Source organism: Aquarana catesbeiana, linkage group LG05 (genome assembly GCF_042186555.1).
Source record: "Aquarana catesbeiana isolate 2022-GZ linkage group LG05, ASM4218655v1, whole genome shotgun sequence".
Classification (NCBI taxonomy): Eukaryota; Metazoa; Chordata; class Amphibia; order Anura; family Ranidae; genus Aquarana; species Aquarana catesbeiana.
In genome coordinates this window covers 574763306-574907484 of record NC_133328.1, presented here as the reverse complement: position 1 = coordinate 574907484, position 144179 = coordinate 574763306, and the positions used below count along the sequence as shown (strand labels likewise).

The following is a 144179-nucleotide window of genomic DNA, read 5'->3' as shown; positions in this document are numbered from 1 at the left end:
TTAGACAGGATCCAATTAACCTACCAGCATGCCTTTGGAGTGTGGGAGGAAACCGGAGTACCCAGAGGAAACCCACGCAGGCACAGGGAGAACATGCAAACTCCAGGCAGGTGGTGTCGTGGTTGGGATTCAAACCAGCGACCCTTCTTACTGCTAGGCGAGAGTGCTACCCACTACACCACTGTGCGGACCTCCATTTTAAGGAGCTCTACTCCATCTTACTGTAGCGTGCATTAATAACATTACCGTGTTGTGTAAATGCACAGTATGGCTGGAAACTTGTTTTACTTCAGGTTCTCTTTAAGATAAACTTTGCCAGAATCATTAGTAGTAATTACTGGTTTTATTCTGTTCAACTTGTATATAGAGGTGAGTAGGTGTTACACAATTACCTGGATTGTGTGTGATGTAAACTCATGGCAGTTGTCTATGAAGAAATACAAAGCTTTTCTTGCATTATGATGAGCTGCTGGCACTCCTGCCTGTAGAATCTAATGAGGAAATCCATTGGGATATCTTGTGCAAAATGATATCCCTTATCTCCCAAAATGTCATTGTAGTTATCCACATAGACAGGATTTATCATTTTTAAAGCAAACTGAATTCATCATTTCAAATAATTACAGACTCTCCTCTGTAAATGTTACTACGAGGGATAAATGATGAAATCAATTAAAATGGAAGCAAGAGCAACTCACAAGTGGCTAAATGAAATATTAAATTCAAATATTAAAGCGCATCATTAAATGGTAACTCCAAGCAAATATCTATAAACACCCTTTAAACTTTCAAAGAATGACTTAATGGATTTTAAAGTATGACCCTGGGCAAAAAAAAAAACAAAACACCATTTTACACTCCACCTGCACCTGGCCAATCTGCTGTCATGTGAGCCACCATAGCACCTTTTTTGGTAGCGGAGACCAGAGCTGCCATTCGTACAACTAACCGTTCTTGTTATTCCCTTCACGTCATGGCACTACCACTTGAAGACTTCTGGATGGACCCTTCTAACAGACATTCTGCAGCATCCGTGTTATCAGGAAATAAAATAGGCTCTGCAAGAAGGACCCTCCTAGCCTACAGACCAGAAGAAAGAAAAATTGGGACCCAGCTTGTAATGATTAACTAAAGATGGTGGAGTAACAAAGGGCCTTTTTTATTCTGGAATTTCTGGTGATCAGCTTTAAAGAGTGAAATTCAAAAAGTGAAAAAGTGGTATGTTATAGGGAACATTTAGAAATGTTAATTGCAGTGGCGGATGGTGGTATATTTTTTGGGGTCTGTCGCGTCGCTCTGCGCCCCGAGCCCACCCTTTTTTCAAGCCTATTAGTCACGTGCTTAAAGAAAAAAACCCTATTGGAATCCATCCGTACGGCGGCACGCATGTAGATTAGAGGGCCGGATGCATGGATATGGGGGCGGCTCCCCTGCTCCCCGCATTACGAGCCACCACTGGTTAATTGTCCCTAAGCATTATCTTGAAAAATATGACTGTGTCTAGGCACTCCTGTGCACACAGCCTCATAGCTGTACATCTGCAGTGTGAGATCCAAGGCACTGCTGACTGCTAATCTCAGATCTGAAGTGAAATTTGACGATGACATTACTGTGCTGCTCACTGTTCTCCTTGCTGAAGGCTCTGACATGAGGAAGAAAAGCCCTGCCTCTACAAAGATGGGCACCTCCACACAGAGACTCAATGAAGAACAATACAGTAAGGCCACTTTCACACTGAGGCATTTTACAGGCACTTTTGCGATAAAAAAAACCCTGTAAACTGCCTCTTCTGTAGCCCCAGTGTCAAAGCCCGAGTGCTTTGACACTGGGGTGATGCGCTTGCAAGACAGGAAAAAAAGTCATGGAAGCAGCATCTTTGGGGCGGTGTGGGAGCGGTGAACACACCGCTCCCAAAATGCCCCTGCCATTGAAATCAATGGCCAGCGCTGCCGAAGCACCTGCAAAGTGCTTCGGCAGCGCCGCTTTTAACCCTTTTTTTTCCGCTAGTGGGGGGTTAAAAGCGCTAAAACGATGGTAAAGCGCCGCTAATAATAGCGGCGCTTTACCGTCAACGTGGCCAGCGCCTCAGTGTGAAAGTGGCCTAATAGAGAAAAGTCAGCTGCAGAAAGACCACAGACTATACTAGTGATTATTCCTTTGCCTAAAACCAACCTTTCATTGGGCAAAGCTTTTCAGAGTTCAGTTCCTTGTAGAGGAAGTAACAGAAAGGTTGGTGGCTTTACAGCAAAGAAAAAGGTCACCCAGTAATCACCAGTATGGTGATGAGAACCAATAGTCTAAACAGAAAGGCAGAAGTCTACTGGGCGGGGTCTTCTGCGCCCGTGCACACGGGGGTATACTTCACCAGGCGAGGACTGTGGTCATGTGAAAAGTCAAACATTAAGACAGTTCCCCAACTTAGAGATGAGCCTCCACGTGTTTTGTGATGAAGTGCAGAGTTCCTCTGACAGGTGGTTTGTCCCATGTTCCTACACACTGTACTGCATTAGGAGGGATGTGCTGAGCCTGCGCCCATTTATTTACTAAAACTGTGGAATAGGAGCACCCACCCATCTATCCATTTACTTTGTATCAAATCAGGCAGGCCCTTGCACTACATCAGGGGTATCCAACCCATGGGCCACATGCAGCCACAGAGATTTTAGCATGTGGCCAGGGCCCGTCTGGAGACACGCTGGGGATGCCTTGCAAACATAGCAGCCATGGCAACTTACATTGACAAGCCAGGCAAATGCATGCCTGAAGAGATGCTGAGGATGCTGTGCAAATCTAGTTGCTAGGTGCAGAATGTGTGTGCTAATGAAGTCAGCTGGTAAACTGCTTCCTATATCTTACTGGCTCTCACCTCTCAAATCTACATACCACAGACATCCCAACCTGCAGAAACTCATTTCAGGGAGGTGGCGATTTGCGCCCGCAAATGCCCCACCCCCACACCCCGTGGCAAAATATTATTTAAATCACTTTTTCAATATTTTTTTTCCGCAGTGTTTCTGGGGAAGGGGTGGGGGTGGATGGCATGTGGACAGTGTCAGTAGTTTTTTTTTATTTTTAATAATTGATTTTTTTACAATTTAATTTTTTCATTTTTTTTTTATTCACAATGCTTTTTGGGGGGAAGGGGTTGGGGCAGTGGACAGTGTTGGTAGGGCAGGAGAGAGTGGTGTCAGTATTTTTTTTATTTTATTTTTTTATTTTTTTACTTTTTTAAATTTTTTTAGAATTTTTTTAGAATTTTTTTTTTTAATATTTTTTGGGGGGCTTTGGTGAGATGTCAGGGGTCTAAACAGACCCCTTTGAGACAGACAAAGGGACTGAGGACACAAATTCCCCAGTCCCTTTCTCGGCACTAAAGATGAGTGAACAGGAGACAGAGGCTCCTGTCCATTCATAAACTGTGCAGAGTAAACATAGCTCATTTATCACAGGACACAGGAGCGATCTCGCTCGCTGTGTCCATTAACTAGTTCCCCCCCACAGCCGGTGAGAGAGGAGAGGAGGGGAGCTGGCTGCGGGGGGCGAGGGGGGCCGGAGGAGCCTTTAAAGTGGAACTAAACCCTCCTCATCTTTATAGCCAATGAAATTGCCACCAGTGATCAGTTATGATAGCAGCTGTTTGATGGCTTGACAGTTCTGTTGAGGACCCAAGCAATTGTGACAGTTGTCATTCATGGCATAGCTTGAATGTAACTGTTTTGGGAAAGTTCCGATGATTACATGTGCAGCACCATGGCAACTGCAGATCAGAGGCTAAGATGGCAGCTTCCTTGGATGTAAAGGTTAGGAGGATTTAGTTCCAGTTTAACCATTTGCCAACATACGCCGGCAAAGTGGCATGGGTGCGCAAAACAACATACCCGTACGTCGCTGCGTCATCCGCGCGCGCCACGGGAACGTGCCCGTGGGTCCCGCGGACTCTATGTCTGCCGGTGGCATGGAAAGGCAGAAAGCATTTCCCTGTTCTGTCTAGCAATATAACAGGGATCACTGCTCCCAGTGATCGAGAGCAGTGATTTCTGCCATGTTCTAGTGAGCCCATCCCCCCATAGTTAGAACATGCTGAGAGAACACAGTTAACCCCCTGATCACCCCTAGAGTTAACCCCTTCCCATTTACACAGTAATTAGTGCATTTTTATAGCACTGATCGCTGTATAAATGCCAATGGGCCCAAAAAGGTGTCAAAAGTGTCCGATCTGTCCGCCGCAATGTCGCAGTCGCGACAAAAATCGCAGATCACCACCACTACTAATAAAAAATAATTATTAATAAAAATGCCATAAATCTATCCCCTATTTTGTAGACATGATATTTTTTGCGCAAACCAATCAATATACGCTTATTGCGATTTTTTTTTTTTTTTTTTTTTTTTTACCAAAAATATGTAGAAGAATACATATTGGCCTAAACTGTGGAAGAAATTCGTTTTTTTGTATATTTTTGGGGGAAATTTATTATAGCAAAATGTAAAAAATATTGCTTTTTTTTCAAAAATGACGCTCTTTTTTTGTTTATAGCGCAAAAAATAAAAACCGCAGAGGTGATCAAATACCACCAAAAGAAAGCTCTATTTGTGGGAAAAAAAGGATGTCCATTTTGTATTGGTGTAACGTCGCAAGACCGCGCAATTGTCAGTTAAAGCGACGCAGTGCCGTATCGCAAAAAAGGGCATGGTCAGGAAGGTAAATCCGGGGCTGAAGTGGTTAAAGCGGAGTTCCGCTCATTTGTCTCCTCCCACTCTCCGGTGCGACATTTGGCACCTTTCAGGGGGGAGCGAATATCCGTCTTTGATAGGTATCCTCTCCCCACTTCCGGGAGACCGGGCCGTGGCGCATTACATCAGCCGATTGGCTCCCTCCTCCTTCCGCCGCTGCCGGGCCAGTAGAAGAGCATAGTGGTGCCTGGCGCATGCGCAGTAGGGTTCCTGACATGAAGCCATAATGCTTCACTACCTGGTTCCTTTACCGGCAATGGCGGTGGCATGCAGCCGACAGCTGATGGTAACATCAGCTGCAGTGCCGACATCGCTGGCCTCCAGGACAGGTAAGTGTCCTATTATTAAAAGGCAGCAGCTGCAGTATGTGTAGCTGATGGCTTTACATTTTTGTAGGGATGGGCGGACTTCTGCTTTAAAATTGAAAAATTACCTGGTAATGAAAGGGCATTTGAAGCTAGTACTGATGTTGGGAAAAATAAGTTTGATGTTTTGCTCTCCCTAAGACCCCGAGTGTTTGATCCACTTACATGAAGACCAGCAATGGACGTTTCGCTGGGAGGTAGCTAACAGCCTATTGTCCATGTTGCACAATAGATAACAATTCCACAAAAAAATATCATTTGCAATCTGTTTCCTAGTCATCTTAGCTGACTGACCCCACTGATGACGGCACTGCTTCATAGACTCATCAGCTCACTGTAGCCCCTCTTTTCTCTTCTACCACCAACCCTGAACATGCAGCAGAAAATATTGCTTTGTATGGAGCGAAAGAAAGTAAAATCACATTGCTGGAGGGTGATGATGCAGAGGAGGTTGCCTAGCAACAGCTAGCTGTACGGTTTACCTGCTATGCAGTAAACGCAAAACTTCAGTCGGAGATGTTCCTATTAGCGCCTTAGGGACAGCTCAATAGTTGGCCTGCAAAATTGAACTCCTATCTCCCGAGCGAAAAAAAAGCCACGACCGCGTCAGCAGTTCAGTTTGATGCCTTGAAGTGGAAAAAAGTTTGCTAACAGAAATAATTTGTAACAGAATGAGATTAAAATTGATTTTCAAAACCAAAACATAGGAAAAATGAGCAAATATTTCTAGACTTCAGTTTCTTTCTTCATTTGTAGGGTGGCACCTGACCGGTTGCTGTGGGCAAGCAGTGGTACCACCTGCCAAGCATGACAGGTGGTATAATTTGCACCACGCTGCAACCTTGATTATGTGAACTAACATGGCGGCTATCCATGTGAAAACAGAAATGAACCATGCAGATTGTATTTCCCACCCTTCTTTCACACTGCCAATTTGAAAAATAAGCACACATGTGCCTCCAACTTGTGCTAGATGGGCACTATATTGTCCGTTACATTTCTCCACTAAGTTGTGACTTACTAACACATTGCCTCCTGGGATAGCTGTGATGTAGCAATGCCAGTGGGTAATGGGGCCCAGTTTAGGACAGAAACCAGGAAGTCCTACCTTACAACACAAAAACTAACCCAAAGGTAAAAATTGTAATACTTCTTTTTTTAAGCATTTGTGTTAGAGGGATGAGGGAGGGAAAAAAAAATCTTGTTTTACTGAGTTAAGCTTTAACTTGTGGTTTGGTGGTCTGAGGGCTGTAAAACTGTTGCTTAACCACCTATTTTTATGCATGAAGGTAAAAAAACCTTCTGTGTGCCATTGGATCCCACTGTTGTCAATCACAGCCAGTGAGCCAATGATGAGAGAGTGGGGGTGTCTTGTGGACGCATAGAACAGGGCTCAGAAGCGAGCATGCACCAGTGCCCCCATAGCAAGTGGATTGCTATGGGGCAATGGTCAAGGGGGAGGAGCCCAGAGTGCCGACGGGGGACCTGAGAAGAGGAGGATCAGGGCTGCTCTGTGCAAAACCACTGCACACAGCAGGTAAGTATGACGTGTGTTATTTAAAAGAAAAAAAAGAAAAAAAAGAAAAAAAGCTGAACCTTTAATACCACTTTAATCTACTAAAGTCATACCAGGAGTGGTGAATTAGGCTAGGGTACTATCTTGGCATCCAGTTCCATTTCTTGCATCTTACAGATCCTTGGAATGAGCGGAGAACATGGACCATGCTGTGCATGTGCCACAGGCAGTGTATGCAAAATAAATTGCTAGGAACAAAAGGAAGGAAGGAAGACTTTTTTTTTTTTTGACAGTAGAGACTTGTGCATATCTCCTCTGCTAAAAAGCTACTATCTATCTGTTGTTTTTTTTTTAACTTTAGGTATGCCTTGAGAATCAGCATTTTTTTCCATTCACATGGACAAAATATATTCTATAGGATACAGCTGTGTCCGGGCCATAATTTTGAACATATGTTATGCTGTAATCAACCTAAAACCACCAATTAAATTTTTGTTTTTGTTAATAAGTAATTAAACCTTGCCAATGAACTTCTCGTTTTACCCCCTATTGGTCTCCTAAATATACCATTGATAGTATTTTGCTATATTTGTTTGATAGGTTTGGATCCTGCCAGAGCTGATAACGTCCTCTGCTCCCTCCCTGCCTCTGCTGCACTCTTAAGTTAAATTGTTCCCAGTGTAGCACCCTCAAGTGTACAGAGTAGATCAATTTAGTTTTGCTCCTCTGTAGGCACAGGGTCTGGGGCTAATTTACTTGTGATAGTGTGCAGAGTTCTTTTCTGTACTGAAGATGCTCTGGCTCTGAGCCATCATTTCTTCAGCAGGTCTATACTAGACATGTGCAATTAGTTTTGTAACAAATCGAAATTTGGCTTAATTTTGCATCTTCTCTGCTCAAATACAACACCCTTCTCAATCAGTTCTCAGGAATGCACTTTGCCAGTATTAGTAATCCAACCTCCAGCACAAAATGCAAAATTTTCGTTTCGCATTAGTAGAAATTCGTTATACTTTTCTTCGAACATTCAGACGCAACGAATTTCAACGAATATGAAAGAAATTATAATGAAAATAACAAATTAATTTGGCAAAGGTCTAATGAAACAGCAGGTTGACTCAGAGTAAACCCTCGTACACATGATCAGATTGTTGGCCAACAAAACCGTGGACTTTTGTCTGAAGGGCGTTGGCCCAAACTTGTCTTGCATACAAATGGCAAGGAATTGTCGGCCGTACTACGTTGTTTTTCAGCTCTTTAGAGCCAACCTTTGGGCTCCTTCTGCTAATTTTGTGTTAGTAGAAGTTTGGTGAGTGTTGATTCACACTTTTCATTTCGTGCATTTCAGTTTGTTTCTGAACGGCCGTTCGTCAACCAGATATGTTGCGGAATTGGAGGAGATAACGTGTTATTTATTATTGGCCTTGGAGTTATTGCTTTGACCCAAGTCCAGTCCAATCCAGGAACAGAAGGAGTTCTTGGACTAAAAATTGGTTGCTTTATTAATCGTGACCAATTATGTCATATGTCTTTGCTGCGGGAGATCCAGGAGAATAATCCGGATGTTTTTCGGAATTATCTCCGGATGACAGACCCCTGCTTTCACCAACTCTTGGCATTGTTGACCCCCTATATTAAGAAGCAGGACACATGCATGAGGCTTTTATTTTATTTTTTTGGTTGAATAATAATGATTTGATTTGGTATATTTTCTATATTTTTGGATGCATAGAATGCACTTTTTGGTTAAGTTCTATTGGCAGATAGCATGTCTAATTTTATTTGTTTTCTTTTTTTAATGCACAATAAAAAAAATTGTGGAGAATAATACTTGGCTATGTGTTTTGTTTCAAATGACAGTTTGGGAGTAGGCAGTTACATTTAAAAAAATACAATGTAAAATTGACAAGGGACACCAACATAGTTGTATCTTTGATTTTAAAAACTACGGGATAATGGTGCTGTGGTAACTTGCCCAAAAAAAAAAAAAAAAAAGTTTACAAGACCGACCGCTTTTGGCTCGTCCTTGCTTCCGAGCATGCCCCTCATCTCAGACCCCCCATCACAGACTGACCCCCAATCATAGACTGGCCCCCCATCACAGACTGACCCCCATCACACAGACTGGCCACCCCATCACAGACTACCCCCCCCCCATCACAGACTGACCCCCCCCATCACAGATTGATCCCCCCATCATAGACTGACCCCCCATCACAGACTTAAAAGCAAAACACTATGTGTTGCAAAAAACTAACACTGCACACCACCCTGAATACACCATCCCCACGTGACACATGGTGGGATGCTTTTCTTCAGCAGGGACAAGGAAACCGATCAGAGTTGATGGGTAGATGGATGGAGCCAAATACAGGGCAATCGTAGAAGAAAACCTGTTAGAGTCTACAAAAGACTTGAGACTGGGGTGGAGGTTGTCCTTCCAGAAGGACAACGACCCTAAACATACAGCCAGAGCTACAATGGAATGGTTTAGATCAAAGTGTATTCATGTGTTAGAATGGCCAAGTCAAAGTCCAGACCTAAATCCAATTGAGAATCTATGGCAAGACTTGAAAATTGCTGTTCACAAACGTTCTCAGTCCAATCTGACAGAGCTTGAGCTATTTTTCAAAGAAGAATGGGCAAAAATTTCACTCTCTAGATGTGCAAAGCTGGTAGAGACATCCCCAAAAAGACTTGCAGCTGTAATTGCAGCGCAGGATGCTTTTACAAAATATTGACTCAGGGGGGCTGAATACAAATGCATGCCACACTTTTCACATATTTGTAAAAAAAAAAAATTGAAAATCCCAGTAAAATACATTTACGTTTTTGGTTGTAACATGACAAAATGTGGAAAATTTCAAAGGGTATGAATACTTTTTCAAGGCACTGTAGAAGTTTGTACTGGCTGGTTCTGCACATGTCCATTCAGAAAGGGTTACATTTTGATTGGGTCACCTTAGGAATCCCTCTAGAATTGTGAGTAGCAGACCCGTGTGTGATTCTAGAGACTTGCCTTCAATCAATGATGCAGCAAGGAGGTACAGTCTGTAATGATGTTTTATTACCAGCACAAATACAAATTTCATCTTGTGATTGACTTCAGCATTACAGAATATCTATTTCTGCAAGGAAAACAGAACATTGAGGGGACTTGTGTGTGAGGCATTATTGCTGGATATTGCTGGATGGCATTAGTGCTATGATTTTCCAGAGCCTACCAAATGCATTTTATTGCTTGAAATAAAGCTGCCTGTAAAGAGGAACTCCAAAAAAATGTAATCACCATCTAGACCAATAATGAGTTTACAGAAATGTCATCAATTTTTCATTTCAGTGTAATAGCTGAAAGCCTGTCTTTAAACATTGCCACTTACCTTCCAAAAAGGCAGATGTAGTAGGTACTTAGTGGACAGGGTTGCTCAGGAGGAGGCTACTATTATCCTGGTGTTCACTAGCAGTCCAAAGAGCAGGCTGTAGGTGGAGAAGTGATTCTACATTGGATTTGTTCTATTATAGGCCCTGGATCCTAAGTCTTCTGCATGGTGGCCTGCCCCATTTGTTGTTTACCCATCACTTCTTTACCCCTTGGCTTTTTCCATCGTAGTCAGTCTTGCAGAAGCACCATAAAAGCACCCCAGATGGAGTACTATAGCTACTTACAGATTAAACATTGGATCTCCTCTTATGTGGAACCAGGATGTTTGCCTTGAAGGGGTACTAAAATTCAGCTGTCACAAACAGCGAGCAGACGGTCTCTTTTCTGCAGAAGAGATACAGTATGCAATGTCTCTTTTGCAATAAGATGCAACTACCTGCCTGCTCACTGTCTTCTCCAGCATGTACATTGAGCTGCATATGCCTGGCATCTGTGTGCTGAGATGACTGACTCCTGAGCATGTGCAGAACTGACATCATTCTGCACCAGCTATTCAAGATGGCCAAAGACCGACACACAACAGAAGATGCTGACAAGGGACAGGACCATCGGAGCAAAGGTAAGTTTAGTTCCGCTTTAATGTGCTCAGTCTAAACAGTCGTTTGTCGCAGTCCCCCCCATACATACTGTGTGTTAGAAAATGAGAACATGATTTGACATGGAGCAAGATCTTGTCACGAATAGCTAAATTTCCTTTAATACAGCTATTATGAAAACAGTCTACAGGGTACTAATCAGGTGGTACTGGGTCCTGCCACAGATCGCAAAAAACAGTTCCGTCATATAGTAACAGGTGCTACAGGGATGTGGTCATCAGGATGAAGTGCTCCATACATGGTGGTCTTATCTGAAATTGATATCCTTTTGGTCTTTCTTTGTCTTATCCAAGCTCTGTTTCATGTTACTATTCAGAAACACCCTAGAATAGCTTTTCTACACCTCCCTATCCCAGGCCCCACTAACAAAGATTGCAACTTTCTTTTTTATATTGGCTGAACAGAATAATGGCAGAAATTAAAAGAAACCTATGGTGGTCTTACCAGAAGTTAAAATATGTATGAATATACGTATTTTGAGAAACTTTTTAGTATCTTCATCAACTTGCATTAGATTAGACCATTATATCTTCTTTAGATCTTCAGCTTTTTCCACATGTTTCCCGCTATTCAAGCTCTGCCACAATGCATTGCCATGTAACTGCATGTCTGTACTATGCCTCTGGCTACAATGGTGCAAAGCAGTACTTCCAGTTTATATGCAGTAGACCATACTGTTGCTCTGGTATGTAAATAAACCTGCATCGCAATGTGGAAATAGAGTGCCTTGCAAAAGTATTCACCCCCTTGGCTTTTTACCTATTTTGTTACATTACAGCCTTTAATTCAATGTTTTTTTAATCTGAATTATATGTGATGGATCAGAACACAATAGTCCAAGTTGGTGACGTAAAATTAGAAAAATATCTATATATCGAACTATTTTTCAGGAATAAAAAACAGATAATTTGCACATGAGTATATATTCACCCCCTTTGTTATGAAGCCCATAAAAAACTCTGGTGCAACCAATTGCCTTCAGAAGTCACATAATTAGTGAAATGATGTCCACCTGTGTGAAATCTAAGTGTCACATGATCTGTCATTACATATACACCCCTTTTTGAAAAGCCCCAGAGGCTGCAACACCTAAGCAAGAGACACCACTAACCAAACACTGCCATGAAGACCAAGGAACTCTCTAAACAAGTAAGGCCCCTTTCACACTGAGGCGGTTTGCAGGCGGTATTGCGCTAAAAATACCGCCTGCAAACCGCCCCTAAACAGCCTCCGCTGTTTGTTCAGTGTGAAAGCCCGAGGGCTTTCACACTGAAGCGGTGCGCTGGCAGGACGGTGAAAAAAGTCCTGCAAACCGCTTCCTTGGAGCGGTGAAGGAGCGGTGTATTCACCGCTCCTGCCCATTGAAATCAATGGGACAGCGCGGCTATACCACGGCAATACCGCGCTGTACGAGGGATTTTAACCCTTTTTCGGCCGCCAGCGGGGGTTAAAACCGCACCGCTAGCAGCCGAATACCGCTGCAAGAACGACGGTACAGCAGCGCTAAAAATAGCGCTGTTGTACAGCCGACGCCCCCACCGCCCCAGTGTTTAAGGGGCCTAAGGGACAATGTTGTTGAGAAGTACAAGTCAGGGTTAGGTTATAAAAAAAATCCAAATCTTTGATGATCCCTAGGAGCAACTTCAAATCTATCATAACCAAATGGAAAGAACATGGCACAACAGCAAACCTGCTAAGAGACGGCCGCACACCAAAACTCAAGGACCGGGCAAGGAGGGCATTAATCAGAGAGGCAGCACAGAGACCTAAGGTAACCCTGGAGGAGCTGCAGAGTTCCACAGTGTGAAGTTCCGTGAAGGAAACCAAGGTCAGAGCCAGAAGAGAGCATGGGTAATCCAGGAGCTTGCTGAGTCAATAACGGGAAGTCAAAAGTATAAGCACACAGGAAACATGGGTAACGGGTAAGGGAGCTGAAGACCAGTCAGCAAAGTCTGTGAGCATCTGTTCTTGTAAAGGCCAGGGGGCTCCAAGATCTTTCGCATGTGGTGTGCATCATTGAGCACAGGCGTGCAGTGTGAACGAATGTTTGTGCTCTGGGCGCGACCATGCTGTTGGTAAGTGTGCCAAGTCTCTGGGACAACTTTCTGATGGTGACCGCTCTGATGGTGCGACCCTCATGTAAGTAAGTTATAAAATACTATAATTATATACTGTCATGTAAGGGGAAACTTTGATGTAAGGGCAATGCTGATGTACCAAGGCTCCAATGGGGACTATGATGGGCACAAGCTTTTTTACTTTGCTTTCTTTGGTTTGAAATTTAGTTGCTTTGTGTTACCAAAGTTTTTTCTGTTATTCTAAACCATATCATGCTGATTACAAAAAAAAACTCCAAGTAAAATGTATTGATTTATTTAAATTTGAATTGTTCATTTAAAAAAAAAAAATCAGCACACAAGTATTTGTAAAATGTATGATGTGGCTCTTGTACCGAAGAGTTTGGAGACCTCGGATCTAGTAGAGCCAAGACTGATGTGGTGTACCCGCTACTCATACTTTTTACTATGGTGCACCTGCTACTCCCATCTTTTCTGTTCAATTGCAAAAGTCAGAGGGTGTTAACTATAGTTGAGTCATCTGGTGCATACAGTATATATAGCTTAACTGGGGAATTTCTGTAGTCTACACTACATACCCTGATCAGTATTAGCACAGAAGACTCGATTCACAAAGCTAACACACTAGCTTTTGATATTTGTTTTCAATAAAGTGGCAATTTTTTTCAGCTGTGCCCAATAAGATTTGAATAGTAGTCATAGGGCTAAAAAAAAAAAATTTTAAAATTCCTTATTTTGAGCCTATAGTCTTTACTTTAGTTCAAAAATATTGATGCTTCCACCTTTCCATGCTTCTATCCATTGTGTCATTTGCTTGTCATACGCCATAAACAATGCTACAGTTTATCCTGCCAATTATAACAATAAAGCATTACATACTGCTCACTCGTAATTGTGTCCATGTAACCAGCAAACTATCCCAAGAATCCAATCCAGCACAAAATCACGCAACACTAACATTGCATGACCCATTGAAGACACGACTGCAGCAATTTGGAAGCAAGCTCGGATTTCCTTGCCTCTCTAGCTGATGTGATTGCAGATGTTCCATTACATTTAGCCTGCTGACCGGGTTCAACGTGATAGATCACCATGCCACAGATCAATATGGGACTATATTAAACACAGACGCGATGAGCAACTGTAGAGCTTTCCAAGATCATATGCAACTGATAGAGCTTCATGAGCCGGCCCGAGGGCTACAAGTGACTAATTAAAAAATACAGGAAGCAGGAGATTGAATTATAAGATCCTCAGAACATGTTGCGCCAACTGTTTTCCACAAAGGGAGATTACGCTCCACTTCTGCAGTAATTAAATTTCGTTTTATATTTAAAACCCTCTTCTCCTTGATGTATGAGCCAGTTAATTTACCAAAGCACAAATAACCAGCACTGGCCGATGACAACATTGCACTAAGCCTGGTGTGTAATAATGACCTATGGCATCACTGCAATCTCAACCTGAACCAAGTGTCAACATTTTGGCTGTTTAACAATATTCTCAATAAATTACATCAGTCCCTGCACATGGGAAGATTGCACAATATGGTGTCCTTACTACAATCATACATTTACATAGACCAGGGCTTGATAAATTTGCTTTGAATCTAGGAGCCAGCTAAAAAAAGGAGCCAGGCGCCCGGAACTGCAAGTCAGGGGCATCGGGAATAGGAAGTGCGCATGCCTGCTGTGGCGTGAGTTGTCAGTGCCCGGGGCAGGGCAAGTAATTTGCGCCTCCTAACCCAAGCACTCCCCGAGTCCCTTCCACTAGTTCTGCTGCGACGGATTATAAGGGCTCCTCATTATTCACAACCTAAAGCTCTGATTGGTGGCCAATCAGAGCCTCCAGTTGTGAAAAACGAGGAGGTGGAACCCTTGCTAATCCTTCACAGTGGACAGCCTATAACCCTAACTGGGGGGGGGGTTGTTGGCAGGGGCAATGAGCAGTATACAGTGAGGGGGGAGCAGTATACATTGGGAGGGGGACAGTGGAGAGGGGGGATGCAGCTAGGTGGAGGGGAAGACGGAGCCAGATGCACAGAGAGGAGGGGATGCAGCCAGGTGGAGGGGAGGATGGAGCCAGGTGGAGGGGAGAGGGGGATGCAGCCAGGTGGAGGGGAGGACAGAGCCGATGCACATAGGAGAGGATGCAGCCAGGTGAAGGAAAGGATGGAGCCAGGTGGACAGGAGAGGGGGATGCAGCCAGGTGGAGGGGAGGACAGAGCAAGATGCACACAGGAGAGGATAGAGCCAGGTGGACAGGAGAGGAGGATGCAGCCAGGTGGAGTGGAGGATTGAGCCAGGTGGACAGGAGAGGGGGATGCAGCCAGGTGGAGGAGAGGATGGAGCCAGATGCACAGAGGAGAGGAGGGGATGCAGCCGGGTGGAGGGGAGGACAGAGCCAGATGCACATAGGAGAGGATGCAGTCAGGTGGAGGGGAGGACAGAGCAAGATGCATAGAGGAGGGGATGCAGCCAGGTGGAGGGGAGGATAGAGCCAGGTGGACAGGAGAGGGGGATGCAGCCAGATGGAGGGGAGGACAGAGCAAGATGCACAGAGGAGAGAATGCAGCCAGGTGAAGGAAAGGATGGAGCCAGGTGGACAGGAGAGGGGGATGCAGCCAGGTGGAGGGGAGGATAGACCATGATACACAGAGGAGAGGATGGAGCCAGGTGGACAGGAGAGGGGGATGCAGCCAGGTGGAGGGGAGGACAGAGAAAGATGCACAGAGGAGAGGATGCAGCCAGGTGGAGGGGAGGATGGAACCAGGTGGACAGGAGAGGGGGATGCAGCCAGGTGGAGGGGAGGACAGAGCCAGATGCACATAGGAGAGGATGCAGCCAGGTGAAGGAAAGGATGGAGCCAGGTGGACAGGAGAGGGGGGTGCAGCCAGGTGGAGGGGAGGACAGAGCAAGATGCACAGAGGAGAGGATAGAGCCAGGTGGACAGGAGAGGGGGATGTAGCCAGGTGGAGTGGAGGATTGAGCCAGGTGGACAGGAGAGGGGGATGCAGCCAGGTGGAGGAGAGGATGGATGCACAGAGGAGAGGAGGACAGAGCCAGATGGACAGGAGGGGGGATGCAGCCAGGTGGAGGGGAAGACAGAACAAGATGCAGAGGAGATGCAGCCATGTTCCCCGGCACCACTTGCCTGGTAGGACAGTTTTTGCCTCCCATGCTCTGGTGTGATGTGCAAGGAGATCTGGAGCAGAGGCCCAGACAGTGAGGTGGGAGTAAGCAGCTGCACCAACCCCGATCAACCACAGGCCAGCCAACTGTCTGCTGCCGCACGTGACCAGTTTGGCCATAGCCACGGCGCCCATCGCTGTCCTCAGACAGCCAAGGAGGCTCAGGATGCTAATAGCTGGAGAGCAGCGGTCGGAGTGCAGTCAGTGCAAGGAGTTACTGGCTAATGCTCAGAGTGAGTGCACAGCGCACTCGGGAATCGGGACAGCAGGCGCAAAATGGTGAATGGGCTGACACCATGGCAACCTGGCGCCTGGGATTTGTCGAGCCTGGACATAGACTATGGCCAGTTTGGGAATGAAAGCAAATTACTAGTATATTTTTCCCAGGGAGAACACACAAACTACATGCAGATTTATTCTTGATGAGAACTAAACCCAGTACTCACCAACAGCAAAGTCACTGTGTGAACTCCAATCTACTACAGCAGGGGTAGGCAACCTCGGCTCTCCAGCTGTTTTGAAACTACAAGTCCCATGAGACATTGCAAGATCCTAACAATCACAGGCATGACTCCTAGAGGCAGAGACATGATGGGATTTATAGTTTCACCACAGCTGGAGGGCCGATGTTGCCTACCCCTGTACTACAGAGTTGAAATTTTTGCAATTCTGCAGAATTGCTATCCAACCCTTCCAGACAACATCCTGGATCTCTCAGCAGTGTTTGGTGCAGGACACACCCCCAGCCTGCTAAAGATGAGTCACTATTCTGTTCTCCCCTTATTTAATTGTGTTCATATTGATAGATGTAATGCACAAAAGTAGACAGTACAGCTACAATACAATTCAATACAAGAGGGTTAGGAGGGACCTAAATGTGGGAGCTTCCAGTGTGAAAGGAGGGATGGGAGATATCAAAGGCATTAGAGTGTCATGAAACTCACATCATAAAAAAACTCTCAATAAACGCTGTATTACACGCTGTTCATACTCACTCAGTCACTATGAGATTCATTTTCTGTATTCTGCAAAAAACCTGGTTGATCCTGCTGCTCTCTATCTCCACCTTCTGTTCATGTCCCCAATTCAGCTAGGGATTTTGCAGCTGTGGTGGTAACTCTGCACGTGCTCAGTTTTCAGTGAGTTTCTATGCTGAGAATTTCCTCCCTATCATATCTGAGCAGCCCATGTGACTTTAAAGTCACACATGCGGGCGTATACACAGTGGTAAATGACAGCTCATTCCCTCCCTCCTCCTCCATGCCCACTAACCAGCTAAACACAATGGTGGGTGGAATATTACATGTAGATTAATGGTGGCTTCACCTCCCTCTTAGTCTAAGACACAGGCTGGAGGGCCGTGACACATCCTGTGACTGACAGAAATTTGCCCACACCATGTTATTTCCATAAAATAATAAAGATTTGATTTCAAATATATATTTGTATGACAATTGAAATCAGTTTATTTATACTATCTATTTATTTTTCCTCTGTTTTCCAAAGGCTGTTTTTTTTTATTTTGAACATGTGATCAGCAGCAGAGGACTAGAAGCTCCTCCTGCTTATGTTTCCCTGCAGACAGGCTGGGAAAGGGCTGGGTCATGTGACAGCTGTATATTGATTAGGAAAAAGATAATTTGATTTTTGAAATTAAAATAATTACAGTGCCATCATCCATATACAGAAATAGAAGGGACAATGTAAATTGAACAGTGCGTGTTTAGTATCACTTTAACTGAAGGTGTTGGGTAGAGGGATAGGCTTCTATGAAGAGATGAGTTTTCATGGATCACCTAAAAGCAGGCAAAGTAGGTGATAGAGAGACAGATTGGGGTAGGGAGTTCTGATTGGTGAATGATTTGCTCCTAAGGCTGCCCCTTCCTTTCTCAGGGGATTATAAGAAGCAGATATTAAGAAAGATGTTATGTACTATTTGCATTTATTAAAATTACTATACTGATTGGAGTAGGACCAGACGTTCAATTCCATTAAAGCCAAGTATGCTGCTGCATGGGTTAACTTGTTGGTAGGGATTAGACTAGGATAGGTAAGTGTTTGGATGAAGGGTACCATTTTCCAAAAAAAAAAAATAATATTCCCTAGCCCAGCCGCTCAGAAAACAAACATACACTCTCTTTAGTCCTTAGATCAGTGGTAGTCAACTTAATTGATAAATGGGGGCTCAACTGTAGCCCCTAACACCCCCTTAGGGGCATACATATTATTCAGTGTATATAATGCTAAAGAGTAGGGGTCTCCAAATTTTCAAATCAAGGCCAGTTTACTGTCCTTTATACTTTACGGGGGGCCAACTGTGGCTATTGGGAATAGAAAATGCCTCAGTGTTAGTGGATGAATAGTGTTGAAGGAGGAATAGTGCCCCATCATTGGTATCAGTGGAAGGAATAGTGCCCCATCGTTGGTATCAGTGGAAGGAATAGTGCCCCATCGTTGGCATCATTGGAAGGAATAGTGCCACATCATTGGTATCAGTGGAAGGAATAGTGCCACATCATTGGTGTTAGTGGGAGGAACAGTGGCCATCACTAGTGTCAGTGGAAGGAATAGTGTGCCCCATCGTTGGTATCAGTGGAAGGAATAGTGCCCCATCATTGGTATCAGTGGAAGGAATAGTGCCACATCATTGGTATCAGTGGAAGGAATAGTGCCACATCATTGGTCTTAGTGGGAGGAACAGTGGCCATCACTAGTGTCAGTGGAAGGAATAGTGCCCCATTGTTGGTATAAGTGGAAGAAATGGTGCCCCGTCCTTGGTGTTAGTGGGAGAAATTGTGCCTAATTGCTGGTGTCAGTGGCAGGAATAGTGCTCCATTCATTTATATCAGTGGGAGGAATTATTCCCCATTTGTGGAGTCAGTGGAGGGAATTGTAGTTTCCCAAAAAAAAGTGGAAAGCATAGTGCCCCATTGTTGGTGTCAATGGGAGGAATAGTGTCCCATCATCTGTGTCGGTGGGAGGAATAGTGTCCCATTATTGGCGTCAGTGGGAGGAATAGTGGCTCATTGTTGGGATCAGTGGGAGGAATAGTGGCTCATTGTTGGGATCAGTGCCTCAAGGGCTGGATAAAGGCAAGCAAAGGGTCGCAGTTTGGAGACCACTGCTATAGAGCAATATTAGAGACCGAAGGACATGTTTCAGGTGTGGGTGCAGACGAAAAATATTTTTGCAGTATCAGAGATTGAAGACATCATACATGAGGCTGATAGATATATATATATCTATATATAGATATATAGACATATATATCTATATTTATCTATTAGACAGCTAATACATTCTATTTACAAATCAATGCTCCCACTCCTTCTACTGGTCTACTGGCTACTAGGACCTGAGGGCCACACAATAAATACCAAAGGGCTGCAGGTTGGCCACCAGGGCCTCAGAAGCATGGTTATCTAGGTTTTACAGATAGCCTGTTGGAAACTACAGCTTCATTTACAGCCTGCGCTCCAGAAATCTCTCCCTTTCCCAATGCCCCGCACATACACTGTGGCCCTACATAACGGGACTCCAGTGAATGGAAACGCTGCCAAGGCAGTTTACAATTGCATAAAAAAACAGATTATTGCAACCTTCTACTAAATCCACTTTATGATTCTGATAGAAGCTGATGGTTGTAGGATGGCCTAAAGCTAAACTGCGGGCACCAGGCATCCAGCAGATGTAAGGATTATATAATGCCCTTACTTCTGCAGTCTCTCTGAAACGTTACTGTTTTCTGCCATAAATTATTTTCTACATGTTTCAAAAATACAGCTTATTTTGTACTTTAGCTCACCTCTGACACCAGAGCTGCAGCTTAAGCTGGATATACACTAGTAGAATTTCAAATTCAAAATTTGTACAAAAAATCTCAGTACATTTGAATGTTGTTCAAAAGTAGTTTGATTTCAACGTTCGATTTTGGAATAAAAACCACTGTTAGAAACTTGTACATTCAAGAAACAAATGTCCACCCTACTCCTTCAAATTTTCTCATCACTGCAGTCAAAAACGAACACTGACACCAATAATGAATAAAAAAGAAACTCATAGAATAAAAAATATCAAATGAAAATTCTACTAGTGTATACCCAGCTTCAGAATGGTTTCTCTACTGGTGTCATTTCCCTTCCCATGTGTAGTCTTGCTGAGCTGAGACCATGTGGACATCATCATTCATGGCCTTAGTGCCATTACAGGGTGGATTCTGTGAATGAAACGCCAAGGCTCCAGTCATGTGGGGATACAGTTGGTTCCGCATCCAAGTCCCAATGCAGACAACAGTAAAAGCAGTCTAAAGAGTTCAGGTGACCACTACTTTGAGGCACCCAAAAAAAGAAAAACAAACGTAGAGAAAAATAGAAAATACCGTATTTATCGGCGTATAACACGTGCCAGCGTATAACACGCACCCCAAGTTTAGGAGAGAATTTTAAGGAAAAAAACTTTTAGGAGGGAAGTTTAAGGAAAAGAAACTTACATTAAAATGCCCATCAATGCAGCCTCATCAGTGTTCATCTGCAGCCTTTTCAGTGTCATTGCAGCCTTGTCAGTGCAGCTTTGCCCCAGTGCAGCCTTGTCAATGCAGCCTTGTCCCCAGTGCAGCCTTGTCAATGCAGCCTTATCAATGCAGCCTTGTCCCCAGTGCAGCCTTATCAATGCAGCCTTGTCCCCAGTGCAGCCTAGTGTCCATGCCTCCTGCCGCTGCCGCCATACACATAGAAGTAGTTTTAAATATGGCGCCGCGGAGTTCGGAGAGACTTGGCGCCGGCGGAAGTGAACGAACGCCGCCGAGATACACATAGCCGAGGGTTCTCGGCTCTTTCCGGCGCCGCTCACAGTCCCGCCCAGTCCCGCCCTATGATGGACATAACACAGGTCCAATGGCGGGACTGGGCGTGACAGTGAGCGGCGCCGGAAAGAGCCGAATACACCCGACTATGTGTATCTCGGCTCTGTGATTTCGGCGGCGCTCGTTCAGCACCGCCGAGTCCTTCCGAAGTCCGCGGCGCCATATTTGAAACTACTCGCTATGTAAATGTCGGCGGCGATCGCCGACATTCACATAGCGATAGCGGGGATCGGCGTATAACACGCACCCACGACTTTCCCCTGATTTTAAGGGGAAAAAAGTGCGTGTTATACGCCGATAAATACGGTATACTATATTGTCAATAGTATTGGGACACCTGCCTTTACACACAAATGAACTTTAATGGCATCCCAGTCTTAGTCCGTAGGGTTCATATTGAGTTGGCCCACCCTTTGCATCTAAAACAGCTTCAACTCTTCTAGGAAGGCTGTCCACTAGGTTTAGGAGTGTGTCTATGGGATGGTTTGACCATTCTTACATAAGCACATTTGTGAATTCAGGCACTGATGATGGACAAGAAGGCCTGGTTCACAGTCTCTACTCTAAATTATCCCAACAGTGTTATGTTGGGTTGAGGTCAGGACTCTGTGCAGGCCAGTCAAGTTCCTTCACCCCAAACTCGCTTATCCATGTCTTTGTGGACCTTGCTTTGTGTACTGGTCCAAAGCATTTGGTGGAGGGGGAATTATGGTGTGGGGTTGTTTTTCAGGGGTTGGACTTGGCCCCTTAGTTGCAGTGAAGGGAAGTCTTAAGGCATCAGCATACAAAAACAATTTGGACAATTTCATGCTCCCAACTTTGTGGGAACAGTTTGGGGATGGCCCCTTCCTGTTCCAACATGACTGCGCACCAGTGCACAAAGCAAGGTCCATAAAGACATGGATGAGCGAGTTTGGGGTGGAGAAACTTGACTGGCCTGCGCAGAGTCCTGACCTCAACCTGATAGAACACCTTTGGGATGAATTAGAGCGGAGACTACGAACCAGGCCTTCTCATCCAACATCAGTGCCTGACCTCACAAATGCGCTTCTGGAAGAATGGCTAAAAATTCCCATAGACACGCTCCTAAACCTTGTGGACAGCCTTCCCAGAAGAGTTGAAGCTGTTACAGCTGTAAAGGGTGGGCCAACTCAATATTGAATCCTGCAGACTAATGCCCCGTACACACGGTCGGACATTGAGCGAACATTCCGACAACAAAATTCTAGGATTTTTTCCGACGGTTGTTGGCTCAAATTTGTCTTGCATACACACGGTCACACAAAGTTGTCGGAAAATCCGATCGTTCTAAACGCGGTGACGTAAAACATGTACGTCGGGACTATAAACGGGGCAGTGGCCAATAGCTTTCATCTCTTTATTTATTCTGAGCATGCGTGGCACTTTGTCCGTTGGATTTGTGTACACACGATCGGAAATTCCGACAACGGATTTTGTCGGAAAATTTTATATCCTGCTCTCAAACTTTGTGTCGGAAAATCCGATGGAAAATGTGTGATGGAGACTACACACGGTCGGAATTTCCGACAACAAGGTCCTATCACACATTTTCCGTCGGAAAATCCGACCGTGTGTACGGGGCATAATACTGGGATGCCATTAAAGTTCATGTGCATGTAAAGGCAGGCGTCCCAATACTTTGACAATATAGTGTATTTAACGGGGAATGTCTTCAATGAGCTCAGGCTGTGTAGTGGTGTCGTTGTTTGATGTGTCTGAAGTTTACATCTTTAAGTTTCATATCAATGGGTGTTCTAGTCAGACATTGGATTTTCCATTTGAACACAGTTCATGTTTCTTTGGACGCAGCATGTCCTATTAAGCTGCATTTAAAGTAAGCCAATTGCCATGTGTACCATGTGTACTGCTCAATTAAAGTCTATGGGATTTTGATGACCTGTGTTTGACTTGCCTTCCAAATCCACATCAATCAGCAAAATATACCAGTTGATAACAAGTCTTTTTGTGAAGGAAGCACTCGGCCCGACTCTTTAATTCCAGCATCAGTATGTCGCTATTACAACACATGCAGCGGTCACATCATCGTTCTGTAGTGGAAAACGTTCATTTGAGCCAGCTTGGTCCAAACAAAAGTTTTAAAGTAAAATTAAACCTGGAATTATATTTTAACCACTTGCCTACTAGGCACTTTTACCCCTTTCCTGCCCAGGCCAATTTTCAGCTTTTAGCGTTTTCATGCAATACTGTACTCATGAAATGTTTATCATTTTTTCACACAGGTAGAGCTTTCTTTTGGTGGTATTTAATCACCACTGGGTTTTTTATTTTTTTGCTAAACAAAAAAAAAGACAGAAAGTTTCTTAATTTCTGTTATAAAATTTTGTAAATAAGTCATTTTTCTTCTTCGTTGATGAGGCTGCACCAAAGGGCACTGATTGGCAGTGGTGATGGGCACTGTTGGGGCTGCACCGATCATCAGGACACTGATGAGCATTGCATATGTCCCCCTGTCACACTTCCTGGTTACTGGCTCTCCTCTCCTTACCCTGTCACAGCATGAGGAAAGGAATGCCGATAACCGACAAGTGTGTTTACATTGTGATTGGACACAGCTGATCACGTGGTAAAGGGGCGCTGTGACTGGTCCTTTACACCGATCATAGGAGCACGCCGGATGCGCAGTTCTGGGAGAAGGTCAATAGATGCCTGTATTACGCTGTACCGGTCATTCGGCTATAGCGTGGTCAGAAAGTGGTTGAGACACTGGGGGTTATTTACGAAAGGCAAATCCACTTTGTACTACAAGTGCACTTGGAGGTGCAGTCACTGTAGATCTGGGGGGAAGTTCTGAAATGAGGGGAAGCTCTGCTGATTTTATCATCCAATCATGTGCAAGCTAAAATGCTGTTTCTCTTTTTCCTTGCATGTCCCCCTCAAATCTTCGGCGACTTTACCTCCAAGTGCACTTGTAGTGCAAAGTAAATTTGCCTTTAGTAAATAACCCCCATTGTGTATAAAGCACAAACTTTGTGATTGTGTGAGGAAGGGTTTGATCATCACAGCAAGCCATTATTCCATAAAGTATTCCATTTTCAACAGCAGATGGGAAAGGAAAGCTTTCCCTGGAGTATAATGCTCAGCAATGGCACGCAATGCCAAGCTGCTGCTAACAAAGCAAACAGAATATTGGCATGCATTAAAAAGGGGATCAACTCCAGAGATAAAACGATAATTCTCCCGATCTACAAGACTCTGGTCTGGCCGCACCTGGAGTATGCTGTCCAGTTCTGGGCACCAGTCCTCAGGAAGGATGTACTGGAAATGGAGTGAGTACAAAGAAGGGCAACAAAGCTAATAAAGGGTCTGGAGGATATTAGTTATGAGGAAAGGTTGCGAGCACTGAACTTATACTCGCTGGAGAAGAGACGCTTGAGAGGGGATATGATTTCAATATACAAATATCATACTGTTGACCTTACAATAGAAATAAAACTTTTTCTCAGAAGAGAGTTTAACAAGACTCGTGGCCACTCATTAAAATTAGAAGAAAAGAGGTTTAACCTTAAACTACGTAGGGGGTTCTTTACTGTAAGAGCGGCAAGGATGTGGAATTCCCTTCCACAGGTGGTGGTCTCAGCGGGGAGCATTGATAGCTTCAAGAAACTATTAGATAAGCACCTGAACGACCACAACATACAGGGATATACAATGTAATACTGACACATAATCACACACATAGGTTGGACTTGATGGACTTGTGTCTTTTTTCAACCTCACCTACTATGTAACTATGTAAAAAATAGTGTACAGTATATCATTATTATGTAGTCCTCTATGCAGCCAGTGGGTGAAGCTCTAGTCTGCTACCATCATTAACCACTTGCCAACCAGCCGCAGTACAGATACTACGAAGGGGCAGCTCCTACAAGGCAGAATTACATACCCATACATTGCTGCTTGTTTCTGGGTACGCACCCCCACCTGCCTACTCCCCTGCGATTGGACACAGTAGGAGTCTGTCAGCAGGTCCCGGCCAGTGATTCATGGCTAGGACTTGCTGATCGGCTTTGCCCAATCACACCCCAGAGCCCTCTTCTGTTGACAATTAACACAGGGCCCTGTACAGAGGGAACAATTGCTTTGCTTCTTTTCCCTGCACAGCAGGGAAAAGACACAAGTCAATCCGTAGTAAAAAGCCTCACATATTACACATAGGGGGTTATTATTGAAAGGCTAATCCACTTTGCACTACAAGTGCAAAGTGCACTTGGAAGTGCAGTCGCTGTAGATCTGAGGGGGACATGCAAGGGAAAAAAAACAGCATTTTAGCTTGCACATGATTGGATGATAAAATCAGCAGAGCTTCCCCTCATTTCAGATCTACCCTCAGATTTACAGCAACTGCACTTCCAAGTGCACTATCAGTGCAATGTGGATTTGCCTTTCGTAAATAACTCCCATAGTTAGGAAACCAATTAACCAATTGATCGATTTTATTTTTTTAACGAAGACATGTAGCAGAATACATTTTGGACTAAATTTATGAAGAAAGTTTAATATTTGGGATATTTTAATATTGTTTTTTTTTTTCCGGCCTCTTTTGTTTATATGATAAAAAACCCAGTGGTGATCAAATACCACCAAAAGAAAGCTCTATTTGTATGAAATATAATGATAAAAATTTTATTTGGGTACAGTGTTGTAAATAGCAAAAAATGAAGGAGGTAAAATCTTCCAGAGATCAAGTGGTTTTAACATTGTACCTGAAGGAACTCAATGGATTTACTTAAAGCAAATACACCGTGCACTTTTGCAAATCATGTGCAAGCAAAATGTTTTTTTTCTTTTAATTTTCCTTGCACATGATTGGGTATTCTTTGTAAAGTGAAGCTTTATCTCATTTACTAAGATCTGGAGCAACTGCACTTTGCAAAGTGCACAGACCATTTGCCTTTAGTAAATCAACCCCTGCAGCACAATAACTCACCTGTGAAGGTTGAAGTGCCTCCCCCAGTATGTGACTGGACAATTAAAAGGAGAAGCAGCAGAATGATGAGCTAAATTTTTATCTTTCTGCTGGACATCCCTTGTTAGCACATGAGCCATGCAGCACAACTGTTCGGAGCCTTGTGCCGATTTGTTCTCTCAGTTGGAGCTCTGCTGGATGGCTAGAGTCTGATGGCAGATAAAATTCCAGTATTTCCACTGCTTGCAATGTATCTAACAATCCATTCATGGATACAGAGCTACATTCATCATTCATCTGCATCTTTTCAATTGGCTTGGAGTTCAGCTTTAGGTAATCCTAAAGAAAAGAATATATACACTACTGTACAAAAGTTTCAGAAAGGTGTGAAAAAACGCTATAAAGAATGCTTTCAGAAATAGAAGTGGTAATGGTTTATTTTTATCAATTAGGAAAATGGAAAGTAAATGAACAGAAGAAAAAAAATAGGATTTTTAAAACGGCTTACCTGTAAAATCCTTTTCTTTGAAGTACATCACAGGACAAAGACCCATAGTAGTTACTCTGTGGGTTATAGGCCACCTTCAGGTGATGGATACTGGCAAGCCCTAAGACAAAAAAAAAAGTCCACTCCCTATATAACCCCTCCCACTACTGGGAGTACCTCAGTTTTGTAGCAATGCAATACACGTGCATACCAAAAAGAAGGGAGGGACCTTTGTGTTCCCCGATGTACTTCAAAGAAAAGGATTTTACAGGTAAGCGGTTTTAAAAATCCTATTTTCTTATTGTACATCACGGGACACAGAGCCATAGTAGTTACTATGTGGGATGACCCATAGTAATGCCAACTGAAGGGAGGGAGACAACAAAAGTAGGGCACTAAGAGACAAGAGGAGTTATACTGCAGCCTGCAGTACACTGCGCCCAAAGGCGATATCCTCATGACCTTTTACATCTATTTGATAGAACCTGGTAAATGTATGGACTGAAGACCAAGTTGCGGCCTTGCAGATTTGAGCCATGGAGGCTTGGTGATGCACGGCCCAGGAAGCACTGCCCAAGGACAGCCCTGGTGAAGTGCGCTTTAATATGAAAAGGTGGAATTTTCCTCTTTAAACCATAAGCTTGAACAATCACTTGACAAATCCATTTAGAAATAGTAGATTTCGACGCTGCCTGTCCTCTCTTAGAACCTTCTGGCAACACAAACAAAACCTCTGTTTTACGAATCTGAGCGGTCACCTTCAAATAGACCTTGACTGCTCTCACCACATCAAGAGAATGTAGTGACCTTTCTTCCGTAGAACGAGGTTCTGGAAAAAATGAAGGCAGAATATTATCCTGGTTTAAATAAAAACCTGACACTACAGTAGGTGACTGCGATATTGTGTCAATCTCGCCACTGTTATCGGCGAGATTTGACACCTGCGAGCCCCGTCACGGGAGCCAGTGCTGAGCTGGCTCGCTCATCGGGAAAGGAAAAATGTGTTTTTTCCTTTCCCAATGAGCGACAGGCATTGCTGACAGGTGTTTGGTAAGAATCATGTGGGTGAACTACACGCCAAATTTAAATAAAAAACCGGCACGGGTTCCCCTCCAAGAGCATACCAGGTCCTTAGGTCTGGTATGGATTTTAAGGGGAACCCCCTACGCCAAAAAAAGGGCAAAACCCCAAAATCCATACCAGACCCTTATCTGAGCACGCAGCCCAGCCGGTCAGGAAGGGGGGTGGGGACAACCAAGCGCCCCCCCCTCCTGAACCCTACCAGGCCGCATGCCCTCAACATGGGGGGGGTGCTTAGGGGGAGGGGAGCACCCTGCGGCCCCCCCACCCCACCAAAGCACCTTGTCCCCATGTTGATGAGGACAAGGGCCTCTTCCCGACAACCCTGGCCGTTAGTTTTTGGGGTCTGCGGGGGGAGGGCTTATCGAAATCCGGGAGCCCCTTATGTTATCGTACCCCTACCCATTCACCTGTGGAAAAAAAAAAAAAGTGTAAAAAAAAAAAAAAACACTAGACAGGTTTTTAAAGTAATTAGACAGCTCCGGGGGTCTCTTCTCCGCGCTCTCCAGTTCTTCTTCCGGGCTCCTCCGCTATCTTCTGCTCTTTTGCCACTCTTTTGCTAGCGGTGGCCCGGTCTTCTCCGTCGTCTTGTTCCCTCTTCTCTTCTTCGAATGTTGACACGACGCTCTCTCCCCCTGTAATGAGGTGTGCGAGGTGCACAACGACTTATATAGGCATGGGATGTGGTCACCGGGTCTCCCATCCTGCCCTGGGACTGTGACGTCATAAGGGGCGGGGTCACCGGGTTACATCACCCTGTGCCACGCCCCATGCCTATATAAGTCGTTGCGCACCTCGCACATGTCATTACAGCGGGAGAGAGCGTCGTGTCAACATCTGAAGAAGAGAAGAGGGAACAAGACGACGGAGAAGACCGGGCCACCGCTAGCAAAAGAGTGGCAAAAGAGCAGAAGATAGCGGAGGAGCCCGGAAGAAGAACTGGAGAGCGCGGAGAAGAGACCCCCGGAGCTGTCTAATTACTTTAAAAACCTGTCTAGTGTTTCTAGAAGATAGCGGAGGAGCGCGGGAGAAGAACCGGAGACCTGGAGAAGAGCCGGACACCGGGAGAAGAGGCCGGAGAGCACGGAGAAAACCGGAGAGCCTGGAGAAGAGGCCCCCGAAGTCGGAAGAAGACCCCCGGAGCTGCCTAATAAATTACTTTAAAAACCTGTCTAGTGTGTTTTTTTAATTTACACTTTTTTCCCCCCAGGTGAATGGGTAGGGGTAGATGTACCCCATACTCATTCACATAGGGTAGGGGGCCGGGATCTGGGGGCTCCCGGAATCCGATAACCCCCCCCGCCCGCAGACCCCGACAACCAACGGCCAGGGTTGTCGGGAAGAGGCCCTTGTCCTCATCAACATGGGGAAAAGGTGCTCTGGGGTGGGGGGAGGCCGCTGGGCGCTCCCCTCCCCCAAAGCACCCACCCCCCCATGTTGAGGGCATGCGGCCTGGTACAGTTCAGAAGGGGGAGGGCGCTCGCTCATCCCCACCCCCCCTTCCTGACCGGCTGGGCTGCATGCTCGGATAAGGGTCTGGTATGGATTTTGGGGGGGGACCCCTCCACGCTGTTTTTTTTGGCATAGGGGGTTCCCCTTAAAATCCATACCAGACCTAAGGGCCTGGTATGCTCCTGGAGGGGAATTCCCTCTCGCGCTGGCTGCAATAGGAAAATGTGTTTTTCCTATTGCAGCCAGCACGAGATCTACAGTACCCTGTCGCCGAGAACCAGCTCGATGGGATCGCGCTGGAAACACCTTCTCGCGGACAGGTACTGTACCTTCGGTAGGAAATTAGGATGAGGACGCAATACAACCTTATCCTTATGAAGTCACCTTCAAATAGATCTTGACTGCTCTCACCACATCAAGAGACTGTAGTGACCTTTCTTCCGCAGAAGAAGGTTCTGGAAAAAATAAAAGCAGAACAATATCCTGGTTTAAATGAAAACCCGACACTACCTTCGGTAGGAAATTAGGATGAGGACGTAATACAACATAATCCTTATGAATAATCAAATATGGCTCTTTACAGAAAAGAGCAGCCATCTCTGATACTCTTCTTGCAGAAGATATGTTAACCAGAAAAACTAATTTCCTTGTCAAAAGGACCAAGGGAATATCTCGTATCGGCTCAAAAGGCTGTTTCTGTAATGCCGACAGGACTAAATTCAAGTCCCAAGGGTTCAGGGGTGACCTAACTGGAGGATTAATCCATGTTACTCCCTGAATAAAGCTACGAACCAGAGTGTGTGAAGCAAGTGGTCCTTGAAAAAAAAACACAGATAAGGCCGACACCTGGCCTTTGATAGTACTCAAGGCCAGCTTCATTTCTAATCCCACCTGTAGAAATTCAAGGAACCTACCTATGACATATTTCCTGGGGTGCCAACCCCTGGATTCACACCAGGAGACATATGTCTTCCAGACTCTATAATATATGACTCTGGAGGCCGGCTTCCTAGCATTAACCAAAGTAGAAACTACTGAACCTGACAGCCCACGGTCTTTCAGAATGTGGGTCTCAATAGCCAAACCGTTACATTTAGCGTTTGTAAGGTAGGATGGAATACCGGACCTTGCAAGAGAAGGTCTGGCCGCGGTGGTAGGATTCATGGGTCCCCTACCGCCATCTTTACGATCTCTGCATACCAAGATCTCCTGGGCCACAAGAATCACCTGCTTCCCTTCCTACTTGATTCTGTGAAGAAGGCACGGAAGCAGCAGAACAGGAGGGAACGCATAGATCAGTGAAAACTGATCCCACAGAAAAACCAAGCACCTGTTCCGCATGCCAGCGGATCCTTTGTCCTTGACACAAAGTTGTCGATCTTTCTGTTGAACCTGAACGCAAACAGATCCACATCCGGAATTCCCCATCTTTGACATATTGACAGAAAGATGTCGGGGTGAAGAGACCATTCTTCCGGGAACAACTGTTGGCGACTAAAGTAGTCCGCCTGCCAATTCTCTATTCCCGGAATGAAGACTGCCGATAGGCAAGGAATGTTGTCTGCTGCCCAGGATAGGATATGATTCACCTTTCTCTGAGCCGCACGACTTCTCGTTCCCCCTTGGTGATTGATATAGGTCACTGTTGTAGCATTGTCGGATTGGATCCTGACAGGACAATTCCGTAATCTGAGCATTCAGGCCTTCAGAGCCAGGCGTGCTTCCTGAATCTCTAGAATATCGATGGGCAAAGTCATTTCTGTTTTGGACCATTTTCCTTGGACAGATGCTTCTTCCAGGACTGCTCCCCAGCCCAGAAGGCTGGCATCTGTTACCACCTTCCAGGTAACTGGTAGGAAGGACTTTCCTTTCTGAAGATTCTTGGATATCAACCACCAACTGAGGCTTTGACACACTTTGGGTGATAAACACATCGGGAAGTCTAGAGCTTGGAGCTTTTTGTTCCAAGTTGACAGGATACTGTTTTGTAGCAGTTTCGAATGAAACTGCGCATAAGGAACGGCCTCGAATGAAGCTACCATCTTTCCCATCAATCTCATGCAAAGTCGAATAGAAGGATTCTTCTTTGCTTTGACCACCTGAATCAGTTCCCTTATGGAACTGATCTTTGCCTGGGGCAAGAACACCCTCTTCTGAGCTGTATCTATGATCAGGCCCAAGTACTGCAATCTCCTTGATGGTTTTAAGGAGGATTTCTCTAGGTTGAGAATCCAACCTAGGTATTCCAGGTAGCTGCCTGTGGTGACCAAACTCTGGTTTAAGCAGGCTATCGACTGATCTATAAAGAGTAGATCGTCTAAATAAGCCTGAATCGTTATACCCTGAGCCCTTAATCTGGCTAAAGGGGGAGCCAGTACCTCTGTAAACACTTGAGGTGCAGTAGCTAGACCGAAAGGCAGAGCTACAAACTGAAAATGAAGATTTTCTATCTCGAAGCATAGATATTTCTGGTGAGTGGGGAAAATAGGTACATGTAGATAAGCAACCTTGATGTCGATTGACGCTAGCAGTTCTCCACCTTGTAGAATGGAGACCACTGATCGGATTGACTCCATGCGAAAAGAGCGGATATTCAAAAACCGGTTTAGGTCTTTGAGATTTAAAATGGGTCTGACATCCCCGTTTTCTTTTGGTACCGTAAAAAGGTTTGAATAAACCCTATGGTAAGAAAACCGAATGGTGTAACGCTGCGCTTGAAAATTATATATAAAATGCAAAATGAATAAAAAAAATTTTTTAAAAAGCTGCCGACACCGAAAGACTAAAATACTAAACTCAAATCAGTGAAAAACATGGGGTGGGTACAGCGCTAAATGTATAAATGAAAAAAACTGAATCAAATATTATTTCAAAATATTCAGTAATGGTGAAAAATTATGTAAATGGAAAACTAAGGCAGAATCCCTATAGCTCAAAACAGGGAAACTGACAAAAGCGGTCCAATGAATCAAATTATGTGGAAAATCCACAGATAAAGTCCCTTATTCACCGTCACATTAATTTGGGACTTTATCTGTGGATTTTTTCCTTTGCTCCGAGAATTTCATGTTTTCATTATTGTATTTCTCTTATGAGTGATATTTTGTTTAACTTTTTATGATCACTTTTTTTTTGGTGTTTAATCATTTTAAAGTTCACAATATCATATTTCTTACATTTGTGGTTTATGATTCATTTTGGTCATATTTTTCTACATGATTTGATTCACTGGTTTGCTTCTGTCAGTTTCCCTGTTTTTGTTATAGGGACTCTGTCTTAGTTTTCTACTTACACAATTTCTCACCACTACTGAATATTCATTAATATTCGATTCATTATTGCTATACTTTTCCACATGATTTGATTCATTGGACCGCTTTTGTCAGTTTCCCTGTTTTGAGCTATAGGGATTCTGCCTTAGTTTTCAATTTGAATAAACCCAACCCTTGCTCTTCCATGGGGACCACCGATATCACTTTTTGAGACAGGAGATGATCCAAAGCCAGAAAGAAAGAGACTTCTTTTTTCCTGGGTCTATGGGAACGTTTGATCAGAGAAAATGAGGAGATGGGAATTCTCGGAACTCTAGTCTGTAACCTAGAGATATTGAGGAAGCCACCCATTTGTCTCAACACTGTTCCTGCCAGACCCTTGAGAACTGCAGAAGTCTCCTTCTTGAGCGAGCGGGGGCACCCCTTCATAAGGAGGTTTTAGTATTTTGTTTAGCAGGTTTCCTCCCCCAGGGCCTCTTTTGACCCTGGGGTTGACCCTGAGGTTTACCTCTTGAATTTGACAGTGGAGGTCATCGTGACTGCAGATGCTCCTGGCACTGAAGAAGCTTGTTTAAAAGAAAAAAAACGCTTAAACATCTTCTTAACTGGTAAAAGGCAACTTTTTCCATTAGAAATTCTTTGGATATATTTATCCAGATCGTCTCCAAACAACCGTTCACCATGAAATGGAAAACTAGGCAAGAGCTTTTTTGCATGGCGCTTCGGCTGACCAATTTTTCAACCATAGAACTCTATGCACATGTACCAGCTCGAGCATAAGCCGTGAGGCTTGGAGAAAAGAATCTTTCATAGCGCCTACTGTAAAACATAACGCCTCTGATATCCCGGCCAAATCTTGGGCCTGCTGATCAGGAATAATCTTGAGCACCTCTTTAAACTGGTCTTAAACTGGTCTTTTAAGGACCGACATACCCAGATTGCTGCCAGCGCAGGCTGAACCACTGAACCTGCCAGAGAAATATTGTTTTTAAATAAGAATTCCAACTTCTTATCTGTTGGATCCTTCAGCATTTGAGCATTGTCTACAGGACAAGTCAAGTTCTTGTTCACAGAAGATATAGCATAGTCAAATGCTGGAATCCCCCATTTCTTATTAAACTCTTCCTACATAGGATAAAGCGTTGAAAACTTTTTTGGAGGAAAAAACTGTTTATCTGGGTGCTCCCACATAAGCTTTTTCAGTAATCAATGGATAGGAAAAGCATGAATAGGTTGGGGAGGGTTTAAAGAACCCAAACAAGAAGTGGGCTCATCAACTGACTCCGCTACTAGCAGCAAAAATGTGGAGCGGACCAATTCAGTGAGAGATTGTACCAACAACCTTTCTTGTGAACCCGATCCATTCGTATTAGACTCTTCAGAAGAGGAGTCATCAGCCTCTTCCTGGTCACCTGAGAGAAAAGCATCATCTCTCGCCCCCTGTTCCTTAGTTTGAGAGTTCTGGGTAATTGACGGGGACCTATTACGCTTAGTCCCACTCTGGGATGCGATTAAGGCGTCAATTTTTTGTTCCAAGCCTAAAATGGTTTAGGAAAACCTCTTCAGAAATATATACAGGGGCTGTAGTGAAAGCAGCTTCAACACCCGATGTCCCTGGTGGCTCACTCTGAACAGCTATAACACTCTCAGGGGAGGATGCCATCTTTTTTTGAGGTGGTTTTAGGCTTCCTAGTGGCTGTAGAAGTCTTTCTAGAGCCCTTTTTTGAGGTGCTTTTACCCCCCCCCCCCTTCCGACCATAGCCCGATGCACAAAGCAGAGTTACTACCAGAAGGTACGCATCCACTGCTTGAGCAATAGTTCAGCCCTGCCACTGCTATTAATGCTCAGTCTGATGCAATAGTAAATGTGTCAAAAGGAATGCCTGTGTCACCAAACCGCTTTCATGCCCTTCTTTGCTCTTGTGTTCCTCCGTCAGCTTGCTTGCAGCAGTAAAAATTGTGCTTTTAAAACACACATTCCCACGTTGGATGTTGGACGGCGCCAATGCCGCGCTAAGCCCCGTCGCCTACGGCCCCCCTCTTCTCTTTTATTAAAAAGCAATTTCCCGTGTGAGCGCGGGTCTCAGATCCTATGGGATCACTCTGAGAGGGGGAAAAATGTCGAGAGAGCCTGGAAGCCGCCGAGTAGGGAGGCATGCCGATGGTTGTTTTTGTTTTTCTCCTGACGCTCTCTCGTGAAGAGGGGGAGAAAACAGCACAGGTGGGGGGTGTCTGATGAGGAGGAAACCCCCCCCCCCCCAGACTTACTGGAGGTCTACTGCTGGCTTGAGGGAAAGGAAGCTGCTGTTCCGGACACATGATCTTTTGAGGAAGCATGAGAAGGTATGTGCTCCATACAGCCCCCAGTGGTGACACATAGGCATGGCAACATTTACTAATTTAAAGGAGACATTCATAGGAAAATTCAAAAATTTCTTAGAAAACTCCACTTACCTTTCCCGCCGCAGGGTTTTCTGTGGTAAAACCAACAGACCCAATCTTCACCCTTCATGGTGGGTTCCGTTAAACCTTCAGGAGCTGGGGACCTTCAGGGAACCCACAATCCTGGATCTGTAATAGCGCCACTGCCAGTAAAACTTTATGGCCTTAATACCAAAAGTACTGGATCCCAGGGTCCAGCTCTCTAAAAAGAGAAGCGTTTACAGGCAAAACCTAATTTCTTCGGACACGAGGCCCGGGTATCATTCAATTCAGCCTAAAAGACACTATGAGTGGATCCAGCTGCATGGCTAGCCCCAGCAAGGATTGCTCCAGTGGAGCTCAGCACAGCACATCTTTACTCGTGACCAACACCTTAGGACACTGGCGAAAAAAACTGAGGTACTCCAAGTAGTGGGAGGGGTTATATAGGGAGTGGACTTTTTGTCTTAGGCCGTGCCAGTATCCATCACCTGAAGGTGGCCTATATCCCACATAGTAACTACTATGGCTCTGTGTCCTGTGATGTACGATAAGAAATACAAATCAATATTTGATGTGACCATCCTCTGCCAGAAATGCAGCCCCAAACTTAAAAGGAACCTCAATCATGCTTCACTGTTGCCTGCAGACACTCATTATTGTACCGCTCTCCAGCCCTTCACCAACAAACTGCCTCCTGCTACAGCCAAATATCTCAAATTTTGACCCATCAGCCCAGAGCACCTGCTGCCATTTTTCTGCACCTTCATTGTTTTCATGGATAGTTGAGTCGCTTAGCCATTTTTCCATGTTGGAGGTATGGCTTTTTGGTGGCAATTCTTCCATGAAGACCACTTCCGGACAGTTTTCCCTGGAAGTAAATTGGGTGTAGCGGGATCCCACTGGTTTCCTCCAGTTAAATTGATAGCACTGCTGGATATCTTCCAATGTCGAAGGGAAATAAGCATGGCGTGCCTTTCATCTGCTTCATTAAAGTGGAGTTCCACTCACTTTTGCAACTCTTCAGCATCCCTCACTAAACTGTGCACTGTAAACGAATTGGATATATATATATATTTTTTTTCTCAGTACTTACTGTATATCTGCTGTATTCAATTTCTCTCTTCCTCCTCCCTGGCTGCGGACCCTCGCATCATTTCCTGTTTGCAATGCCTTCTGGGAAGGGGCGGCAACTTCCTCTGACACTGCCATTGCTATGGAAACCTGACCTGAAACCTATTACACTGCTTGTGCTGCACTGAGCATGTGCGAGATCTGCAAGGATGAGATCCAGGAAGAAATACAGTCTGGCTTCAGATGCCCAGACTTAAGATGGCCACGGCCTGCTGTAAATTCATAAAATAACAAACTACTGCTATAAACTAACAAAACAGACCTTAGTTTACAGACTAACTTTACTAGAATACATTAAGCTTGTGTATTATTGGGTGTTTTTATTTAAAAAGTATAATTTCGGCCGGAACACCACTTTAAGTTTCCTTCACTGACTGCTGCATCCACGGTTCTCAACCATGCCTATTTCTTTATGCTTCTTCAAAAAAGCTTGAACAGCACATCTTGAAACCCCGGTCTGTTTGGAAATCTTTGCCTACGAGAGACCTTGCTGATGCAGTAAAACTACTTTGTGTCTTGTTGCTGTGCTCAGTCTTGCCATGGTGTATGACTTGTGACATGAAACGGTCTTCCAAAACCTCATCCAGTTTAATTCCTCCTGCACACTTTCTATTTTAGTTAATGACGGTTTCAACCTACATATGAAATTGATGATCAATAGCACCTGCTTGGTACAATTGGTAAATGATACACCTGACTAATCCTACAAAATCCCTCATTTTGTGCAAGTGTATGAATTGATGATGATTTGAAGCCAAAAAGGTAGTCACCAAATACTGATTTGATTTAGATTTTTCTTCTGTTCACTAACTTCACTTTGTAAATCGATAAAAACAAAGTATACACTCACCGGACACTTTATTAGATACACCTGTTCAATTGCTTGGTAACACAAATTGCTAATCAGCCAATCACATGGCAGCAACTCAATGCATTTAGGCATCTAGATGTGGTGAAGACAACTTGCTGAACTTCAAACAGAGCATCAGAATGACAATATCTCCCCGTCCACACTCTGGGCAGCACATAAATCTGTGATGAGGGGCATTCTTATTCAGATGTCCTCTCGATTAAAGAGGGAACGCAAAGCTGAAATCTTACGACTGAATAGAGAATTTCTTGAGTTGAGTAAAGCACATAAACGCAACTCCACACCTACCACTTTACAAGCCCTGGAGCCAGCTAAAATTCAACTTAAATTTGACCTTCACCACAGACTCTGAGAAATTTCTCCGCTGGTCAGAGACAAAATTTTACAACCAATACAATAAAATTGGCTCCAAACTGGCAGTGAAATTAAGCCCCAAGATTCGAACCCTAGTCCTCTCTAGAATTAAGACCGCCACGGGGGATCTGACCCAAAACCCGAACCGCATCATGGATGCTTTCCAGGCATATTACTCCAAACTATACTTGGACCAGAAACCACCAACCGCTAACGAACAAGACTCCTTTGTTCACAACCTAATACTCCCTAAATTATCAGACGAGCATAGGAACCTTATGGAAAGTCCGTTTTCCACGGAAGAAATTCTGGGGGTAATAAAATTACTGAAAAACTTGGCTCAGCACCAGGCCCGGATGGTTTCTCATGCGGCCATTATAAAAAATTTGGGACTACTCTAGCCCCGTACCCCACACGCCTTAATTCTTTGAAAGACGGTACCCCGATAGAGACTTGAACAAGGCCTTTATCCCCAAATCAGGGAAGGATGGGAGCGATGTGGGAAATTATCACCCCATCTCTCTCTTCAACAATGACATTAAGATCATGACCAAAGTCCTGGAGAACATAATGTCGGAATTTATGGCGAAATATATCCATAATGATCAGGCAGGCTTTATAACAGGGAGACGGGGCCTGGACCAGGTCAGAAGGGCCATAAATATCATATCACGTCTGAACTCCAATTGGGATAGAGGGACCCCACAAGAAGGCTTTCTGGCATCTATCGACCTACAGAAAGCCTTTGACACAGTGCCCTGGCCTTATCTCTTTGATATATTAGGAAGGTGGGTTTTGGCCCCAACCTTTTTGGCATCATACACTCTCTATATTCCTCCCCGAGCACACAAATACGCCTCATAGGATACTACTCGGACGGGTTTAATATACATAAAGGCATGAGACAGGGCTGCCCACTATATCCACTCATATTCGCGATCACCATCGAAACGCTAGCTATAGCCATTGGATCCAAGCTGAACATTAAAGGAGTGCTATGTGGACCCCAGGAACATAAGTGTGCGCTGTTTGCGGACGACATGCTTCTCTTCATTACGTCCCCTCTAATACCCACACCCAATCTATTACGAACGCTCAAGGACTTTGGTTCCCTTTCGGGTCTCACAGTGAATTTATCCAAATCAATGGCTCTTAATATCTCTGTCCCAGACCACCAGGTGGATCAACTTAAACAACATTTCCCCTTTCCTTGGGCTAAGGGTTCTATACCATACCTGGGTATGACACTCCCCAGCAAGGTGGACAGACTCTTTGCTGCAAACTACCCCCAGATTTTCAAAAAATTGGAAGGGGACCTTGGGGCATGGTCCAAGTGTCGTCTATCCCGGCTGGGTAAGGTCAATGCTGTTAAGATGACCCTGATGCCGCGTATATTATAGCTCTTCCATTCCCTCCCCATACCAAAAAATATACTGAACAAATTCCAATCACGCATCAACCACTTTATCTGGGGGAAGAAGGGACACAGATTATCGAAGGATGCCTTTTTCGCCTCAAAACGCAAGGAGGATTGGGTCTCCCAAATCTATGGTGGTACTACTAGGTGGCTCAACTAGCCCAAATTTCCTCAGCATATTCTAAGGGACCCAAGCCGGACTGGCTATCCATGGAGAGACAGGCGGTCCCACACCACACAATTATTTGATGTGGTGTCCCCGGAAACAGAGATCCCCCCCCATTATGGCCCTGTCCCTTTCACACTTGCTAGCGCTTTTAAACACACTCCACAAACAAAAAAAGAAAAAAAAAAATCACTGGTTTCCTCCCTTAGACTATTGGCCCATATTTTCCACAATCAGGAATTTATTCTAGGGTTAAACATAACAGCTTTCAGGTGGTGGTTGAATAAGGGCACGTTCAGAATAGGACACGTCACAGCATCAGGCCCACTCACGCTGACTGACTGTGCCAACAAACTTGAAATGTCGAACGCTGAGAAAACGGAAAATTGTATACTCACCTTTCCGTAATTTTCCTTTCTGTCGCATCTTCATGGCAGCATACACGTTGGGTTGTGACTCCGCCTCCACAACCTGATAGGACCACATAGCTATAACTTAGAGAGTAGACACCTGCCCCAGTATTCTCTGTAAATATATACACGTCACCTCAGAGGGTGGGTGATTGTATGCTGCCATGAAGATGCGACAGGAAAGGAAAATTACGGAAAGGTGAGTATACAATTTTCCGCTTTCCTGTCGCATCATGGCAGCATACACGTTGGGGAGTAACTCGCCAAACTGGGTGGGAATGCCAAATTAAATTTATTGACAAGAAACAGAAGAATTGGCCTGTATGACGGCCCTCCCAAATTCAACTGCTGCTAAGCGTGCAGCGTCTATTCTATAATGGGAAATGAAGGTGTTCCTCGAAGACCAAGTGGCCGCTCTACAAATGGTTTCCACTGAAACTTTACAGTAAGCTGCCCATGAAGTAGCCATTGCCCTGGTGGAATGCGCTCTTAAATCTTCCGGAATCTGCAAGGTGCTTAAGGAGTAGGCTTTCTTGATAGCTTTCACGAGCCATGAGGCGATGGTACGGGCAGAAGCTGCCTGGCCCTTCCTGAACCCATGTGGGATGACTAAAAGGTTCTCGCATTTTCTGAATGACTTGGTTACCGAGAGGTAATGCAGAATGTTGCCCTTGACATCCAGGGGATGAGGGACGCCCTGATCCGTGAATAAAGCCGGGAGGTCAATCTCCTGGTTAAAGTGGAACGAAGAGAAGACTTTTGGGATAAATCTGTCTGAAGGCTTCAGGGTTAGCCTGTCTGGGTAAATCATCAGATACGGTTCTTTGATCATCAAAGCTTGCATTTCTGAGACCCTTTTCGCCGATGTGATGGCAATTAGGAATGACACCTTTAGAGTCAGGTCCCAGAGGGAGGTATCCTCAAGTGGGAAGAAAGGCTCTCCGGATAAGATCTCTAGGACAGTCGATAGATCCCATGTGGGAAATGAAGGCTTTCTGGGAGGCCTTAGCTTCAGGCAGGCTCTTTGAAATTGAACCACCAGAGGGTTGAGTGCCCACTTAACCCCTGTCAAAGCAGAGATGGCAGAGACTTGGACTTTCAGGGTGCTGGCCCTAAGGCCTTTGTCCAGACCTGACTGGAGGAACTCAAGCACTTGTATTGCTGATGGAGAAGGGTCCCAACCTTGTTCCTGAGCAAAGGAAGAGAATTTTCCCCAGATTCTCTCGTAGGTGCTATTCGTGGAGAATTTCCTGGCTTGGAGCAGGGTATTGACTACCTTCTGAGAACAGCCTTGATCTAGGAACCTAGACCTTTCAGTCTCCAGGCCGCTAGGTGCAATCTCTCTGGATTCGGATGTAGTAGCTGGCCCTGGGTTAGTAGATCCACTGTCACCGGGAGTGGAAGTGGATCCGCTGTGCTCAGTTGCAGGAGGGTGGTGAACCAAGGCCTCCGTGGCCAAAAGGGAATCACAGCCAGTACTAGAGCTGTTGAATGTTTCAGCCTCAGAAGGAACTTGGCTATCAGTGGAGTCGGTGGAAAAATGTAGCCTAGGCGAAAGTTCCAGGCGTGCTGGAGACAATCCGTTCCCTCCGCTGAGGGGAAAGGGTTCCTTGACAGAAACCTCTCACACTTCTTGTTCTCTGGCGTTGCTGCGAGGTCTATGTCTGGATGACCCCATGTCTGGCATATGAGGGCAAAAGTCTGTGGGCTTAGACACCACTTGTTGGAAACGAATGTTCTGCTGAGAGAATCCGCAAGTAGGTTCTGAACCCCCGGAATATAGGCCGCCTTCAGGTCCCGCAGGTTCAGTTGAGCCCATCGCATCACCGGACCGACTTCCCGCATCATGGAGATGCTCTTGGTACCCCCCTGCCTGTTGATGTAGGCTACAGCCACTCGGCTGTCCATTTGAATGAGGACCTGTTTCCCTCTCAGAAGTGAGCTGAATGCCAAGAGGGCTTGGAAGGCTGCCTTCATTTCTAGGACATTTGATACTACATCCTTGGTTTTGAAGTGCCAGCGGCCCTGAGCTGCATAATGTAGGTAGTGTGCCCCCCATCCCTCCAGACTGGCATCCGAGGTTACCACCTGCTGGTGGAGGATGACTATCTGCTTGCATCGGCTGAGGTTGTCGGGGTGGGTCCACCACCATAGAGATAGCCTGGCTTCCTCTGAGATGCGAATCAATTGGGACATGGACCATCCATCCCACTGGCGCAAGAAGGAGGCTTGCAGGGGTCTGGTATTCCATTGCGCCCATCTGACCATTGGAATGGTTGCTGATAGGGAGCCCAGGAGGCTGAGGTATGCTCTGGCCGGTAGGCATGATGCTGGAAAAGCATCTTTCACTTTCTGAACTAGTAGGGACAACTTTTCCCCTGGCAATTCCACTGTGTTTGCTCGGGTGTCTAGTTCGGCTCCCAGGAAGACCATCCTTTGGGTAGGTTGGATGTTGCTTTTTTGCCAGTCGATTATCCATCCCAAACTCTTTAGGGTGGAAACCAGGATCTCGCGATGCTGAACGAGTGATTCCTGGCTGCTTGAGAGGAGGAGGATGTCGTCCAGGTAATGGTGAACCCTTAGACCTTTCTCCCTCAAAAAGACTATTGCTGGTAGTAAAACCTTCGTGAATGTTCTGGGGGCTGTTGAGATCCCAAAGGGAAGGCTTCGAAACTGGAAGTGTCCCTGACCCACCGAGAATCGCAGGAATTTTTGGAATGCCACGTGGATTGGAATGTGCAGGTAGGCATCCTGGAGATCTATGGAGAGCGTCCAGTCTCCCAGGTTTATGGCCTGTAGGATAGACTGTAAGCTCTCCATCCTGAATGACTCCACTTTGATGGACTTGTTGAGGTTCTTTAGGTCTAGAACCGGTCGAAAGTCCCCTGACTTTTTCTTGACGAGGAATAATGGAGAATAGAATCCCCTGCCTCATTGTGCTGGCGGAACTTCTATTATCGCTCGTTTTTGGAGAAGATCTTGAATGTAGCTCAGTAGAGACAACTTTTTTTCCCGAGATGGAGGAATACGGGTTGGGTAGAACTGATCCCCTGGGGGTCGGTTTTTGAAGGACCACCTGTGGCCGAAGGTGACAGTGGCCAGGGTCCAGGTATCCTTTATGGTTTCCGCCCAGACCAGCTTGAAACTGGAGAGTCTTGCTCCCACTACCGCTGGCTGGACGGGCGCACCTTCAAAAGGGCTTCTGGTCACTGGAAGCAGGAGCCTTAGGCTTCTGAAACTTCATAAAGGAGGTTTGAGGGTTCTTCCAGCTCCTTTGATACTCCTTCCCTGGTCTGTACGCTCTCGCGTCCCTATATCTCTCTGGGAAGTTACGCTTAAAGGGAGGAGGTCTCTGCTGCTTGGGCCTCCTGTCTGAGGGGATGAGCCTGGACTTGCCACCGGTTACTTTGGAGATGGCCGTGTCTAATTTTGCTCCGAAGAGGTGCTCACCATCGAACGGAATACGACACCAGTTAGATTTGGAAGCTGGATCCGCCGTCCAGGGCTTCAGCCACAATGCTCTTCTGGCCGTTACTGAGATTTAGACGCAGACCTGATGGTGTCGACCGAAGCTTCAGCCACAAAGTCACCAGCCAAGCTTAGCTCTTGCAACGCCTTCACTATTCTTTCTTGGTCTGCACCCTCTAATACAAGCTTTTCTGTGCTTGTGGACCAGCTCGAGATGGCTCTTCCTACTGCAGCGAGTGCTATTGCAGGCCTGCAGGCGCCTCCAGCTGACAGGTAAGCCCGCTTGAGATCCGTGTCGATCTTTCTGTCGAGGACATCTCTAAACGTTACCGCGTCTTCTAACGGGAGGGTAACATGCCTGGCTAGGGGCATCAGGGATGCGTCCACTACCGGAGGGGACACCAGAGGGTTCACTTTAGGCTCCTTGAGTGGGTATAGCTTCAGGAGTCTGTTATTCAGACTAGACTTTTTTTCTGGCCTCTGCCATTCTTCTTTGATTAGGTCCTCTAGTTAGTCAATGAACGGGAAAGATTCTGGATCCTTTCTAAGCTGAGGAAAATACTTCCTTTGTTTCGGTTGGGCTTCCTGGGGTTCCTCCCATCCTATTGCCTCCTTAACCGATTTAACAAACGGCTCTATCAGACCGAAGTCGAATCCGGCCGATACCTCCAGATCCTCATTATCAGACAGGGAGTCTTGCTCCTTTGATGTGCTAGCCCGGGCTGGAGAGGTAGTAGTGGAGAAATCCACATCTGATATCGAGGCCTGGGGGGCTACGGCCCCAGCTGAATCTCCGACCTCCAAGACTCTCTCTCTTGTGGCCTCTTCCAGGCATTTTTGACAGACCAGTTTATCCAGAAGAGCCGCTGCGCCGCAAACCCAGCATGCGTTCCCGGCAGGGCGGGAGTGGCGTGCGGGGGAACAATGTCTGCGTGAGGGCGATCTTCTATGGCGGGATCAGCCATGTCTAGAGTGCGACCTGGAGCGGCTTCTTCTATGATAGGAACGGCTCCTTCTGTGTCTGGAGCGACTCCTCCTGCGTGAGGACTCTCTTTGTCTTGAAGCAGACGTTCTTGAAGACCTGGTAGGGCTGACCAATTTAGGCAACGTTAGTAGTGCTCTCTTTTTCAATCTTCAATACTTACACTTGTCTTCCCCCCCCTTACCTAATAGGCTGGCGGTGATCTACTGGGGCAGCGGTCTCCATGGAGAGAGAGCGGACTGGAAACCTGCAGGGAGAAAAAATAAGCAGAGCTATGCAGAGGAAGCATGAATCCTGACTTAAAAGCTGAGTAGAGGAAGGCCACCTACCTTTGTAGAGCGCTTTTGCAGTCAAAAACGATCTGTCATACACAGACAACCAGCAGCAGCAAATACAGCTACTGCTGGGCTTTTAAATCCGCCGCCATCAGCGGCGGACGCTCGCGCATGCGCAGTAGCGCCGCGGGACACCCGGCGCCATCTTGGAAGCTGGAAAGCGGCACAGAGGTGCCCAAACGACGCACCGCGCATGCGCGAGGACGCCGAGAACGCTCGGCGCTCCCGGACAGCAGACTGGAGAACCACAGAGCCCAGCAGATGGGCAGAGATACTGGTAAGAGAGGGGGAAAGAGGGGGGATGGAGACCGCTGCACACAACTAAGCCTGTTTAAGGCTTATTTCATGAGGCCACACCGAAGCTTCCCTGGCCATTCCTCCAGCAAGCCTGTTTAAGGCTTTTGTGGGCTGCTGCACTTGAAGCCTGTTTAAGGCTTATATTGTGGTCAGACAGCTGAGTGAGATGAGAGAGTGCCCCTGAGATCACCAGAGTGGGGCTCCTTCCATTTAGCTCGTTTAGAGGCTGTACAAGAAGGACTTCCACCCAGGAGAGGCTAGAACCTGGCTGGGGCGAAGCGGTAAGGGGGTGCTGATCCGTGCGTCCTGACAGGTGAGGAAAAATAAGAGAATACTGGGGCAGGTGTCTACTCTCTAATTTATAGCTATGTGGTCCTATCAGCTTGTGGAGGCGGAGTCACAACCCAACGTGTATGCTGCCATGATGCGACAGGAAATTTTGATTTAACCAAATGAGGACATTTGCTAATATACACCTTATTGGCGAGTAAACAAAGCTTGCCTCCCTATGCCCAGGCCTGGGAAGCAGACCTGGACCTGTCATGGGACCTGAATAAATGGCACTGCCACTTCCAGAAATCTTACAAGGGTATTCTCAACACAAGCCTAATAGAGGCAAATGTTAAAGTTCTCACAAGATGGTATTATGTCCCCTCGAGACTTGCTAGAATTTATCCAGACGCCTCCCCCCCTCTGCTTTCGGGATTGTACGCAGGTGGCTACTATGTACCATATATGGTGGACTTGCCCACATATCAGAGGCTTCTGGAATAGGTTCTTCCATCTGGTACGGAAAGTCACAGGAATTGGAATCCCACAAATCCCCATTAGTGCATTATTGAACCACTGAATAGATGGTGCCCCCAAACTAATCTTATTTTCTTTATGCTCCTAGGAGCAAAACTTACAGTTGCAAGGGCGTGGAAAACAAGGTCTCATTAATAGCCGCAAAACAAAAAATTTCTTGGATTTTGACCAAAGAACAAATCACTGTGAAACTGTTAGACAGGGTGCCCAGGTTTGAAGTAACTTGGGAGCCCTGGGCTCATTACATCGAGGTTCCCCTGTACCCGGGCCATTTGACTTCCTTCGAAGATTGACTTGGGTGTCAGGCTCCATCCCCTGCCCTTCTTTGCTAGTCACACCGCAGATGTATTCTCTTTCTTTTCTTCTTCATTATTCTCTTTCCTTACCACCTAATAGGGCTTCAAGATAACCCCGCAGTGCCTATCCTATGGAGCTCAGTGTACCTACCCACTGAGTTTGAGTGAAGTTCACTTACGGTTTTCTTCCCCCTGTTTTATTTGTGTCAGCTGCCATTGTGTTAAATTTGTTCAAAGTCAACTATTACTAACTACAACATTTGGAGCTCTGTCACAAGGCAGTCCCCACATTTACCTAACAAATGGAAATGGTTAGGTGGGGAGGGGGTGGAGGACGGGACCGAAAATGGTTAGGAGGGGCGGGGAGTGTGCGGACCACAGCGTGATCCCTTTTGGGGTGGTTGGTATGTATCCCCTTGAACCAACTGGAACAGAATCCGAAATTGACCCTCCGCTGGCCCAAGCTCAACCTTATAGATCTGCGGCACGCAAAGAGTCTACTGTTGCTCAGATCAGTGGTTTATATTAAGCTTTCAGGGGGCCAGGTCTCACCAATGTATGTTTTATATTCATTGTTACACTGTTCTATTGTTACATTTTGTATCTGTCAAACCCTACCGAAGGGCCATGTTGGCTCTCGGATGGGGATAATTGTTATAACGATATTTTGCATTACTGACAAAACTTTTCAATAAAAAGTACTGAACGAGAAAGGGGATTTAAGTGACTTTGACCATGGCATGGTTGTTGGTGCCAGCCGGGCTGGTCTGAGTATTTCAAAAATTGCTGATCTACTGGGGATTTTCACACAACCATCTCTAGGGTTCACAGAGAATGGTCCGAAAAAGAGAAAATATCCAGCGAGTAGCAGTAGTGTGGAGAAAAATGCCTTGTTGATGTCAGAGAAGAATGGGCAGACTGGTTTGAGATGATGAAAAGGCAACAGTAGCTCAAATACCCACTCATTACAACCAAGGTATGCAGAATACCATCTCGGAACACACAACACATCGAACCTTGAAGCAGATGGGCTACAGCAGAAGACCACACCGGGTGCCACTCCTGTCAGCAAGAACAGAAAACTGAGGGTACAATTTGCACCAGCTCACCAAAATTGGAAAATAGAAGATTGGAAAAATGTTGTCTGGTCTGATGATTCTTGATTCCAGCTGTGACATTCAGAATTTGGCATAAACAGCATGGATTCTTCCTGCTTTGTATCAATGGTTCAGGCTGGTGGTGTGATGGCATGGGGGATATTTTCTTGGCACACTTTGGGCCCCTTAGTACCAACTGAGCATCATTTAAATGCCACAGCCTACCTGATTATTGTTGCTGACCATGTCCATCCCTTTATGGCTACAGTGTGCCCATCTTCTGATGGCTCCTTCCAGCAGGATAATGCACCATGTCACAAAGCTCAAATCTCACCACTGGTTTCTTGAACATGGCAATGAGGTCACTGTACTCCAATGGCCTCCAGTTTCACCAGATCTCCATCCAATCACTTTTGTGATATGATGGAAGGGGAGATTCACATCATGGATGTGCAGCCGACAAATCTGCAGCAACTGTGTGATGTTATGTCAATATGGAGAAAAACCTCTGAGGAATGTTTCCAACACCTTGTTGCACCTATGCCATGAAGAATTAAGACTGTTCTGAAGGTAAAAGGGGGTCCAACCCAGTACTAGCAAGGTGTACCTAATAAAGTGGTCGGTGAGTGTATATTTTTGAAGGTATTCTTACTTTACAGCATTTCTTCACAGCTGCCTCAAACTTTTGTATATCCAAATAATATAAATACATTAAGGGCAGCTATCAGGATTTTTTTTCAGAACCGAAGTTGTGTAATGAAAATGTCCTGTCCTACAGCTTCTCAGAACCAGAAGTCCTCCAGGATTAGTGGATTATACTGCATGATGTTCCATACAAGAGCATTCTGTAACTGATATGAGAATTATCCTGTGGCCTGACAGTAAGGTAACTCAAGACTCCAAAACAGAACAAGTAAACTGTTGGACATCACCAACAGAGATTTATAGAAATGTAGAAGAGACTAATGTGCTGGTCGGCTAGAATTTAGATTCTCAAAAAAACGAAAGAAAAAGTTGTTAATAGGTTTCAAAATATGGCCTAATGCTGCCATCTTGTGGAGAATAAAAGTGCAATCAGCAATATAGTTTTTTAGAAATGGGAATTAGAAGGGCAGTAGGCAACATGGAAATTTTTCATAAAAAATTGCTACCAAAAAAAAGACTGCATAATGCATAATTGTAAGTATTTTACTATATATATATATACACACACACACACACACACACACACACACAAAAAAAAAAACCAAAAACGAAACAACCATGCTGCTGTAAAATATTATATATTCACATAGACACATATACAGAAAGCTGCCATACAGGTAAATTCAATGCTACACTTCTTTAGCCAGCAGCACTGTAGATTTCAGTTTTACAACATGATTTTGTCATTTATCTTCACTACTTCAAAGACCAGTTTTCATGCGCTTAAAGTGGAACTTTAGTCAGAAAATAAAGTCCTGCTAGATCACTTCTGCAGGTATTTCATAATGTAAAATATTAAAGATAAGTGTCTATACTGCATAAAATCCAGTACTGCACGGTCTCACTCTGCTCTGCACATGCTCAGTTGCTCTCCATTTTTGGCATTATGCCAAAAATCAGAGCCACTAGAGGCCCGATCTGCTGACAGCCTAAAGATTTACTGCTTTTCAGGGGCTTTGGGCTTCAGGAAAATGGCAGCTTCCAGCAAGAAGAAGCAGGAACAATGCTGGGAGGCACTTTACAGCACACATTCATTTTGGAAGCATAATTCATGTGGAATGTATGTTTCTTGCTAAAATAACTTATCAAGTTGTTATGGATACATTTCTGCATTAAGTACATGGCCATAAGGCTAGAGGCTTTATTTTTGGTGAGCAAGCACATATCAATATTACATGTCTTTGCATTTTATGCAGGAAGAGTTGGACAATGGACCACTAGAATTTGCTGTGCAAAACTGGATTAAGGACTTTGGAGCAGCCTCTCAGCCGATCTACTTCCCCTTGTGATACCACGTCTCTCTTTATAGATAAAGCATAACCCCACAGTGTCAGGAAACGGTAAACCCAGGCTTATACAACAGCTACCTCAACTGTGGATGTATTTAGAACAGTGGTTCTCAACTCCAGTCCTCAGGACCCACCAACAGGCCAGATTTTAAGTATTACCTTGGGGAGATGCAGACTAGAATACTGCAATCACTGAGCAGCAAATGATATCACCTGTGATGTATTTCAGTTATCTTGCAAACCTGGCCTGTTAGTGGGTCCTGAGGACAGGTGTTGAGAACCATTGATTTAGAAGGGGGATGCTCCCTAAGATTAGGGTGCTTTACAACCACTGGAAGAGCTCTGTGTTAAAAACACAACCCCCCCCCCCAAAAAAACAAAACAAAACAAAAAAAAAAACAAGAAAAAAAACAAAACAAAACAGGACCTTCATTGTTTACCAGTTCTTAACACTAGCAAAAAAGAACAGACCGATTCCATATAGGAAAACTATAGAGAGCTATTTATAGGCTGCCATTGATTACATTTTTGAAAAGGTCTGGTACCTGGCTGGCTGTGGCTTTAGAGCAGTATTTCTCAACTCCAGTCCTCAAGGACCCCCCAACAGGTCATGTTTTGAGGATTTCCCTCAGGTGAAACGGCTGTGGTAATTACTAAGGCATTAAAACTGATCAAATCTCCTGTGCAAAATAATGGAGAGCCTGAAAACATGACCTGTTGGGGAGCCTTGAGGACTGGAGTTGAGAAACACTGCTTTTGAGTTTAGGAGTCCTTGACATGGAGCAAGCTTGCATCAAGTCAAGAGGAAAGTCAGAATTCATAATCCACGTTTGTCCCAGGTCAGTAACTCAGAAAGCAATGTGGTCACTGGATCACAGTAGGGCTGCTAGGCATATCAATTTTAAGAAGACTGATGGCAATTCTCAAATTTCTGTAAGCGGTAAAGGGTAAGTTCACTCAAAACTGAGCCAGAAACTAAGGTGGGTGGGGTTGGAGAGAAATCATACAACTGGAATCCCAAAGAAATATTGTATAAGAAGTCAACAGGGATGAGCTCAGGCGTGTTTGGATACCAGTTCAAACCCACCCTAGCTATCAAAGCCAACAGTCAATCTTAGGAGGCCGAGGCATTCCCCATGCAGCACGTATGCAAGGGGCATGTATACATGAGGCAGGGACTTCCCCCGCCACCTATGATTGGCTGTCAGCTTTGAAAGTTTGACGTGATAGCTAAAACAGGTTTGGACTCACGTGCGAACATGCCTGAGCTCATCACTGGTAGTCAATGGGTAGCACCCACCGACTTCCATTCTATTTATATATTAATTTAGGGCGATCCCTTTCATTGATTAACCTCTGAATTAATTTTATATTGTAGTAGCACTTTTCAAAATCTGGCTCCAATATTGCCTTGGATCCACTTCTATTTGAAAGTTTAGGGAAAGATTCTTATTATTTAGGCATCAATGATCAGCTTTGCAAACCTGTACTGAAGAGAGGATGGGTTTCTAAGTAACACAATACCAATTTTGTCACTAGTTTGCTGTAACAAGTGCAACAGACCTGTTAAGCTAACAAACCCTAAGGCCCCACCACATCCTGCAGCCATGGAGAAGTCACCATGCGTAACATAGCCAAAAAGGAGCCTGCTGCAGTGTGTGGTCACCTCCGGTATAGGACTAGGCCACAACCCCAGTGTCAGTTGGTCACTGACTGAGAGATCCGCATTAATCTCCATCTTCTCAGAGCCTTCATGCTTAGACTTGGATTTCTGCTTTTTCCGCTCCTTCTTCTGCTTCACAATTTTACTCTTAAAAGGGTCACTGTGCTTGGGCTCCTGGGGGCCCGCAAACAACTTGTCTTTTTTCAGCTGGATGAAATCTTCCTGAGCTGGAATGCAAATCAGTGAATGCAACTCCGGGCTTCCCTTTGTCACCATCGCCAGTCTTACCCACACCAATGCCCTTGGGGAGTCTCTTAGAATGGGATTCACCAGACTCTGCAGTTCTGAAGATGGGGTATGACTGGTATTCCTACCATAGGGATCAAACAAGGCAGACAGCATTTTTAACATCTTTTTATTCCTGTAAAATAAAAGTGAGAAGATATTGTAGTTCATGTTCCACTGCATATCAGAGACACTTATTTTTAAATCATAAAAAAAAAAAACAAAAAAGGTTTCCCTCTAACAGGTACATTACATGCATGGGCTTGTCTGTTTTGTGTTCAAGCTACACTCCTAATCTTTATGGACAGCATACTGACAGGATTGGTACCAGCCGATTGGCAAAAAGCCCATGTGGTACCAAAATTGAACAAAGAGCAGTTATATATCCGGAAACAGGCCTGTTAGCCCAACAGCAATAGTCTGTAAACTACTGGAGGGGATGATAAGGAATTATATCAAAGAATTTGCTGATGAAAACAGTATCATTAGTAGTAATCAGCATGGGCTTACGAAAGGTCGTTCTTGCCAAACCAACCTGTTAACATTCTATGAGGAAGTGAGCTGCCACCTGGACAAAGGTAGGCTGGTATCTAGATTTTGCAAACGCGTTTTGATACAGTCCCCCACAAACGCTTAATCTACAAACTGATGTCTGTAGGCATGGACCAAAAGGTAAGTTCTTGGCTAGAAAACTGGCTACAGGGGCGCGTCCAAAGGGTAGTGATAAATAACGTGTACTCAGAATGGTGGTAAGTGGGGTACCACAAAGTTCTGCCTTGGGACCAACTCTGTTTAACTTATTTATAAATGAAATAGAGGATGGGATAAATAGCTCGAGCTCAGTGTTTGCTGACAACACAAAAAGGAGTAAGGCAATAACATCACAACAGGATATAGAAACCTTACAAGAGGACCTGAATAAATTAATGGCGTGAGCAACTAGATGGCAAATGAGGGTTAACATTAAAAAACATAAAATAATGCACTTGGGGGTTAAAAATATAAAATGCAAGTTACTCGCTAGGAGGAGAAGCTCTGGGGGAGTGCAGGATTGCAAGGATCTGGGCATCCTAGTAGAAGACAGGCTGAGAAATAGCATACAATGTCAAGCTGCAGCAAGCAAAGCCAGCAAAATATTAGCATGCATTAAAGTGGTTGCAAAGCCTTAAGGTTTTTCACCTTAATGCATTAAGGTGAAAAACCTTCTGTTGTAGCTCCCCCCGACCACCCCCCTTTCTTACCTGAGCCCGATCCAGCGATGCGCATGAGCGCAGCAGCTCCAGTCACTGTCGCTTTCCTCAGAGATGAGAAGAGATTGATAGCCATTGGCTTCTGCTGCTGTAAAACAAAATCTGTGACACAGGCGAGGGGGGACAGGGCCGAATCCCTCTGTCAATGGACGCAGCAGTGGGACTCGGGAGTGAGCCCGCAGGGTGCCTATGTGGAAAGCCGCTTTCCGTGAGGGCACCCGGAAGGCCGGCAGGGGACCGCAGAAGAAGAGGATCGGTACTGTTCTGTGCAAGACCATTGTACAGAGCAGGTACGTTTAGGCACATTTATTATTTTAAAAAATTTGAACGTTTACAACCACTTTAAGAAGGGAATTTACTCCAGAGATAAAATGATAATCCTGCTACTTTATAAAACTCTGGGTTGGCCGCATCTGGAGTATTCCGTCCAGTTCTGGTCACCTATCCTTAGGGTGGATGTGCTGAAGCAAGAGAGTCCAGAGAAGGGCAACAAAATGAATAAGGGGCAGAAGGACCTCAATGAGGAATGACTACAAGCATTTGCAACCTCATATCTCCTCTCAAGAGTCTCTTCTCCCTGGAGAAGAGACTCTTAAGAGGAGATATGATAGCGATATACAAATGCCTCAATGGTGATCCCAGCGTAGGTATGAAACTATTCAGTCTCAGGGAGTACAAGACGACAGGGAGCCACACGATGAGACTGGATGAGAACCAGTTTAACCTTAAGCCACATAGGGGGCTTTTCACTGTCAGGGCGGTAAGGATGTGGAACTCTCTTCCAGTCGGTGGTGTCAGCAGGAAGTATTGATAGTCTTAAAAGACTTACACGTGCATCTTAGCGAACACAATATACAGGGATATGGGAAATTATTATCTATGCGAACACACACCCACACAAGTCGAACTGGATGGATGATTGTCTTTATGCAACCTTACCAACTAGGTATGTGTAAAGTGAGCCGCGCTACATGGCAAGCATAAACACATCAATAAATCCACTATTAACCATACAGTGCCAATTCCATGAATTAATCCAGTGTCAGCACCTACTTTTAAGTCCATATACCGTATTTATTTGCGTACAACATGCACTTTTCCCCCCTGAAAATAGGGGGCAAATCACGGGTTCGTGTTATACGCTAATAGTGTACCTCGGAGGGGAACGAGCGTCGCCGGAATTCACCGAGCCATCGTTACACACACAGTCCCGACTCCGCCACCGGCATTGGACCAGTGTTCTGTCAATCACAGGAGCTGGTCCAATGCCGATGGCAGAGGCAGGACTGTGTGTGTGACTGCCAAGCGAGAGTAGGAGAAGACAGCTCGGTGATTTCCCGCACTGTTCAGACTGCATTAATGAGAGATGGTGAGGCTGCAAATGGGCATTGAGGCAGAAAATGGGCATTAATCAGGCGGCATTGAAGTAAGATGGGCAGTAATCAGGCTGCATTGATGGGCACTGACCCTTATTTTGCTTCAAAAGTTGTTTATTTTAAAAAATACGTTTTTTTCCTGAAGCTTCTCTTAGAAATGAAGGTGCATGTTATACACCGATAAATACAGCAAGTGTCCATAAATAATCCTGTGTTCCACTATTGCTTGTGCTTTCACAAACCACCTCTTCCAAACAGCATATCAAAGTAGTAACATTCTGTAAATTCATTCTGCATTTTTTGAAGGGAAATGTATTAAAATCAGGAGTCTTCACTTACATATGAGAAACAAATAAAATGCTGTTATATTTGACATACCTTAACACAGAGAAACCTTGTGCTTCCTTTGGGCCAACCTCAACAAGGTTTTGTTCAGTGCTGACAATGGAACCAGATTCCAGGTTTATATCTTTGGGATGATGCAGCTGCTCTTCAGTTGCTTGGTCCTCCTCCTGTACAGATCTTTCTAGCTTTGCCCCAGCTTCACTTCCATGGTCGTCCTTCAGTACAGATCTGTCCAGCTCTACCCCAGCCCGCATCTCCCACTCTCTGGTCAGCTGTTCCCAGGGGCACAGAAATGGAGCCAGAATACCATGCTTGATAAAGTTTGTCCTCTTTGCAGGTGGGCGCCTTATATGAAACAAGAAAATCAGCTTTCAAAATGTGCGATTTCTCAAGGTTCCAAAGCAGTATTCTTTGCTTTGGAAAATGTGCATGTACTGGTGTACTTTTATTGCCCAGACATACACCTGAAGTCTGTGTGTATATGTATGTACGTATGGCACAATAGGGTTGTCTTGTGAGATTTCAGATATTCATGTTCCCAAGGTCTTGCCGGAGTATCATGACATCAAGCTCTTGCAGAATGTGGAAACCACATATACACACACAGCACCCTGGAGTTTAGTCAGGGAGCTCCTCACAAATTTATTTGCCGAGAGTAGTCACTGATAGGGATCTATTGATTTCTCCCTAAGTTTGGCCTTGTTGCACTTTTCTCTTCTACCGCTAGATGGCCGGGTACTTGGTGGTACTAGATACGAGAAAGGCAATCCAAAGTCAGGTTATGGGTATCTGTGGGTATCCCAGCCAATGCCAATCTCTTGGCCTGCTGGGAGAGCCTATATATTTGGGTGAGGTCAGGTGATCGGTGTTCTGCGTCACCCAGATGGCTGTCTGGGTAGACATGTCGTATGCCCCGGGCAGCTAGGCTGGAGATTGGGCCTATACCGGGGGCATCAGGCTGCTAGGCTGTGTGAGGGCCTATTCAGAAGTGAGAGAGCAGTGCATGGTTGGGATTGCAGCTTGCACTCCAACCAGAAGTGACAGTTCTGCCGGCCGGAAAACCTGTCAGTGGTAGGAGGTAGAAGCGAAGCAGTCGCCATGAAGGGACCAATCACCTTCACCAGGGACCACAGTGAGTAACTGAGGCAAGTACCGGAACCATAGTTTTACTGAAGGGCACGGTGTAGAATCGAAAAACTTCAGGCGGTGATCAAGTCAGGGACCCAACCAGCAGAGGAGATGCTTGCAGAGCAGCCTTGTGTGTCAAATCAGGGACAGAGCCGCTTAGCAGGGGTGAAGCTTGAGGAGTATCTGGAGTGCCAAGCTTGGGACTCAGCAGAGAAGCGGGGGTGACGCTTGAGGGGATACCACCGCAAACCTTGGAGGAGCTCAAGGAATTCATAGTCAGTGAATCAGTGGGGTCTCGTGAGAGATCAGGAGCTCAGTATTGAATAACTACAAGGAGCAGTTGTAGTGGAGCTGAAAGAACTGATACGTTTGAGTTAGGAACTGTTAAAGGACTGTTACCATAGGAGATAGCAATCCTGCACATGCAGAAGTGGCGCCTTTCCCTGCACGGCTGTTCTATTGAAGTCTCGGAGACTGCCAATTGAGTTTGCAACTATCTAAGGCTGTCCTGGCCCTAACCCCCTTTCCCCCAAAATATATAAAAAGAACTGTCAAAATAAATAAAACCTCTTTTACATCCAAGAAGTGTCTGGAACCCAATGACTTTCACCATCTTTGCACTCACTATGCCTCACAACCCACCACATATTGAAGGATGTCAGCCATCTCTGGCCTTGGAGGTTATCATTAGACCAAAAGAGGTAAAAGACCTTGCTACATACAGTTGTGCTCATAAGTTTACATACCCTGGCAGAATTTATGATTTCTTGGCCATTTTTCAGAGAATATGAATGATAACACAAAAACTTTTTTCACTCATGGTTAGTGTTTGGCTGAAGCCATTTTATTATCAATAGTTTACTCTTTTTAAAATCATATTCACAACAGAAACTACCCCGGTTCATTATACCGTGTATTGCCCCCTTTAATATCAATGACAGCTGGAAGTTTTTTGTGGTATTTGTGGATGAGGCTCTTTATCTTCTCAGATGGTAAAGCTGCCCATTCCTCTTGGCAAAAAGCCTCCAGTTCCTGTAAATTCTTGGGCTGTCTGCACGTTTGAGATCTCCCCAGAGTGGCTCAATGATATTGAGGTCAGGAGACGGAGATGGCCACTCCAGAACCTTCACTGTATTCTGGTGTAGCAAATGACAGGTCCACTTGGCCTTGTGTTTTTGGAATGTCCAAGTACGTCCCATTTGCAGCTTTCTGGCTGATGAATGCAAAATGTTCCTCCAGTATTTTTTGATAACATACTGCATTCATCTTACCATCAATTTTGACCAAATTTCCTGTGCCTTTGTAGCGCACACATCCCCAAAACATCAGCGATCCACCTCTGTGTTTCACAGTAGGAATGGTGTACCTTTTATCATAGGCCTTGTTGACTCCTCTGCAAATGTAGCGTTTATGGTTGTGGCCAAAAAGCTAAATTTTGGTCTTATCACCCCAAATGACTTTGTGCCAGAAGGTTTGAGGCTTGTCTCTGTGCCGTTTGGCGTATTGTAAGCGGGATACTTTGTGGCATTTGCGTAGTAATGGCTTTCTTCTGGCGACTCGACCATGCAGCCCATCTTTCTTCAAGTGCCTTCTTATTGTGCATCTTGAAACAGCCACACCACATGTTTTCAGAAAGCCCTGCATTTCACCTGAAGTTATTTGTGGGTTTTTCTTTGCATCCCGAACAATTTTCATGGTAGTTGTGGCTGAAATTTTAGTTGGTCTACCTGACCGTGGTTTGGTTTCAACAGAACCCCTCATTTTCCACTTCTTGATTAGAGTTTGAACACTCCTGATTGGCATTTTCAATTCCTTGGATATCTTTTTATATCCCTTTCCTGTTTTATACAGTTCAACTACCTTTTCCCGCAGATCCTTTGACAATTCTTTTGCTTTCCCCATGACTCAGAATCCAGAAACGTCAGTGCAGCACTGGATGAAAGATGCAAGGGTCTGTCAGGAGTCCAGAAACTCATTGACCTTTTATACACACACACTAATTACAAGCAAACAGATCACAGGTGAGGATGGTTACGTTTAATAGCCAAACTCCTTTGTGTCAAATTGTTATCAGGCAAAAATCACCAGGGTATGTAAACTTTAGAGCAGGGTCATTTGGGTAGTTTGTGGTCATGATTTTAAGAGAGTAAACACAGTTGATCGATAATAAATGGCTTCAGCCAAACACCAATCATGAGTGAAAAATGTTTGTTTTATCATTCAAATTCTCTAAAAAATGGCCAAGAAATCATAAATTCTGTCAGGGTATGTAAGCTTATGAGCACAAATTATATTATAATTTTATATATATATATATATATATATATATATATATATATATATATATATATATATATATATATATATATATATATATATATATATATATATATATATATATATATATATATATATATATATATATATATATATATATATTTTTTTTTTTTTTTCTTGATATTCGCAACTTGTGTATCATTTGAGGTGTTTTTTAAAATGTGCCTCTGCCAAGATTCCAACATCATTATAATGTGCTTGTGTATGCCCAGTGACAACAGAAGGATAATAACTTACTTGGTGTATTTTTCCAGCAGCTGAGACTCTTTCTCCAGGGCAGACTGAACCCCAGCCAGGCTGTCAGGGAAGTCCCCAGGAACATGCGGTGACCCCATGTACTGGAAGTGTTGCAAAGCTTGCTGTAAACCTCCAACTCGGACACCTCGGTAAATCTGTAATTTCATTATAAGTAAGGCTGTTGCACAGTAAACAGATTGCATGAATTGCAAGGAATGAGAAAACATACCAGAGGGATCCAGAAAGCCATGCTCCAGCCTTTCGGTAGGCAGATGTCCCAGCCGCTGCCCCATCCTAGCCGATCTCTGCCTTTGGCTTTACCAGGGTGCTGAATTAATAGAATGGGAATCTTAGATTCCTTATTGCCAAGATCCAGCCGTGAACCAGGTACCAGAAGCTCACTTCTCAAACGATTGACTTCCTGTAATACAGTCGATGATCTCATAATATGGCCAGAGAACACTTTTTTTTTTAGTCAGGAATAAATATTGCTAATTTTATATTTTTAAATGCAGCCATAAGTAGAGTTCTAAGCTCCTTGTGACCGGTTTTCCTGGCTATCCTTATTTATTCTGTTACATATGTCAGAGCTGACACTCACCCACTCTCCCTATTCACAGGGAATAGTTTAAAGGTTAAAATCATAACAATCTAATAGATCACTACTGCAGTGCACCTTTTAAATAATGTTCTGAGAATCATGTGTAATGGAGGATGTGTGTATACATACAGTATATTGTACATTATACTTAGGACTGAAAAAAGGTTTCTTAACCAAGTAAATATGTAATATTTCACAGTAAACATTCTGCATTTTCTTTCTGAGCCAACAGGTGGTGCTTTAGACCCCTTTATAGCATCCTTATAACATCTTTAATGGCTCTCAGTTTGCTTGTATGATGAAAAATTACCCATCTCTTATGGATGTTCAGATAACATGTGCCTCAGATCAAGCAACTCAGCTGCACGGTCTCTTTTAACTTATAGTACATCAAAGTGGACCTTTGTACTAAAAAGCAGTGTCCACTTAGTAAGCATCAGCCCTTCCCCATGGAAAAATAAAAATTATTATATACATACGTACACACACACACACACACACACACACACACACACACACACACACACACACACACACTATACATCCTAACAAATTCATTCAAGACCATGTTGCAAAAATGAATACATCCCAATGAAAGTCTAAGGGCTCTTTCACACGGACGTGTCCATGTACGGAGCCCACTCTGCTCAGCAGGGGATTGCTCCATCGATCCCCGCTGAGCAGGCAGATGACAGGTCCATCTCTGCACACTGTGCAGGGATGAACCGGTCAGAGCGCCGCTATCCCCTATGGGGGATCGGATGAAGAAGGACCATAGAGTCCGTCGTCACCCGATGACGGATGGAAAAATAGGATTTTTTAAAACAGCTTACCTGTAAAATCCTTTTCTTTCGAAGGACATCACGGGACACAGAGCCACAGTAATTACTGATGGGTTATATAGGTATCACTGGTGATTGGACACTGGCACACCCTATCAGGAAGTTCAACCCCCTATATAATCCCTCCCTCTTGCAGGGATACCTCAGTTTTGTAGCCAAGCAATATAGTGTATTAGAAGAGGGGCGGGACCTCTGTGTCCCGTGATGTCCTTCGAAAGAAAAGGATTTTACAGGTAAGCTGTTTTAAAAAACCCTATTTTCTTTCTCGAACATCACGGGACACAAAGCCACAGTAATTACTGATGGGATGTCCCAGAGCAATGCTACCTGAGGGGGGGGAACCACGACCAAGTAGGGTGCAATCAGACCTGAGGACCCTGTACCGCTGCCTGCAGCACACTACGCCCAAAGGCGATATCCTCATGCCTTCTCACATCCACCCGATAAAATCTGGTGAATGTATGAACTGAAGACCAGGTTGCGGCCTTGCAGATTTGAGCCATAGAGGCCCGGTGATGCACTGCCCAAGAAGCACCAATAGCCCTTGTGGAATGTGCCCTGATCTGAAACGGAGGAATCTTCTGTTTCAAACCGTAAGCTTGAATGATCAACTGTCGAATCCATTTAGAAATGGTAGCTTTTGACACTGCCTGTCCTCTATTGGGACCCTCTGGCAGCACAAACAAAACATCCGTCTTGCGGATCTGAGTAGTTGCCCCTAGATAGGCCTTAACTGCTCTTACTACATCCAACGAATGTAGAGATCTCTCTTCCGGAGAACAGGGATCTGGAAAAAAAGGAAGGTAGAACAATGTCTTGGTTTAAATGAAAATCAGAAACCACCTTCGGTAAAAAACTAGGATGAGGGCGTAGTATCACTCTATCCTTGTGTATAATCAAATAAGGCTCCTTACAGGAAAGGGCTGCTAATTCTGATACTCTTCTAGCAGAAGAGATGGCCACCAGAAAAATTAATTTCCTTGTCAACAAGACCAAAGGAATCTGACTTATTGGTTCAAAAGGCTGTTTCTGTAACACAGCCAGGACCAAATTCAAGTCCCAGGGGTTTAGGGGCGCCTTAACCAGAGGATTAAGACGCATCACCCCCTGCATAAAGTTTCGGACCAAAGAATGCGAAGCAAGTGGCCACTGAAATAATACTGATAAAGCAGAGACCTGGCCCTTGATGGTACTCAAGGCCAGCTTCATCTCTAATCCCATCTGTAGAAAATCAAGGATTCTACCTATGACATATTTCCTGGGATGCCAACCTCTGGATTCACACCAGGTTATATAAGCCTTCCAGACTCTATGATAAATCATCCTGGAAGCTGGCTTCCTTGCATTAATCAAGGTAGATATGACAGGACCTGAGAGCCCACGACTCTTCAGAACGTGGGTCTCAATAGCCAAACCGTCAAATTTAGCGTTTGTAAGGCAGGATGGAACACTGGACCTTGAGATAACAGGTCTGGGCGTACCGGTAGGGTCCACGGGGAACCCACCGTCATCCTTACTATTTCTGCATACCAAGTCCTTCTGGGCCAAGCGGGGGCCACCAGAAGTACCAACTTCCTTTCCTGCCTGATCCTGCGAAGGAGTCGTGTTAGTAGCAGAATAGGCGGGAATGCGTAAATCAGTGAGAACCGATGCCACGGAATCACCAACGCATCCGTCCCGCATGCAAGAGGATCTTTTGTCCTTGCCACAAATCTGTCTTTTTGTTGAATCGGGATGCAAAGAGATCTACATCTGGAACCCCCCCCATCTTTGGCATATGGCCCAAAAGACGTCGGGATGCAGAGACCATTCCCCTGGAAGTAACTGCTGGCGACTTAGATAGTCCGCCTGCCAATTCTCTATTCCCGGGATGAAAACTGACGATATGCATGGCACATGCATCTCTGCCCAGACTAAGATCTGGTTCACCTCTTTGAGCAGCTCGGCTCCGGGTGCCTCCCTGATGATTGACATAAGCCACTGCTGTGGCATTGTCGGACTGGATCCTGACCGGACAACCCTGTAGCCTGATAGTCCAGGCTTTTAGAGCTAGATGTATCGCCCGGATCTCCAGAATGTTGATGGGTAAGGTCCTCTCTGTCTTGGACCATACCCCTTGGACCGCAGCCTGTTCCAGAACTGCTCCCCAACCTGACAGACTGGCATCTGTTGTTACCACCGTCCAGGTAGACCGGTAGAAAGGATTTCCCCTTCTGCAGGTTTTCGGGTATGAGCCACCAATTGAGGCTCTGACGCACCGCATGCGACAGGTGCATCGGAAAGTCTAATGCCTGAACCTTCTTGTTCCAGGTCGACAGAATACTGTGTTGCAGCATTCTTGAGTGAAACTGAGCATAGGGAACTGCTTCGAATGAAGACACCATCTTCCCTAGTAGCCTCATACAAAGGCGGACTGAGGGACCCTTCTTGGTCCTTACTGTCAGAATCAGCTCTCTCAAAGCAGTGATCTTTGCCTGGGGTAGAAATATTTTCTCCTGGCTTGTATCTATAATCAGACCTAAATACTCCAGTCTTCTTACTGGTTTTAGGAAAGACTTTTCTAAGTTGAGGATCCAACCCAGGTGTTCTAGATACCTGACCGTGGTCCTCAAGTTTCCATTCAAGGAGGCTACCGACCGGTCTATCAAGAGCAGGTCGTCTAGGTATGCTATGACAGCTATACCCTGAGCCCTTAATCTGGCCAGAGGAGGAGCCAAGATCTTTGTGAACACTCGAGGTGCAGTGGCTATCCCGAAAGGCAGAGCCACAAACTGGAAATGGTGCCCTCCTACCTCGAAGCGCAGAAACTTCTGATGAGCAGGAAAAATGGGCACATGCAGATATGCATCTCTGATGTCTATTGATGCCAGAAATTCTCCTCCCTGCAGGGTGGGAACTACTGTTCGAATTGATTCCATGCGGAAGGATTGAATCCTTAGGAATCGGTTCAGATCCCTTAAGTCCAAAATGGGCCTGACATCCCCATTTGGCTTTTGGACCGTAAAAAGGTTGGAATAGAAGCCCAATCCCTGGTCCTTTGCGGGATCTATCATAATGACCTCCTGCGACAAAAGTCGCTCTAACGCTAGAAGGAGCGACTGCTTCTTCTCTGGGTCTCTGGGAACATTTGATCTGAGGAACCGAGGAGAAGGGAATTCCTGAAACTCCAGCTTGTACCCTAAGGTTACCGTGGAGACTACCCATCTGTCCTGGAAGTCCTCGTGCCAGAGCTCTGAGAACTGTCGCAGTCTTCCCCCCACTCGAGTGAGCGGGGGCGCCCCCTCATGCAGAGGTCTTAGTGTTTTGCCTAGTAGGCTTCTTTCCCCAGGACTTCTTTTGTCCCTGGGGTTGACTCCTGTCTCTGGACCCCGATGGAGGCGGCCGTCGAGACTGCCTGGAGGCTGAAGCCCCCGGCGCTGGAGAAAGAGTCCGTTTGAGAGAGGGACGCTTACTCTTCTTGACAGGTAAGAGAGTGCTTTTCCCACAAGAGATTCTCTTGATATAGTTATCCAAGTCCTCTCCAAACAACCTTGCACCACGAAATGGAAACCCAGCCAGTAGCTTCTTACATGGTGCTTCGGCTGACCAATTTTTCAACCATAGGATTCTACGTATATGCACCAACCCCAGTGAAAAAGACGGGAGGTTTGCACGATAGAATCTCTAATGGCGTCAACCACAAAGCATAAGGCCGCTGGAAGGTTAGCAAACCCCTGGGCCTGCTGTTCAGGTAATACTTTGATGACCTGCTTAACATGGTCTCTTAAGTATTGACAGACTCCAATCGCTGCTACTGCAGGTTGGGCCACTGATCCTGCTAAGGAGAAAACATCCTTCAATAGGGATTCCATCCTTTTATCTACAGGATCCCTGAGCATCTGAGCATTGTCTACAGGACAAGTCAGGCTATTATTTACGGAGGAAATGGCGGCATCAACAGCCGGTATTCCCCACATTTTAATAAACTTTTCTTCCATCGGATAAAGTGTTGAAAACTTTCTCGGCGGAAAAAAACGTTTGTCTGGGTGATCCCACTCAGAATAAATAAGCTTTTCAAGTAAAGTATGAACAGGAAAAGCATGTGCTGCTTGGAAAGGTTTCAGTGACCCCAAAGCAGAAGAGGATTCTTTAGCAGTTTCAGGTATGGGCAACTTAAATGTGGAGCGGACCAATCCAGTGAGGATCTGCACTAAGACTTTCTCCTCTTGGGAAGTCGCAGAAGGTCCCTCTCCACCTGAATCCTCCGAAGAGGAATCATCCATCCCATCCCGATCCTCTGAAAGGGATTCATCTCCTTTATCCCAGAACTCCTCTGTCTGAGGGTCTTGGGGAACAGAGGAAAGCCTAGTGCGTTTTCTTCCACTGAGTGAAGACGTAATCACGGCCATTAATCTTTCCTCTAGACCATTAATGGTTGAGGAAAAAACCTCTTGTGTAATATATACAGGGGCTGAAGTGCCAGAAGCAGGTGTAGCCCCTGACCCGATGGCTCTCCCTGGCTAGCCGTCCCTGGCCCATCTTTAGGGGGGGAGGATGCTGCCGACAGGGGGCCCTCAGAACCTGAACGAGATCCCCTAGTGTCTCTGGTTCCTGGGGTGCTTAAACCTCTTCTACCCATAGTGCAAAGCAACAAGGTGTGAGGTATACAAATGAACACTGCCCGCTGAGCGATGTAGTCTGGCTAAAAGCCTTGCTACCCAATGCTCAGTCTGGTGTTACTTCAGTAAATGCTGCCTAGGAGAATGCCTGTGTCCCACCTTACATGCGACCGTCAGCTCTGTGTCTCTCAGAAGGCTGAGTGCACCTGTACAGAGTGCCTTTAATAGCCTGCAGCTGGCCTGAGTGGGAGTCTAAACACTCTGTGCTGACATCCCGCCCCCTCCTCTACCGCCCCCCCCCCCCCCCCCTCGAGTTTTGAAAAAACCGAGCGCTTCCCGCACTGCCGACTCTCCTGTCATGCTTCTGGAGAAAAGGCTGGGGATGGGGGGGGGGGGGGGGGGAAGGAGGGAGACTGGTAACAAGATCTGCCTGAACGGCTATCTTCAGAGATGGTGGCCATTAGGCCGCAGAGCCCGGGTGGTATAACCACTTTCTAGACCCCTGTGGCCCCTCTCTAGCCTGGGGGGAACATTCAAACATGAGAAATCCCCCTTTCCACCTTACCTGCTTGCAGCCTGCTTTGAGATGCTGGGACATAATCAGCACTGAACACCTGAGACAGTCAGTCAGCATGTGTAGGTTTGTGCTCTTGGCAGCCCCCGGTGGTCACAATAGGCATAGCATGCATTTACCTTAAAGGAGAAAAGCCACTAGAACTCAAAAATTCTGTGGAATCTCCTCTTACCTTATCCAGCCGCAGGGTGCTGTTTACACAGACCCAATCTTCACCTCTCACGGTGTGCTCCGTTTGAAAAAACCGTCAGAGACTGGGGCCCCCATCAGTAGGGGGATCCAACAGTTCTGGGACCGTAAAGTACCTCGCCAGAAATTAGGAAGTTTAAAGCCATTTTCTGATCTGCGGGGTCCAGCTCTCTAAAAAGAGAAGCATTACGGGTAAAACCTCGTTTCTTCGGACACGAGGCCCGGGTACCATTCAATTCGGCCATGAAAAGACACTTTGAATGGATCCGGTTCGCCTGGCTTGCCCCAGTATAGGATCTTAAGATATTCCCTTTGGAGCTCAGCACAGGACATCTTTACACGTCCATCACCTAAGACACTGGCGTAAAAACTGAGGTATCCCTGCAAGAGGGAGGGATTATATAGGGGGTTGAACTTCCTGATAGGGTGTGCCAGTGTCCAATCACCAGTGATACCTATATAACCCATCAGTAATTACTGTGGCTCTGTGTCCCGTGATGTTCGAGAAAGAAAGTAGGTTTTTTCTCCGTCACACTTTTTCGGATCGGAGCAGGTCGGATGTCAGCGGACATGTCACCGCTGACATCCGACGCTCCATAGAGGTCTATGGAGCTTCCGTTCAGGTCAGCCTAAAAAACTGACAGGCGGACCTGAACGGATCATTCATGTGAAAGAGTCCTTAGGAGTAAAGCTAAATTTTAGATAACAAAATCCTAACAAGAATTCAACTACAGGTGAGTATAATTATCCATTAGACAGGTGTCCCAGCAGACAGTTGATTATAAAAAAGGGTGTTACTTAAAGAAAACCCCTTCCCATTTCATGCCTTCAGCAATGGCACCACATGGAAGAGAACTGTCACAAGGCTTGAGAAAGCAAATAATTTCTTTACACAAGAAAGGTGAAGGCTACAAGAAGATTAGCAAAGCTTTACTTATCAGTCAGAGTACTGTAGCAAAAGTCATACAAAAATGTAACAAAGATGGAACTGCAACCATCTCACAGAGACATGCAGACCATCCACGGAAGTGAACACCTTGACAGGAGCGTCTTCTGATGAGAAGGGTTGACGAAAATCACCACACAAGTTCACTGCAGTTAGCTAAAGAAGTAGAAAGCCAATCTGGGGTGATTGTTTCCTGTGACACAATACGGCGTACACTGCAGAGGAATGACATGCTTGGGTGTCATCCACGAAGGAAGCCTCTCCTAAAGCCCATGCACAAAAAAGCCTGCCTAGAATTTGCCAGGGCTCGTGCTGAAAAAGAAGACTACTGGGACTCTACTCTGGAGTGATGAGACCAAGAGAAATGTTTTTGGAACTGATAGATTCAAACTGTATGGCATCACAAAAGTGAGGAGTAGAAAGAAAAATGCATGGTGCCTACAGTGAAACATGATGGTGGCAGTGTCCTTCTGTGGGGCTGCATGAGTGCTGCTGATGTCGGGGAGCTGCATTTCATTGATGGTATCATGAATTCAGATATACTGCTCTATATTGAAAGAAGATGGTACCATCACTTTGTGCCCTTGGAGATCATTAGAGAATAGTTTGGAATGATGGACTTTATAGGCATAACACAGAAGATTAAAAAAGAATTTAAAGGGGTTGTAAAGGTATTTTTTTTATTTTTTAAAAATAACAAACATGTTATACTTACCTTCACTGTGCAGCTCGTTCTGCACAGAGTGGCCCCGAACCTGCTCTTCTGGGGTCCCTCGGCGGCTGTCTCAGCTCCTCCCCGCAATAATTAACCACCTTAATGCGAGGGAGCTCGCATGGTGGTTAGTTATTGCGGGCGCGCTCCCGTGATACAGCCGGCGGCTATAGCCGCTCGCTGTATCACTTGGCCCCACCCCCCAGCGCGCCGCGTCATTGGATGTGATTGACAGCAGCGCGAGCCAATGGCTGTGCTGCTTCCAATCCATCCACTGTAGCCAATCAGCGGCCAGGCTGAGCAGCGGAATCGAGGACGTGAACGAGCAGCCGAATTTCGAGGGGTCAGGTAAGTAAAACAGGGGGGCTGGGGACGGCGGTATGGTTAGTAGTTTTTTCACCTTAATGCATAGAATGCATTAAGGTGAAAAAATTTTTACCTTTACAACCCCTTTAAATATTTATTACAAAGAATAAAACTAAAAAACACATACATAGACTTACATATATTCACAGATAATACCTATGAGCATTTTAAATACACCATCTACATATTTAGTATATGTTTAAACAAATCGCAACAGGTTTCAAAAGAGACAGTGTAAAAAAATAGCTCGACTTTACACGGTCTCTTTTGAAACCTGTTACGAATGAACAAGTAAAATGACTGAACATCTGAATCTTGTTTAAACATATACTAAATATGTAGATGGTGTATTTAACGTGCTCATAGGTATTATCTGTGAATATATGCAAGTCTATGTATGTGTTTTTTTAGTTTTAATCTTTGTAATATTTAAATTCTTTTTTAATCTTCTGTGTTATGCCTATAAAGTCCATCATTCCAAACTATTCTCTAATGATCTCCAATATCGGGACTTGGCATTAACTATTTATTTGCCGTATCCACAGTGCCACTCTGTGGTGATATGATTTCTCTTAGACTTTGTGCCCTTGGTCATCGTGCACTTTTCCAACATAACAATGATCCAAAAACACACATCTAAGGCCACTGAAGAACAGGGTGAAAGTAATTCAGTGGCCAAGTATGTCTCCTGATCTGGACCCAAACACCTATGGGGAATTCTGAAGAGACAAGTTGAGCATCACTCTCCATCCAGCATCCAGGCTCTAAAAAGAGGTCGTCCTTAAAGAATGGAAAAAGATAGATGTTGCAATATATGTCACCAACTTGTTTATTCCATGCCTAGAAGACTTGGCGCTGTTCTTGCAAATCATGGAGGTCATACAAAATACTAGATTTAATAGTTTTTATTGTGGGGGTGTAGTCATCTTTGCATCAACTAATTTGAGCAAAACTGAAGTTTTTGTAAAATTGAAAAATAAATAGTCCTGGTGTTCATTGAGAAATTGATTAAAATGTCACGATCCTCCGACAAGACCTTGGGAACATGAATATCTGAAATCTCACAAGACAACCCTATTGTGCCATATAGTAGCTTTTTTTTTTTATGTGAGATCCTGTTTCCAGGATCTTGCTGTAAGGAATGTAATCTTGTCCTTGCCGAAGTGTCTCGGGTAAAAGGAATCATACGACATTTTATCATGAATATTGGGGCCTTAGGTCTAAGCAGATCTTACTTTTTAGTGCAGGGGTGGCTCAGGCAGACCTCAGAACTATGCTCTTCTCCTTCAGCGCACCTGCATTGCGTTTCTATTACAGGTTGTAACGCTGCCAAGATCCCTGCTATTAGCAGGGAGCAAAATCAAATAAGCTGTTGAAAACGAAAGCGATATTTTTTTCTGTAAACGTTTATGAATAACTCCACAATGCCTGCAGGTATAAAAAGGTCAGTGAAGGCTTATTTTAAAGCCCATGTACTGATTACTGCTGGCCACCAGCCTTACCGTTCTCTCCCTACACTTTAACAAGTCCTCTCCTATATTGAAATGGATTACTCGATTCCCTGCAAAACTGCATATCCACAATAAAACCTTTTGAAGATGCAGCAGCCATCTTGGTCCTGCCTTCATTTCCTGTCTGAACCACTTTCACCATTTACCAGTTACCTCCTCTTGATCTGTACTGTCATTGGCCCTATCTCAAAGCTATTAGCTTTCTCTTTCATCATTGTTCCCAAGTGTTCCATAAAAGAACATATCCTGGCATCCCTTTAGAAGAGTGTGCTCAAACAACCAATCAGCTAAATCTGCTGCATCCAGTGGCCAGCAGGGATGAGTATGTGTGTCTAAAGGGATGCGGGATGTAATCTTTCAAAAAATTTCAAGGGAAGATCCGAGGCAGGGTTCTGTAATGTTAACTGTAGCTTGCCAGCCTCTCCCAAACAACAGCAGACAGATCAGTGATGACATCACTGCATCTCAAAAAAGTCATTTGTGTTGATCCGTGAAGAGATACAATGGGAGTTATTATATGCATGCACTACACTTCAGCTTTAGGAATATGCAAGTATTTCAAATATCTGTAGCCTGGTCAGGATTACTTTAACTACCACTTAATGTCAATTGCTCAGATCTGCCCATCTGTCAGTCACTGGGCTAAAAGCATTGATCAAGCCAGCGAAGACACTGCAACATAGAAGGCCTGCATGAAGACAAATAAGCAGAGTCTATATGTATACACCATTGTTACTAATCACAAGGCTTTGTGTGTGTTATTCACCTGTTCTGTTATTTTATTGTCTGTTACTTGAGAGCGAATATCAGAAGACCAGATGAGACTTTGCGAGCACTCCACTGGGACGCCATTCACCATCAGTGACCTCACTTTTTCTCCATCTGCTGAGTCAAGAGAAAGCAGACATATCTGTCCATCAACAGACAACTCTGTGCACATCCCCAGAATACAAACAAGAAATACATTGAAACAAACATTTTTATTCTGCAGCATACACTTGGCATTGTTAATTAATTTGTTAGGTTATATCCAAGTGTGTATAAAACAGATCTGCAGGCATCCGCAGAGTAATCATGTTTTTATGCCACAGGACACCTAATGAGTTACTATGCTAGTGTAGCTCTGACATATCCCAGACGGTCCAGCTGTGGTCACTGGTCAAACTATGGATTGTTTGAATAGTCAGAAGGAATGTTCCTAAAGATCAAAGCATTATGAGCGATTCACAAGCTTGCCACTTTTCAGCCAAAGTACTGTAGGTTAAATGCTTATGAACTTGATAAACATTTTTTGATTATGGAGTCTCATTTGCAAACAAACCTTCCCCCCTCACTCTCACCACCTCCGCCACCCGCCCCACAGGAGACAGACAGGAAGGCGGCCTTATTACCTTAGGACAGTGGTTCTCAACTCCTGTCCTCAAGACCCACTAACAGGCCAGGTTTGCAAGATAACTGAAATTCATCACAGGGTATATAATTTGCTGCTCAGTGATTGTAGTATTGTAGTCTGCATCTCCCCAAGGTAATACTTAAAATCTGGCCTGTTAGTGGGTCCTGAGGACAAGAGTTGAGAACCACTGCCTTAGGAGATGACATGGATCATCGAGGAGGAGGGGTAGGGCTGCTGCTCCTCGCTCCAGCCGAGGGAAGAGCTGGGGCTTCTCCTCCCGGCCAAACAGGAAGTGGGTTCTGAGACCCAATTGGCCTAGAGTCCTAAGACTTACTGGCCAATCGGGTCGCAGGACCCACTTCCTGCTTGACCGGGAGGAGAATCAGGAAGACAATAGCGAATTATTATTTGCTTTTGTTACAAAACTGGGTGGGCTCAGGGTGCATTGCTCAGACTCTAATCATGTGCTTCCAAAAAAAAACCCCATTGAAATCTATGCGTCCAGCGTGGAGATTAGGGGGCTGGACGCATGGATTAGGGGGGTGGCGCCCCTGCGCCCTGCATTAAAGGCCGCCACTGGTCCTGTGTAAACTCTGACCAGGCCAACCTGGAGATTACAGTGGACAGTAAAAGGGAAGACAAGTATAAATAGTATGCACAGGCACCATTTAAGTGATTCTGTTGTGTTGCTCTACATGAGCAAAGCTTGGGTTCAAATTTCTTTGTGCAGCCTGCCATGTGCTTTTCCACACACCACGGGGTTGAGTTATACCCGAAGCAATTCTCATAGGTGGTTTCATCATGTAATAAATGATGCCAGGAATCTGGTTTCCATGGATTTTCCTTGCTCCATAACTTCCATAAGGCTGGCGCATGGCAGTAAAAATAATCCTCCGCTTTAAAGGCCCCTTTCACACAGGCGATTCAATCAAGTCCACCTGTCAGTTTGTCAGGCAGACCTGATCAGACCCTCCAGGCTCTTCTATGGAGTGGCAGATGTCAGCAGACACAAGTTCGCTGACACCCGCCGTAATCCGATCCCATTCTGTCGGCCAAGAAACAGACAGATGGGGGAACCTATTCCCTATCCGTCTGGCGGATCGTATGGAAATGGACAGGCGGGCCGTTTCCATCCAATCACCCCATAGAGGACAGCAGGCTGTATCCATGTTTGCTCTGCATAGGGGAGCCGACACAGACTTGTCATCCAGCTGCTCAGCAGGGATCAGTGGAGAGATCCCCCACTGAGCAAGTGAATTTCGTTTCACAGAGATACCCTTGTGAAAGGGCCCAAACAGTGTTTTCAGTTTGTGGTATTTGGCTGTAGTTCAGTTTGAACAATATATAGTATCGTAGTATATAGTGTCATAGGTTGCCAAGGGAAAAGTCCACTTTCCTCTAAAGTCCTTACTTCAGCTCTATTCAAAGAATACAAAATTAACCCCCCCAAGCCTCCACTGCTCTCATGTTAACTGCACAGTGGAAGGCAGCTTAGTGCTGGGTGGAAGGCAGGGGGCGGTAGCCATCTCAGCGATTGGTTGCTAGGTGTCCCAGAGGACACAGCATTGGGGAGTACAGAGGCCACTACTGCGGGGTGTAACCTGAAGGGGGGCAGAGGACACTATTGTGACACAATGTTCTTCATGCCATCTTTTTATTGGCAGCTTGGATGTTTTAAAGCACCCCAGGAAATTTGCTTTCTTCCATATTTTCCAGGTAGATCTCAACCTTTAAAAAAGGATGCCTACCCCACATGTAACCACTTGTAGCTGATGTATTTCTCTTAGTAAAGAGAAATCTCATTATTGGCCTAACATTTTTCTCTGTAATTGATGGACCCAGTTTTACCCTCCTCTGCCACCTTACATGTAGCTCCCGCATTTCCTCACTTATTCCTAGTCCTTTTAATCCAGGACTGTTAAGCCATTCCTTTCATTACTCTCTTCACAGTACATGAGATAACATTACATAAAACATTAATAATGATCACAAATGGTCAAAGATGGCCAAGATGAATAGTTCAGACAGACACATGAAGGGCAGACAATACTATTCCAGTTGGCCTTGCCAGGATTTGAACCTGGGTCATCTGTATGGCAAGACAGAGGCTCCCACCGAGCACAAGGCCAGCAATAGCTTGATCCTTCTACAAAAACATTATACATGTAGACAATTCTATATGTATACACATAATAGTCAGAGGATTCACCTTCATACTGTTGGAGATTTGGCACAGATTTGGTCCTCTTCTTAGGTAAATTGACTCTTGGATCTCCAACTGTGAGACCCAAAACAGTTCCTGGTGGAATCTGTGCTGGTGAGGTTATTCCTGGAAATAAGTCATGTGCAGATAGGTTTGAGAAATAGGAATGAAATATCCTGTTCAGTGACCAAGTACAATTTCTCAAAGCAAAGGTTATTGAACCAGGATATCTGAAGTCTGCCCCAGCCAAAACAAGCACTGCCTTCCAAAGATATGAACTGTTTGCCCAAATACAGAATAGTCTTTAGGGGGGGTCAGAACCTGGCAGGGGTGTGGGGAATCATTACGCTACCTAAACAGAACTACAAAATACTTTAGTTAAAACAGTTTAAAATACATGTACTTAAACTATATACATGCTGACTGCCTGCAGTTCCACTTTAAGTGTTCAGCATTTTTGTGCATGTGCATGTTTTTGTTTTTAAAAGCTTTGAATAGCTTAAGGAATTACTAGTCTGTCTAGTTTTTAAATGCGGTGTAAAATATATAATATTTGCCTTGGCAAGCTCTATAGGTCACCAGACATCAGTACAGTGGACCAGGAAATGTATTCACCTTAAAATGGAAATTGATAGAGAAAATGAACCAATCAGTCCAGTAGGCATGTGAAACCACTAAAACTATAACAGAAGCCCAAAGGAGTTTGACAACTACTGGGAAGTCAGCTGCAGAACACCAGAATAAACAATGAGGGCTTTAACAGATGGCCGTGCCCCTCTTTGAGAAACCTGTGCTGACAGCATGCCATTAAGATACTCAGACTTCAAAAAGTTCTGATCAAGAGTTCTAAGGGTATTGACTTTCATTAATGGCATACCAATTAAAGAACAGAAAATACAAAAAAGAGAAGCTCCACCCAAAAAAGGGGAAGCTCTACTTGTCTGCACCCTCCTCCCCCCTCCACTGCCACATTTAGCACTTTTTTAGAGGGTACCTGATTTTGACAGAGTTCAGCCCCCCCTCCTTCCCGTGAAGTCTTCTAGGAAACATCACAGATCCCAGAAGACTAGGGGACCATTCACAAGGCGCAGCGCGACTCGCGCATGTGCAGTAGGAAACAGGCAGTAGAGTAGCATGATTTAAAATTTGCCTTCAGTGTGAACGGGGGCTAAAACCTGACTTCAGAGTGTTTGTTGTGATTTGTGAGGATTTTAGCGAACCAATAAGTTTACATTATGGGGCCTGATATGACACTGTCAAATAGAAAGACTCAAACACCTGAATGGAAAGCGGATAGTCTTGATGCAGACCAGAACCATCACTCTCCTACGGCACCATGCTAAATTCTGTTGCAAAGAAGTTTAGCACCCAACAATACGCTCCTTTGCATTTATTGCTATGTGTCCATCATGCAAAGATCTGCTATATACCCCAAAGATCTGTCAAAGAAATAATAGAGAAAGCACCCCAAGCCCCCAGGGTGTACCTTGCAGTAAATGGAAGAGGGAGCTCTGCTGGTCATGAAGGAGATTATCTGAATGCTGACTGTAGTCTTCCCACCAGCTGTGGGGTCCGCGATCTTCAGTTTTCTGTGGATAAAAATAAAGAGGTTTCTAGACTACAAACTAGCCCAAAAGTGTCTATTGAGGCAACAAACTGCAAGCATAAGGCCATATGCACACAGGAGGTTTTCTTTCCCTCTCCCCTGGAAGTCTTTTCTCCAGGGGAGGAAAAAAACGCACCTAAGGCCATGTTTTACAGGAGCATTTACGCACAATCGTGCATTTGGTGTTAAGGCATTCTCTTGCCCAGAATAATTTATTCTGGTCATTAAAAAGCATTAACGCACCTAAAAACCAATAGGTACATTTGGCATTCTTTCCGCTCAAAGGCTATCCTCTTCTGAATGCGCAAGTGAGGGTTTTTTTTCTGCTGCCTCTAAACGCCTATGCATGCATGCACACATAAGCTAACATAGAGGGGCATTTAGAGGCAAAAAAAAAAAGAGAAACGCCCTTAAAAGTGGCATTTTTGACACCCAGTGCACATAGGGCCAAAGATGGTAGTCAACAGCATATTATAGTAAAGGCTCACTTTGTGGACTGGGGCAGGATGCAGAGCATCATTGAGCACACAGTTAGAGAGGGGACCAACAAGGCGATACCGCACTATTTCCATAGTCAGGTCCCTGTAAAATAAAATAAAAAAAATATTTAAAAAGGCAAACAAAACATTGTAAAAAAACTTAAGCTTTGTTACTTTTCAATTCTGCATAAGAATTACACAACACAAAGTTAAAAAAAATACTGTACTCATTTCAACTGCATATTGAAATTCAGTGGCAAGTTTGGCAACTTCATACGACTTTTTGCAGTATAACAATCAAATTTCACAGAAATTAACAAATAGACTTCCATTTCCAGGTATTACAATACAGCAATCATGCTTATTCGATGCCAGAGCTGGTTTTGCATTTTTTGCACACGTTTAAAAAAATCATTTTAAGCCCAAAGATTATACAAAACCCCAAAAACATTATACATATTTTTTTCTGCAAACAGACACCCTCCTAGAGAATAAAATAGTGGTCGTTCCAATTTTTTAGGTCACTTGATATAACCACAAAAAGGTCTAGGAAACACAAAATTTCAGTAACACACACTAAAGTGAATTTTAGGGAAAACACACACACACAACTACCCAACATTCAAACCTTAAAATTAGTGGCAACAAAGCTTTAGTACCATATATTTTCTATAGGTGATACTTCAAAAGCCCCCTATATGTCATCCATTTACTGTTACAGGGGAGATCTTGTACTAGCATTATTGCTCTCACTCCGGCGTGCACGGTAATATGCAACATGTATCGCAATCGATGTTTTACGCATAGGCACCCTCGATTTTATGTGCTTGCCTGTAACTTTTTTTTCCTTACATAAAGAAAAAGTGCCCTATGTGATGATTTCTAGGTGACAGGTTCTCTTAAATAAGACATGCAGGGTGGTAAAGTTGTGATAAACTCCCATCTCTGGCTTTTACCTATAGGCAAGCTTATAATAAGGCTTACCTATAGGTAGTGTAAATATCCCCCCCCCCCCCCCCCCCCACTGTCAGGTCTGTACGACAGAAAAAGGCTTAAAGTGATTGTAAAGTCTTTTTTTTTTGTTAAAAAACACACACACACACTACTTACCTCCTCTATGCAGTGGTTTTGCACAGAGCAGCCCAGATCCTCCTCTTCTTGGGTCCCTCGTTGGCACTCCTGGCCCCTCCCTCCTGTTGGGTGCCCCCCAAAGCAGCCAGCTTGCTATGGGGGCACCTTAGCCAAGTCACAGCCCCTCGTGTCCATTCAGACATGGAGCTGTGGCCTGGTCCCTTTTCTCTCCTAGAATAGAATGCAAGATAAAAAAACCTTCTGCCTTTACAACCACTTTCAAATTTGTGAGGAAACAAATGTTGGACTGGGGCATCTCGCTAATGTCCCTTCCGACTTTCAGAAACTGGAAGATCTAGAACTGGGATTTTACAGGCACTCCAACCATACTCAAAAATAACCCTATTCACTTAAAAGTAGATAGCAGCAGAGACTTGAGATCGCAGCTTCATCTGGTTCTTACAGCATTTACAGCTGCAGCATGACCCACTGTGATATTGCACATGCACAAGGGTGGCTATAAACTGTATAGCCAGCCAATGCTTTTCACATTTCTACTCACTTTGCCTGGTAAAACGGATGTCACAAAGAGAAAATTAAGGAAAATCTCTCTAATGGAGCTGTGAATAGCAGTAAAAATTTGTTTAAACCCATCAAAAAACTAAAAAGAAATTGTTAGCTGGATATGCACATGAAACCTTCTCTTAGCCCTGTGGGGGCAGGTAACCCATTATTTTCATTGCAGCATCTTGTGTAGAACCTCACAGGGGCATATAAACACTGCCTGCTGCTCAGTAGTGTGCGGGAGATTGGGTGAATTGAAGATCTGGAGGCTATATCGCCATCTGCAGAGTCATTCACAAGTTGGACAAGTCTACATAAACTTACTTACTTAGGCTTTATTTGCACGGGCACTTACACCCATAGTCCATGAATAGGCTGTGTCTAAGTATCTGGATATGCAACGAAGGCAGCACATTCTTGTCTATGGGAACACTATGCATGCACAGTACAAAGTAATTTGTCCCAATTTGAAAGATATGCAAGTGAGCGGGTCTGAATACACACTGTACATTTGGGGCCACTCACTCGCACTACTGTCATATTGGAACAAGCTGCTCTGTTTGTGCAGCTGCTGCCGTAGACATCAATGGGCTGCCTGCATGCAGTACCTGGCATCTACAGCCAGGTGAAGACATGGCCCATTCATGGACTACTGGTCTAAGTGTCCGTGTGAATAAGACTTAATAGTCACATAAATCACGTAGCAAGGGGAAAAAAAAAAAAAATAAATACATTTTAAAAAAATCACATACTGAATTGTGATGGAAGTTTGGGTGGATGTCCATTGGTATGGGTCAGGACAGTCTCTTGTTCCGTCACCAATTATCTTTTTTACTGGCACAGCTTTCTCCCCTTCTTTATCCTGCATCTTTCTCTTCTTGCCCGCCTTTTTCACAGTTGCTGGTTTCTCCTCCTGGGGAGGATCAGCTGGCAGTGATGGAGTGTACACAGCATTATCTGGCCTGTCCTCACATACACACACAAGTCTCAGTTCCTTCAATATGTCCTGATAAAAAAACAAGCATATAATCTGTTACTGTAAGGTAAAGGTGCTCAACCCTTTGAAGAGCAAGGACCACTTAAGTGATTTGGTAACCGGTCGCGGGCCACAATGAACTATGGGTTTTTTCTAGGCCCCAAGCTACAACTGCCCTTACTGTCCTGAGCCCCCATGAGGCTGCTTTCACACTGATGCACTGCTGTTTACCCTCACCATGGGTCTAGTGCAGTGCACCTGCAGCTTTCCTGTGGGTATGCTGCATTTTGCCAGACTTCTATTACATCTTGCTGGTGTGGTGTCCTTTCTAAAATTGCACCAAAACTCCTGAATGCAGTGCTTTCAGAAAGTGCACCAAACTCGCAGGTTTTATAGTAGAAGTCTCTGTCTTAGTGCAGCTAACCCACAGGTACACCCATGGACCAGAGTGAAAGCCGGCTAATGACCTTTTTTTGAAACTGCTCATATGCCCATTAAGTGCCGTGTATGTGATGTTTAATACATTGAGCCTTTCCTCTTCCAGTTTCTGCTGGCATCGCTCTCCAGACTACTAGAAAGGTCCCAGGTGAAGTGCACTTGGTATCACTCCGCTTGGGATAGGAGCCGGTGCTACAAAGGAAGTGTCAGCATATATGTGCCTCCGGCTCCCTCTGTGACCACCTTCTTCCTCTGCTGTCAGCGAAACTACCCGCTCACTGTCACAACGGGGGATCGGGGGGTGGGGGTGCAGGGACTGCTGCAACAGTAACATGTTACGAAGGGGAACTTATCCTTTAACCACTTAAGGACCGGCAGGGCGGCACTCCGGCTTGAAATGTACCTGTATGATTTTGTGCACAGGGTCTGGGCCGCCCCCGACCCACTGTGATTGGACACAGTGGAACTCTCCAATCTTTGACAGGAGAGGCAGAACGGCAGTCTGCCTATGTAAAACAAGGCAGACCGCTGTTCTGTCAGAGAGGAAGATGAAGATCTTGTATTTCTGCTAAGCAGAAACACAGATCTCCGTTTTCTTCCAGTTAAGCCACCCCCCCACAGTCAGAAAGCACTCCATTAAAAAACACTTAAAGCAAAGCAGAGTTCCACCCAAAAGTGGAGTTTCCGCTCATTTGTTTCTTCACCCCCTCCGAGGCCACAATTGGCACCTTCCTGGGGGGGGGGGGGGGGGGGGCAGGATACCTGTTCCCACTTCTGGGAGCCACAGTCGCGGATATTAACATCACCACTTGGCTCCCTCCTCCCGTCGCTGGGCCAGTAGGAGAGAGGAGCGAAGCCTCGTGCATGTGCAGTAGGGCTTCCAGCGTGAAGCCGTAAGGCTACACTACCGGGTTCCCTTACCCGCAATGGCGGCGGCATGCATCCGACAGCTGATGGAAACATCAGCTGCGGTGCTGACATCTCTGGACTCCAGGACAGGTAAGTGTCCTATTATTAAAAGCCAGCAGCTGCAGTATGTGTAGCTGCTGGCTTTTAATTTTTGCAGTGGAGTGAGGACCTCTGCTTTAACCCTTTGATCACCCCCTGTTAACCCCTTGTCTACCAGTGTCATTAGTACAGCAAGTGCATTTTTATAGCACTGATCCCCAAAAAGTGTCACCCGAGTGTCCGATTTGTCTGCTGCAATGTCGCAATCCTGCTAAAAATCGCTGATCACCGACATAACTAGTAAAAAAATAAATAAAAATTCCATAAATCTATCCCATAGTTTGTATTAATATAAGCTTATTGGGATTTTTTTTTTTTTACCAAAAAAACATGTAGCCGAATACATATTGGCCTAAATTGATGAATTAGATTTTTTACATTTTTTTATTAGATAGGTTTTATAGCAGAAAGTAAAAAAATTTTTGTTTTTTTTCAAAATTGACAGTCTTTGTTTATAGTGCAAAAAATGGAGGAAAAAAAAAAAAAAGCAGATGTGATCAAATACCACCAAAAGAAAGCTCTATTTGTGGGTGAAAAAAAAACATCAATTTTATTTGGGTACAGCATCGCACGACTGCGCAATTGTCAGTTAAAATAGTGCAGTGCCGCATCACATAAAATGGCCTGGTCACGAAGGGGGTAAACCTTCCAGGGCTTAAGTGGTTAAGTAAAAAAAAAAAAGGACATCTTTCCAGTAATGTGTCATTGTTAGAAACTGTGCAGTGTTTAGGTCTGTGCCCTCGTTCCTAAAAGACTACATCCAGGGAGAGGGGGAAGACAAAATTTCTCCGAAGGGATCTTTGGGTTTCTACTTCAAATAGGCTGCATTCACAACTGAGCGTTTTAAAGTCGCATGTTTTTGCACAGGTCATCGATGTAAAAAAAAAAAAAAAAAAAAAAAAAGCAGAAAAACGCCTGTAATCTGCCCCAAAGAAGCTCATGTTCTTTGAGCTTAAGGCATTTTTTCCGGCATTTTGCTTCAAGTGACAAAACGCTCAGATGTGAACAGGTGCCATTGAAATGAATGATATTTTGCTTGTTAGGCGTTTTTCAGGCTTTTTATGAGCTGAAAACGCTCAGGTGTGAATGTAGCCTTATAGAAACTTGAAATCATTACCGGTTTCAGGGCAGGATGCATCCATATCCACAGCTGCCTTATCTCACATGATGACTCTGGGATAGATTTGGGTTTCCAGATGAAGTCAACAGGTCCCAAAGCTTCATCAGGGTATTTATCAGCTTTGTATAGAATCAGAGAGCCCTGCCTCCTACCAGACAGACAAGGCACAGCAGCAAAAGTTGGACCTGGAACAAACAGAAAACAGAAAACTACAACATATCTGTTAACAAACGGTCACCAGGTCTATTCTGGAGAGATGTATGTTCTCTTCCATTACAATGTGTACCAACTAAAGAAATCTCTGCACCCTCATCTCATCCACAGAATGGCAAAACAGAGAACAAAGGGGAATGATTACATGTTATGCCGCGTACACACGGTCGGACTTTCTATCCTACTTGGTCCGGCACACTTTCCGACGGACTTTGTCCGCCAGGTGCGCCGGACTTTAAAACGGACGGACTTGCCCACACACGACCGGACTTTCCGGCGGGCTAAGTCCGCCCGTCTTTCCGACGGACTTTCGCCGGAGTTACGGCGGACTTTCAGAATGAACGGACTTGCCCACACACGGACAAGTCCGTTCATTTTGAACGTGACTCAGGTGCGACGGGATTAGAAAAGGATGTCAATCTTGCCGCTTTTATCGGCGAGATTGACACCTTGCGAGCCCCGTCGCGGGGTATACCAGGCCCTTAGGTCTGGTATGGATTATAAAGGGAACCCCGTACGCCGAAAAAACGGCGTGGGGTCCCCCCTAAAATCCATACCAGACCCCGATCCGAGCACGCAGCCTGGCCGGTCAGGAAAGGGGGTGGGGACGAGCGAGCGCCCCCCCCCCCCCTCCTGAACCGTACCAGGCCGCATGCCCTCAACATGGGGGGTGGGTGCTTTGGGGGAGGGGGGCGCCCTGCGGGGCCCCCCACCCCAAAGCACCTTGTCCCCATGTTGATGAGGACAAGGGCCTCTTCCCGACAACCCTGGCCGTTGGTTGTCGGGGTCTGCGGGCGGGGGCTTATCGGAATCTGGGAGCCCCTTTAATAAGGGGGCCCCCAGATCCCGGCCCCCCACCCTATGTGAATGAGTATGGGGTACATGGTACCCCTACCCATTCACCTAGGGAAAAAGTGTAAGTAATAAAACACACTACACAGGTTTTTAAAATATTTTATTAAACAGCTCCGGGGGGGGGGATCTTCCTCCGGCTTCGGGGGTCCCTCCGCTTCATCTTCTCCCGGCGTCCGGTTGGTTCTTCTCCCGGTGTTCCAGTTCTTCGGCCGGCTCCTCTGCTGTCTTCAGGTAGCTCTCTTGCCAGCAGAGGTCCGGACTCCTGGGCTTCTGGGCTTCTTCTCTTCTCTGGGTGATGTTGACCACGCCCCCTAAAACGTCACAGTCCCAGCATGCCCAGGGACTGTGACATCAAAAGGGGGCGGGGTCTTCGCCTATATAAGTCACAACGCAGCCCTCGGAGAGCAGTCCAGCCGGAGAGAGCGTCGTGTCAACATCTGGAGAAGAGAAGAGAAGAAGCCCAGAAGCCCAGGAGTCCGGACCTCTGCTGGCAAGAGAGCTACCTGAAGACAGCAGAGGAGCCGGCCGAAGAACTGGAACACCGGGAGAAGAACCAACCGGACGCCGGGAGAAGATGAAGCGGAGGGACCCCCGAAGCCGGAGGAAGATCCCCCCCCGGAGCTGTTTAATAAAATATTTTAAAAACCTGTGTAGTGTGTTTTATTACTTACACTTTTTCCCTAGGTGAATGGGTAGGGGTACCATGTACCCCATACTCATTCACATAGGGTGGGGGGTCGGGATCTGGGGGCCCCCTTATTAAAGGGGCTCCCAGATTCCGATAAGCCCCCGCCCGCAGACCCCGACAACCAACGGCCAGGGTTGTCGGGAAGAGGCCCTTGTCCTCATCAACATGGGGACAAGGTGCTTTGGGGTGGGGGGGGCCCCGCGGGCGCCCCCCTCCCCCAAAGCACCCACCCCTCATGTTGAGGGCATGCGGCCTGGTACGGTTCAGGAGGGGGGGGGGGCGCTCGCTCGTCCCCACCCCCTTTCCTGACCGGCCAGGCTGCGTGCTCGGATCGGGGTCTGGTATGGATTTTAGGCGGGACCCCACGCCGTTTTTTCGGCGTAGGGGCTTCCCTTTATAATCCATACCAGACCTAAGGGCCTGGTATGCCCCGCGCTCGCCGCAATAGGAAAATGTGTTTTTCCTATTGCAGCGAGCGCGAGATGCAATACCCTGCCCTCGTGTCGCATCTGGTCCGTCGGACCAGCATACACACGAGCGGGCTTTCCGTCGGACCAGCACACACACGAGCGGACTTTCCGCCCGAAACTGAGTCCGGCGGAAAGATTTAGAACTTTCTTCAAATCTAGGTCCGGCGGGCTTTTGGGAAAAAGTCCGCCGGAAAAGTCCGCTGGCGCCTACACACGGGCGGATTGTCCGGCACACTCTGGTCCGTCGGACCAAGTATGCCGGAAAGTCCGACCGTGTGTACGCGGCATTAGTTACAGCAGGGAGATTGAGAGAATCAGCAAACTCACATTTCACATATAAGCAGTGAAGAATGAATAGTCTTGGAACACTCGCCTCCCAAACCAAATCAGTGAGGAAGGCTGCCATATGTTTACCCTGACAGACTCTGATGAATGTAAAGAGGAGCCAAAAATAAAGAACACAATGAAGGTTGCTTCCAGTGTACAGACCATGTTAAATCAGAATGCATCCGTTTATTGCTAAAACCCAATTAAATCAAGTGTTATGTCATACTACACACACCATACACTGATCAGCCATAACTTTATGACCCTCCACCTAATGTAGAGTGGGTCCCCCTTTTGCTGCCATAACAGCCCTGACCCATGGAGGCATGGATTCCACTAGGCCTCTGAAGGTATCCTGTGGTATCTGGCACCAAGCTGTTCGTGGCAGATCTTTTAAATCCTGTAGGTTGTAAGGTGATTACTCAGCATGGACTGGACTTGTTTTTCCAGCCCAGGCCACAGATGCTTAATTGGATGGAGATCTGGAGACTTTGGAGGCCAAGTCAACACCTCATATTCTTTGTTTGGTTCCAGAATGATTTAAGGAACACTTTTTGCAGTGTGGCAGGGCACATTATCCTGCTGAAAGAGACCACTACCATCAGGGAATGCCATTTTACATGAAGGGGTGTACACCGTTAGCAACATTGTTTAGGTAGGCGACACGTGTCAAGTAACATCCACATGAATAGCAGGACCCAAGATTTCCCAGCAGAACATTACCTAAAGCATCACATTGCATCTGCCAGCTTTCCTTCTTCCCATACGGCATCCTGGTGCCATCTCTTCCCCAGGTAAGAGACACATACCCAACCATCCACACATAAAAGTAAAACACGATTCATCAGATAAGGCCACCTGTCTCCATTGTTCCAGTTCTGATGCCCATGTGCCCCCCATTGTAGGCGCTTTTGGCTGTGGACACGGGTCGGCATGGGCACCCTGACCAGTCTGCAGCTAGACAACTACAATGCACATTTTGCCTGCTTTCAAAAAATCAACTTCAGGGGACATGTTCACTTGCCTAATATTTCCCACCAATTCCCAGATGCCATTGTAACAAGATAATCAACATATTCACTTAAGCCGTCAGTGGTCATAAAGTTATGGCTGCTATCAGTAAACCCGTCACACAGGCATCTGCAATCACCTGTCTCTATGCTGCAAAGCCTTGACAGGGCCTTCAGTAGTTCTTCCTCTTTGCCCGTTACTTCAACACAGCAGAGGTAAGATAAATCCTGTGGAAGAAAGATCAACAATTCAATGTCTAGAAAAACTCAAGGCAACATTTCTTTAAACCAGCATTATTTTATTCATTTCGTCACAAATGCAAGACAAATCAATGGTTTCATTCAATATTCTTAGATAGTGTCAGCAGAGAATACAAGGAGCTGCTAAAACTAGTATTCCAGATACTTCCTATTGTGTGACGCCTCCAATATGCAAATTATGACATGAAATCTGACAGCCAGAATAATTATCCTGGCATGGAAGCTGCCTGCATGGAGTTGTTCTGTTTAAACCAACTAAATACATTCAAGGTGCGTCAAAAAACAAAAAAATATTCAATCTGAATAATTTAGGGCCCCGTGTACAACCTGAGCCAAGAATACAAAAGGCTTTACAGAGATTGCTCTGGCCATACACATGTGTTAAAGTGGCTGAAAAGTTAGGTTTTTGACCTTAATGCATTCTCTGCAATATGGTAAAAAACCTTCAGTGTACAGCTTCCCCCCTTAGCCCTCCTAAATACTTACCCGAGTCCGATAATGATCCAGCGCTGTGCCCGAGAGCAACGGCTCTTTCTTCCCTCACTGGACAAAGGGGGGAGTCTCTGGCTCTTGCCGCTGTCAATAACAGCCTGTAAGGAGGGAGCAGAAGGTGGGGCTGCAGCGCATGTGTGTTTATGGACATACAGAGTGCAGCTCAGGAGCAAGCCTGCATGAGTGCCCCCATAGCAAGTAGCTTGCTATGGGGGAACTCGGCGGGGGGAGCCAGAAGCGTTGCAGGACCCCAGAAGAGGAGGATCTGGGGTGCTCTGTGCAAAACCATTACACAGATCAGGTAAGGTTTTTTTTGTTTTTTTTAAATCAAAAAATAAAAGTACATTTACAATCACTTTAAAAATGACCACACACACACACTTTACAGTCTGATTGTACAATTAACAAATATGAGGACACACCTAAACGCATTAAAACGGGACAGCCTTAAGCCCTGGTTCACACTACTTTAGCACGATTTCAAAGAGGTTCTTGCACTGCAGATCAGTGCGATTTGCACCTCCAATTTTATTGTGGATTGCGACTTCGTTTAAACAGAAGTCTACGCAAGTCACAATGAATTTGGCAAAAAGCAGTGCAAGAACCTCTCACAGTTGCTGCAACATGAGTCACAGGAATTTAAACTGTTCCATTGCTGACAATCGGGTGCGATTTGACATGCAATTTGGAATTGACAAATCGTACCAGTGTGATCGGGGGCTAAGGGAAAGATTGCACAATCAGATTGTATAGTGTATGGTCATCTTAATCCAGGTGCTCAGGACTGTAATCCCTCACACAGCTGTACAATCAGAATGCATAGTGTATGGCTAGCTTAACCGGTTCCCGACCGGCGCACGCCGATGTACGTCGGCAGAATGGCACGGCTGGGCAAATGGGTGTACCTGTACGTCCATTTGAATTGCCCGCCGTGCCATTGCGTGCGCGCGCCGGCCGGGAGCTCCGTGAGTCGGGTCGCGGGTCCCGCGGACTCGATCGCCGCGGGGATACCCGCGATTGCCTCACGGAGAGGACGAACGGGGAGATGCCGTTGTAAACAGCATCTCCCCGTTCTGCCTAGTGACAAGTGTCACTCGATCTCTGCTCCCTGTCATCGGAGCAGAGATCAGTGACGTCACACATACAGCCCATCCCCCTACAGTTAGTAATCACTCCCTAGGACACACTTAACCCCTCCCCGCCCCCTAGTGGTTAACCCCTTCACTGCCAGTGCCATTTACACAGTAATCAGTGCATTTTTAATTGCACTGATCGCTGTATAAAATGACAATGGTTCCAAAAATGTGTGTCAAAAATGTCCGACATGTCCGCCATAACGTCGCAGTCACAATAAAAATCGCTGATCGGCGCCATTACTAGTAAAAAAAAAAATTATTAATAAAAATGCCATAAAACTATCCCCTATTTAGTAAACGCTATAACGTTTGCGCAAATCAATTATTAAACGCTTATTGCGATTTTTTTTTTTTAACCAAAAATATGTAGAAGAATACGATCGGCCTAAACTGAGGAAAAAAAAACGTTTATATATTTTTGGGGGATATTATAGCAAAATGTAAAAAATAATGCGTTTTTTTCAAAATTGTCGCTCTTATTTTGTTTATAGCGCAAAAAATAAAAATCGCAGAGGTGATCAAATACCACCAAAAGAAAGCTCTATTTGTGGGAAAAAAAGGACGTCAATTTTGTTTGGGAGCCACGTCGCACGACCGCGCAATTGTCAGTTAAAACAACGCAGTGCCGAATCGCAAAAAATGCTCTGGTCAGGAAGGGGGTAAAATCTTCCAGGGCTGAAATGGTTAACATACAGTATCTCACAAAAGTGAGTACACCGCTCACATATTTGTAAATATTTTTTTATATTATATCTTTTCAAGTGACAACACTGAAGAAATGACACTTTGCTACAATGTAAAGTAGTGAGTGTACAGCTTGTATAACAGTGTAAATTTGCTGTCCCCTCAAAATAACTCAACACACAGCCATTAATGTCTAAACCGCTGGCAACAAAAGTCAGTACACCCCTAAGAGAAAAATGTCTAAATTGGGGCCAAAGTGTCAATATTTTGTGTGGCCACCATTATTTTCTAGCACTGCCTTAACCCTCTTGGGCATGGAGTTCACCAGAGCTTCACAGGTTGCCACTGGAGTTCTCTTCCACTCCTCCATGATGACATCACGGAGCTGGTGGATGTTAGAGACCCTGCGCTCCTCCACCTTCTGTTTGAGGATGCTTCACAGATGCTCAATAGGGTTTAGGTCTGGAGACATGCTTGGCCAGTCCATCACCTTTAGCAAGGCAGTGGTCATCTTGAAGGTGCGTATGGGGTAATTATGTTGGAATACTGCCCTGCGGCCCAGTCTCCGAAGGGAGGGGATTATGCTCCACTTCAGTATGTCACAGTACATGTTTGCATTCATGGTTCGTTTGATGCAGTGTGCAATGTATGGTCTGAGCACTGACAGACTGACCCCCCACCCCTTCAACCTCTGCAGCAATGCTGGCAGCACTCATACATCTATTTCCCAAAGATAACCTCTGAAACCTATGAAGCCGAGCACTCAACTTCTTTGGTTGACCATGGCGAGGCCTGTTCTGAGTGGAACCTGTCCTGTTAAACCGTTGTATGGTCTTGGCCACCGTGCTGCAGCTCAGTTTCAGGGTCTTGGCAACCTTCTTATAGCCTATGCCATCTTTATGTAGAGCAATAATTCTTTTTTGCATATCCTCAGAGAGTTCTTTGCTATGAGGTTCCCGAACTTCCAGTGACCAGTATGAGAGGGAGAGCGATAACACCAAACTGAACACACCTGAGACCTTGTAACACTAATGAGTCACATGACACCAGGGAGGGAAAATTGCTAATTGGGCCCAATTTGGACATTTTGACTTAGCGGTGTACTCACTTTTGTTGCCAGCGCTTTAGACATTAATGGCTGTGTGTTGAGTTATTTTGAGGGGACAGCAAATTTACACTGTTATACAAGCTGTACACTCACTACTTTACATTGTAGCAAAGTGTCATTTCTTCAGTGTTGTCACATGAAAAGATATAATGAAATATTTACAAAAATGTGAGGGGTGTACTCACTTTTGTGAGATACTGTAGGTGTTCAGAGATTTTAATAGCACACACCAGCAACAAATTCATACTGCTGCTTTATGCAGCATACTATTAAACCTAGAAAGACTCGTGCAGAGGGAAGGAAATGGGCAGATTCGAGTTTACCTGTCAGACAGGTACCTTATTTTATCTGTAGAGTAACATTTCAAGAAAAGCTCCAGCAAAGAACTAAATACATACAGTAGTTGAAATACACATATAAACTATGCTACCAGACAAAGGATTCATAACTTGTTAGGATTAAACATATCAACAAAGCCCTTTATTAACATTACCTTTGTATATCTACCTTAAAAAAATGCCTACTACAGTTCTCTTATTTGTTCCCTTTGGCTCGATTAAATATACAACTGAATGTGTGTAATTATATCTGTTCAGCAAGTGGGGGAATACAAATAAAGGGGCTGCTCATCCAGCCACAAATCTTGTAAGCTGGTAACTTCCTGTGCTCTCAGCCTCTGCACTCTCATCAGTTCCTTGCTATTCCTATGGAATACAAACCCCCCCCCCATGCAAAAGAGGGACGTATGTTGTAGTCCTAACACTTCACTCTCCTAGGGTGAGGATGCTGCCCAGTATGATTTACAGGTGAAAAGATAAAAGAGAACTGAAAACGAATGCAGCCACCATCTCTAAGGGCCAATAAGCTGTAAAGCGATCAATGTTTGTAAATAATAATAATAATAATAATAATAATAATAATAATAATAATAATGCACAAGATTGGCGCACTTTGTTTCTTCCTTCTTGCCATTAGCATTTACTGGCATGAAACAAGTATACACAAAAGTAAAGCTGAAGTAAAATCAGCAGGTTTGGTTGCAGCCAGCGATTGAAGCTGGGGGGGTCAGAATGACAGTCAGGCAGATGGCACATTCAGGGGTGGTGAGCAATGGAAATCTACCATGGAGAATTCTGTGATGAATGGATAAGGTGGAGGTATCCAAGGATTATAGACAGGTAAACCCCATAAGAGAGACCTACCTGAAGAAGGCAGTGATTGGACATGGCTCGGTAACAGGCTCTGTAGCTCTTCATTGTAGGCCGTTCTGCTAAGCAATAGCCCCATTTCTTCACCATGTGGAAGCGCTTTGTGAACCAAATGTGAGTTTCCAGCCAGATGTTCTTCCTCTGCCTGCGATTAAACTCCAACTGAAGGTTCCCGTGGCGCCTCCGAGCTTTGCGACACTTGCTTTTAGATTGTTCTTTCTTCTGGTGCACTGATTTTTCCATCTGCAGATTACAATAGGGGAGAGATACTAAAAACTGAGCATACAGAATGTAGTGCACAGAAATCAATCAGCTTCTAGGTTTTGCCAAAGCCTAAAGTGTAATGCCACTTTCATGGGGATAAAAAAATAGCAAATAAAGAAAAAATAATATAGCGTATACAATTGCAACACAAGTCATATTGTATTTGAATGTTATTAGAAACTACCTTTCCTATTCAATCTGCAGCTCTGTCATTTTATGAAAATGCAATATGGCTACCTGGAAGTGTTCTGTACACAGAAGGTGTACAAAACGCCCAGCAGAAACATAATTTCCTGCTTGTGTGATTGGCTCAATTTTCCCAGAAGTCTGCACTAAGATACAAATCAGATCTCAGGCATCCCTTGCAACAAAAATGTCATTTTTGGTGAGATACTTCCAATAGGAAATCACGTCTAAAAAGGGATGCAGGCCCAGCAGCTTTCCTCATTAGTGCCCTGCAGGTGAAATGCTGATTGATAATTAGGAAACCACGCCCATTAGACTCACTTTCCCACATGGACAGAGACACAGGGATGTCTTCAGAACAAAAGGTAGGAATCTGCAACAAAGTTTGTTAAAATCCTTGTAATGTACATAGATCACCCAGAGGGGAATGTTTTTTTCTCTACAAAAGTGGAGTTAAGCTAGTAGAAGTGAAGGCAAATACTTTATTTTATTATTATTATTATTTTTTTTTTTTTTAAGTTTTACACAGAGTGGAGATGGATAAGGAATACAGGTAGGTTTTAATGCTATTGCTGCCCCTGATGAGGAGATTCACCCTCTTTGTCATATCTGCCATTATTATTAAAAGTGAAATAAAATCACAACTTTTGGGTTGTTCCTGGAAAAATAATAGAGGGGAAATCTTCCAATTGGGATACTAGTTCTGTCGCTCATGTCACACACCCAGGAAGGTTCGGGAAGGATCAAGACCATATGGTCGGGATCTGCCCAGAACCCTGGACTAGCACCCGGCTTAGCCTCTCAGCAGAGCCCACTGAGAGCCTGAGCCAGCCACCCCTGCCCCCTCCACAGCCCAGTGCTCCAGTGAGCCAGTGGCTGACAGGTACCAGCTCTCTGCTCACGGAGCTGCGAGAACCGAGCGATCAGCGGTGTTTGATCGCTCGGATCTCAGTCTTAGAGCCAGAACGATGCTGCATCCAGCTAGGCAAGTATGATTCCAAAAAAAAAAAAAAAAAATCCCATACTGCTCTTTTAAAGAAGGCAGAACAAGTGCCACTGAACAGAAGAGCCTACCTCTCTCTTAGCAATCTCCCGCAGCCTTCTGGGTAACCGCTTAATGTCATGCCCCATGGCACGTCGCCGCATGTGCCGGGGCAAAGACTGAAACACCAAAGAGTTGGAAGATTTCTGAGACACAGCCTTCACCATGGCATTTATTTCTGCTGCTCTGGCCTGAGCAAACATTGATGCTAGAATACAAAAGCAAAGGAATAAAATTAAATACACACACACTTTCGTTACAGCCAATACAGGTTTGTCCATCTGTATACAGGTTATTTACAATATCACATAGCTGATTATCAGCTTTGTCTGACCTAACAGCAACCATTACAAACACATGGAAGCTTACTGTTAAAATGGCACTCCTGTGCTGCCATCAGTTGCCAGTGTGTGTTCCATATAGTGCAGGGTGAATGCAGCTTGGCTATAGAAGTTCCGAGTTCAATAAAACCAATAGAGTCAATTTCTGTAAATGGGTGTTCAGTGTAGAAATCAAAGCCACAGAACTGAATTACAGCATAGAAGCGAGAAGGGAAAGCTGCAACTCCAGTTTAAAAGCTTTGAAAATGCAAAGTTCACCTTTTGGAAAAATGTAATAAATGCCCCCACATAAAAAAAAAAAAAAAAAAAAAAAAAAAAAAGAAGAAAAAAAGAAAAAGCAGCATTTATTACATTTTGCATTGTAACCTGCAGAGCATTGCAATCATGATAAGTGCATTGGAGCTTCTGTATGGTTTATATCCCAGCTCCAGGTCCATACAGAGGTACAGACCTTCTTATAGGAGGAAGTAATAGATGGACTACGAGTGCAGTGATGTCCCCACACTTATGCTCCATTGAGATCTGAGCACCCCTCTGCCATGGTGGAAGATGGGACTTGTAGTCTGTCCATTAACAGATCCCTGTAAATGTATGATGTGACTAAAGACAGACACGTACAGCTGCACTAAATTCAAAAATCAACAGGATGCTCCAGAGAGAAGCACCTATGAATGAGGTAAACGGGGAGGAGGTGGGTGTTGGGGAACGCTATTATGTTTCTACTTATACCCTAGATATGGTTGTAACATGAAATATGTTTGAAAAAACGGACTGAGCCTTTAAAGCAACTCAACTGGGATTTATAACCTAAAAAGCCTGCAACACAAGCTATAAATACTCACCTGTCCTGCTACCCTCACCACTTAAAACTGCTGCGATGGAGAAAGAAAGTGTCTTAAAGATTTTCACAATCCAGAATACTTCTGAGTGTGTCGGGTGTTGCTTCCCAAATGGAAGTCAAGGCCATCAGCCACTATATCATTACAGGGCAAAGTATTCAGTTAGAGGACAGTGGAAGAAACTACAGTGCACATCGGGTAACACTGGCATCCAACATTCCTGGAAGTGTGCTGGATGCTCAAGGTCTTTAAAGGATAAGTTCACCTTTTGACAAAAAAAAAAAAAATAGGATGCACATTTTTTTTTACAGGCAAAAGAATGGGCATTATTTTTTGTTTTGGGATCGCTGATGCCATGCAGGCCTCCTGCAAATCTGTCAGTGTACCAATACATTCTGACAGGAAGGTTCAATAAACTACCACGGCGCTCACAGCACTATGGTAGTTCATTAAAAAACTACAAGCAGACAGCCACTAAGGCTGCCAGACCTTGTCGTTTTCCATTTACAAAGAACTGTGAATAAGCGATGCGACCGGGTGGGGAGAATATCCTGTCACAGCAGGGGTGTGTGTGTGTGTGGGGGGGGGGGGGGGGTTGTGGGGCCGTTTGTAACAGGTTACATCCTAAATATGGGTCTTAGACCCCTTACACACTGAGGCAGTTTTCAGGCATTTTAGCGCTACAAATAGCGCCTGTAAAGCTCCCGAAAACTGCCTCCAATTCATTACAATGGGTGCTTTCACACCCGGCGGTGCGTTCGGAAAAGTCCTGCAAGCAGCATCTTTGGGAGTACTGTATACAGCGCTCCCAAAATGCCCCTGCCCACTGCAATGAATGGGCAGTGCTTCTGAAGCACCACAACACAGGAGTTTTTAAACCCTTTTTTGCCTTAAAAGCACCCCGCTATCGGCCAAAAAGCGGCGCTTTACTGTTAATGGCCAGCGCTTTCAGTATGAAAGCAGCCTAACATGTAACATGTTATGAAAGGTGAACTTATCCTTTACGCAAGTGTTAACGGGACAGGCAAGTATTAATTGCTTGCTTTGCAGGACAGGAGAGTATCAATCAACAGTTTTGCAGATCATCTTTTTAGCTTTTAAAGGCTAGGTTCACTTTTTGGAACATGCAACACATTCCAGCTCCTGCCGCCTCTCCCACTCTCCCCTGGAGTGGAGTTCAGGAGTGTGACAGCAGGTGGGGGGTCCCTATATCAGAACACAATAGCTCAGAGAGGAGATTACTGTACTAACACCACATCATTAGTACAGGACCTCCTTGTGGTACACACGATAAGTACCAGGCTTTATTTCTAATTCTGTAGTCAGTAAATCTCTCTTTACAGTAAACATTTACCTGTAATATATTTAGGGATCTGAGGTCCTTCATTGAAGTCCCCTCTTCCTCGGCCTCCTCCAGTGTGGGGTCCCTGGGAGTGGTGTGGACCTCTCTGCTGCTGCCCAGAGGTGCCCCCTAAGGAAAATGCATGACATGTGACACAAGTTGACAAGGCTGTTTGGTGATCTAATAGTAGATGACATCCTCACATATGCAGTTCCGTTTTACCTCTTTGTTGTGGAAAATATCCCCGTCCATAACCCTGGGGTGTCCTATCACCCTGATCGAAGCTCACGTTGGAGGGCTGATTTCTCATCCGTCTGGCATATTTTTTTTCTTTTGCATTAGACATTGTGGATGAAATACTGAAAGGGAACAAATCATCAGAGGCTGGAGTGGTGCATACAGCCTGTGAAATCCTAATAATGAACACATTAATATGTATGTATCCAAACATTCCCATGGTACACACAGACTCTCCCCCTTGGTCTCTCATTCAGGTTTCGAAAACCCACATTAGGGTACTGAAAGGGATGATTACAGATACTTCTACACCATGTCATGAGCAAGTACAAAGATAAAAATCAAAGTTGTTCTACCAGCCAAGAACAGTGAGTCCCAATATAAACCAGTTTCCACCTGCCAGATTCTAATATGGAGTATACATTAAAGCAAAACGTCACTCTCTTGGAAGAATATGAATATATCCATCTTAATTATTCAATTAAAAATGGAAGCCGATTGGTTTCTATGCAGAGCTGCATCAGATTTTATACTCTCCAGTCTTATTAAATCTCCCCTAATCTGCGTTTCCCTATAGCCATTATAGCAGCAATTTCTAGCAGTCTCTTGTAATACATCTCCAGCCTATGACCTCTCCCAAAGCATGTCCCCAGTCTCCAACAACTCTCGTATCATCTCTGCGGTCTCCGGTGTCATGTCTGAAGCCTCCCGCCCTCGCCCGTCACGGCCTCAGCCTCCCGCCGCTGTCACAGCCTCCAGTCCTCACGGCTGTCATGGCCGCAGCCTCCCGCCCCTGCCTCCCCCTGTCATGGCCACAGCCTCCTGCCGCTGTCACGGCCTTCAGTCCTTGCAGCTGTCATGGCCGCAGCCTCCCCCCCGCCACAGCCTCCCGCCCTCACCCCCTGCCATGGCCGCAGCCTCCCACCCATCACGGCCGCAGCCTCCTGCCCCTGCCACGGCCTCCAGTCCTTGCGGCTGTCATGGCTGCAACCTCCCACCTTTGCCTCCCCCCTGCCATGGCCGCAGCCTCCCGCCCTCACCCGTCACAGCTGCAGCCTCCCGCCCTCACCCGTCACAGCTGCAGCCTCCCGCCCTCACCCGTCACAGCTGCAGCCTCCTGCCCGTCGCTTCCCTGTCCCTGTCACAGCCTCCCACCACCTCTTGTGTGTCTGCAGTCTCCGACATTTATGTGCTGTCAGTAAAGTGATGTCAAGGGTCACACTTGAGGCCCTCCCATTTCAAGAGAGTTTATCACCAGAGCCATACAATATGATTGTACAATCTCCTTTAGACCACCTATACACAATACAATCTTATTTAGATCTACTGTTGCCTATACAATTTGGAGTACAAGCCTAAACATTCCATTCATTTCCTATCAAATCAGACTGCTGCATTGCATAGTTGAAGTAAAGTAGATTGTATGGTGTATGGCCAGCTATTGTAAAGGCCTGTGTGTGACTGGATAGAAACCGATTAGATTGCATTGTTTTCTCCTCGTATTAAAGTGTTGATAGATGTAAATGAGATTGTACTATCAGACTGTAGTGTGTATGGCTATCCTAGGACCCATAACTGCAGACATTAGTACACAGTGATGGCCCGGTGTGTAGTAATGTTTGTATAGGAAACGTCCATACCAGGCCTAGCGCCGTTACTCCTCTCCTGTCTCTCCTCACCCGGAACAGCCCGGACCTCACTATACACCTCACACGTGGGAGAGCCAACATGCGTTCCACGCCTCTCTCTAGAGCTGCTGTGAGGAAGCTGATTGGTGGATGATGAGGTCTCGTGACAACATATGAACGTTTCCCCGTACAGTAGAGTTGTATACCGCGCACGCGCAGAACCCATGTGCTGCTGGCAGCTGTGTACAGAGGGAGGGAGCAGGTGAAAGTTTGCTGGGTTGTCAGTCATGGCTTCTATCGTCAGGAAGATTATCTGCAGCGCCAGGGCTCCATCCGCTATAGGACCGTACAGGTAGGAGAATGCAACATGACTGTATATTATATAGAAGGAGAGCAGTGCCTGATACCTTCCACTATCATCCTTTTCAGTGCTGCATTATGTGTGTCTTCACTGCATTGTATATGTGTGTAGATACACATACAAACGTTTTAGGCAGGTGTGAAAAAATGCTGTAAATTGGGAATGCTTTCAGAAATAGAAGTGTTATTAGTTTATTGTTATTAATTAACAAAATGGAGAGTAAATGAACAGAAGAGAAATATAAATCCAATCAGTATTTGGTGTGACCAACCTTTGCCCGGCTCTTCTAGGTACACTCACACACAGTCTTTGAAGGAACTCAGCAGGTAGGTTGTTCCAAACATATTGGAGAACTAAGCACAGATCCTCTGTGGATGTAGGCTGCCTCACATCCTTCTGTGTCTTCATGGAATCCCAGACAGACTCTATAATGTTGAGATCAGGGCTCCCAGGACTCCTTGTTCTTCTTTACACTAAAGATAGTTCCTTATGACATTGGCTGTATGTTTGGGGTCCTTATCCTGCTGCAGAATAAATTTGGGGCCGATCACACTCCTCCCTGATGGTATGACATGAAGGATAAGTATCTGTATTTCTCAGCATTGAGGACACCATTGATCCTGACCAAATCTCCAACTCCATTTGCAGTAATGCAGCCCCAAACTTGCAAGGAACCTCCACCATACTTCACTGTTGCCTGCATCTCATACTAGCTAATTATGAAATACCTTAGATCAAAGCTGTCCCCATACACCCCTATGACTGGCAACATGTCTCCCGGATTTATTTCCAGGTTTGCAGGCTCTGGCGTTGTGATTGGCCGGAGCTGCGATTAGATCACTCCCACGCATGCACATGGGAGCTGCTGGTCATGGCACAGGCCCTTTAGAAAGGGCATGCTCAAACCCTTTCTTCAGTGCGCATGTGACGATGACGTTGGCACAAGCGTATATGGTAAATAACTCCTAAGTCGTGCAGGTTTAGGGGATATATTTCCAGTACCTAATAGGTAAGCCTTATTATAGGCTTACCTATTGGGTACAAGTGGTGTAACTAGGTTTATAGCCACTTTAAAGCGGTAGAGAATTACGCTTTGTGATTTTTTTTTTTTTACCTACAGGTAAGCCTATAATAAGGCTTACTTGAAGGTAAAATGTAATATCTTACCCAGATATTCACCCTGGGTGCAGCCGGTGACATCACCGGTGCATGCACTCCAAAAGTCAGGCGTACCCTGCTGGACCTCCAGAGCACAATGCTGGAACCAAGGGCTCCCACACGCGAAGGCAGATGACCCTTTTTTTTTTTTTTTTTTATCATTGATTTTTATCCACCCTGATTTTAAGGTAAGTATTTCATATGCGATGCATACTAGCACATTATGCAATTGTCTTGAGTTGAGTTGCATCTTGATATAGCTCGGTCCTTTGCCCCGATGCACTTACAAACACATACTAGGGTCAATTTATAGAGAGTCCTTTACCCCGAAGGGTCCCGACGCGCTTACAAACACATACACATATACTAGGGCCAATTTATAGACAGGATCTGATTAACCTACCGGCATGTCTTTGGAGTGTGGGAGGAAACCGGAGTACCCAGAGGAAACCCACATAGGCACAGGGAGAACATGCAAACTCCAGGCAGATGGTGTCGTGGTCAAGATTTGAACCAGCGACCCTATTGCTGCTAGGTGAGAGTGCTAACTACTACACACCACTGTGCTGCCTGTCTTAAAGGGGAATTTTTTTTTTTTTTTTTTTTCTTTAAAGCAGAACTCCAGGATTTTCAAAAAATCCCCCATTAGAACACCCCCACACAAAACACTAAACAGTTACATTTGTGAAATTTATATGAGATATGACTGAATGAATTTTCAGGAAGTCAGTTTTGTGATTCAAAAAATGCAGCCTGTATTCTGGCAAGGAGGATCTCTTAGAGCAGGGATTGCATCATATCCCCTTCTCTATCTCATTGTAATCAGCCTACATTTCCATTGGGGACCACCAGTGTAAAACCGGGATTATCAGTAATCACTTGTATGACATGGCGTCCCACTGTGTCAGGTATTGTATATGAGAACACCGATCGCTGATCTTCCCCCCCCCCACCGTTATTATGATTGACAGCTCACTGTTCCTATAATACCAGGGGCGGGAGATCAGTGATCGATGTTTTCATATACAATACCTGACACAGCGGGGCATCCTCGCTGTGTCATACAAGTAATTTTTTATTTTTATTTTATTTATTTCAGTTACTTGTATAGCGCCGTCAATTTACGCAGGGCTTTACATATACATTGTACATTCACATCAGTCCCTACCCTCAAGGAGCTTACAATCTAAGGTCCCTAACTCTTATTCATACATACTAGGTTAATTGGATTCTATCTAAATTGTCCCCATCAGCATGTCTTTTGGAGTGTGGGAGGAAACCGGAGTACCCGGAGGAAACCCACGCAGGCACAGGGAGAACATGCAAACTCCAGGCAGGTAGTGTCGTGGTTGGGATTCGAACCAGCGACCCTTCTTACTGCTAGGCGAAAGTGCTACCCACTACACCACTGTGCCACCCTGATTACTGATGATGATCCCCGCTCTGCACTGAGATGGCAGGGGGGGCAGGGAGGAGGGGAGAGGAGAAGGAGGACCCCTCCTCCATGGGCTGTGAGACCCCTCCGCCCACTACATCTCTTTCCTTCCTGCTCGTTTTCAGAGGACTACAAGGGGGTGTGTCAGACCGCTGGCTGAGCTCAGGAGAGGGATAGCAGCCAGCGGTCTTACAAACAGGATGCCAGCAGGCAATAACATTTTTTTTTCAGCAAGTTCAGCAGCCTATTACAGAGGGACCACAGAGCTCAGAAGAACATGGATGGCAAAGTTGGTGAAGGTAGGAGATCAGCAACAAGGACATGGGAAAAAAAATGTTGGCCAGTGTTCTGCTTTAAGTTTACTTCGCTGACCACTGCATCTCTTTGTGCTTCTTCAAAATGGCTTGAAGAATTGAACTGATGCAGGTTTGAAGCTAAAGGGAGGCCACACCAAATATTGATTTTATTTAGATTTTTATTCTCTCCTTTTTGTAATTTGATAAAAATAAACAATTCAAATATATATTTTTGAAAGCATTCTTACTTTACAGTGACCCCTTTTACCGACGTGGGCTGGTGGATCTGTGAAGGCTCTATATTCATACCCCTGATTGGGGACAGTGCTTTTTCACCCATATTAATGTGAGAGCACAACTGCAGTCACCTTTGTGGGAGTTATCAGAGTTTTTTTTTTCTTCGTGCAGCTTGTAGGATCAATTACATAAAGTGAAATCAACAGAGACGCTTTCCTTTAGTATATGCTCGCTGAGTGTGAAGAGCTGAGCACTATCCATGGTTATGGACACTGATTCATGAGCTTGCCATTTATTACATATAAAAAATTTCATTTGATTGACACATTTAGGAAATGACATTTATGGGGGGGGCGTCCTGTACACCATCTGTGTACAGAACGCCTCCAGGTTGCCGTATTGCATTCCATTTTACAGAAAATTACAGCGGAAAGGTAGTTTTGTATTAAAAAAAAAAAAACAAAAGATATATGTATGTGTGCTTTTTATTTATTTGCTTTTTTTTCATACAAAAATTGGAGTTGCCCTTTTAGAACCTGTCACTACAGCAGTGGCAGATTCTTATAGCATTACTCCCAGTTCTCAGATCAGAAATCTGGTCATAATTAAGGCCTTGTTCACACAGGCATACTACATCGTACATCATTGGGAGGGCTGACTTTGCCCGCGTGGGGATCCACAGGAGTTCCATGCAGGCGGTCCCATTCACTGAGTTGGAACCCCACCACTACTCCCAATCTGACAGCTGTGTGGATGCATGGCTTGGAATGCAGACAGGCCCTGGAATTCATTAATCCTGACACAGACAGATTTTTCAAAAGTGTCTTGCATGCATACTGAAAGTGGTGCAGCGTGTGCCAAATTCGTGTACCTGTCTAGAACTTGTATGTGAATTTGGTGCATGCTGCGCTACGTTTAGAATTCATGTGAAAGACTTTCACAAAATCGCTCTCGCTTTCTCTCTAGCTGGTCTTAAAGCGGCGTTCCACCCATATAAAAGTCAGCAGCTACAAAAAGTGTAGCTGCTGACTTTTAATAATCAGACACTCACCTGTCCTGTGGTCCAGCGATGTGGGCTAACGAAGACTCACTCCTCTCCCCTTGCTCTCCGTGGTGCCGGCATTCTGACTGTGGGTTCACAGCTGGGCACGAACTGCTCATGCACAAGCCGCGCTGCAATTGGCCGGGCAATCTTCTTGGACCTGTGACGTGTCCCAGAAGATTGCATGGAGGGAGAGGAGAACTTCCTTCTGGCGCCGCGGAGCCTCGGGAGGAAGTGGGAGCTGGATGCCTCTAAAAAGAGAATATCCGCTGCTCCCCCCGCAAAAATGACATGTGGCATGTCAGGGGGTCACCTTCACTTAAAGCAGAAGTTCAGTTTTTGAGTGGAACTCCGCTTTAATTGGCTCCACATTTGCAAGATACGAACTGTTGGTATTTTATTTTGATTTTGGCGCAGATGTTGGGTCACAATATAGAAGTGGAACAAAGTAGAACTACCTGAATTTGGCGCACAGGTCGCCGTCAGAACCAAAACTGTTACACAATAACCAGACCAATTAAAGCCATAAAAGTGGGCTCCAGCTTTACTGAATTCTCCCCAGTGTGCATTTGGGACCAGGCACCTCCAGGGATGTCAGATTGGGAGCAGCGGCTGTGTCTGTGCAGCCGCTGCATCCCAATTGACATGAATAGGTGCAAGTCTGAATGAAGGACGTAGTCATTTGCAGGTAACCGCTAGAGGTGCACCAAACGAAAATGTTGGTACCGAAAATGCAAGATGCACTTGGCCAAAAAACAAAAATTACAAATGACAGTTATATATATATATATATATATCTCTCTTTGCTACATTGTAAAGTAGTGAGTGTACAGCTTGTTTAACAGCGTAAATTTGCTGTCCCCTCAAAATAATGCAACACACAGCCATTACTGTCTAAATTGCTGGCAACAAAAGTGAGTACACCCCTAAGTGAAAATGTCCAAATTGGGCCCAAAGTGTCAATATTTTGTGTGTCCACCATTATTTTCCAGCACTGCCTTAACCCTCCTCGGCATGGAGTTCACCAGAGCTTCACAGGTTGCCACTGGAGTCCTCTTCCACTCCTCCATGACGACATCACTGAGCTGGTGGATGTTAGAGACCTTGCGCTCCTCCACATTCCGTCTGAGATTTCCACACAGATGCTCAATAGGGTTTAGGTCTGGAGATATGCTTGGCCAGTCCATCACCTTTACTCTCCGCTTCTTTAGCAAGGCAGTGGTCATCTTGGAGGTGTGTTTGGGGTCGTTATCATGTTGGAATACTGCCCTGCGGCCCAGTCTCCGAAGGGAGGGGATCCTGCTTCAGTATGTCACAGTACATGTCAGCATTCATGGTTCCCTCAATGAACGGTAGCACCCCAGTGCCGACAGCACTCATGCAGTCCCAGACCATGACACTCCCACCACCATGCTTGACTGTAGGCAAGACACACTTGTCTTTGTACTCCTCACCTGGTTGCTGCCACACACGCTTGACACCATCTGAACCAAATAAGTTTATCTTGGTCTCATCAGACCACAGGACATGGTTCCAGTAATCCATGTCCTTAGTCTGTTTGTCTTCAGCAAACTGTTTGCGGGCTTTCTTGTGCATTATCTTTAGAAGAGCCTTGCTTCTGGGACAACAGCCATGCAGATCAATTTGATGCAGTGTGCGGCGTATGGTCTGAGCACTGACAGGCTGACCCCCCCACCTCTTCAACCTCTGCAGCAATGCTGGCAGCGCTCATACATCTGTTTCCCAAAGACAACCTCTGGATAGGACGCTGAGCACATGCGCTCAACTTCTTTGGTGGACCATGGCGAGGCCTGTTCTGAGTGTAACCTGTCCTGTTAAATCGCTGTATGGTCTTGGCCACCGTGCTGCAGCTCAGTTTCAGGGTCTTGGCAATCCTTCTTATAGCCTATGCCATCTTTATGTAGAGCAACAATTCTTTTTTTCAGATCCCTAGAGAGTTCTTTGCCATGAGGTGCCATGTTGAACTTCCAGTGACCAGTATGAGAGAGTGAGAGCGATAACACCAAATTTAACACACCTGCTACCTATTCACACCTGAGACCTTGTAACACTAACGAGTCACATGACAACGAGGAGGGAAAGGGCTAATTGGGCTTAATTTGGAGATTTTCATTGAGGGGTGTACTCACTTTTGTTGCCAGAGGTTTAGACATTAATGGCTGTGTGTTGAGTTATTTTGAGGGGACAGCAAATTTACACTGTTATACAAGCTGTACACTCACTACTTTACATTGTAGCAAAGTGTCATTTCTTCAGTGTTGTCACATGAAAGGATATAATAAAATATTTATAAAAAGTGAGGGGTGTACTCCACTTTTGTGAGATACTCTGTGTATGTGTATGTGTGTGTGTGTGTGTATGTGTGTATATATATATATATATATATATATAATATATATATTATAATGTACATTGCAAGGATTTTAACAAACTTTTTGTTTCAGATTCCTACCTTTTTGTTATTATGAAGAAATCCCTGTGTGTTTGTCTGTATCCATGTAGGAAAGTGTATCTAATGGGAGTGGTTTCATAATTATCAATCAGGGGTGCATCTGCAGGACAATAATGAGGAAAGCTGCTGGGCCTGCATCCCTTTAGGCCGGGTTCACACTAGTGTGACAAACGCTCCGACATTGGGAGCTCATGTCGCATGACGTGTGAAAATCAATGTTTCCCTATGGGAGCCGTCCTAACTGGTCCGACACAAGTCGGTCCGACTTTAAAAATGCTCCCTGTACTACTTTGGTCCGACTTTGATCCTACTTCAGCTCATAGACTATCATTAAAGTCGGATCGCCGTCTCGCATGAACCGACTTTGGCATGCGACTTGTGCTCAGATGATCTTGAGGGGGAACTCTGCGTCAAATTTTAAATAAAAAACCGGCATGGGTTCCCCCTCCAAGAGAATACCAGGCCCTTGGGTCTGGTATGGGTTTTAAGGGGAACCCCCTACGCAGAAAAAACGGCATGGGGGTCCCCCCAAATCCATACCAGACCCTTATACGAGCACGCAGCCCGGCCGGTCAGGAATGGGGGTGGGGACGAGCGAGCGCCCATCCCCCCTGAACCGTACTAGGCCGCATGCCCGCAACATGGGGGGGTGGGTCCTTTGGGGCAGGGGGGCGCCCTGCGGCCCCCCCACCCCTAAGTACCTTGTCCCCATGTTGATGAGGATAAGGGCTTCTTCCCGACAACCCTGGCCATTGGTTGTCGGGGCAGGGGGCTTAGTGGAATCTGGAAGCCCCCTTTATTAAGGGGGCCCCCAGATCCCGGCCCCTCACCCTATGTGAATGAGTATGGGGTACATCGTACCCCTACCCATTCACCTAGGAAAAAAGTGTCAATAAAAAAACACACTAGACAAGTTTTTAAAATTAATTTATTAGGCAGCTCCGGGGGTTTCTTCCTTCTTCTCCATGCTCTCCGGTTCTTCTGCTGCTCTCGGTATCTTCTGCTCTTTTGCTAGCATTGGCCCGGTCTTCCTCACCGTCTTCTTCCCTCTTCTCTTCTTCCGATGTTGACATGACACTCTCTCCCACTGTAATGCCGTGTGCGCGGTCCGCACCGATTTATATAGAGATGGGGCCTGGTCACCAGGTGATGTCACCCGGTGACCCCGCCCCTTATGACGTCACAGTCCCATCATGCCTCGGGACTGTGATGTCGGATCCCCGTTCATTGAAAGTCAGACGCATGCCGGCTTCAAGTCACAGGGCAAAGTCGGATCCAAAGTAGGAAGGCTGTTGTGTCGCACCAGTGTGAACCCGGCCTTAGACATGATTTCCTATTTGGGTATCTCACATTTGAAGGTACTTTGGCAGCACTGCCCATTCATTTCAATGGGCAGGGTGTTTTGAGAGTGGTGTATACAGCGCTCCCAAACCGCCCCAAAGATGCTGCTTGCAGCACTTTTCAGAATGTCCCCCAAGCTCACTGCTCCCAGTGTGAAAAGTCACACTGAAATGAATGGGAAATCTGTTTTCAGGTGTTGGTTAGAGGCTATTTCTAGCGCTAAAATGCCTGAAAACCGCCTCAGTATTAAAGCAGCCTTTGTGTAGACTTTGGTGAGCCAATCACACAAGCAGGAAATGTTTGTGGGAGGCATTCTGTACACATTCTGTATACAGAACACCTCCAGGTAGCCATATTGCATTGCATTTTACAGAAAATTACAGAGCTGCAGATTGAAAAGGAAATGTAATTTTTAATAACATTCAGTTACAATATGACTTGTGTCGCAATTGTATATGCTATAATATTTTTTCTTTTATTTGCTATTTTTTTCCCCCCTCAAAGGTGGAGTTACCCTTTAAAAATCCTGCTTGCTGCATGTTTAGTCAGTTAACAGAAGCCTCACCAAAAACGCAACCCAAATGCATTGAAAACGCAGCAAGAACACATCAATATTGCACCTGTTATGTTTTTGATGTGGTTTTTGAGTCCTATGACCTATGAAAAACAAACCATAAGCAGAGTAAAATCGCTGAAAAATCACACGCCATTATCGGGACCTTTTTCTCTCATCGTTAAAATGCTGATAACCTCATTTTCGCCCAATATGTTTTGTCCCATCTCTAGTAACTGCTGCTTGAGTGATTATATTTGAGCAGCAATGATGAAATACAGGAGCCTTCAGCCTCCTGTTGCTTTCGCTGGGCCTTCTTTCCACATCTCATCACCTGCAACCCCCACAAGTGTGAATGGGGTCTTATTCATTGCAGTGTACCAGTCTTTAGATATGGTGGTGGCATTAAAAATAATAAATTAATTTCTTTTTTTTTTTCACGCTTTATTTTTTTACTCTTCATTTCCACTTGGTGATCCTGCCAGTAACACACTTCCTGTCCTAGCGCTCTTTTACTGTACTGTATGAAGGTGCGGGATTGTCATCCTAGGACAAGAAGTATGTTAGGTCTTCTCTCATCTTCATTACATGGGGTCGGGGGGGGTGTTGGACTGTGACTGTTAATGGAGCAATGGATGGAAAGAAGATTGTAGAATCTGTGGCTTGCTTTAGGTAAGATTTCAAGGGTCAGCATTTCTGTGAATGAGCTTATTCTGTAATGGTTTTATAGTGAAGGTTGTAAATGGTTAATAGTGAATTATCTCCGCCCATACAATTAACCTCTCAGCGTTCAGAGAGGGATGTTATATTTATTGGTTGGTTAGGTGAGCTTTCATCACAGCAAAGGCGACTCCTTATGTCAATAAGGATCAAAGATTACCCCGTCTGTAAACGCAGAATCTGATTTCAGCAGCAGCCATGTCATCCTCGCTAAGACACATTATCTGTACCCGGAATGCACCCAACTTCAAAGGGATACTCAGGTATGAACTTGAATTCTGTATTTTTCTGTAGTCTTTAAACCAACCTTGTCACCAAGTGGAGAAAGTGAATCCACTAACCCTCTGTAAAAGAATTGAATATTCGATTCTCGGTGGGCAATGTGTGAAATCTTTGCTCTCTTGAAGAGCTCCAGGTGTCGCTGCTATATGACACTTCGTGATGTGGTGGCTGCGTTCCCCTTGTTGCATGCTGTGGCTTCTCCTACTGACCCCCTATGTCACTACAGGACACATTAGTGATGTAAGAGTTGGATAATATGCTTGCCTTTTCCTCTGCTTCCTCCTGTGACATCTAAACAAGGACATTCTCATCCTGCGGGATCTGGGGTGATGTCGTCCTTCAACTTGCAGGACATCTAGATGAAGACAATATCCTGTGGGATCTGGGGTGATGTCATCCTTCACCTTGCAGGACATCTAGATGAGGACAATATCATCCTGCGGTATCTGGGGTGATGTCCTTCACCTTGCAGGACATCTAGATGAGGACAATATCATCCTGCGGTATCTGGGGTGATGTCCTTCACCTTGCAGGACATCTAGATGAGGACAATATCATCCTGCGGGATCTGGGGTGATGTCCTTCACCTTGCAGGACGTCTAGACGAGGACAATATCATCCTGCGGGATCTGGGGTGATGTTGTCCTTCACCTTGCAGGGTCCCAGGGAATGTCACATACTCCAAATCTCGCCCCAGAGACATTCCCAGCGCTGTAATAAAGGGGTGTATAAACTCCTGCGCTAATACAGTGTAAAAATAGTTAGGCCCCTTTCACACATGCGGACTGTTAATTTCACCAGTTCAGTCACGTCTTTTCAAAGGAAAAACAGATTAAATTTTCATCGGCTGCTCTTCCGTTTCTCATTAGTTTTTTTTTTTTTTTTTTTTTTTTACATCCACTACCAATGCAAAAACGGATGGAAAAACAGACCATTTGTCAGTTTACATCTGTTTCTCGTCTGATCATTTTTTTTTAACGGAAGGAAAATAGCGCTATGATCAGTTTGAAAAACCGGATGTTGACTGATGTAAATGGATGATCATCCATTTACATCGGGTTTTCCATAGAGATGCATTGATGTCTGTTTTTTTTATCCATCAACGGATGGATGAAAAAAAAATGGTTCGCATGTGTGAAAGGGGCCTTTTAACTAAAGAACAAAACAAAAAAGTGAATGATTGCTGCAAACATCTAAAATGTGTTCCCACACTCGGTATACAAATGAATAAATTGCGCAACTTCAATCTCTCTATTAACATATACAGTATAAAGTGATGAAATATAAAATAATTACATGATGCGATTAGAAGTGCCTCATAAACAAAATCCTATAATTAATACATAGTACGTGTTCAACAATGTGCAAAATATGCTGCATTAAAGCACCATTAAGTTTCACACAGTCCCATATCTCGTGGTGTAACAAAAGTGCCTAACGATTACTTCACACGTGTCACCTCAGTGCTCACAGAACTCCCACCTTCATATAGAAATCTACACGCCAAATATGTATTGATCTGTTGGTACTCAGGTCTCTATAACACTTGGGATCCTTTAGATGTCCTCATATATGTTCCCAACATATTGAGGTGCCTGGTCCCTTTTAAGGCTCTGAATATTTTGCATGCTTACAGGTGTATCAGGAAACAAAGATATAGAAAAAGCCTCCCATAGTGTAATATTGTAAGAAATAGCCTTTTATTAAAGTTTAAAATTTTGCTTACATTTGTGAAAACTATAAAATGCCAAAGTTTATATCAGGAGAATCTAGAAAAGTGCCCTCATACATCACTTCTGGTCCGCGACTGCCTCCGAGATGCCCTACGCGTTACGTCACGCCCACCTGACTTCTTTAGGGCGTAACTATAATGTGTGAAGTAATTGTTAAACACTTTCGTTACAACAGGAGATGTGGGACTGTTAACACTGTTAATACACGGCTCTATTAAACTTATTGGCGCTTTATTGCAGCATATTTTGCACATTGTTGAACACGCACTATGAATTAAATTATACCATTTTTGAGGCACTTCTACAAACATCATGTAATTATTTTATGTGTTCATCACTTTATACTGTAGAGAGATTGGGCAACATCAATTTATTTATTCATTCCCAGCACTGTGCTGTGGTGTCTTCTCGCAATGTCTGGAGTAATCAGTATTCCCAGAGATCTTGTCGGAGGGGGATGTCACCCCCTGCACCACTCTTGTTCTGCCGATTGCGGCGATACCTCACATGTGTGGTTTGAACACCGTTTTCACATGCAGGCGCTGCTCACGTATGCGTTTGCTTCTGCACGCGAGCTCGGCGGGATGGGGTGCATTTAAACTTTATTTTTTTATTACACTGTTCTTTAAAAAAACAACAACAAAAAAAACATTGTGTCACTTTTAACCCTATTACAAGGAATTTAAACATCCCTTGTAATAGAAAAAAAGCATGACAGGACCTCTTAAATATGAGATCTGGGGTCAAAAGGACCTCAGATCTCATATTTACACTAAAATGCAATAAAAAAAAAATGAAAAAAATTTAAATGTCATTTATTAAAAAAATAAATAAAATGTTGCTTTAAGAGCTATGGGCAGAAGTTACGTTTTGATGTCCCTTCTGACCTGCTATGGTATGGAGACGGGTGAGGGCCATCTTCCCCTCACTCGTCTCCATATCAAGCCAGGAAGAGGACCCGATCGCCTCTGCCGCTACGACTGCTCTGGTAAGCGGCGGAGGGCACCAAGGAACGGCGGGGGGGGGGGGGCGGGCCTCTCCCATCGCCGATAAAAGTGATCTTGTGGCGAATCCGCTACAGAGGCCACTTTTATCGGAAACCGGACCATTCACTAAAGAAGAGGATACTGGGTTTATGGCAGCTAGCTGCTGCCATAACAACGATATCCCTCTTCAAAGTGCCGACGTATATGGGCGTGAGCCGCTCTGGAAGTGGTTAACACATCTCCCAGGCTCCTTTTTGTATACCTTTTCGGGACCTCTGATCCACTCCGGGTTTTGCACGGCTCCCTTGCAAGTCATTTGGACTCATCTGGACAGCCCTGGTGCCATACCTGTGGTCTAGGGGCCATATGCCCCTTTGGTATATGATGTCAGGCCCTCAGACATCAGCAGTCTGTGGTGGAAATAATGCATTGATCTCCACTAGCCTTATGTAACCTATTACTAATTTAATATTGTCTTCTTCCATTTCTCCATTCAAAAAGTATCGTATCCACACTTTCTGAAGGTCATTTCCTCTGTTAGTTCTGCAGTCTCTCTGACAGCCTCAAGCATTACATATACTGAACATTATGTGTGGCCCTTTAGTGACGTCAGGGGCCGCCATTGAGGCCCTCTATAGCTCATAAGTTGACAAGCACTGCTCTATAGCCTGGGGGAGCAGATAGGTCATGTCTGTTGGAACGTAAGATTGGTAAAACTACAAACATGTGTAGGGCTGTAGACTGACTAGCCATAGGCCCGTACAGCCTGATAGTTAGGATTGTTAATGTGTAGTGAGAGGCAAGACTAGATTTTGCTTTTGTTGCAAGTTTTTCAGGTTTTTTTTTTTTGGAGAACTGTAGCTGTCCTGTATAGCACAAATAAACTCACCACTGTTTGGCAGCACATCATCGGACTGATATCTGTGCCTCAAAAGGTTGCTTACCCCCAGGGATCATTAAGCTGTGTTCACATGGGTGTAGGGCTGCGTTTGCCCACATGAGGATGCACAGGTATTGCATGCAGCCCCATGCGGGGGGGGGTTACAGTCATGTCAATTGATGAAGTTAATGCATGGATACAGCCGCTTCTCCCAATTTGACATCCATGTGGGTGCGGTTGCACAGCCCTGAACATATACTGTCTCCGGGGCCAGGCACTTACATGGTAGTCAGATTGGGAGCAGCAGCTGTACCTGTGCAGCCGCTGTATCCCAATTGACATGAATGAGTGGGTAGAGACAGTCTGCATCAAGGGGTTAATCATGTGTAGGTAACTGCTGCTTGAGCAATTTTACATGCAAGCAGCAACGATGAGCTGCAAGAACTGTTTCTGAAATCGCCCCTGAAGTCGGGACTGACACATGGTAATGAAATCGTGCGAGTTCAGCTGAACTCGCACAATTTCATTCCCGCAGTCGGTGTGAACCAGGGCTTAAGCGGAGTAAATTGGAGGGTAGTAAACAGACAGCAGAGTCTCAGCCGCCTATAGAGCAGGCTCTGTTTTTGTCTGCTCTGCATAAACTGAGCAGACTGTCCTCCACCTGCTCTCCTCTGATCAGTAGGGGATCTGTTGGCTGTTCAGAGTGGAATCTGCCCCTTGTGAATAGGCCTAAAGCCCAGTGCACACGGGTCGATGTTGGGAGACATCAGCCAGTTTCATTAGAAACTGGCCAACATTTGTCCCGTGTGTGTGTCAGCCAGTCCAACAGAAGCCTGCCAAACGGCCGGCTTCTATCGGACGAGTATGCTGGGAAAACCAGCAGCTGACTGGCTCCCGATCAGCGCTCTCAGCCATTGGCTGAGAGCACTGACTGGAGTGTTCTGACAGGGGGGCCATCCCCCTGTTCAGAGCAAAGATTGCTGTACTAAAGTCAGACTGTTAGTACAGAGGCTCTGACCCGAGCTGCCAGTTTTACCCCTTTCGAAAAAACTATTAGTGTGTACCAGACTTTACAGACCAAAAGAGAGCAAATAAGATAACTTTATTGTTGGGGTTTACATATAAACCTCAGTTGACATTTAAATTTGACAAATAATAAGAGGATGCAGGAAAACATCTATTGATTGTTTAAAAGAAAAATATGGAGTTTCGTTTTTGTCCAGAATCATACTTGCCTAGCTGGATGCTGCATCAGTCCCCCGCCGGCTCTAACACTAAGAACCGAGCGATCAAACACCACCGGTCACTCGGTTCTCACAGCTTCTTAAGCAGAGAGGTACTGACTGTCAGTTAGCAGCTCTCTGCTCTAGCCCCCCACGCTCACTGAAGTGCTGGACTGTGGAGGGTGCAGGAGCCGGGTGCTGGGCCAGGCATGTGGAGCGATCCCGACTTCATTGTTGTAATCTTTCCCGAGCCTGGACCGGCTCTGTGAAGTCAGCGGATTTCAGCCCGTTGTCTGCGCTCTCCGCCAATGACGGAGAGCACTGATCAGAGTGTTCTGCTAGGGGGCCGTCCCCCTGCCAGAATGCAACAGCTAAGCGGGGGAGATCGCTGTGCTTTCTTTGCATAGTGAGTAAAGCTGCTCTAACCGGAGCTAAAAGGGTTTTTTTTTTCTTTTTTTTTCCCTTCAACCAGAAATGGATGGTTTGGGTGATATTTTGAGACTAGGTTGGTAATGTAGCTGGGGACAGAATTGTGGTTTGGCTTTGGTTAGTATCCCAACGTCCGTGGGAATAAACAATGCCCCATCGTTTCTGTCAGTAGGAGGAATCGCACCGCATAGTGGGTGTCATTGAGAGGAATTGTGCCCCATTGTTGGTGACATTGGGAGGAATTGTGCCCCATTGTTGGTGACATTGGGAGGAATTGTGCTCCATTGTTGGTGACATTGGGAGGAATTGTGCCCCATTGTTGGTGTCATTGAGAGGAATTGTGCCCCATTGTTGGTGACATTGGGAGAAATTGTGTACCATCTTTGGTGTCATTGGGAGGAATTATGCCTCATTGTTGGTATTATTAGATAAAAATAGTTCCCCAAGGACTGGATAAAAGTAAGCAAAGGGCCACAGTTTGGAGACCACCGATCTAGAGGAAAGTATTAAAAAATAGTTGAGGGTTTAATACTACTATCTGCAATATCCAAGGTTCTACAGCTAAAAAAAAAATGTCTGTTGCTCTACTATATCTCATATTTCCCTAGAAGGGGTATAAGAAAAGCAGGAAACATTTCACACAAAGGGTTGTAGTTTTCCCAAAATCATAACGCAGGTCTATATGTCTAATTTTAAAATAAAAATTAGAGAATGAAAAATAAACTTTGTACTATGATTTCCAGGGTCAGCATTTCTGTGAATGAGCTTATTCTGTAATGGTTTTATAGTGGCGGCTTTAAATGATTAATAGTGAATTATCTCCGCTCATACAATTAACTTCTCAGCGTTTAGAGAGGGATGTTATATTTATTTGTTGGTTAGGTTAGGTGAGGTTTCATCACAGCAAAGGTGACTCCTTATGTCAATAAAGATCAAAGATTACCCCGTCTGTTAACTCAGAATCTGATTCCAGCAGCAGCCATGTCATCCTCGCTAAGACGCGTTATCTGTACCCGGAATGCACCCAACTTCAAAGGGATACTCAGGTATGAACTTGGCTTCTTTCTGTATTTCTTTATCTGTAGTCCTTAAACCAACCTTGTCATCAAGTGGAGAAAGCCCATTAGCGCCCTGTAAAAAAAGAGGAATATTTGATTCTCAGTGCGTAATGTGTGAAAACTCTCTTGAAGAGCTCCAGGTGGCACTGCTATCTGACACTTGGTGGTGTGCTGGGTAGCGTTCCCCTTGCTGCATGCTGTGGTTTCTCCTGCCAGCCCCCATGTCACTGTAGGACACATTAGTGATGTAAGAGTTAGATAGAGTTAGAGTTAGATAGTATGCTTGCCTTTTTCCTCATCTTTCTCCTGTGACATCTAGACCAGGGTGACGTCATCCTGCAGGATCTGGGGTGATGTTGTCTACCACCTGGCCGGATCTCGGGGGAATGTCTCATGCTCCAAATCTCACCCCAGGGACATTCCCAGCACTGTACTGTGGCATCTTCTTGTCAGATCTGAAGCAATCAATATTCCCCGGGATCTCATTGGATGAGGATGCCACCCCCTGCTCAACTGAGTCCTGGATGCAGGGGATTGCAGAGAATTCAGACAGAGGAAAATGTAACCAATTTTTAACTTGAGCCAGGGTGGATTTGATTTAAATCAAGTCGCTTTAAATCACAATTTAAATCGCTAGTAAAAAGGCTTGGTTTAAATCGACTCGATTTAAATCATAATTTTTAAAGAGCAACTGTCATCTCTGTCCCACAGGGGCTCCTTCTCTGACCCGCTGTTGCCTTACGACAGTCTCATTCACTTAAATGGGACGGCTGGTGATGCAGCAGTGACACAACAAGGTGAGGGACATGGCGGCAGCAGCTGAGTGGATGGCCGCTAACAGGCGCTGCCATGGTGGATCTGAAATGACAGGTGCTCTTTTTAAATGTAAGGACTTATTCTTGCTGGTAGTTAGAATCTTTAATATTTGCAAACAAAATAAAGGTTTCCTATTTAGAATAATAAGCTGTCAGGTTAGTAAAACTGCGATATCCCAATTGATTCAATCATACAGTTTGTAGTGTACATAGATTTGCAAAACAATGGGATAAAGGAATATTCCTGAACTTTGGTTTAATTCATGGTTACTGTGACATTGTGGGAATGCATCAATGCAGTGCATGTTATCTCAGCAGTATTTTATTAAAATAAATTTGATAAAAATTTTAAAAATCCGATTTAAAAAAAAAAAAAAATCATTGATTTTTATCCACCCTGACTTGAGCACGTTTTTGCTGGATAGCATTAGTAGCACATTGAATGGTTTTACTAGATTTTGCACTTAGTCCAATGCCAACGTCTTAAAGAAGCCATCAGCCCTCTCAAATACCTATTTATAAAAGTACCTTTTAGACATACCTTAAAGTGGTTGTAAACCCTCAAGGTTTTTCACTTTAATGCATTGTATGCATTGAGCTGGAAAACCTCCTGTAATGCTGCAGCCCCCCGAGCCCTCGTTTTACTTGCCTCGCACCGGGGGCAAGCACATCAGCAAAAGCAGGTGTCTTAGGTCCTGATTGGATGAATTGATAGCAGCGCAGCCATTGGCTCCCGCTGCTGTCAATCCAATCCAATGACGGGGGGGCGGGGGCCGAGTCCTGCTGTCTGTGTCAATAGAAGCAGGACTCGGGAGCACACCCACACAGGTGTCCTGAAGAAGAGTGCTTCTCCAACGGGGCACTTGGGAAGAGGAGTAGCTACTAGCGCCGTTGAGGGACCTCAGAAGAGGAGGATCGGGGCCACTCTGTGCAAAACCAACTGCACAAAGGAGGTAAGTATGACATGTATGTTATTTAAAAAAAAAAAAAAACTGAAGCTTTACAACCCCTTTAAACCCTTCAGTATTCTGGCCGGTCACATGATGTTATTAATGGTGGCTTTATGGGTCCATTGTGTTCCTATGATGTGATGTCCTTCTCCTTGGATTTTATGACATTCATATTATGAGCAATATGAGCAGCGTTCAATACAATAGTACTGTGAGCCTAGGCCAGATGTGTCAAAGATGGCCTGGGCCCGCAAGAAATAAATAATAGTGCAGCACTGAAAATTGACAAACTTCTATTGATTGCTGAAACAAAGATATAACTCTCAGTGCCACAAAATTATGACATAAACAACTCAAATCACATGTGAAATGTCCATAGTGATAAAAACATAAAACAGTGAAAAGTAGTACAAAACAAAACAAAAAATTCTTGAATCTGAAGTTGAGCAAAAAAACAATAGTCCAGTAAACAATATTCTTGTGAGAAAATGAATTCCATACCAATTCAATTTTATGGGATTCATTTTCTCACAACAAGATTATTGTTTACTGAATATTAGATTTTTTTGCTGAACTTCAAACTCAAGAATTTTTTTGTTTTGTACTACTTTTCACTGTTTTATGTTTTTATCACTATGGACATTTCACATGTGATTTGAGTCATTTATGTCATCATTTTGTGGCACAGAGATGTATATCTTTGTTTCAGCAATCAGTATTCTAGATTTATCACTTTTCAGCGCTGCACTATTGTTTGTTTTTGTGTTTTGCACTATATGTCTAGTGGAGTGTCAGCAGCTGTACATATTCTCTATGTGCAGTTCTACTACACCCCTATATGCCCACAAGAAATAGGTTGGACAATACTGGACATAATTCACTCCAAGAGTTTTCTTTACGGAGGGCTGGTAAGGTTAGTTTAATAACACCAATCTCCCTAGATGTATTTGGAAGGCTGTGAGCTGCCTAGTCTGCTGCGTGTGACCAGGATGTCTCTTGCAATGTTGATCATCAGAGTTTCTGAAACGTTCTATTGCATTTTGGGTATGTTTTTAGGGCCCATTCACACTAGAATGCAGTGTGGGAAAGTCGTGTTCCTGTGCTGCTTCACGCACCGCATTCCAATCGCACTTCCCTTGTGATCTGCTGCGGAGGTCAGTGCAAAGTTAGAAGCCCCAAACGCAGGTCGCAAATGCAGTACATTTGCCTGCATCAGATCGCATGGAATAAAAGTACCATGCAATTTGACTGTAATGCATTTCAAAAAGTAGTACATGCACTACTTTTGGTGCGGTGCCATTTCAGCTCATTCAAAATTAATGGGGCTGATATCGTACTGCACAAATTTGCATGTGAATCACACAGGGTACCGCACAGCGTTCCTGTGCGATTCACATGCAGTTCCTAGTATGAATGGGCCCTTAGAGCCATACCTGAGGCTGCACATTGTTTCATTTTTAGATTTCATCCCTCTTTAATGACAACAGGCAGTTATGTAATGCTAAAGGAGGTGTGATGGCATAAATGGTAATCGTGTTAAAGGATTAAACCACACCTGGGGGATCTCACATGGTAAAAACAAAGAGCTGCAGGTGTAAGCTGACAGCATAGGATGTCTGATTGATTGTAAATGTTTTATAGGCGCACCTCTCCCTCCATATCTATACTGACCTCTCCTTTTGTAGATCATGCATGTTCCCTGGTCCCATCCCACAGGACAGTTTCTGGAGGTCATGTTTGTCCCCTGGCTCCATCCCACAATGCAGTTTTTGGAGGTTGTGCATGTTCCTTGGATTCATCCCATAATGCACATTCCAGAGATCCTACATGTCCCCTGACCCCATCCCACAATGCATATCCAGAGATCATACATGTCCCCTGACCCCATCCCACAATGCACATTCCAGAGATCCTACATGTCCCCTGACCCCATCCCACAATGCATATCCAGAGATCATACATGTCCCCTGGCCCCATCCCACAATGTACGTTCCAGAGATCATACATGTCCCCTGACCCCATCCCACAATGCACATTCCAGAGATCATACATGTCCCCTGGCCCCATCCCACAATGCATATTCCAGAGATCATACATGTCCCCTGGCCCCATCCCACAATGCATATTCCAGAGATCATACATGTCCCCTGGCCCCATCCCACAATGCATATTCCAGAGATCATACATGGCCCCATCCCACAATGCACATTCCAGAGATCATACATGTCCCCTGACCCCATCCCACAATGCACATTCCAGAGATCATACATGTCCCCTGGCCCCATCCCACAATGCATATTCCAGAGATCATACATGGCCCCATCCCACAATGCACATTCCAGAGATCATACATGTCCCCTGACCCCATCCCACAATGCACATTCCAGAGATCATACATGTCCCCTGACCCCATCCCACAATGCACATTCCAGAGATCATACATGTCCCCTGACCCCATCCCACAATGCACATTCCAGAGATCATACATGTCCCCTGGCCCCATCCCACAATGCACATTCCAGAGATCATACATGTCCCCTGAACCCCATCCCACAATGCACATTCCAGAGATCATACATGTCCCCTGGCCCCATCCCACAATGCACATTCCAGAGATCATACATGTCCCCTGGCCCCATCCCACAATGCACATTCCAGAGATCATACATGTCCCCTGGCCCCATCCCACAATGCATATTCCAGAGATCATACATGGCCCCTGACCCCATCCCACAATGCATATTCCAGAGATCATACATGTTTCCTGAACCCCATCCCACAATGCACATTCCAGAGATCATACATGTCTCCTGGCCCCGTCCCACAATGCAGTTTTTGGAGACTGTGCATGTCCCAAGGCCTCATCCCACACTATGGTTTGTGGAGATCATTCGTGTCCTTTGTCCCGATCACACAATGTCATTTCTGAGGGCCTAGCAGAAGGCCTGTCCTGTGGTCTACCGATATGCAAAATGTGATGTTGAGAAAGTAGCTATTTTTTTATACCAACTTCAGATCTTCCACAAGCAGTGGCCCATCAGCAGCTGAAGGGAGCCCATGACTGCCTATAGCTATCTATTGGGACAGCGGGAGGATAAATAAGGAGGGATCTAGGTCTACCTTCTATTCAACTAATTTGGATTTTCTAAGTATGGATGAGTGTTGGTAATGCAAAGAACACCGGGGTGAGGTCCCTCCTGTAGATCTCTTTATTTCAACTGAACCTTACTAAAGTCTCACCTATTTTACTGCATTCTCTGCAACTGTATAATAGTTGTAAGATGTGGGAGATGGAGATTCAGGTGCAGAGATCTCACTGCTGGAATCCCTGAAAGATATTATGCTGTTAAGTGATTGCAACCATTGGCCTTCACCCAACACTAACATTTTATATTTTGTGTGGCCTAAACCTTTGAGGATAGGAATGCAGGAGCTGCCATTGCTGACTTGTTTTAAAGCTGCAGCCTCCTTGGCGTTCATTCTGATCCTGGCTTCACTGCCCAATGAATCCTTCACCTGGAACAAACAAGCGAGCGATCATTGAAGTCTTAACCTGTACACTTTTTTTTTCCTGGTCATTGATTAACTGGATAAGGAAACCATGATCAGAACAGCCTTGGAGCCTGTACCTTTAAAAACAAGTCGGCAACAGTAGTTCCCATTTTCTTTCACAGGTTCCCTTTAAGCATGATTTTGCTAGGCACCAGTTGGAAAGGGACAAGATAACACCTACAGCCCTCTGACTGGCTGAAATTTATGTCAATAAGAATCAAAGGTTACATCTTGCCCCGGAGCTATAGGCAGAGGGTATACAGGCAGGTCCTGGCTCCTGAAGCATGTCGGCTACACTGAGACGTATAATCTATACAACCAAAGCCCCTGCCAGGCGCGATGTCTACAGGTAAGACTGCTTCTCACCTTTATCAGGAAATCACTGCCACTCATTGAGGATTGCTTCATTACAGTATTTTACTGTATTTGAGTCAGCAATCAATATTAAAATACTTATTACTGATATATACTTGCTGTTATCCTGGATAGGGAACTACAAGGTCTAGCATGCCTAGCCAGTCTTTGTGTCATGCTGGGAATTAGTTCTGCAGTGGCTGGAGAGCCGTACATTCCCCATGTTTGTAGAAATATATTTTATTATGTAATATAAAAGTGTAATATGAACGCGGGGTTCTAGTTTATTACATTTTTTTTTTTTTTTGTTTTTTTTTTTTTTTTTACCCTACTGCATTCTCTGCATTAAAGTAAAAGATGTTTAGGTAACAGCATCACCCCCTGAGCCCTCACTCCATCCAGCGCTGTGCCCATCTGTAGCAGCTTTGCTGAGGCAGCAGGATCCATTGGCTCCCACTGCTGTCAGTCAAATCCTGCAATGGGGGTGGGACCCAGCCATGCTGTCTGTCAAAATACGCAGGCAGCGTGGCTCAGGATTGAGCCGGCAGGTGAAGCGGCTTCCTATGATGGCACACTGGGGAGAGAAGGAGCCAGGAGCGATGGCAGGCACCAGAGAAGCCCCTCCCACTATAGTCTTTAGATCGGGGAAAAGAGCAGTTGGGAGGTCATGTGACCGCACAGAGGTGATCTGAAATTAGGTATTTAGCGACATCTTTTAAACTACTTGAGCTCCGCAAGGTTTTACCCTCTTCCTGACCAGGCCATTTTTTGCGATACAACACTGTTATTTTAACTGACAATTGCGTGGTCGTGCGTCACTGTGCCCAAATACATTTTTTGTCCTTTTTTTTTTTTTTCTCTCACAAATAGAGCTTTCTTTTTGTGGCATTTGATCACCTCTGTGGTTTTTATTTCTTGCGCTATAAACAAAAAGACCGACAATTTTGGGGGAAAAAAAAAATTTTTTTTACTTTCTGCTATAAAACACTCAATAAAAAAATGTAGAAAATCGAATTTCTTCATCAATTTAGGCCAATATGTATTCTGCTACATATTTTTGGTAAAATACATCCCAATAAGTGTATATTGATTTTTGCAAAAGTTATAGCATCTACAATATATATAATGGAAATATTATTTTTATTTTATTTTACTAGTAATGGTGGCAATCGGCGACTTATAGCGGGACTGCAATATTGAGGCGGACAAATCTGACACTTTTTTGGGGACCAGTGACCCTAATACATTGATCTGTGTAAAAAAATTTGCACTGTCACTACTAATGACACTGGCTGGAAAGGGGTTAACATCAGAGGCGATCAGAGGGTTAACTGTGTGCCTAGGCTGTGCTTACTAACTGTGGGGGAGGTGCTTAGCCGAAACACAGGATCAATACCTTCCCTTCTGAAAGAATGTAAATCTGCCTTGTGTAGTGTCCTGTGTAATCAGGTGCTGGGGGACATGGAATCTGCGGTACCCACCGCTGGTCTCCCGCTGTGTCTAATCACATCGGGAGCAGAGCGGCATTCGCCCCAGACCTAGAGGTGTTGGATCACCTACTAGGTATGTGATCTGGTGCAGAGCGGCCGCCCTGCCGCAGTATATCAACAGTGGGCGGTCTGCAAGTGGTTAAAAAAAAAAAAAAAACATTTACACTGTGTAGTATACCTTATTAGAACAGAGGGGCTGGCAGTAATCCTACTCTGTGACTTTACTGCCAGCTACTAATAGCAGTAGGAGGGGAGGGGTGGGGAGGAGAACGCTTTGCACATTAGGAGCTGACAGGCAGGGAAGGAGGGGGAGAAAGGAGAGACTCTAAACAGCGGGATGAAGGAGGCACGTAAGATGACCATGGAGGCACATAAAGTGACCAGTGTAAAACGGGAACCGGCAGGATCAACCAGGATTTTTTTACAGCATAGAAAGGGACAGATTAGACAGCATAAGCACTATGCTGTTTAACCTGCTTTAAAGGAATAGGATTTTCCAAGCTCAAACTTACAAACCAACCAAATTGACCTGTCTAACAATATGCGTTAAGAATAGGGGGTTTAGTCTGCACACATTTGCAAATATGCATAACCTACAGGCCCCATCAAGGCACCCTGTTTTCTGTAGTCCCTAACTCTGGTCGCTGGTTGATAAGTTTGAGCTTGGAAATCTTTGTATTTGATATGCGTCGCCCTTCCAGGGCTCCTTGCTGCAATAGACCAGTTATAGGTGGGGGCCGTGGCCACTTGTTTGTATTTTGATTATATTGGTCAGGCAACGCACTGACTTCTTTGCTGCCATAGTGCTATATGCTGGGTGTTCAGTGCGCCCCTGTACCTTTGAGGAGGGGTGGGCTCTTTCCAGGCCACCTGTCCTCACTTATCCATTAAAATTTTTCCGTTGTGGAGACTCAGAAGTCGGAGTTGGGCCCCTTTTCACACTTGTGCGACTTGGAACTGCAAAGTCGGATAACAAGATAAGGAGTCGTACCCCATGATTTCTAATGAGTACCATTCATATCTGTGCCACTTCAAAGTAGTCCCTGCAGTCTAACTTTAATGTGACTTGAGGTCCATAGATCTTAAGATTACACAGGCATTACTTCAAGTCGTGTCAAAGTTGCGGGACTTTCAGGACACACAAGTGTGAAAGGGGCCTTGGGGACTACAGACTACGGGGTGCCTTGACAGGACCTGTAGCTTATGCATGTATTTGCAAATGTGTGCAGACTACACTCCTGTTCATAAAGCATATTGTTAGACAGACAGGTCAATTCGGTTGGTCGATGGCTGTTTGGTAAGTAGGAGCTTGTAAATCTTTGTATTTCAATTATTTCTAGCCTACTCCTATTAATCTGCGGCCATTTTGTGGACACCTCATTGCCATGTGTGATGCCAATTAGCAGACAGCTTCTCAGTGCCGTGCCTCTCTACACCATTTTGTCGGTTGTTGGCTGATATCGAGGCACCATAGACACTGATATTGTGAGTAGTAGGGGGTGCCACGTTTTGGCTTATTTTGCTATTTTTCTTGTCCATCATCCTTTTTTAATTGCTATTTCTGCGGTTTGGGACTTTTGGTCCTCTGGGACTTTATATAGGGAATGATGCATTACATTGAAATACAGGAGACTGAAATTGTGGTCATCGTTAAAACACCGTTTTCTTTTTGCCAAACTCCTTTGCGACTTTCCTTTCTTTGTGTCCATGTGATTTGCCACAATGTTTTAAAGAGTAAATAATGAAGCTCATCCTAAAGAATCTTGAAGCGAAACGCGTTGATCCACCTACTTTTTCAAGTGTCGAGGTGTACACCTCCCATACCAGATTGTAGGTGATGACTGATGTTTTTTTACAATTTGTTGATTTGAATGTGGAAATAAAAATGTCATTTTGTGTATGTTTGTTTGTTTTTTTCTTTTTGGTTTTTGTTGTGGCACAATAAAACCCCCTTTCACCTCTTTGAGTTATCTACAATTCTTTATGTGCATTTAAAAGGGGATGGTGCCATGGGTATTAAAGCAAGTCCCCCAACCTATTTTGTAATTTACTCCTATTAATCTGAATGATCTTAAAGTTTGTAAACCTATTCTGTGAAGATCCCCACACATTTACTTCCTTGAATTCTGTGACACGTAGTCACTATGCCCTATGCGTAGGCACTGCTGTGTAACACATTTCACAGAGCCTGCCTTCTGAACTACAGAGGTGCTGAGAGGAGGAGTTTCAAGGGGAGGAGTCAGTACAGAAATCACTGCATGCAGGTAGCAAGGTACTATGGGATATGTAGTCCTTAGACATGAAAAGTAAACAGAAGAAGAGGTGTTGTATAGCATGCAGGGAATCCAGGAAGCTGTTGGAAGAGATGACCAGCGGACAGGCAACACTCACAACATGAGAAGCTATTTTTCAAGTAAGCTTATATTGGATTGTCAAAAATAACTATTGCTTGTATTGCTATTACAATGCTGATGTTATAAAGTAAAAGTGTATGCTGTGACCATAGGTTTCCTTGAAAATCTTAGTACACCTTTACAGAAAAACCTGGAACGGTGAACTAATATCATACACCCTCCTCACTCAACCCCCCCCCCCCCCCCTGGTCTCTGCTGTACCTACCTCGGGAGATGCTGAGCTGTGAGCTGTCAGTGCCCTCATAGCTGGTCCAGAGATTTCAAATCCCTGCCCTCCTTCTCTTCTCTTTGCAGCACTTCGGGGATGGACCCCGGCGATTCTGACTGGTCAACTCCTGCCTGCACCGAGAGGAGAGAGAAAGGTGGGAGTTTCCCTAGACGGCTCACCATCCCCGGAGGCAAATACAGTGGAGACCAGGGGGGAGGTGTACAATGTTGGTTCAGCTTCTCTGAACTAACCCATTAACCACTTCAGCCCCGGAAGATTTGGCTGCTGAATGACGGGGCCATTTTGCGATTCGGCACTGCATTGCTTTAACTGACAATTGCGGTTGTGCGATGCTGTACCAAACAAAAGTGACGTCCTTTTTTTTCCCACAAATAGAGCTTTCTTTTGATTGCCTCTGCGTTTTTTATTTTTTGCGCTATAAACAAAAAAGAGCGACAATTTTGAAAAAAAACACAATATTTTGTACTTTTTGCTATAATAAATATCCCTCTTTTTTTTTTTTTTTTTTGTAAAGCAAATTTTTTCTCAGTTTAGGAGCGATATGTATTCTTCTACATATTCTTGGTAAAAAGAAAAATCGCAATAAGCATTTATTGATTGGTTTGCTCAAAAGTTATAGGGGATAGAGTAACTCACGATCTGTCATTCCTCACAGAACAGGGAATTGTGTGTTTACACACACACGTCCCTGTTCTGCCTCTTGTGCTCATGGCCGGCGATAATCGCAACCGTCAGCCACGAGCATCGGCACCCCCGCAGTGCAGCGGGTGCGTGCGTGCGTGCCTGCTATCCCGATCCCGCGAGCCGTCTTACAGTTAGGGCGATTTGCGGGATTGTGCCGACCTGCCGCAGTATAATGACGGCGGCTGGTCGGCAAGCGGTTAAAGCGTTTATTCTCCCAACATTTCATATTTCTGATATGTGCCTGCTGTACCATGTACTTGTATGAGAAAGTAAAGTATCCTGTTCTTTGTATTGCTTCTTTTATTGAAATCCCTGGTGTTCCTGCCAGTCCCTCTGCTTTCCTATGAAAAACTGACCATACTAAGCAGGATGTCACATCGTAGTCAGTTCTCTAGCTATGCTGGGAACTTGGTGTAATCTCCTCCAATGATCAGACTTGTCCTGACACTCCCCCGCTGCACAGCCATTCTCTGGGAAGCTCAGTGTGCTGCTGCTTCTCCTCCTCCCCCAGCTCTTATTCAGTTGAGAACAGAGGAAATGTGATCACTAAAAAAGGGGGAACAAAGGTATTTTATAGTGGTGTTTTTTTTTTTTTTTTTTTTTTTTGCTTGATACAAAATTTTGTCAGCAGCGTGCTCTACTGCTTTGCACAGACTGCGTGTGTTGCTTACATCTTACATAATGAAAAGCGGTACTGCAAGCTTCAGTGATTTTGGTGATCCTGTTCTACAGACCCCATACACACTATTAGATTTTCTGCAGATTTTTGTCTTCAGATTTACCAAAACCATGTAGTGCAAAGGCCTGCCTGATTGCATACAACTTGAAGATCTTAAGGTTTGACCTCATATTATATGGTTTTGGTAAATCTGAAGACAAAAATCTGCAGAAAATCTAATAGTGTGTTTGGGGTCTAAAGGCCCTTACACACAGTCAGAAAATCTGAAGATAAACGTCATCCAATGAACGATCTGTCGATTTTCTGATCGTTAGTATGCTGCTTTTGACAGCCGATTATGACTTTTCGGCAGACAAAAACTTGATGTGCAGGCTTGAAAATTTTTGTCTGATGTGACCACACTGTCCCTTTTTTTTTTTTTTTTTTTATTAGTACATTTTTCCGACAAAAAAAAAAAAAAAATCTGAAGAGCAAGACTAGGCATGCTCAGAAATGAAAGAACACATACAAAACAATTTAACACATTACGTCACTCCTGATGTTGAATTCTGTTGTCAGAAAGTTTTCTGATGATGAGTACCCTCTTCACTTTCGTTTTGAGACTAGCATCAAACAAAAAACTGCCCGAAAATTCGTCCAATAATCTGACCGTGTGTACAAGGCTTTAGAAGGGTGTAGGACAGGGATATGCAATTAGCAGACCTCCAGCTGTTGCAAAACTACATGTCCCATCATGCCTCTGCCTCTGGGTGTCATGCTTGTGGCTGTAAGAGTTTTGCTATGCCTCATGGGACTTGTAGTTCTGAAGCAGCTGGAGGTCTGCTAATTGCATATCCCTGGTGTAGGATTTCTGTTAGAATTAGTTACTAGTTTTTAAAAAACTGCGTCATTCAGCTACATATAATAACCACTAGGTGTAAGCCACATGAAGGTCATTGCATGTGTTTTTTTTTTTTTTTCCCTTATAGTTACCCAGGAAAGAAAGAGCCGTTTAACTTGTAGGAGACATTCAGAAAATTCTCACTGTCAGCAAGTGGTTGGATGACCCTTGACCTGTGGCTAAACAAGTCAGTGAAAAGCCAGGAGGAGTTGTCCTGTCCTGGCCAATAAGCCCCGAGCATTGTGGTATTCCCACCACCCTCCCCGCTGCCCCTGTGCTTGGCTTACATGCTTGGTCTGTTGTCACTGCTAATATTTAGTAGACTCTTCGCTAGCAGTCCTGCACATACCTCCCATAATAATTAATGGTGTGAGTGTAAAATGTCACATATAAAGCTCACTGCTGCTCGGAGCTGCTTTATTGCATGTATTGTAAACCTAATCTAAGGTGATCAGTACAGATGTGAAAGGGAAATGTCACTTCCAGTAATAACATGTCCTGGTCGTTCTTCCATTTCCTCACCTGTGATGTTGGTGATATGGTAAAGTTGATCCGGGGAAAATCCGATTTGCCTCTCGGGGATCAGGAAGGAATCTTTCCCCTTCTGGATCATGCTTTGCTGGGGTTTTTCGCCTTCCTCTGGATCAACTGTGGGTGACGGATTGTGTATATAGGATTGATTGTATTTTTTTTTTTTGGTTGTACCAGATGGGTTTGTGTCTTTTTTTCAACCTGACTAACTATGTAACTATATGTACTAATGAGGTCTGTAGACCCTGCAGCAGAATTGGGGGTATTACTCACAGCGGTCAGTCTACTTCCATGATCTTCCCTGGGAATCTGATACAAGGAATATGATTGGATTCCTCCAGCCCCACTGCAGACCCTTAGGGGGCTTTTTATAATGCAACCTGGATGCTGATCTCCTCTGCCGGTGTACCTCCTTAATGTTCTCGGCATAACCTAGCTGAGAATGTTCCTTGCAGTACAGTGCGTTTTTTTTTCTGCATCAAAAACGCATGGAAAGTAGGTTATATGGTTTTCAATGGCATAGATCACACCAGTGCTTGCAGTTCCAGTTCCAGAAAACAAAAGTAGAACATGCTGCATTTTATCTGTACCGGAACACTGTAAAACGCATCAAAAATGCACTGGAATGCGCCTAAATACACCAAAAACGCACTGCAGCACACTTGTCCTTATTTAAGGTTAAGAAAAAAGAGGGGGGGGGAAGCACTGGACTGCATCAAAAACGCGCATGCAGAAAAGCACCTGGAATGCATCCGGACTGCGTTTTTATGGTGTGAACTGGCCCTCAGTCACATGAATTTTCCGGGTCATATGGCCAGGCTCTTTTCCTCCCAGAACATTTTAAAGCATTTATTAAAAATGAACCCCCAGTCTTCCACAGTTGTACAGGCTCCTCTCCTGTACTAAAATTGCCTACTATGATTACACTGCACACTGTGATCTGTGATATCATTGGGTCAAAAAAAAAAAAAGTTTTTTTTTAATGAAAATAGGTTTTATTTAAAAAAATAATTAGCCTGTTGATAAGGAGGAACTGGGAGAGCTATAAATATGTGGGGCTGATTGCTTTCAGAAAATGTAATTATGTTTGTTATTTAAAAAAAAAAAAGTCATACTTGCCTCCACTATGCAGCTTGTTTTGCACAAAGTGGCCCCGAACCTTGCAGGCGAGCCCCCGAGTCCAGCATTTGTGTCCGCAGACACGATTGCCAGACTCGGCCCTGCCTCCCAGCACCCGCGGCATTGGATTTGATTGACAGCAGCGGTGCCAATGGCTGTGCTGCTAACAATCTAGCCAATCGGGACACAAGACACTAGCTAGAGCTGGTCCGCTCATCCCCAGCGCGAGAAAGAGAGGGTTCAGGTAAGTAAAACGGGGGCACTGGGGGGGCTGCTGCTCTGCAAGAGGTTTTTCACCTCAATGCATAGAATGCATGAGGGCTTACAACCCCTTTAAGCATGGATTATGGGTCAAAGCCAAAGGTTTGTAAAAAGCTGCCTTCTGTAGGACCAGCTGCCATACATACGGGCTGAATGTGGCCCCCTTTTTTATTTTATTTTATTTTTTTTTTAACTTGCAGATGTCTACTGACATTCGGCCTGTGTGTATTAGGCTTAAGTTTACGCTTTTCTTTGTACTTCATTGTGATTGGCATATGAAAAATGCCCTTCCCAGTTGCACATGCTCACATTTGCTTTGCTACAGGGAGCATGTGATGCCCCCCCTTCTCTTCCTCATATAACAATGGTTAAAGTTGCTGCGCTGGATGAAAGCACCCAGTGCTAATGGGGGCCTTGTTTGAGATCACAACTTGAACCTTATGCTGGGTACACACAGGGCGGTGGGAAGATTTTTTTTTTTTTTTTCATCCCAGCAGGCTGAGTGGGAAAAAAAAAAACACACAGATTGCCGTACTAACATATCCGATGTTAGTGCGGCAATCTCCTCCACTGAGCTTTTTTGTTCTGACTGGGGAACTGCCCCCCACCCCGCCAGAATACACCGATCAGCGTTCCCAGCCATTGACTGCCAGTGCTGATTGGATGCTGGATTTCCAGCATGCTCGTTACAGAAGCCAGTGGTGGGACCGTCTTCTGTCAGACAGGGAGCTTTACACACAGGCCGATTTTTGGCCAATTTGTGGCCCGTGTTGTACCCAGCTTCACACAGGGCTTCCTCTCTGTGCTACTGGGAGCTGCATGATGCCCCACTGTTTGGCTTTTGCAGCAATTTCCCTTTGTCACCTATAGCAGAATTTGCTGTTTGTCCTGCTAATGTAATTGGGGAAATCTTAGACCAGCAAAAATAAGTGGGGAAAAGATTCTATATTGAAGTTAATGGGGTCAGATGTGCTATTACCCTAAAGCTAACCATACGTGGATCGAAATTCGGCTGGTTCAGCAGGGACCAATTGAATTTCATTACATATATGGGTCGGCTGGGTGTACATGAGTCAGTCTATAAATAGACTTGTGTACAACCAGCCTGTCAGATTTTACCCGAATGATCAGTGTCACCGGCTATAGCTGGAAACACTGTTCATTGTATCCTAATGGCAGGGAAGGCTCCTCGCTATCAGAATACAATATCCCAGCAGGAAGGATTCCACCATTCACATCAAGTGTGTGAATGGGGGGAATCGGATCACTTTTTTTTTTTTTTTTCTTAACCCTCATTTTCATTTAACTCCATGTTTGTCCAGATTAAAACTAGGGGTGCACCGAATGGGTTTTTTGGTGCCAAAATTGATACCGAAAATGAAAAATACACTAGGCCGAAAACCGATACCGAAAATGACTGTTTTAAAAAAAAATATTTTTTTATATATTTTAAATAAAATGTATACATTTTTACATAACACACTGCTAATAGTATTAGCAAAATTTCCATGCGGTGCACCTCTAGCAGATATGATTCAGGAGATGGTCAGAGACTGGGGACATGGTACAGGGGGTGGTCAGAGACTGCAGACATAGTACAGGGGGGTGGTCAGAGACTGGGGACATGGTACAGGGGGGTGGTCAGAGACTGGGGACATAGTACAGGAGATGGTCAGAGACTGGGGACATGGTACAGGAGGTGGTCAGAGACTGGGGACATGGTACAGGAGGTGGTCAGAGACTGGGGACATGGTACAGGAGGTGGTCAGAGACTGGGGACATGGTACAGGGGGTGGTCAGAGACTGCAGACATAGTACAGGGGGGTGGTCAGAGACTGGGGACATGGTACAGGGGGGTGGTCAGAGACTGGGGACATAGTACAGGAGATGGTCAGAGACTGGGGACATGGTACAGGAGGTGGTCAGAGACTGCGGACATGATACAAGAGATCAATGCAGCCTTGCCAGTGCCCGTCATACAGCCTGCCAGTTCCCGAATCAGAGCGGCGATCTCCGTGTGTCACGGAGCTGCATTTGAATTGCCCGGGTCGCAGTAACAATGTCCCGCCTCCTGTAATCGCGTCGCACTGATTCAATGTCCCACCATTGGATCAGTGTGCCATCTGACACAGGAGGCGGGACATCGTTACTGCGGTCTGTGTAGTTAAGCTCCGTGACACACGGAGATCGCAGCGAGGAGGGAGGGGAGGAAGAGAAGAGAGGAGAGGACCGCGCCGTGCCAGAAGGACACCCCCGTAACAGGCCCCGACCCTATTTTCGGCGCCGTTATCGGCGTGAAAAGGCCATTTTCGGCCGAAATTTTGGTGCATCCCTAGTTAAAACTGTTGTGGGAAGAAATCTATTATATGGCAGTTCTGGCCAGTGGTAGATAACTGCTGACAGGTCACAGATGCAGTTTGTATATTGAATGGCCAGGTTGACTAGAAAATAACCTTGAAAATAATATTGGCTATTTGTCTCAAAAGGATTTGCAATGAATAAGCTGTGTTTGGCAGTATGTGCTCCTATGACTGGGGTTCAAATTCCAAACAGGACACTATATTAGATTGTAAGCTCTAACGAGCAGGGCCCTCTGATTCCTCCTGTATTGAATTGTATTGTTACTTGTTACTGTGTGCTCTAACGATGTAAAGCGCTGTGCAAACTGTTAGCACTATATAAATCTTAAATAATTATATTGATCTATATTAGGTTTGCTTGTTTCTGTGCTTGCATTGATTTCCTCCCACACTTCAAAGGTATGCTGGTAGATTCATTGACTGAAATTGGGCCTAGTATATGTGTGCTTGTATGTATGTATGTATGTGAGATAAGAACCTTACATTGTAAGCTTTTTTGAGGGCAGGGACGAACAATATGATTTATTTCTGCAATTGCAATTCAAAAGGTTTGCCCATAACCGCCAATGAGCAGCTGGTGTACAGACACAGAATATGTCTCATTTTAAACAAATTAAGGGCGAAACAACTAATCGATTAATCGACAACTAATCAATTATGAAATTAATCGATTACTATTTTCATAATCGATAAATCGGCCAGTAACATAATGGGGTTAAAAAAAACCTAAAAGCCCTTTTTAGTACAAAAAGAGCAAATAGTCAATACTGTAAATATTACTTTCACTGTTGCACAGTAAAAAAACGAAGGGCTAATTTTTATTTGTTTATTTATTTTTTTAACTTCATTATGTTACTAAGGCCCCTTTCACACTTATACGACTTGTCACACGATTTTGTACTGCAAAAACGTATGACGAGTCATTCTCCATGATTTTCAATGACTACCATTCATATTGGCACGACTTTAAGTCGTGCCGACTTGAAAGTAGTCCCTGCACTACTTTGGTCCAACTTCTATGCAAGTTGTACTCCATAGACCTCAATGTTAAACCCTCAAGTAGCAAGCAAATCGTGCCTGAATAATATAGACACGATTTCAGTACGACTTTGTAAGCACAAGCCTGGCTCGCTGATCGGGAAAGGAGAACTTTTTTTTTCCTTTTGCGATGAGAGACAGGCAGTGCTGACAGCTGTCTGGTATGAATCCTGAGGGGAAACGCCACGCCAAGTTTTAAATGAAAAAAACAGCGTGGGTTCCCCCCAGGGGCATGCCAGGCCCTTAGGTCTGGTATGGATCTAAGGGGAACCCCCTACGCCGAAAAATCGGCGTGGGGTCCCCCCCAAAATCCATACCAGACCCTTATCCGAGCACGCAGCCTGGCCGGTCAGGAATGGGGGTGGGGACAAGCGAGCGCCCCCCCCCCCTCCTGGACCGTACCAGGCCGCATGCCCTCAACATGGGGGGGTGGGTGCTTTGGGGCATGGGGGGCACCCTGCGGGGGCCCCCCCACCCCAAAGCACCTTGTCCCCATGTTGATGAGGACAAGGGCCTCTTCCCGACAACCCTGGCTGTTGGTTGTCGGGGTCTACGGGCAGGGGGCTTATCGGAATCCGGGAGCCCCCTTTAATAAGGGGGCCCCCAGATACCGGCCCCCCCCACCCTATGTGAATGAGTATGGAGTACATCGTACCCCTACCCATTCACCTAGGGAAAAAAGTGTCAATAAAAAACACAGTACACAGGTTTTTAAAGTAATTTATTAGGCAGCTCCGGGGTCTTCTTCCGACTTCGGGGGTCCTCTTCCGACTTCGGGGGTCTCTCTGGCGTCTCCTCCCGGTGTCCTGATCTTCTGCCGGCTCCTCCGCTATCTTCTGCAGCTCAATTGCTAGCGGTGGCCCGGACTTCTGCCTTCTGCCTACTGCCTTCTTCTTATCTTCCAATGTTGACATGATGCTCTCTCCACCTGGAATGGTCTCTGAGCGCTCCGCAATGGACTTATATAGGCGGTGACCCCGCCCCCTTATGAGGTCACTGTCCCGGGGCATGCTGGGACTGTGCTGTCATAAGGGGGCGTGGTCATCACACGTGACCACGCCCCCTAAAACGTCACAGTCCCAGCATTATTAATGGGGGCTCCCGATTTCCGATAAGCCCCCCGCCCGCAGACCCCGACAACCAATGGCCAGGGTTGTCGGGAAGAGGCCCTTGTCCTCCTCAACATGGGGACAAGGTGCTCTGGGGTGGGGGCCCCCATGCCCCAAAGCACCCACCCCCCATGTTGAGGGCATGCGGTCTGGTACGGTCCAGGAGGGGGGGGGGGCGCTCGCTCGTCCCCACCCCCATTCCTGACCGGCCGGGCTGCGTGCTCGGATAAGGGTCTGGTATGGATTTTGGGGGGACCCCCACGACGATTTTTCGGGGTAGGGGGTTCCCCTTACAATCCATACCAGACCTAAGGGCCTGGTATGCCCCTGGGGGGGAACCCACGCCAGTTTTTTTATTTAAAACTTGGCGTGGAGTTCCCCCTTATGATTCATACCAACTACTGTATGTTTTCATTTGTTAATGCCAAAAATGTGGCAAAGTCGTACAAAGTAGTACTGCTCCCAAATCGCGGTAAAATCCCGGCAAAATCGCGCGACTTTGAAGTCGTATAAGTGTGAAAGGGGCCTAAATGTCTTAGGCCTGGTTCCCACCTATGTGTTGTTTTTTTTTTTTTTTTGGTGCTTTTTGCAGAAATACACTACAGTTCATTTAACGTTCACATCTATGCTTTTTTCAGCTACTGTGTATTTGGAAAGGGTCAAGGACCTCTTTTAAACGCAAAACGGTGCTTTTTTGGTTCAATATACTTCAATGGAGAAGCTGCAGAAAAGCATGTAGTGCATTTTTGCAGCAATTTGTGTTTTTTAATCTGCAAAAAACAAATTGGCCAAAAAAAGGCATAAAAAAAAGCAAAAACGCAAATCGCAGCAGAATCGTGTGTGCAAAAATCGACACGCACAGCAAAAAGCACTGCATAAATCGATTAAAAGCAAACTGCGTAGGTGTGTACCGAGCCTTATGCTGGCTACATGGATCCATTTTCAGATGAGAATATTCATGCGAAAAATCTTTGTACATTCACTGAAAGAGAATATTGTTTGAAATTTTCACTTGCTTTTAACATTCTGTTTTAAATCGAATGTATTTTCTGAATGAAAACCACATACACTGTCTGAAAATTCCTTTGACCAAGAAGTTTTCTATTTCTAAATGTTCCTGTCACTGTGGTTAAAAACAAACAGCGATTTGACCCCACTAACGATTAGAAAATCGAACAAAGTTCTTAAAATGACTTTTTTTTTGAAGGAAGACATTGTTTTTGTATGGCCAGCATATAATATATTACAGTTCTGTTTGAAAATCTGCAAAATAGTAAAATAAAAGAATTTGATCTGAGTCTAATGATATTTACCAGATAGTTGGTTATTTATATTTACCACTGCGTATAGAGATATTTCGGAATAAATTGCCTTTTTTTAAACTGTATATATTAACTAAATTATACCACGCCTTTTTTTATTTTTTAAGGTTGTTAATCGATTAATCAAAACAATAATCGGCCAACTAATCGATTATGAAAATAATCAGTTGCAGCCCTAAAAACAAATCTGATTGTTTCATTTGTTGTCTGCTTTTACTTCCCAGTCAGGCTGTGGTGGTGGATAAAACCATGTACGTGTCTGGTCAGCTTGGCATGGACCCAGCAAGTGGACAGCTTGTCCCTGGGGGAGTAAAGAGTGAGGCAAAGCAGGTAAATTCCCAGTTTTGTTTGATGAAATTAAAAACAGAATATACAGTCATCCAAATCCATGTCTCTCCAGCTTAAAGTGGTTGTAAACCCCATTCGTGAAATCTGAACTAAGCAGATATATCTGCAGTGTTTACTTGTCTCTCTCCAAATCTCTAAGTGTTTCTCTCTGGTGCTTCTTTCCCCTGTTATCAGCACAAGTCACTTCTGAGGAGTTCTCCGGCACATGAGATAACAGTAGCTGAAAATTGTGTCAGGGAGGGAGCTTAGAGGTAGGTTAGCAGGGAGCTTGTCTATTCAGACTACAGCTCTGCATGTTTCTTCATTCCTCTGCCTATGTGGAAAAAGAAAAAGGGGGGGGGGTGCCTTTCCTCCAATCAGCTCTCACACAGTGTAAGTGCAGCTCTCCACCCTCCCTTATCCCTATGTACTGCTGGCAGATGAAGAAAGATTTTTTAACAGGATCTGCGCTTTTCAAAGGGCATAGAAAGTTGAAGCCAGCAGAGATACAAGTAAAACATTTGTAGGAAGATTTGTTTCATCTCTGTTTATCATCTGCGGCTATTCACTTCACTGGGTATATGTGAGGGTCTCACAGGCAGTGGAAAAATAGAGGCTCTGGCTGCAATACTCTCCTACAATTTGGAGCTGTCTTGTGCAGTTTCTCTTCTTGGCTACACGATGTCCTCAGTTTTTTTTTTTTTTTTTTTTTTTTTCCTTTTCAATGATATCCAATGTCTGACAACCCAAGACTGTGAAGGCAGGATATCATGGCCTTCCCTCCTGAGCACAGTGCCCTGTGCTTAGTGTATTAATGCAGAAAGCTGCATTAATGTTGTCAAGTGTTGACATTTGCGTGTTGTAGTATCTTAGGATTTGGGGTTCCCGGGATGCAGAAGACTGCATATAGTATGATGTGCAGGAACTGCTTGGTACTTGCATTGTAGTTCTGAAACTTGTTTGGTACACTTATGATGCAGACAGGCTTCACAGGCAGAAAATGCTGATTTAATAAGCTGTTCTCTGTACAGTTCAGTGACCATATGTAAATATTTTTTTTTTTTTTCTTCCAGGCACTGGTAAATATGGGAGAGATCCTTAAAGCAGCAGGATGTGATTACAGTAATGGTATGTAATGTTTGTACCTTTTTGTCTTGTTGGTGCAGTGAGGCAAATAGCAGTAAAAAGTGCAAAGAAAAAAAGAATAGGTCGACTCTTGTAGCTGGAATCACAGATGTATTCAGAAAGCTGCAGCTGTTCAGACTGTAGAAAGCAATGACAGGCTGAAAAGAACCGCTGTTTTCCATTGCTGTCCACATCCACACATCCACTACCTGCAGTTAGTGACAGATGATTGGCCCTGTACACTAGCAGATCCAGAACCAATTATCTGTCCCCAACAGCAGGTAATCACTGGATGTGCAGATACTTGTGAACAGTTGCGGCTCCTGTCAGCCTGTTACTGTTTTGTACAGACTGAATGGTCGCAGCTTTTCATATACACCTGTAATTCCAGTTGAAGGAATCCACTGATTTTACCCTCAGCCCCGGTTCACACTGAGGCAGCGCAACTTGCAGCGCAACTGCCTCAGGCGACCTGGACACGACAGGGGCGGCGACTTGCAAAACGACTTCTATATAGAAGTCTATGCAAGTCGCCTCAAGTCGCCCCCAAAGTAGTACAGGAACCTTTTTCTAAGTCGGAGCGACGTTGGAACGGTTCCATTGTACAGAACGGGACGCTACTTGTCAGGCGGCTAGGTTGCCTGACAAGTCGTCCTAGTGTGAACCGACCCTCAGGAATCTCCTGTCTGGCCCCAGCTACAGGTATGAGTACTGTGAATAAAAGATGGTCATTGTAAATATCACCCTAAGTATTGTATGCTTTTACACAACCCTCTAACTGCCAGTTCTGCTGGACAGCTTGGCCTGTTACAGGAAGTGGAAAAAATATCAGATATACTGGCAGGATCAACAGGAAATAAATGTTATGCAGAACTCAGAAAAACAAAAAAGCTGTGTTCTAAAGGCAGAAGGGTTTTTTTCTTTCTTTCTGAGATTTGGTGTTTTCAAGTTAAAAACATTTTTTTTTTGTTAGAAAATTACTTAGAACCTCTAAACATTATAGATTTTTTCTAACACCCTAGAGAATAAAATGGCAGTCGTTACAATACTTTCTGTCACACCGTATTTGCGCAGCGGTCTTGCAAGCGCACTTTTTTTTGGAAAAAAATACAAATTTTTTGCATTTAAACAGGCCACAGTAAAGTTAGCCCAATTTTTTTTTTTTTATATTGTGAAAGATAATGTTACACCGAGTAAATTGATACCCAACATGTCACGCTTCAAAATTGCGCCCGCTCGTGGAATGGCAACAAACTTTTACCCTTAATCTCCATAGGCGACGTTTAAAAATTCTGCAGGTTGCATTTTTGAGTTAGAGGAGGTCTAGGGCTAGAATTATTGCTCTCGCTCTAACAGTGGGGGCCATCTTCCCCCTCACTCATCTCCATACCTAACAGGGAGAAGGATCCGATCGCCTCTGCCGCAGCCAGCGGCTCCGGTAAGTGGCGGAGGACACCAGAGGGGGGGGGCCCTCTCCCCCCTGCCAATAAAAGTGATCTTGTAGCGAGTCCGCTGCTGAGACCACTTTTATCTGAAACCGGACCACTCACTGAAGAAAGGGATACCGGGTTTATGACAGCTAGCTGCTGCCATAGCAGCGATATTCCTCTTCAAAGTGCCGACGTATATTGCCGTGAGCCGGTCTGGAAGTGGTTAATGCATTTTAAGCAAAAGTTTTTTTGTTTTTCTTAATCGTAATGCAATCTATGCATTAAGATAAAAAACTTTGTGTGGAGCAGCTGCCCCGACACCCCCTAATACTTGAGAAAAGATAGTCCGCAACTCCTTGCTTGCTCTTTAAAATGTTCAAAATGTATTGATTCTCCATAAAAGACACAGACAGCAGATGTAAACGCATTTCAGCCTTGCGGACCCTGTTCACTTGCCCGAGCCCCATCTCTATCCAGCAATGTCCACGAGTCCCTCGGCCGTCTGGGACTCTCCCTCCTGATTGGCTGAGACACAGCAGAGGCGCCCATGGCTCCCACTGCTGTTAAGCAAGGTCAGTTAGCCAATCAGAGGAGCAGGGCCGAATTGCAGCTCTATGTCTGAATGTCTAAACAAATACTTTTAATGCTATTGACAGTGTATTATATGTGTAAGTATCAGATATGTAGATATGCATTTTTTGTTTTGCCCGTAGTTCCACTTTAAAGTACTACTGGACTTTTGTCTTATTTATTTATTTCTTGCTCCCCAGCCTTCACATACCTGAGCTTTGTCCTCCTGATCCTTTTAGTTAATTATAAAATTGAAATGAGTGTTTTGGTGTCTTTCATTATAAGCACATAGCAAAGCAAGCTACATTAGACTTTTTTTTTTTTTTTTTTTTGTCAGTTGTGAGGCTGAGTTTGTCTCGTTTTGAATATAACTAGTGGATTTGAAGAGGAGATTTTCAGCTGTAAAAATGCTCTAACGCTGAAAAACTTACACTTTTAACGCAGCATTCTGCAGCTAAAGCTACTGCCGTTTTTTTATAACGTCCAGTTTGCATGAGGCCTAAAGCGAGTGAACATGTAAACAGACCATTCGTTTTGTTATCCAGTCAGACGGGCCTTGCATTGCATGGTTGTTTGTAGACCTAAATGGGGAGATGAGGGGTCAGCACAGCCAACTTTTTATTAAAAGCCTTTAACCACTTAAGGACCAGCCGCCGCAGTTGTACTGCCACAGGTTGGCTCCCCTGCGTGAATCGCCGTCATTGTACGTCGGCTCGCGCAGTTGCGGGCGGGTGCCCGATGGGGGGAGCGTGCCCGTGGGTCGGGCAGACTCAGTGTCCGCTGACGACCCGCAATCCCCTAGTACAGAGGCAGAATGGGGATCTGCCTTTGTAAACAAGGCGGATCCCCATTCTGACAGGGGACATGACCGAGATCTACTGTTCCCAGTAATCGGGAACAGTGATCTCTGTCATGTGCCAGACAGCCCATCCCCCCTACAGCTAGAACACACCCAGGGAACACAGTTAACCCCTTGATCGCTCCCTAGAGTTAACTCCTTCAATGCCAGTGTCATTTTTACATTGATGAGTACATTTTTATAGCACTGATCAATGTAATGTCACTGGCCCCCAAATAGTGTCATTTGGGGTCAGATTTGTCCACCGCAATCCCGCTAAAAATCGCATATCGCCGCCATTACTGGTAAAAACAATAAAACCTAAGTCCCTAAATCTATCCCATAGTTTGTAGACACGATAACTTTTGGGCAAACCAATCAATATACACCTATTGTGATATTTTTGGTAAAAAAAAATGTAGAATATATATTGGCCTAAACTGATGAATACATTTAGGTTTTTTTTTTTATACATTTTTTTTTTTTTTTGGGGGGGGGGGGATGTATTATAGCAAAAAGTAAAAAAAAAAAAAAAAAAAAGGGTTTTTTTTTTTCAAAATTGTCGCTCTTTGTTTATAGCGCAAAAAAAAAAATAAAACCGCAGAGGTGATCCAATACCACCAAAAGAAAGCACTATTTGTGTGAAAAAAAAAAGACGTAAATTTTGTTTGGGTACAGGGTCGCACGACCGCGCAATTGTCAGTTAAAGCGACGCAGTGCCTGGTAATTAAGGGGAAAAATTCTTCCGCTCCTTAAGTGGTTAATTAAATAAAGCTGCTTGTCTGTCTTCCGGCAGCTGAAGAAAATTAGAAACTTGCATCCTTTTTGTGGTTAACGGGCTGCTCAACCTATCGCATAGTTTAGGTTGTGAAAGGTTCCTTGTCCGTTTTTCCAGTTCTGAAAACTGCTTAGTAGATAAATACTAATGCTGGAGAATCGTTTTGGAATAAAAGATTCATTGACCAGTTTCCTTTCTTTTGTTTCAGTTGTAAAAACAACCGTATTATTGGCTGACATCAATGATTTTAATGATGTCAATGAAGTTTACAAGCAGTGTAAGTACAGTAATTCTAGTATAGTTTATGTTGCACAACAAAGATGTTTTGTATTAAAGTGTACCTGTAATGTAACGTTTTACTTTTAAATCCTAAATAGAATCTGTTCCTAGTTATTAGAATAATATGTCATGTAAAGGTAAATTTTCCCCTATATCATAAATGCCCTAGGTCTGGGCACAATGGTTCTGTGCAATGTGTTCAGGAGTACAGAATATGCAGCACAGACTGGAACAGATCAGAAGTCTATAAAGCATGCTCTCAGGAAAATACCAAAACTCAGCGAGCATGCTCATAGGCGGTTCAGTCTAATGCTTCCCATACAATTTCTCCATCATTCAATGAAGGACATAGCTCTCTCTATTGTTCACAATTGGGTTATAATGACCCCCCTCCCCCCACAGGAGTAGGACATGAAGAAATTTTAGATACAAACTTCACTACTCTGGTAGTAAGGACGAACTTTCCTCTTCTAATCTCCTCCAGGAAAAGAACCTGTAGCAGTTTTCATTAAATCAGTGTGGAAGACCCTAAAAATTTAGGACATGCCTTTGGATCCCCCCCAATAGGGCATTTTTATTGCCAAAATGTATGAGAAAATCTCCATCTTTCAAGAACCAAAAGGCTAAAAAAGCAGAGACTGTGGTGTGATCTATGCATAACATAGCAGGATACTTTCTGCATCATGCCTCAGCTGCACTTTTTGTTACACAGCCTTTAATGGAATGAACCACACTATTACATCAGGAGGTATATCCTCGCAAAACACTTGATCCAGGTTCTTGCACTATTTCTTGGTCTTTCACCTACCTTTTCTTTTCACATGTTTGTTCTATACACTTCGAGCCCTTAGATTCACCCTCTTGGGATGGTACTATGGTTGCTATTGGTAAACCTCTGCACTCCTCCACCCATCTTCCCCCTTGGACACTTAATTCTCCCTTGGTTTACACTATCGTTATTATATGATAGCTCTTCACAGTATAACATTTATTCACAGACTGCCTCGGAGTCCCACTCGGCATTACCACTTACACCACACGGAAAACCTAGCTTCCTGGGGATCTTGTGTTTAATAAATTCAATAAAATGCAAGAGGGTTAAGAGGGCCCTGTGAATAAGAGCTTACAATCTAAAAGGGTGGGGCAAGTGGTACAAAAGGTTATAACTGTGGGGGATGAACTGATGGAAGTGATGAAAGATTAGTTGTAGGTGTGATAGGCTTCCCTATAGGGATGAGTTTTCAGGGATCACCTAAAGGCAGCCAGAGTAGAAGATAGCCGGACAGATTGAGATGTAGAGTTTTAGAGGATGGGAGAGGCTCTGGAGAAGTCCTGGAGACTAGCATGGGAAGAGGAGACAAGGGAGCTTGAGAGCAGGAGGTCTTGAGAAGAGCAGAGAGGACAGTTTGATCAATGATATGATATTTGGAGACAAGATTGGTGCTGTATGTCGGGCAGAGTTGTGAATGGCTTTGTCATTGTTAGTATTTTGAATTGAATTTGCTGTGTGAACATAAGCCAGTGTAGAGTTTGGTGGAGAGGGGTAGCAGACAATAAGCAGTTGGTAAGTTAGAGGAGTCTGGCAGCAGCATTCATGATAGACTGAAGAGGGGATAGCCTATAGAGAGGCAGGCCTATGAGAAGAGAGTTGCAATATTAATAGTCAAGGCAAAAGATAGCAAGGGAGTGAATGAGTAGCTTGGTGGTTTCATTAGTTAAAAAGGGGCGACTTTTACAGACGTTACAGAAGTGAAGTCTACAAGCTTTTCACGCTGATTGGAGATGGGGTGGAAAGGACAGGTCAGAGTCTAGGATTACACCTAGTACCCTGATGTGAGGGGAGGGATTGATGGGTTGCATTATTGGTTTTGATTGAAAAGTCATGGAGGAGAGCACGGGCGTGGGAATATTATCAGCTTGGTTTTAGAGATTAAGGAAGTGGTGCGACTTCCATGCTGATATGTCAGTTAGTAAGTTCGTAATGTGAGGGGAGACTGAAGGAGTGAGGAGTAGAGAGATAGATTTGGGTGTCATTGGCTTAGAGATGGTATTGGAGGCCATGGGAGGTTATCAAGTGACCAAAGGAGGAGGTGTAGATAGGGAAGAGAAGCAGTCCAAGAACAGATAAAGCAGAATCTTGCAAAGGGAGTGCAGTTTGAGAAGGAGCTGGTGGTCGACAGTATCAAAGGCCGTGAAGAGGTCTTGTAGTAAAAGTATGGAGTAGTGGCCATTGGTTTTAGCAGTTAGTAAATCGTATAACCTCAAGACCCTATCTCGTAAGCAAAGTTACACATGATTTAACTTATTACATGAATTGCATATAACCATCCAAGGTTAAGATATATATTCTAGTTTTAATGTCAATGAATGAGGTAGAGTTTGCTGGCTTTAACGTTGTTTCTCTATCGAGTTTCATCAGGAATACAAAGGTAATCTGTGATCAGAAAAACCAAAGGTAATCTGTGAGATTATATAAACAATAATGAGTATTGTATACTACAATAGCATACAAATACAACACCAATGAACGAATGGCCATAAATGTGTCTTTGACCTTATTTTGCAAGTTTATGTCACCTGGTGTATTGGTGTTGCATTTACATGCTATTGTATTATACTCATTGTATTATTGTATTATAATCATCATTGTTCATATGATACATACAGGGGTTGGACAAAATTATGGAAACAAGTATGGTAAAAATGCAGTCGTTGCCTAATATGGTGTTGGATCACCTTTTGGCATCCAAGACGGCCTGAATTCTCCTGGGAATTGACAAATATAAGACTTGGATGGAGGATAATGGAATCTGATACCACTCTTCAAGCAAAAATCCGGGTCACAATCCTGCTTAATGTCCTTTTTGTCTCTTTCGGTCAGTTGACCGCGTCGATCACGCTTATGCTTATCAGACAATGTTTTCCCAGAAACTGTATATGCTGCCCTAACCTTTTGATATTGTACCTAGCGACCCCACAAATACATTGGCAACTTCAGCCAGAGGCACGAGCTAAGCCGGTACCAACAATATGCCCTCAGTAAGCTCTGACATAACTCTGTATCACTAGCAGGGCACGCAGTGAATGATAAAAATGAGGCTTCCTACCTGTTAGCTAGGTGTCTCTTCACACCGTGGAAGAAAAAGAATGTTAGATCACTTCCGCTTTCAACGCAAGACATGTCGTCACTTTCACACCTGCAAATCATGTAGTGTTTCCATGTTTTTGTCCAACCCCTGTAGCTGAATATAAATCTTGAACCTTGGATGGTTATATGTAATTTAAAGTGTAATAGCGGCTTAAGGTAATAGTCAGTGCAGACATAATGGTTAACTGCTGTAATGTATAAATTCCATTTAATATGTACAGTGGGGCAAAAAAGTTCTTAGTCAGCCACCAATTGTGCAAGTTCTCCCACTTAAAAAGATGAGAGAGGCGTGTAATTGTCATCATAGGTATACCTCAACTATGAGAGACAAAATGTGGAAACAAATCCAGACGATCACATTGTCTGATTTTTGAGAGAATTTATTTGCAAATTATGGTGGAAAATAAGTATTTGGTCACCAATAAACAAGCAAGATTTCTGATTTCACAGACCTGTATCTTCTTCTTTAAGAGGCTCCTCTGTCCTCCACTCATTACCTGTATTAATGGCACCTGTTTGAACTTATCAGTATAAAATACACCTGTCCACAACCTCAAACAGTCACACTCCAAACTCCACTATGGTGAAGAGCTGTCGAAGGACACCAGAAACAAAATTGTAGACCTGCACCTGGCTGGGAAGACTGAATCTGCAATAGGCAAGCAGCTTGGTGTAAAGAAATCAACTGTGGGAGCAATAATTAGAAAATGGAAGACATACAAGGCCACTGATAATCTCCCTGATCTGGGGCTCCACACAAGATCTCACCCCGTGGGGTCAAAATGATCACAAGAACGGTGAGCAAAAATCCCAGAACGACACGGTAGGACCTAGTAAATGAACTACAGAGAGCTGGGACCAACGTAACAAAGGCTACCATCAGTAACACACTACGCCGCCAGGGACTCAGATCCTGCATTGCCAGATATGTCCCCCTGCTTAAGCCAGTACATGTGCGGGCCTGTCTGAGGTTTGCTGGAGAACATTTGGATGATCCAGAAGAGGTCAGATGAAACCAAAGTAGAACTGTTTGGTAGAAACACAACTTGTCGTGTTTGGAGGAGAGGGAATGCTGAGTTACAACCAAAGAACACCATACCTACTGTGAAGCATGGGGGTGGCAACATCCTGCTTTGGGGCTGTTTCTCTGCAAAGGGAACAGGACGACTGATTCGTGTATATGAAAGAATGAATGGGGCCATGTATCGTGAGATTTTGAGTGCAAACCTCCTCCCATCAGCAAGGGCATTGAAGATGAAACGTGGCTGGGTCTTTCAGCATGACAATGATCCCAAACACACCGCCCAGGCAACTAAGGAGTGGCATCGTAAGAAGAATTTCAAGGTCCTGGAGTGGCCTAGCCAGTCACCAGATCTCAACCCCATAGAAAACCTTTGGAGGGAGTTGAAAGTCCGTGTTGCCCAGCGACAGCCCCAAAACATCACTGCTCTAGAGGAGATCTGCATGGAGGAATGGGCCAACATGCCAGCAACAGTGTGTGACAACCTTGTGAAGACTTACAGAAAATGTTTGACGTCTGTCATTGCCAACAAAGGATATATAACAAAGTATTGAGATGAACTTTTGATATTGACCAAATACTTATTTTCCACCATAATTTGCAAAAAAAATTCTTTCAAAAATTAGACAATGTGATTGTCTGTCTGGATTTGTTTCCACATTTTGTCTCTCATAGTTGAGGTATACCTATGATGACAATTACAGGCGTCTCATCTTTTTAATTGGGAGAACTTGCACAATTGGCTGACTAAATACTTTTTTGCCCCACTGTACATGCGAATATCTCATGTTCTTTTTAGGAGAACGGTTGTTTAATATGAAATTTTTAATAGTCTATGGCGTCTTGAATGTCTGAGGACCCCCGAAACCAAGGATGCTCTCAAATACTGATTACTGGCTTCCAAATTGAAATGGTTGTCCAACCTACTGATTGCTAATTCTTCAGAATGCCAGTTAATATCTTTTGGAAGGAGAGTCTGTATTTGCATACCAGAGTACCCATGTTCTCAGATGACAAGTACTTTGCTTGAATTAAATCCAGGACCCACTGAAATCAATGATTTTTATACAGGGAACTATATGAATTTGGGTAATGGTACAAACAAATGCAGAAGATGATGTCTTTGAAACAAAGCAGTTTAAAGAATACGTTCGCCTTTTTGAAAAAATAATAAATGCACATATTGTTGCTGAAAAAAAATGTGCATTAATTATTTTTTCCTGCAGGAAACCAGAAAGCATTGCACCCCCGATCAGAGGATCAGGAGTGCAATGTCAGGCTGCTATAGGGCACCCATCAGCACCCTTGCAGTTCATTCAGAACTACAAGCTGTCTGTTGAGGTGACTGACAGTACTTGTAGTTTATTCATTCACAGGTAACTGTGAATGAATATGGCCTTGTGGGTGGAGCCCCGCATGGCCGCGCCTTTCTTGGAATGTGAAAGCGGGTGTGGAGATAACTGAAATAGGTATGTTAGACTAAATGAGAATTCCAGATCCAGAGTAAACTGCTGCTCTTTCTTTCCTTAAAAACTTGTCATAATTGGTAGCCTTAGAGGATGAATAATGTTTTTCCATTTTTATGGTGTGCATTTTGTAAAAAAAAAAAAAAAAGTTTTTTTTTTTCTCTAGTTTTTAAGATAAATCACCCAGCAAGAGCTGCCTACCAGGTTGCTGCTTTGCCAAAGGTAAGCTGTGTAGACTAGTGTAAACATTTCAAATAAGTAACCGTTTTGCCATTTGTAGATAAAGTAGATAGATGGAATTAGATAGAATGCAGATTTGTTACATACCCATGACACAGCCCTAGCAGTGAGTAAAAGTTTGTTTTTACTGCAGTTCCAGTAAATTATCAACAGTATTAAAATGAACCATATCTAAATGTGTAAATGGTACCAACATTGACTGCACTGTCTGTAGAGGACAACAATAATTGGCAATTTGCATTCATTTCAAAGTATCATTTAGACAATAAAAAATGTTGAATAGATTCAACTGTACTCGCCACACATCCCAGATAGGAGCTTTAGCGCAGGGGTCTCCAAACTTTCTAAACAAAGGACCAGTTTATTATCCTTCAGACTTTAAAGGGGCCGGACAGTGGCCAGTAGGAGTAGAAATTGTCCTAGTGCCCCATCATTGGTGTCAGTGGGAGGAATAGTGCCCCATCATTGGTGTCAGTGGGAGGAATAGTGCCCCATCATTGGTGTCAGTGGGAGAAATAGTGCCCCATCATTGGTGTCAGTGGGAGGAATAGTGCCCCATCATTGGTGTCAGTGGGAGGAATAGTGCCCCATCATTGGTGTCAGTGGGAGGATTAGTGCCCCATCATTGATGTCAGTGGGGACACCCATCATTGGTGTCAGTGGGAGGAATAGTGCTCAACTGCTGATGTCAGTGAGAGGAATAGAGCCCCAAGGGCCAGATAAATCAACCAAAGGGCCGCAGTTTGGAGACTACTGCTTGTAGAGTATCATCCCTCTTGAGAGTGGCCTTTTTTCAGCTCTTAAGTCTACTCTTTATAGACTGGGGTACAACTTTGAAGGAAGCTTATAGTTCCATTTGGGGAAGTGAATACATTGGCACTCTTGCCTACAGAGCATTGATACTCCACGTTCACACCAAATGGACTTGAGGTTTATGTCCACTTAAAGTTTAACTTTAGCAAATAAAAACTATGGGGTTTATTTACTAAAGGAAAATCCACTTTGCACTGCAAGTGCACTGAAAGTGCACTTGGAAGTAAGTTCACTGTAGATCCGAGGGGGACAAGCAAGCAAAATAAAAAACAGCATTTTAGCTTGCACATGATTGGATGATGAAATCAGCAGAGCTTCCACTCATTTCAGATCTACCCCTTAGATTTAGAGCGACTGGACTCCCAAAGTGGATTTGCCTTTCGTAAATAACCCCCTATGTCTCTTCTACATTAAAGTTCCTTACCTGCCTGTACGTTCTCTACACTGAGCTGTACACACACAGCTCAGTGCACAATTTTGGTGATACTTAGATGAATGATCTCCCGCACATGTGCAGGAGTGACGTCAAGTTGGTCCAGCCAGTGAAGATGGGTACCCGGAAGCCAACTGGCCGAAAATGTCAGTGGGGAGTTCTGAGACCATGCAGAACTGGAGAGAGGGTGAGTATAGTTCCCCTTGACAGGCTTTCCTATGTACGCAGGAAACAAACCCCACAAGTGGAATTAGCCCAATGCATCTTGAAAGTGGAGCCAGATTGAAGCCTGTCTACCAATATACAAGAACCCTTATAGTTTGTATGGGCTTGGTTTATAGGGAGCCAGTGCAGTGACTGACGTATTCCATTGTAACCATTCAGGTCATGGAGTTTGGCCTGGGAAAATGTAACTCCAGCTCGCATGAGAAGGAATTACATCATTGGTGGCCACCCATGGGGTGACGATGGCAATGAGCTGAAGTGCAAAGCTTGCATCACTGGAGAAAGTCAACACTAGGGAGAAAGTCTATTCTGCAGATTTAGTTATGCTTTAATTAGTCTATTTATACTTTGCAAAGTTCTGAAGCTAAGAGCTTACAGGTGCCATTGTACAATTTTTCAGTAGGTCGCCTTATCAGTTTTTATTTTCTCCACTTTTCCATAGTCTAAAACTTAGCAGTTGTTTAATATACTGTCTGTTAATGTTCTAATCTAAAGTGTATGCTATAAATATCAGCCATCACAGGGGTTGACACAATAAAATTTATCTTTGGAAAAAGAGTCTCTGCTTATTCAGATTTCTTGCCATTCTGTAACATCCATCCTTCCTTTCTATCAGGGAGGGAGAGTGGAAATTGAAGCTGTGGCCGTCCTTGGACCTATAACAGAAGTTTCCTCGGCACTTTAAAGATGAATGGTGCACAAAATCCTGCCAGCATTCAACAGAACACTATAGGAGTGATGTGTTTATAATGGAGCAAAAATTAAGAGCTGTTGCTCATAGCAACCAATCATGTATAATCTTTAGAGTACATCCATATTGCCAATATAAATGATGACATAAGGCCATTGTTGAACATAAGGTGCCAAATCATACTTTTCATCTTCTTTGCATTGATGCCACTGCTACCTTAATGATGAGTTGTTGTTTTTTACAATTAAGACAGTCTCAAAGCCATTCAATACTGGCCTTTTTAAATATTAATATTGGCATTACAGTGGAGGTGAAGGCCTGTACCTGCTGGCAGCCCATGGGGACTAGACTTGGGGATTAGCAGACAACAGGCACAAGCCTCATTCCACAATGGTGTCTCCTAGGACGGTCATACTGAGTTCTGTGTACTTGTTTAGCCTACAGATTGTCCCATAGCTGCTTTGTACTAGTGACAGCTACACTGTATACATTCCTAAAGTGTATCTCTAGAATGTTTAAAGGACACTTTGTATAGTACATAGAAAAAAAAGAGATTTTTAGGAATAAACATTCATAAATCAATGTGTCATGTGTCTATTTATTTTTTAACCTTTACTTTATAATTCAGTGCTGAATCTTCTAGTAATGTTATCTTATTTCACACAATATACTTTGTGTATTGATTGCTAAGAAAGCTTAAAATTTATATTTAAAGTCATAACTTTTATTGGCACAGTGAACTATTGTGTCTATAATCTATAGCCGGTAAAGTACATTTTTCTGACGGCTCCATGTCAGCACAGCTGGGTATAGGCTCTGCCCCTCCAGGACTTAACTCATATAAATTTGAGCCCACCTACAGTCTTGGTGTTCTTCTTTTTCCTCCTATGTGCAGGACCTAGGTGTGCTCCTCTACCTGGCTGGCCGTCCCTCCATGTGTGTGGATTAGGCTGGACGCAGTCACTGGTGTCTCGGCTAAATGACCCATAGTCTAGGGAGCCCTGCTGCTGGTCCTCGGGTGGCTTTTATCATGGCTAACAGTCTTGTCTGGGGTACATTGGGTCCATATAAAGTGAGCAGCGGTGTTGGCAGAGTCTCCCCTATGCACACGCACCTGCGCTGTGCCAGTGTTTATGGTCGGATGACAGAGGTTGGGTGAGCTAAATTTGAAACATGCTTTGTATCAAAATGAATGCTGCATTGCTGGGTATTGTGCCTTGCTCCCTGCAGCCACTATGCATAGCTTGAGCTCCTCCACAGGGAGTGCCTTCAATCACCCTGTAGTACCTCTCACTGAAAACTGCTTTACTGGTGGCAATAACATCATCCAGAAGAGAGTCAGCATTGGTGGCCTTGGGGTTTAAAGAACCCATACTGGCGTACTTCCCAGACAGGGTGGTACTCATGCCAGTGCTCAAATTTTGTGCCTGAATCCATATAACACAAAAGGTTGTCCTCCTACATTCCTTTTGGGGAGTACTCAAGAAATTAGCCCATTGGATGTGGGCCAAGATTTAAAATGTTTAATCAAGGCGACTTCTGCCATCAGGAAGTCGGAGCATCTGTTTGTCATTCCAGGTGGAACACATAATTTTATGACTTCCAGCAAGATTATTGCCTCTTGGTTGGTAAAGCTCATCTCCTTGGCCTACAAATTGAAAGGGCTGGCTGTGCCAGAAGAATCACGGCACTCTTCGCTAGAAGGGTCTCAACCTTGAGAGTGGCAGCAGGCCGAGTGTCTGAAACTATCTGCAAGGCAGCTACATGGGCACCAAAATATTCATATTCATGGCTTAATGACAGTTGCGTTTAGCAGAGGCATCCTGGCTTGTTTTTGTTTTTTTTTTTTTTTTTTTTAAGAATTGAGTGTGTAGTATTATCCCTCCCCTGTTTTGGCTAGTTAGTTCCCAGCTGTGCTGACATAGAGCCCTCAGGAAAACGGAAAATTGAATTCAAATACTTACCGTAATTTTCCTTTCCTGACGAGCTCCATGGCAGCACAGATTCCACCCAGCTTGGTAGGACTAGTTACAGAACACCAAGGCTGTAGGTGGACCCAAATTTATATGAGGTAAGCCCTGGAGGCGTGGGGGGTGGAGCCTATACCCAGCTGTGCTGCCATGGAGCTTGTCAGGAAAGGAAAATTATGGTAAGTATTTAAATCCGATTTTCCGTTTTCTTCATGCAGGGTACCTAACACTACTAAAGGGTTGCACATACCGTATATACTCGAGTATAAGTCGTTCCGAGTATAAGTCGAGGCCCCTAATTTACCACAAAAAACTGTGAAAAATTTATTGACCCGAGTATAAGACGAGGGTGAGAAATGCAGAGGGTCAACAATGCCCATCTGCAGCTGCCTGCCTCCCTGTGTTCTGTGCAGCCTACCTGTACCCTGTGCATGTGTCCTGTGTCCTATACATGTGTGTCCTGTACATGTGTGTCCCTGTGTGCATGTGTCCTGTGCAGCCTCCCTGTGGCGATCTCCAGCCTCAAACGGCGGCCGGCGTGTGATGATAGTGTTCGGCGGCCATTCCACAGTTCAAAAGCCGCGCCTCCTCCTTGTCTGTGATAGGCTGACC

At 44.6% G+C, this 144179-nt stretch overlaps 2 protein-coding genes across 7 annotated transcripts; one reads left to right on the top strand and one right to left on the bottom strand.

Annotated features, from left to right (window-relative positions):
• Positions 1 to 47400: 47400 nt before the first annotated feature.
• Positions 47401 to 92337, bottom strand: POP1 (POP1 homolog, ribonuclease P/MRP subunit). Of its 2 annotated transcripts, none has more exons than XM_073632020.1 (16): positions 92232 to 92337; positions 90577 to 90713; positions 90367 to 90483; positions 87865 to 88040; positions 86335 to 86583; positions 81592 to 81679; positions 77886 to 78073; positions 75099 to 75352; positions 72721 to 72814; positions 72113 to 72215; positions 70633 to 70752; positions 67797 to 67915; positions 56921 to 57112; positions 56692 to 56846; positions 53023 to 53334; positions 47401 to 50154 (listed from the first exon to the last, which is right to left on the bottom strand). In XM_073632020.1, exons 2-16 carry the CDS (start codon positions 90698 to 90700, stop codon positions 49527 to 49529), a joined length of 2919 nt encoding a protein of 972 aa, XP_073488121.1. In that variant the 5' UTR covers positions 90701 to 90713; positions 92232 to 92337; the 3' UTR covers positions 47401 to 49526. The 2 variants fall into 2 exon arrangements, with proteins under 2 accessions (XP_073488121.1, XP_073488122.1); XM_073632021.1 differs by having other exon boundaries at positions 67797 to 67912.
• Positions 92338 to 92409: 72 nt separating this feature from the next.
• Positions 92410 to 142179, top strand: RIDA (reactive intermediate imine deaminase A). 5 transcript variants are annotated; one of them, XM_073632022.1, is made up of 6 exons: positions 92410 to 92571; positions 128438 to 128543; positions 129614 to 129668; positions 133490 to 133558; positions 139362 to 139417; positions 141523 to 142179. In XM_073632022.1, the coding sequence occupies exons 1-6, from the start codon at positions 92507 to 92509 to the stop codon at positions 141589 to 141591; spliced, it is 420 nt and encodes a 139-aa protein (XP_073488123.1). In that variant the 5' UTR covers positions 92410 to 92506; the 3' UTR covers positions 141592 to 142179. The 5 variants fall into 5 exon arrangements, with proteins under 5 accessions (XP_073488123.1, XP_073488125.1, XP_073488124.1 ...); XM_073632024.1 differs by lacking the exon at positions 92410 to 92571 and adding an exon at positions 101914 to 102098; XM_073632023.1 differs by lacking the exon at positions 92410 to 92571 and adding an exon at positions 108254 to 108414.
• Positions 142180 to 144179: the final 2000 nt, after the last annotated feature.

Bases quoted from the DNA above. Each gene is read 5' to 3' on its own strand.
- POP1 (XM_073632020.1), bottom strand. From the start codon at position 90,700: ATGTCTAATGCAAAAGAAAAAAAATATGCCAGACGGATGAGAAATCAG. The intron at 88,041-90,366 runs GTAAATGTTTAC...TTTGTATTCTAG, and splicing joins GATCCCTAAATATATTACAG to CATCAATGTTTGCTCAGGCC. The intron at 86,584-87,864 runs GTAGGCTCTTCT...TGTAATCTGCAG, and splicing joins GGGAGATTGCTAAGAGAGAG to ATGGAAAAATCAGTGCACCA.
- RIDA (XM_073632022.1), top strand. From the start codon at position 92,507: ATGGCTTCTATCGTCAGGAAGATTATCTGCAGCGCCAGGGCTCCATCC. The intron at 128,544-129,613 runs GTAAATTCCCAG...TTTTTCTTCCAG, and splicing joins TAAAGAGTGAGGCAAAGCAG to GCACTGGTAAATATGGGAGA. The intron at 129,669-133,489 runs GTATGTAATGTT...CTTTTGTTTCAG, and splicing joins AGGATGTGATTACAGTAATG to TTGTAAAAACAACCGTATTA.